Consider the following 132321-nt stretch of genomic DNA (forward strand, 5'->3'; position numbering starts at 1 on the left):
ACTGCCAGCAACGAATATATCAAACTCTAATAGTTTAGAAAGTCGGGTACCTGGCTATGTTTTAGGATTGGGAAATTCCCCCACTACAACGCATGTGCCATGTTTATTAAACTGTACCTACATTCTGCAGAGTTCAGTGACCATTTAACTGCAGCATTCCATACTGAATGGACCACACGCTCTATATGAACATTCCACGTGGCGAGTCTTAAATCCGCCAGTTATTCCAGTATAAAGAACCTTGAAAGGGATTTGCATTCACCACTTGTACATTTGAGTTGTGTATCATTTCACTTTCAGATTAAATGTACAGAATAGTAGCGCTGATGTTCACGCACCACATAGAATTAGACCAAGACTTTTGTACTCTGGATATCGGGTTTCTGCACAAGAGATCCCAGGCCTGTACGACTGAAAAAAGTGTCTTTGTATCGCACAAATTATCTTTAGGTGTTGAGTATGAGAAGGAACACTCGTGTCTAGGAACTCCTGCACTCGTAATGATTCCACAGCCATTTCCCTTCCCACTTGAGCATGAATGATAAATAGCACGTTATGTTACAAAGGTACTAAGCCTCTCCTGCTCATTAAGTCTTCAATTTCTGTACATGGTTCCTTATATTTAATGCTATCACCTTGCAGGTCTCATGAATTTGTGTCATCAATAGCTCCTCTGGAAAAACACCGCCCCTGAGACTGAACGGTTGGGGTTTTAGTAATATGAGATTAGCAAATACTGTAGGGAACTAACTGGTATTATTATGGCTGACGTTGTGTTGCTTGACCTTTAAATTAGCACCTTTTTTAATGACTGTAATTATGCACGTAAGAGTTGCAGATATAGGAAATCGAGTTTTGTATTTTTTTTTTTAATGGGCTTTGTTCTACCCCAAACTCTCGCTTGTTGACCTGCAGTTTATCTGCTTTAAAAGTATTAACAGTTAATTGGGAGTACATTTAAGTAATCCCATGGTTCTGATTGGTGCTGACGATGTAACTTATAAGGTCTGAAATCTACTTCATTTGTTTGGTGTTGACACACACAGCTGTCTGATGTCACTTTGCATCATTTCCTACATTGTAATTCGGAGACTATTTAAAGGAGTTGTTCAGTTTAAAATAAAAACTGGGTAAATAGATAGCCTGTGCAAAATAAAAAATGTTTCTAATATAGTTAGTAGCCAAAAATGTAATGTATAAAGGCTGGAGTGACTGGATGTCTAACATAACAGAACACTACTTCCTGCTTTGCAGCTCTCTTGGCTTCCACTGATTGGTTAACAGGCAGTAACCAATCAGTGACTTGAGGGGAGGGCACATGGCTTATAACTGTTGCTTTTGAATCTGAGCTGAATGATGAAGATCAATTGCAAACTCACTGAACGGTTATGTCCCATGTGGCCCTGCTTAATGAACAGTAACACCAAAAAATTAAAGTGTTTGTTTTAAAGTAATGAAAATATCATGCAGTGTTGCCCTGCACTGGTAAAACTGATGTGTTTGCTTCAGAAACACTACTATAGTTCATATAAACAAGCTGCTGTGTAGCAATGGCGGAAATTGAAAAAAGTCTATATGGCACAGGTTAAATAGTGGATAAACGATAACACCATTATGTTCTACAGAGCTTATCTGCTGTGTAACCTGAGCCTTTTTTACTTAAATGGCTGCCCCCATTGCTACACAGCAGCTTTTTATATAAACTATAGAAGAGTTTCTGAAGCAAACACAGCAGGGCAACACTGCATTATATATGTATTACTTTAAAAAAAACTATTATATTTTGAAGTTACTGTTCCTTTAAAGTCTCTGACTAACTCAGAGTTAGAGAGCTAAAAAAAACATACCTCCCAACATTTTGGAAGTAAAAAGAGGGACAAAAATGTTTTTTCCGCACGTAGCGCAGCAATTTTTTGACCACACCCCTTTATGTGGCCACACCCCCTAATTACCATGTTAGTTTTACAAAATTTGGCAGGTTATGAAATTTGAAAATATTTCTCCTTATCTAAACTGTGTTTTTGTGTCTCACAATTGTTACAAAGTATCTTAGTTGCACCTGTTAGCTGTTCTGGGCTCTCTGCTAAAAGCCAATTAAGTGAGAAACTTTGTTTCTTTTTCTGGCTGTTAAGTGCAGAGAAAAGAGGGACTTTCCAGTACAAATGAGGGACTGCGGGTTGAGCTGTCAAAAGAGGGACTGTCCCTCCGAAAAAGGGACAGTTGGGAGGTATGCTGAAAAGCAGGAAGTAGTGTTCTGTTATACGTACAGTATATGACATCCGCTCACTCCAGCCTTTATACATTACATTTTTGGCTAATTTACTATATTAGAAACATTTTTTATTTTGCAGTTTTAATCCAGTTTTAATTTTTACACTGAACTGTTCCTTTAAGAAGTAAGTTGCACTGATGAATAATCAGATTTAACAGCCGCTCACCCTTTAGAACGATCAGAAGGGCCGCAGATCCAGGTGAGAGCTGAACTAGACAGGTCAGTAGTGAATTGGTAGAATTGGGCTGTAAATCATATGTATGAGTCTAGAGCAGAAGGCTGCTAGTCTGATGGGTTGTGTATGGCCTATTGATTAGCAAGGGGCATATAATGCACTGAATCCCTCCGAGCTGTGGCAGAGGGGATGCACAATATGTAGGGTTGTTAGAACATCCTCAGGGACAGATGCACAGTGTTCAGTGACACTTTGTATTTCATTAACCTAACTTGCTATGGATTACAGCTTCAAGGCAGACTCGGTCAGTAGCCCTGTATGACCCTCATAAGGAGTCTCCTCTGATTGGAAAAGTTGTTCAGTACCTGGTCTTCCGCCTGACGTTGCTGGGGCCCAAATATACACACATGGGACTGTGAGACTCTTAAGTCCTGACGCGTTTCACTTCTGTACTGTGTGAACTCCACCAACGTCTGTGTATAAAGCAGCCCATACTGTTCACACACGTGTCCATTCCATGTTTAGCCCCAGGATCGTTGTAAATGTCATGCAGATTTGTATTCACTGATTTTGTAAGCCTTGGCTGCTGGAGAATGGCTTAATAATTCACAATAATAAAACCGAAGTATAAACTTATATTTGGCACAGTCTTCTTTTTTTTTGTTTTTAAAGGAAGGGGAATGGGGAGAAACGTACAAACAAAACATGTTCCTGGGTCTGGTGCGCTTGTTCGATACAGAATCCCCAATGTCTAAATAAAGATAGACATTCTATATAGTGTATTACAGTTTTTCCCGACAGATAAGTAGGTTAAGTCGGATCTACTCACAAATTAGCTGCTTGATTTTATGCTTGTCACAGGGATCGTTGCAGCGTGCACTCTGCAAGTTATGTCCGGTATAGCGAGGGGGAAACTGCAATAGTATGATATCGCCGGAGCTTGTGTTTCGCTGAACTTACCGAGCCTTCTGTATGTAATGCACCTGGTTCAAATAGATCGTTGTGTTGGAGGTGGACTGTCAGTTTGCGATGATTACAGGTAGAACTCCTGTCTCAGCATGTCTGGCGTCCTGTGCTGATGTCGGCACGGGTCTGTTGCCGGGCTCCCTACATGTGTTGGTTCGGCAGTCCAGTATCAGACTTTGGGGAAAATATAATCTACTTCACTCGTAATTTGTAAGATAATATAATTTATTTAGTAGCAGAGGCCCAACGCGTTTCATAGGGACATATGCAAACTGATAGTCCATGACAGTCTATAGTAAATTAGCTGCCTGTATGCCACGTTCTTAATTGCTCCAGGGCGCCCAGCCTTGAGGCCAGAAGCAAGAGACCAGGGTCATCTGGGATATACAAGTCAAAGTCCGAAGAGATGGTGATGCCCAGGTATTTTTAAACTTAGTAACCCATTTGAGGCCCTGGGTGACAGTAGGATAAGCGGGCATATGATCAATAGGGAAAATTACAGACTTGGATTTTTTTATGGTCAGCCCAAAGTAGGTGCCAAATATCTCAATAAGTAGAGCCTCTTGTAGGGAGGCCCATGGGTTCTTCAAGAAAATGAGCAGGTTGTCAGCATAGAGTGCAAGTTTGTCACCTAGTGCACCATGTTTAAGTCCCGCCACCACCGGGGCCTGCCGCAAGTAAGTGGCTCGATAGCTACCACAGACATAAGTGGAGATAGCGGACATCCTTGTTTAGTTACCCTGGCCAGGGGAAGAGGGAGACAGGGCGCCATTGACTTTTATATGCGCCATGGGTTGAACCCATTTAAGAAATGCTGGGCCTAATCCAAACCTCCTCATCATCTCCCAGAGATACTGTCATTCTACCGAGTCGAACGCACTGTTGATGGAAGATTTTTTTAAGGGTTTTTTTTTTTTTACTAATGCACAGTGCAGGGTTGGAGAGGGGACAATGCCAGGCAGTTAAGGAGGGCTTTTTTAGTACAGGGGTTTCGTTCTCCTTTAAGAGTGGCTGATTTGTATTTGTATCCAGGATGGTCCTGTCTAGTCGGTATAAATTGGCACAACAATAACAAGGCCAATTTGTGTTTCCTGGTATTTTGTTGCTTGTATCTAAGCCAGGGATGTTAGGGCAAAAAACACATTGGCTTGGAATCTGAGCTCTCAGTGGGGACAAAAGTAATTAATATCACTTGTGAGTTGCTACTTACCTTTTGTCCTCAATAAAGGCTGAGATTCCAAGCTTTGTTCTCATAATATTCAACTGCACGGATCACCGAGACACCTTCCCCCCAGGTGCAAGTGAACTGGCTATCCCAGTGTAATTGTAGTCAGTGGCCAGTTATTTGTAGGATACTCCGGTACTAAACCGTTTCTCTGCTAGTATGGAGTTAGTATAGAAATTAGCAGAACCTAGTTTTTTTTCCTGCCTTACATGGCAGCTGTTACTAGGATATATGACTTTTCCACACATAGTACATAGCAGAGTACTGGATGCAAACTCTCAGTAAAGTACTACAAAATAATATTCATTACCAGGCTCCCTAAGCATTCACTTGGTATGATGAAGCCAACAGCCAAACTTAGTACCACTATATATAATGGTTATTCATCCTGCTTAGCCATCATTTCTTACTACTGGGCCAATAAGCTGCTGACTCTGTGGATGGGCTAAATAGGCAAATTCCATTGGCCCTCAAACCTACAAGCCCCCCATCACCAACTTAGGGTTCACAGCAAAAAAAAAAAAACCATGACTATGAAAGAAAACGTTTAATTCATTTATCAAGCAAGTCAATTGGAAACCAGCACAACTCGGCTGTTACAAGCGAGATAAACCTGGCATGTTTATTGGTGCAAGTGTTTATTCATTTATGCCAGGCGTGATGTTAAGAAGTTATTGCTTGTCTGGAAGAAGGTTCGGTGGCTCATTACACCCTGAGCCTTATAAATAACAAGAGTAATTCACCCGTCCACAACCATTCTTCTTTTTGTTATACGACAGCTGGTTTCACTTTGTGCGCCTGCAAGTGCCTATAAAGATCTCAAATATTTGATCTCAAATATTTGCCACATTTGGAAAAAGTGAACGGTTTCACCCCTGTATGACGATCGACCAGATTAGAGCTGGTGGTAAAACACTTGCTGCACTCCAGACAAGCAAAAGGCCTCTCCCCGACGTGGATCTTCCGGTGCCGATGGAGCTGGGAATGCGTAGCAAAAGTTTTATAGTAGTCGGAACAAGTAAAGGGCTTCTATAATAAATCAAAGGATAGGGTCTCCAAATAGTAAGTGATTACTCATCACATAAAGAGGCCCAGGTGCACCGCCCTTAACCCCTTAGCACCGGGAGCGGACAAACCGATTCTTTGGAGCAGGCACTCAATAAAGGCTATCTTCCACCAGGCAATTGGTTCAGACTGAAAAAATTGTTTATTGTGTCCAAAGCCTTACGCGTTTCAAGTAAAGTAGTAAAGGGCTTCTCCCCTTGTGAATTCATTGGTGCGCAGTCAAATTTGATTCATGCCAAATACTCTTTCCGCATTCCACGCAAATTATATATGTCTCCGGTTTGTGGTATCGCTGGTGCCTGATGACTCTGGATCGATTAGGAAAACATTTCCCGCAGTCGGCACATATCAGCTCGTGCTGTTTGTGAATACACTGATGTTCGTTAAAAACTGTGCTGGTCCACTGGATTGGGACAGGACTGGTTCCATCTCTTCTCTCTCTTCATTCCTTTTCTCTAAGTAAATACTTGATGTTATTGCATAACTGTTATAACTGCTTATTCTTCTTAAAATGTTAAAACTCAATAAAAACTATTGAAAGAAAAAAAAACTGTGCTGGTGGCAAAACAAGCCTGGCATTCGGGAGAAGCTGAATGTGATTTCATTACCTACAGGAGTTGGCACTGTTATATCCTTGTTCAGAACATATAAAACAGGATAAAAGGGTAAGGGCTCGGAATGTGCCGGGGTGGTGAATGTATAACTGTCCGAGTGCATGAGATTCCCTCCTTGGCTTAAGGTCTCTTTGTCTGCAGTCTCTCCTGCATGCTGGCTTATGCTCTTTGCTTGTTTATTCTGTTTGGATATTTGTCATTAAAGTCATTGGCGCAAAAACCCTCACCCCTCCCGTGTGTTGCCCACCCTCCCTCCTGGCCTACCCGTCCCGCTGGGCAAATGCCCCTAACTTGTTACTTACCCTTCTGCGCAGGTCCAGTCCAGGGAGTTCACAGACGACATCTTCTTCCACGCGATCTTCTTCCTGCTTTGAACGGCGTTTTGGCGCATGCGCAGTAGGAGCATTTCGCCGGTACGAATCTACTGCGCATGCGCCAAAAGTCACGAAGTACTTTTGGCGCATGCGCAGTAGATTGTACCGTTGAAATGCTCCTCCTGCGCCAACTAGGTTTCCTTCCCCTTTAAGAACGCCACTGATTTCTGGTTTGTCCTGAGGTTCACCTTCAGATCTAATGTTACTGCTCTCTGGCTTATCCTGTGCCACGTCAGATACCACCTCGTATGTAAACACTGCTGTTTTTGGTCTATCCAGTACCATAGTTACATAGTTAGTTATATAGTTAAATCGGGTTGAAAAAAGACAAAGTCCATCAAGTTCAACCCTTCCAAATGAAAACCCAGCATCCATACACACACAGGGGGTTGTAGTCCGCGCTAGCTGGGGAGGGGGAGGGGAGGGGGGATTTGGTGCGCTGTATTCCCGAATGGCAATAGCCTAAAAATGAAATAGAAGAGGCCTGGATAGTGTATTAACCTTTATGTACACAGATATTTGTGCGCTCGGACTTACTCACATGGAGTTAGCGATAGTTAGGCAGTTCAGATCCGTGATCGCTCCCGAGTCGGGGTGTATTCTGTCCTCTCTGCTGCGTGCCTAGCGGGGAAAAGCTTACAATAGTGTAGAGCGGCTTGCGTTTAGGTGCAAGATAGAAAATTTCTGCGCTTACCGGACAAAGAATAATCAAGGCGCGTTCGGTCCTCTGGGGGTAGCGGTCCGATGCAGCAGTCCTCATGAACGGTTTGCCGTTCTTACCAAATTCAGCTGGGAGATGAAGTTCGGCAGTAGGCGATGGATTAACCGCTTGTCACTTCTGGAGGGTAGCTCTCAGCCTGTTTTCCACGCTTCCGAGTGAGGGGTTTGTCTCCGCTTATTCTTTTTTAGGCATTAACACATTCAGGCACGTTAAGGGGAATGAATGGATATTTTTATTGGAATAAATAAATAAATAAAAACTTTTACAGAGCTTTAGTATCGCCCATAGCCCAACGCGTTTCGTATCCTGGAATACTTCTTCAGGGGCAAATTACCCACACCCCACCTTTGGCCGCAATTTAACAGGTTGGTGGGTGGGTTTACAAATTTGCATAATTAGCACAATTAAAACAATTAGAAACATTTTTCGTTAAAACAAAAGTTCTATACGATCTTGAATTAATCGGTTAAAAAACATTTAAGATCTATTTCTATGTTTAATCCTTTTGGTGTCAGAGTTTTTAATTTGTGTATCCAAAAAGTTTCTTCTTTGGATATTTGGTTAATTATATTGCTACCTCTCCAGTGTGCCGTTTTTTTGGTTATTCCTGTAAAGGTTAACGATGAAGGATCAGAATTGTGGTGGGATTTAAAATGTGCTGATACACTGTGTGTTAAAACCCCTTTTCTAATGTTATTAATATGTTCCCGTATTCGTATTTTAAGGTTTCTGCCCGTTCTTCCTATGTATTGCAGTTTGCAGGGGCATTCTAGGAGATAAATAACATTGCTACTGTTGCAATTGATGAAGCATTTAATGTCAAATTTTTCATTTGTTACATTAGATTTAAACGCGGAAATTTTCTTATCTTTTGGTTTACAGGTTCTGCAGGCCTTACAGTTTTTGCAACTAAAGAATCCATTGTTATCCTGTGAAATTTTTTTTTTATAGTTTTCTGTTGTTTTACTGGTATGCAACTTGGAGCTAGAATCTGTTTTAAAGTTTGGGGTTTCTTGTATATTATTCTTGGTATTTCGGATAGGTTTTTTGATAGATCTTTATCTTTTTTCAGAATATGCCAATGTTTTTTCAGAATTTGCTGGAACAGTTTGTTGGACTGATTGTATGTAGTAATAAATGGAATAAATTTATTTGATACATTTTCATGTTTTATCTTTTTGTTTATGAGCATTTCTTTGCGGTCTTTTTGGTCACATTCATTTTTTGCTTTAATAACGACTTGGTCCTTATATCCCTTATCCTTAAATTTTTTTTGCAGAAATTTACATTCGTTCTCGTAGTCTGTCTGTTTGCTGCAGTTCCTTTTTACTCTATTAAATTGACTCAGTGGGATATTATTTAGCCATTTTTTGTGATGACAGCTACTGTTAAGAATGAATCCGTTACTGTCTGTAGGTTTGCGATATAAACTGGTGTATAATTTGTTGCTTTCTGCTGTGATCACTAAATCAAGAAAATTTACACTTCTTTTAGAGTAATAAAAGAAAATAAGTATGAACACAAAACTTATAATCAACCTTTTAAATCCTGCTGTCCCACATATCATAAAGATTCATACCACCATAACTGGGATTTTCACGAAAAACAGAACAAAGACAGAGAGAAACGACCTTATCATTATACAGGAGGGCCCCCGCCAATCGGTACACCACACAAAAAAAGGAAAATGCGAGATTTAGAAAACGAGGAAGTAGAGGTGGAAAGAAGTCCAATAAACATAGAAACAAACGACAGAAGGAAAATGTGGATCCCCTTTCTAACACCAGACCAAATCAAAGTGTTACAAAAAGGCTTAAAATTCGCACCAACAAATAATTTCGATAAATTCCAAACATACATCGATACTCATAAGTTCATCAGAAAATTAAGTCTAAAGAAATTTTTCAGCAAACAATCAGATATCCCACAGAAATCAACTCAAACCTATTTACATACCACACTTAAACCTAAATCAACTTTCAATCCTAGCCATTCTAACAGTCATTTCATCAACACCTTTAGAGATCTGGTCATAGATGATTTAGACAATTTGCAACTAAACAAACAAAAGAAACCCAATTTAACTGTAGGTGAACGTCGTGCACTAAAACAACTTCAAGATGACAACACTATTGTCATAAAACCGGCTGACAAAGGAGGAAGTATTGTATTATTGACTAAGGAATATTATATCCAAGAGATCAAAGGACAATTATCAGATGTCACTACATACAAAAAACTCAAAAACAATCCGACTAACGACTACAAGGGACAGCTAAACAAGTTACTTGAGGATGCTCACAAATTAGGGATTCTAAGTAAAAAAGAATTTGAATATATCAAGATCAATTACCCTAGAATTCCAGTTATATACACACGACCGAAAATACACAAGGATGTAGAAAAACCACCAGGGAGACCGATCATTTCAGGTTGCGGTTCCCTGACTTCAAACCTTTCGGAGTATATTGATCTATTTTTACAAAAATACGTAATTACCCTCCCTTCGTATTTAAAGAATACCATTGAAACTATTAATTTTACTGATACCATCATTTGGCAAGAAGATTACTTCATAGGAACATGTGACGTTACCTCCCTCTACACCGTCATCGAACATCAACTAGGGATAATGGCAGTGGATCATTATCTGAAGGACGACACCTCTATGACAACACCACAACGGGAATTCCTAATCAAAGGAATTGAATTCATTCTGAACAAAAATTATTTCTGGTTTGAGGGTGATCATTATTTACAAATCAAGGGGACCGCGATGGGAACACGATTCGCCCCGAGTTATGCCAATCTGTTCTGGGGACACTGGGAAAAACAATTCATCACACCATTGCTAAACCAAAAACATGGACTGTTACACTGGAAACGCTACATTGACGATTGCATGTTCATTTGGCAAGGCTCAGAAGGAGAACTAGTCAAATTCCTCGACTCACTAAATAACAATGCTTAAAATATAAAATTCACAACCACTTACTCTAAAAGAAGTGTAAATTTTCTTGATTTAGTGATCACAGCAGAAAGCAACAAATTATACACCAGTTTATATCGCAAACCTACAGACAGTAACGGATTCATTCTTAACAGTAGCTGTCATCACAAAAAATGGCTAAATAATATTCCACTGAGTCAATTTAATAGAGTAAAAAGGAACTGCAGCAAACAGACAGACTACGAGAACGAATGTAAATTTCTGCAAAAAAAATTTAAGGATAAGGGATATAAGGACCAAGTCGTTATTAAAGCAAAAAATGAATGTGACCAAAAAGACCGCAAAGAAATGCTCATAAACAAAAAGATAAAACATGAAAATGTATCAAATAAATTTATTCCATTTATTACTACATACAATCAGTCCAACAAACTGTTCCAGCAAATTCTGAAAAAACATTGACATATTCTGAAAAAAGATAAAGATCTATCAAAAAACCTATCCGAAATACCAAGAATAATATACAAGAAACCTCAAACTTTAAAACAGATTCTAGCTCCAAGTTGCATACCAGTAAAACAACAGAAAACTATAAAAAAAAAATTTCACAGGATAACAATGGATTCTTTAGTTGCAAAAACTGTAAGGCCTGCAGAACCTGTAAACCAAAAGATAAGAAAATTTCCTCGTTTAAATCTAATGTAACAAACGAAAAATTTGACATTAAATGCTTCATCAATTGCAACAGTAGCAATGTTATTTATCTCCTAGAATGCCCCTGCAAACTGCAATACATAGGAAGAACGGGCAGAAACCTTAAAATACGAATACGGGAACACATTAATAACATTAGAAAAGGGGTTTTAACACACAGTGTATCAGCACATTTTAAATCCCACCACAATTCTGATCCTTCATTGTTAACCTTTACAGGAATAACCAAAAAAACGGCACACTGGAGAGGTAGCAATATAATTAACCAAATATCCAAAGAAGAGACTTTTTGGATACACAAATTAAAAACTCTGACACCAAAAGGATTAAACATAGAAATAGATCTTAAATGTTTTTTAACCGATTAATTCAAGATCGTATAGAACTTTTGTTTTAACAAAAAATGTTTCTAATTGTTTTAATTGTGCTAATTATGCAAATTTGTAAACCCACCCACCAACCTGTTAAATTGCGGCCAAAGGTGGGGTGTGGGTAATTTGCCCCTGAAGAAGTATTCCAGGATACGAAACGCGTTGGGCTATGGGCGATACTAAAGCTCTGTAAAAGTTTTTATTTATTTATTTATTCCAATAAAAATATCCATTCATTCCCCTTAACGTGCCTGAATGTGTTAATGCCTAAAAAAGAATAAGTGGAGACAAACCCCTCACTCGGAAGCGTGGAAAACAGGCTGAGAGCTACCCTCTGGAAGTGACAAGCGGTAGATCCATCGAACTTCATCTCCCAGCTGAATTTGGTAACGGCAAACCGGACCGGCGAATCCATCCACGAGGACTGCTGCATCGGACCGCTACCCCCAGAGGACCGAACGCGCCTTGATTATTCTTCGTCCGGTAAGCGCAGAAATTTTCTATCTTGCACCTAAACGCAAGCCGCTCTACACTATTGTAAGCTTTTCCCCGCCAGGCACGCAGCAGAGAGGACAGAATACACCCCGACTCGGGAGCGATCACGGATCTGAACTGCCTAACTATCGCTAACTCCATGTGAGTAAGTCCGAGCGCACAAATATCTGTGTACATAAAGGTTAATACACTATCCAGGCCTCTTCTATTTCATTTTTAGGCTATTGCCATTCGGGAATACAGCGCACCAAATCCAGTTTCATGTTCATCCATACACACACCCCTCCCTACTTTCACATAAATGATATATACCCATATCTATAGTAACTATAGAGTTTAGTATCACAATAGCCTTTGATATTATGTCTGTCCAAAAAATCATCCAAGCCATTCTTATAGTCATTAACTGAATCAGCATCACAACATCACCCGGCAGTGCATTCCACAACCTCACTGTCCTGACTGTGAAGAACCCCCTACGTTGCTTCAAATGAAAGTTCTTTTCTTCTAGTCTAAAGGGGTGGCCTCTGGTACGGTGATCCACTTTATGGGTAAAAAGGTCCCCTGCTATTTGTCTATAATGTCCTCTAATGTACTTGTAAAGTGTAATCATGTCCCCTCTCAAGCGCCTTTTTTCCAGAGAAAACAACCCCAACCTTGACAGTCTCCCCATAATTTAAGTCTTCCCTCCCTCTAACCAGTTTAGTTGCACTTAGTCTCTGCACTCTCTCCAGCTCATTTATATCCCTCTTAAGGACTGGAGTCCAAAACTGCACTGCATACTCCAGATGAGGCCTTACCAGGGACCTATAAAGAGACATAATTATGTTTTCATCTCTTGAGTTAATGCCCTTTTTTATGCAAGACAGAACTTTATTTGCTTTAGTAGCCACAGAATGACACTGCCCAGAATTAGACAACGTGTTATCTACAAAAACCCCAAGATCCTTCTCATTTAAGGAAACTCCCAACACACTGCCATTTAGTGTATAACTTGCATTTATATTATTTTTGCCAAAGTGCATAACCTGCATTTATCAACATTGAACTTCATTTTCTAGTTTTCTGCCCAGTTTTCCAGTTTAGACAAATCACTGTGCAAAGTGGCAGCATCCTGCATGGAACCTATAGTTCTGCACAATTTAGTATCATCTGCAAAAATAGAAACAGTACTTTCAATACCCACCTCCAGGTCATTAATAAACAAGTTGAAAAGCAAAGGACTTAGTACAGAGAACTGTGGTACTCCACTAACAACACAGGTCCAATTAGAAAATGTTCCATTTACCACCACTCTTTGTAGTCTATCTTTTAGCCAGTTCTCTATCCAGGTACAAATACTGTGTTCCAGGCCAACATTCCTTAATTTAACCAGTAACCTTTTGTGTGGCACTGTATCAAATGCTTTAGCAAAGTCTAAGTAAATCACATCCACTGCCATCCCAGAATCGAGGTCTCTACTTACCTTCTCATAAAAAGAAATTAAGTTAGTCTGGCAAGATCTATTACGCATAAAACCATGCTGGCCTTTATTAACCCTTTGAAAAGCTTTCCTACCACTGACGTCAGACTAACTGGCCTATAGTTTTGAGGCTGAGAATGGTATCCCTTTTTGAATAGAGGCACCACATTAGCAATTCGCCAGTCTCTCAGCACTATGCCAGACCTCAATGAATCCTGAAGAATTCAGTAAAGAGGTTTGGCAATCACAGAGCTAAGCTCGCTAATTACCCTGGGATGAATACCATCTGGCCCCGGACCTTTGTTTATCTTAACATGTTCAAGTCTCTTTTGAATTTCTTCATGTGTGAACCATGCATCATTAGTTGTATTACTAAAATTGGGACTGTTAAGAAGGAAACCTTCACTTACTGGTTCCTCATTTGTGTAGACAGACGAAAAATATGAATTCAAAATCTGCGCTTTTATTTTGTTTTCATCAGCCAGCTGACCCCCCCTCTGATACTAAAGGTCCCATCCCTTCCTTCATTTTTTTACTATTAACATATTTAAAAAATAATTTTGAATTCTTTTTACTGCTTGCTGCAATATCCTTTTCTATAGCAATTTTAGCTTGCCTTATAGCTTCCTTGCATGATTTATTGGCCTCCTTGTACTTTATAAATGTTTCTGCTGTCCCAGCCAACTTGAAGGCCTTAAAAGCACGTCTTTTCTTACCCACCTCAACACCAACGCTTCTATTGAACCAAAAAGCTTTTGCTTTGCAACGACATTCCTTGCTTACAAGTGGAATATACTGACAAGTATATTTATTAAGCAACATTTTAAAGACTTCCCATTTTTGTTCTGTGTTTAACCCTGTGAAAAGCATTTCCCACTTAATATGTTGCAGAGATGCCCTTATACTGTCAAAGTTTGCACGTCTGAAATTTAGTGTTTTAGTTACTCCCTTATAGAATTGCTTCTGCAACAGAATCTCAAAGGAGACCATGTTATGATCACTATTCCCTAAATGCCCCTCACCCACACAAATGTTAGAGATGAGTCCAGTATTATTAGTTATTACAAGGTCCAAAAGAGAGTTATTCCTAGTAGGTTCTTGAACGAGTTGGAATAAAAAGTTGTCATTCAGCATATTTACAAACCTACTAGCTTTTTCTGTCTTAGCAACCCCATTACCCCAGTCAATGTCTGGATAATTGAAGTCACCCATAGCAACAACTTGACCCAGCTGTGAAGCCGCTTGTATCTGCAAGAGTAGCTGGGCTTCATACTCGACACTTATACGAGGTGGTTTATAGCATACACCAATGATAATTCTTTTTGCCCAGTCAAAATCTCTACCCAGAGTGATTCTACACCCTCACCAGTGCCAGCTATTGTTATTTCTTTAGCGCATGGCTTTAATTTAGGATTTACATACAAACACACTCCTCCACCCTTTTTAATCCCTCTGTCCCTCTTAAAAAGGGTGTAACCATTTAAATTGACAATCCAGTCACATGTTTCATCCCACCAGGTCTCAGTGATACCAATTATATCATAATTTTTAGAGCATGCAATTAATTCTAGGTCTCCCATTATGCCTGACAAACTCCGTGCATTTGCCAGCATACAGCGTAGGTTACTACTTTTACTTTTGAAATTTGTATTACTTAGTGGAGAATTATATGTTAAGTTAGCATTATTTTGTTTTCCTTGTAGCAGAGGGACCTCCTTAGCTGGTAAACTGTATGCCCCCCTCACTCCTCCTCCATGACCCCTTACTAACCCCACTACCCCGTCTACCCTAGCTCCCCCATAATTCTTTATCTCACCCCCCCTTGCCTAGTTTAAACACTCCTCCAACCTCTTAGCCACTCTTTCCCCTAGCACCGTGGACCTCCTTCCATTGAGGTGCAAACCGTCACGACTGTATAGGTTGTACCCCAAAGAAAAATCAGCCCAGTGCTCTAGGAACCCAAACCCTTCCTTCCTACACCAAGACTTCCTTCCTACGCCACGCATTTAGCTCCCTAAACTCCCGCTGTTTTCCTAAACTTGCACGTGGCACGGGCAAAATTTCAGAAAAGATGACATTGGAAGACCTTTCCTTGATCTTAGAGCCTAGATCCCTGAAATCACTCTTTAAAGTCTTCCATCTACCTTTTATTTTGTCATTAGTACCGATATGCACTAAGACAGCTGGGTCGTGCCCAGCCCCACCCAATAATTTGTCTACCCGATCAACCACATGCCGAACCCTGGCACCAGGTAGACAGCAAACTGTTCGGTTGTAGCGAACATCATCATCACACAGTCTGGCAAATTTGTTGCGATGTATAAGCTCCGGATCAGCCTCCATTTTCCTCTTGCCCACCTTAGATTTTCTACCTGTCACCCAGCTAGCTGCCTCAATATCCTGCTGCTGTTCTGTCCCCCCCCCCCAAACTATCTGACCCCGCTAGGTCCTGCTCAGTGAGCAAGAAACTCCTTTCAAGATTGTCAATTGACTGCAGTGTTGCAATTTGTTGCATGTCAGGTACATCGTGCTGCTCTCTGGTTCATCCTGTAGTAAGTCAGATGGTCCCACATATTTACAATCCACTGAGAAAATGGATATACGCTCATCTTGAATGCTGCTGTTCTCAGGTTTATCCGGTAAATTGGATACCTCCTTACTTGTGCTGCTCCTTTTCTTTATACAGTCCTGGGACATAGCAGAGGTCTCATACTTAATAGGTGTGGTCTGGTCCAAAACTGTAGTGATATTAGACACGCAGACTTATACTCAGAAACAATACATATTTCCCAGCCAGTTATTTTCCTAACATGGAAACTGGTCATTCAGTGAAGCATTTTCTAGCAGAGAACACCATCATCTGAGGATCAAGGAGGAAAGTGCCTTGGGAAAGAGCCCAGAGAGCTTACACTTTCTTCTTGAAGAGAGTGCTGAGCACCTAGGTACATTATTACAGGGTTATGGAAGATAGCTCGTAGTACAATTTGATCCAGGCAATGTCACCTTGGAGTCAGAAAGGAATATTTTCTTCCTCTGAGGCAAATTGGAGAGGCTTCAAATGGGTTTTTTGTCTTTCTCTTGCAGTTAGGCAGGTTAAAATAGAGTTAAAAGGGTGAACTTGATGGACGTGTCTTTTTTTCAACCTAACATACTATGTTACATGTGGCCCCCTTAAAGTAGCTGACTAACTCAGAGTTAGAGAGCTGCAAAGCAGGAAGTAGTGTTTTGGCTGTTATGTTACACATCCAGTCACTCCAGCCTTTATACATTGGCTAACTAATTATATTAGAAAAGATGACTATACAGATTTAAACTGCCAGTTTGTGTCCTTTAGACAGTTTTGGCAGCTTTTGCCTGTGTATGGGGCCCCCTGACAGCCCATTCAACCAATAGCTGACCAAAAATTGATGTGGCTCTCATTCAGATCACTTCTGTTCCTGCTTTTCTAATCTGATCTTTTGGCCCTATGGCCAATGATTGGTTTGAGACTGAGATTAACCACCTTAGGTAGGCTTATCAGCAGAAAGATCTGCTCATTTTCTGACCTTGCAAAATGAGCGGATTGTATAGTGTATTGTGTCATCCATCTCTTTAATTAATTTGTTTGTGTTTCTCTGCAGTTTTTTTGTGTTACTGTAGAGGGGTGTGGCCTGAACCTCTCCAAATTCTCAGCATATGATCTGACTAATGGTTTGTACATAGGCAGTAGTGATGGGCAGAAAAACTCAACCTGCAACCAAACCCTAACACGCAAATTGTTGCCATTGTAGGACCTGCACCTATATCTTTAGGGTCTGTAGGACCCAGATCTTCCTATAGATGAGCAACAGCCAAATTGTGAGTTATTCTGGGATGACACTAAATATTTAATTCCTGTTCTGAGAAATAAATGCCATTGTAACTACTCTCTCCTGTGTATCCTACTGTATAATCGACTGTATACCCTTATGTTACTGTATATGCTACTGTATGGACTGAGGAAAAACTTTATGTGTCTTTTTTCCATTTCTGGCACAAGGTAACTATATATAATGCCTATTTGGTAGGAGTTACTTGGGGCGAAAGGTGGAACTTTTATAAATCCATATTCCATGCGGTACCCTGCGGGTTGCATGTAGAAGTTTCTGGAGCGGATATAGACCGGGTCGGCGGTTCTCCAGGTTTGCGGGTCTTCTCAATAGCGAGTTATACTCCTTTTTTTCTGATCACGCCAACTTCTAATGATGTCACTTCCGGTTTACAATGACAGCACTTCTTGTTTCTTGATGGTCAGCGGGTCGCGGATCAGGTTGCGTATAAGGTACTTGCGGGTCGGGGAGCGAGTCCAAGTGGGTAAGTATGCGGGTTGCGGGTCCGGGTTTAACAAATCGGTTTCACGCAGGACTTTAGTGTAGGAGCCCAAAGAGGCACTGAGTGATTAGTGATTTGTCCAAAATAATTTTGAAATGGAAAACAATTTTTTCTAGTTATGCCATGAGTGGATCTTTTGATGATCTCCCCATCTAGTTAGTAAGTAAGTGAGACTGCATTTCTGGGGCCCAAATAAAACATGTTGCGCTAGTGAATGGGGCTCCTTACATGGAATTAGTGTGTTTGTATTCAGCATCAGCATCAGATGGTGATGGACTGACAAACGTCCAGTAGGTGGTGCCTCTGCTCTGTAAACTCCATGTGTTGGAAGGCATTGGCACATTCCCGGGAATCCTCTGGAGCAATGCTACGGGCTTACTGAAGGCTCAGATAACATTTAGCACTGAGATTGCTGGGAGTTGCTTTATTAAAATAACAATGTACAGAGCTTTCACATACCCTGTTTGCTTTCCACAATATTGTGAAAAAATGGTGCCAAGCCAGTCACAGCCAGCAAAGGGACCCAGTGCCATTTGCTTTACTGTTTTATTAAATAATAGGATTTGCAGCCTGAATCTGTGACTAGATGTTCTGGGGGTCACACCGCTAACACATTGATCCTACTGAGCAGAAACCATTAGATATCAGCAACTCACAATCAACTGTTCCTCTGCCTAATCTGACATTTAGTAGTCTCTTTGATTGCTAAGGTTAGTGAAACCCGGCAACCAGAAAGGAGGTTACGTATTTATTCTTATTCTCCTGTTTAAATTCCTGCTACTACTCACCACGCTGTCTGGTTGTTATGGGAATTGAGACCCTAACCAGTTATTTAACTATGGTGGTCCCCTCCTTGGCTATGGTAGAGGAGGCAGGGTGCATAGGGTAAGGTCATGTGATTCCCATGCTCCTTGGTCATGTGATTCCCGTGCTCCCCGGTCATGTGATTAGGGTTGCCATGTTTTCTGGGGGAAAATACCGGCCTTCCTATATATTTATCTTTATTCCCTATTAATAACATTGTGATCAACCATAATTTTTACGGCCAGGCAGGTAAAATACGGTCCAGGTGGCAACCCTACATGTGATTCCCGTGCTCCACCGTCATGTGATTCCCATGCTCCCCCTGCCTGCCTATAAACATGCCTGCTACCACCACAAAATGCACTCTATGGGGAGAATTAGGGTTGCAACCTCACCCCTTTTAAAACCGAACACACATATGGAATACACAGCCTGCATGGCTAATTAGCAATTCATTTAGATGCATGCCGCAGACTGAACTGATTTATGTGCAGCCATGATTCTAAATAAATTGCTAATCAGCCAGGCATTCTATTGAATCCATATGTGTTCGGTTTGAAAGGGGTGAGGTGGCAACTCTAAGGAGCATTGTGTGCCCTTTGCTGCACTTGCTTGTTCTGCCCTGCAGACCCCTCTCTGCCCTGCAGACCTGTATGTTTGGAGACACAGGAAAGAAATACATGGAGACGAGATGGATTTGCTGCTATGGTTCTCATGTTGTACATTGCAGAGAGCAGATATAAAACAGGACGCACATAATCTCTCCAGCGCTTACTCTTTTCTCTAAATATTACACACACAGTTATCTGAATCCTCCAGTAATCACTGAACACTAGCCCGAGCCCGCAGATAAATGCCCCCCCCCCCCAGATTTACACACATACAGATCTCATGGTGGTAGGCAGGGGGGTCATGCATTGGGTGGTCCTCATATTGGCCCATGTATATGAGTACAGATAATGATACTGTGCATGCTTAGTATTTAGGCAGAACACAACTGGTGTCGGGACCAGTGATCTCAGTACAATGGATTTTGCCCAAGTTTGGTCGTGATGAGCATGGTGAGTTACACCAGCAAATCTTCAGCTCAGTTGAAGTCAGACTGGCTGTGTTGGATTGGACTGCATTGGTTGTAGAACCAAGTGCTGGATGGGCCTATTATTGATATAAACCAGAACTGTGCATATAATAAGCAGTACTGCTTTATACTAATACTGCCACCATCTTTTTGTAATGTCTGTGTCCACTCCTACTTCCATCTTTTCCTACTCTTTCCATCTTGCTCTACTGTCTCCACCTACTGTCTCCATCTTGCTCTACTGCCTCCATCTTGCCCTACTGTCTCCATCTTGTCCTATTGTCTTCCATCTTTACTTACTCTTTCCATCTTGCTCTACTGTTTCCATCTCACCCTACTGTCTCCATCTTGCTCTACTGTCTCCATCTTGCCCTGTTGTTTTCATCTTGCCCTACTGTCTCCATCTTGTCCTACTCTTTCCATCTTGCCCTACTGTCTCCATCTTGCCCTACTGTTTCCATCTCACCCTACTGTCTCCATCTTGTCCTGCTGTCTCCATCTTGCCCTACTGCCTCCATCGTGTCCTATTGTCTTCCATCTGCCCCTAATGTCTCCATCTTGCCCTGCTGTTTCCATACTGTCCTACTGTCTCCATCCTTCCCCCTACTGTCTCAAACATTTCCTTCTTTTCCATCTTGCTCTACTTTCTATAGTGTTTAGGGTCGGATTGAGGCATCTGGGACCCCTGCCCCCCTCCCACCAATTTGGATCCTTGGTGTTTGGGTCACATACAATGTTTACTTACACAAGGGCACAGAATTTATGACATCAACACACACTGAAATTGTGGAACACTCAGTTCTGTACAACCCATAATTCATCACTAGCTGTGACATCCAGGGGCACATATAGAAAGGAGGCATACATTAATGGGAACAGTTTTCCTTTGAGACAGCCCCCCACTTTGGATTCTGTTTACTATTAGACTGAGTCTTTAGTGGAACATTTAGAATATGTACAAAGGTGAAAATCTTGGATTCAGTGAACCCCAACAATAACAACCCTAGCCAAAGATAGAGAGTAAGCTCTGGAGGCAATTTCTGTGCACTGTTTTTTCTTGTAAAATCCTTTCATTTGCTCTTAACTGAGGGTTCATCTGAGACCATTTTTCTTCTATCTGTTACTGGATGAGCAGCTCCGGGCCATAATATCTCATAATCACTCTCTCTTTCTCATCCCTACCCCAAGGGACAGCACTGCTTGCACAAGGGACAAGTGGGGCTGAAATGGCTCAAGTCGTGCTGGTGCTGGCGGTACTCACCCGGGGCTGATGTATCATTGTGATTGAGTCTCAGTAGAGTTGGGAAAGACAAACAATAAGCGCTGCCGGCTGCAACTTGAAGTTGATTAGTGACGACAATTATACTTTTTGTGCCTCCCTTTCGATGTGTCTGTAACTTGTGTCCTTAATTCCTTCCCCTCGGTGCAAAGTGCAATAAATACCATAATAACTACAGCACAGGGGCTGGGGCGGCATTATGGTTCCTGGGGCTGGGGGCCTTAAAGGAACTGTTCAGTGTAAAAATAAAAACTGGATAAATAGAAATGATTTGCTAAATAAATAATGTTTCTAATAGGCAAAAATTTAATATACAAAGACTGGAGTGACTGGTAGGGATGGGCGAATTTTTTCGCCTCGTTTTGCCGAAAAATTTACGCCCATAGACTTGTATGTCGGCGTGCGTAAAAAAAAACACTCGTCAAAAAAAATTCGCCACGCGACAATTTTTTTTTGACACCCATAGAAATTAATGGGCGTCTGCGACATTTCGCCGGCGGCGAAACAGGTCAAAGATGCCCATCCCTAGTGGGGAAAATGCAACATGCTGTGTCCCAACCTGCGTTCAGCGCTTACATGTATCTGTGTGAGTACAGTCGCATTGAAAAGAATTCAGAGCGTCTATTCCTGCGCTCCCCTGCGGCTGAACGCATAAAACAGGAACGCAGGGGAGCGCAGCTTCAAATGCCTGTGAGTAAGGACCCTTATTCACATTGCAGGGGAAAACCCCATGGAAATTGATGGCACTCGTTCGATAATTGGGTCCAGTGTCTCATAAATAACTCATCACACCTTTCCCTGGACTGGCTGATGATGGAAATGTTACATGAGCCCTTGGTTAGGGCTCTTACAGAGGAGCGTTTTTAGCTGCGCTCCCCTGCGTTTTGGTTTCATGCTTTCAGCCGCAGGGGATTGCAGGAGTAGACGCACTGAATTCTTTTCAATGGGGCTGTACTCACACAGACGCATATAAGCGCCGACGCTTAATTAGAGCCCTAATTAATTAGCAGGGCAAACCAGTCTGGGGTCCCGACACAGTCTTCTCCAGCAACAGCTCCCTTGTGGTACAGGGCTGGCCTGCAGAGGGTGTAGCAGTACAGTTGCTACTTGTAGGATTGAACACAGTTATGTGCCTACTGCCTAGTATATATGAAGTTGGGGTGATAGAGTGGGCAGCCAATGACAGCCCATGTAAGAGCAATTTAGCAGTTATATAACAACACTTGTGCCATTCTGCACTGCTGGGGCTCTGATGCGTTGCCATAGTATTTTATCATTGTGGGGATTTTTAAAGCTGTTTCTGACATTTGCTATTTCCTGCTGAACTGGGTGAAGCCAAACATTCCCAGGAGGATCATGTCCTCCTCCTCCTGCTACTACTACTGATTACTGTATATTCAGGGGCGTAACTATAGAGGAAGCAGACCCTGCGGCTGCAGGGGGGCCCAGGAGGTATAGGGGCCCCATGAGGCCCTAATTCATATACAATTTCAATAAATATTGGAGAAACAAGTCAACCTCTAAACATTTTGGGGGCCTGAAAAATAATTTGCTGTGGGTCCCAGTAATATCTAGTTACGCCACTGTGTATATGCACCATCAGTCGTCTGAAAAAACACCAGAAGAGAAACTACCAACATCAGGATCTATCTACTGTGCAGCCCTTTTTCTTTAAGAGGGGCCCTATGATGCTAAGACCCCTAAAACGGCCACTGTGCCAACGGCTTGTATATAACTTATTAGCAGTCATACAGCGCAGCTCTAATCTGTGATAGAATTGCACTTTCAGGTATAAGCAGAGCAGAGATTCCAAATAATATCCTGTCAGTCTGTGCAAAATTGCTTGGTGACAGGGAAGCAACAGATTGGAGATAAGAGGATTATGTTGGGTTCATCACAGCCAAATAAATATGTGCAGATAACAGTTTTGTACCCCACACCCCATAAGGGAAGAATGGAACGTCTGCATCAGAGAACAGGATCTGTGTTATAAAGCAGGACAGGACTGTTGCTTACAATGGGGATCACATAGGATCTGTGCAGCCACTGGGACAGAATGCTCTGTTATACAGATAGCTAGAATCTCAGCCATAAAGCAGGACAGGACTGTTGCTTACAATGGGGATCACATAGGATCTGTGCAGCCACTGGGACAGAATGCTCTGTTATACAGATAGCTAGAATCTCAGCCATAAAGCAGGACAGGACTGCTGCTTACAATGGGGATCACATAGGCTCTGTGCAGCCACTGGGACAGAATGCTCTGTTATACAGATAGCTAGAATCACTGGGACAGAATGTTATACAGATAGCTAGAATCTCATCCATAAAGCAGGACAGGACTGTTGCTTACAATGGGGATCACATAGGATCTGTGCAGCCACTGGGACAGAATGCTCTGTTATACAGATAGCTAGAATCTCATCCATAAAGCAGGACAGGACTGTTGCTTACAATGGGGATCACATAGGATCTGTGCAGCCACTGGGACAGAATGCTCTGTTATACAGATAGCTAGAATCTCAGCCATAAAGCAGGACAGGACTGCTGCTTACAATGGAGATCAGATAGAATCTGTGCAGCTACTGGGACAGAATGTTCTGTTAAACAGATAGCATACCTCCCAACATGTTTTAAGTAAAAAGAGGTACAAAAAAGTTTTGACCATGCCCATTTTTGTGGCCACCCCCCTCTTACCATGTTCATTTTACAAAATTTGGCAGGTTATGAAAGTTTGAACATATTTCTGTGTTTTTTTTTGTTACTACAGATTTGCTAATGAAGGTGAATTGCCTTTTAAGCTTTTCCCAAGAGACCTGTTATCTTATATTGTTACAATTACTTATTTGCTTATCTCGAAATTGTTAGAAAAGTATCTTATCTGCTGCTGTGGCTGTTCTTGGCTCTCTGCCAAAAAGCCAATTAAGTTAGAAACTTGTATCTTTTTCTGGCTGTTCAGTGCAGAGAAAAACCTGACTTTCCAGTACAAACGAAGGACTGCGGGTTGAGCTGTCAAAAGAGGGACTGACCCTCTAAAAACGGGACAATTGGGAGGCATGAGATAGCTAGAATCTCAGCCATAAAGCAGGACTGCTGCTTACAATGGGGATCAGATAGGATCTGTGCAGCCACTGGGACAGAATGCTCTGTTATACAGACAGCTAGAATCTCAGCTGCCATAAAGCAGGGCAGGACTGCTGCTTACAATGGGGATCAGATAGGATCTGTGCAGTCACTGGGACAGAATGTTATACAGATAGCTAGAATCTCAGCTGCCATAAAGCAGGACAGGACTGCTGCTTACAGTGGGTATTGAAAATAATCAGACCATATACATCACCTAATATTAATTGCACTTATTTTACTGCTCATGGTTTCTATATTCCTGGAGTTTTTTATTGGGGGGGGTAGGTGGAGGGTGAAAATGGTGGAGGGTCTGTAGGACTAGTCAAGAGCACTTTGTGCCTATTACATTGTTACCCTACAATTACATGGATGCACCTCGCCTGGGCGCGTAGGAATCCTATTTCTTTTCTGTTGCTTATGGCAACTGTGCCCCCAGACATCCGTCCTTCACACAAGCAGAGGGAAGTGTCAGCGCTGCTGTGGGAGGTGATTTTCAGACGCACAAGAATTACGCACATGCAAATAAATAACTTCAACTTTTGGGGTTGTTTTTTTTCTCACCTATACAATGATTTTATTGAGAACTTTTTAAGCAGTGCTGTAAATATGAACTGATGCTGCTCTGACCCCAGGGCTGTATTGATAAAGATGCTCCGCAGCAACATTATCTTTTCTGCTCATTTCCTCCTTATTTCCCCTCTCATCTCCACAGCCGGAAGTTATATTATCCTAGGATCTCAGTCTGGCTTTATTTCCTGGCTATGTGTGCCCGGCCCGAAGCTCAGAGACATGGGAATATGTGAAACGAGCCCTAGGGTGCATTTGGTGCCAAGTCAATTGGACCTTTCCATAAACTTGTAGGGGCAAATTTATCAAAGGTCGAGGTAAATTTTCGAATGAAAAAAAAAATAAAATTTTCGAACTTCGACTAGGGAATAGTCCAAATTCGATTCGAATTTGAAAAAAAAAGCAAAAATGTGAATATCTAAATTTATCATGTACTGTCTCTTTAAAAACTCAACTTCGACCATTTGCCATCTAAAACCTGCCGAAATGCTGTTTTAGCCTATGGGAGACCTCCTATTTGGAGTCAATTGGTGGACTTTGAAAAATTGAAGTTCTTTTTGGGGAAAAACTTCTAATCGAATTAGATTGATTGCGTTATTCCTTAGTTTTGTATGATTTGAATTCGGCCGAATATGGACCTATTCAACCAAAAAAAAAACTTCGACTTAATTTCGGTTGGTCTTTTTGAATTCTAATTGTGACGTTTTTTCAGTTATGATTTTGAATTAATTCTTCTACTTAGAGCTGATGTATGGACAGGGGGAGGTGGGATACTGCAAGACACACAGGGGCCACAAAATAGATTCATCTCTTGAAGGAGAAGCAAGTCTAAAATAGAATAAGGCTAGAAATGCTGTATTTTGTATACTAAACATAAACATGTGCTTTGTTGGCCACATGGGGGTCACCATCTTGTAACTTTGTTAAACATCTTTGCAAGACCAAGACTGTGCACATGCTCAGTGTGGTCTGGGCTGCTTAGGGAACGTCATCAATTATCAAAACAGCACAAGTCAAATAATATCTGCCAGAAGCCGATACAGAAAGACTGATTAATAAACAGAATATACAGACTGTGCTGAGTCCTGTGTTGTCATGTAATCTAATGTGGATTTTATAGTTTTTGTATTGTTTAATACAAACTTTCTCCAACTCTGCAGAACCAGTGGCTGCAGCAAAATAATCCTCCAAATAGAATCCCAGTTTATCTGTTTAAATCTGGCTCCATGATCTTTGTCCCTGCAGCTGGAGTTGGAAACAGTAAAAGGGATGTAAAGGCAAAAATAAAATCCAATACAAATCTCTACATAGTCGCCGACTGCTCCATAGGGAAACAAACAAAGCTGCTTGAGTTCTGCATGGCTGGGAAGTAAGGTGGGGGCTCCCCCTGCTGTTCATAAGTATGATTGTTTTCCTGCAGCGCAGTTAGGGACCGTCTGACAATTCCTATTCACAGCAGTAAATGAAGGGAGAATTTCACTGCATGCAGTCAGGTTTCTTATAAAAACAGTACACATTTTTTAATTGAAGTATATTGGAGATAGGTTTCTTTTTCATTAAAGAAAGTAAAAATGGGATTTCACTTTTTTTTGCCTTTACATGCCCTTTAATTCATCTTCATCAAACCCACTAGAGGCTTCAAAAGTAGTGTCAGAGCAGTTTATTCAAGGAAGTTTCAGCACAGAGTGTTTCAGATCTCTAAGGAATATAGGGATCATGTGAATGAACTCTCTTAGTCCACCTGCTCTCTACTCTGCTCCCTTCTCTCACCTTCTCTATTTCTCATATTCTCCCCATATGACTCTCTATCCCTTAACCCCCTCTCTCTTCTCTTCTCTCCTTCTGTCTCTCATTCCTTTCCTATTCTCAAACTGTTTGGCTTTGTTCTCCCCCACTCTCCCTCTTCTCCCCTTCCCATCCCGTCTCTCCTTCTGTTTCTCCCCCCCTTTTCTTTTCTTTTCTCCTCCAACTGTTTGGCCTTCATCTCCCCATCTTCAGCGCCGGATTTCGATGACGGGCGCCCCTAGGCCGTGCGGTCCGACCAGGTGGCCACGCGGTCCTAGCGCCCACCTCACCTCCCCTTCCCAGCGCGCCAGCGAAAAAACGCCGGCGCAGCTGCTGTAATTGAATGGGGACGCACACGTCCCCATAATGCGGCTGGGCGGCATGCCTCCCCTATTTTTTTGCCGCCCTAGGCCCGGGCCTATGCGGCCTTGCCACAAATCCGGGCCTGTCCATCTTCTCCCCTTCTATGTTTTTCCTCTTCTCCCAATTTGTTTCTCTACTCCGTAACCCCCTTTTTTTCTTCTTGCCGTCTCCTTTGCTATTTCACTACTTCTCTCTATTTTTCATTTTCCTTCTATTCCCACCCATTTCCATTCTTCTGTTCTCATATTCTTCCTCCCCAATGAGCAGAGCATGCATATTGAGGTCAGAGGTGAAGATGGTATAGCAGCAATGACTAATGCCACCTGTCTGGGTTTGTTTCTAATAAATGAATAAATCTACAGATACAATGTGCACGCTAGGATACTTTATTAATACTAAGGGCACATTACTATGTTAAAGGGTAAGTGCTACATTTGTCTGAAAGTTTGGCTGCAGCCTAAAAAAAGTATATGTTAGTGAGGGCCCTATGAGTATGAATGGAAGTCTCTTATTGGCTAGTTTCTTCATTATAAAGGTATGAGACCTGTTATCCAGGATGCTTGGGACATGGGGATTTCTGGATAACTCACCTTTCTGTGATTTGGATTATTTGGATAAAATGGAGTCTATGGGAGATGGCCTTTCCGTAATTTGGAGCTTTCTGCATTACTACAGACTGGGTTGGACTGGGCCGATGGGACACCGGGAAAAAACCCGGTGGGCCCCAGCCCTCATGGGCCCCTTCCGGCCCAGACCTGCTCCACCAGAAAACACTTGTTGTTAATGCTGCGGAGCATCTTCTTTACGTGTATGGGCGTTGCGTGTTCTTCGTGCTCATGCGTGTCTTCTGCATGACACGGCGCGTTCACAGAGGCAGGCAGGGGCTGGAGGTCAGGAGGCCGGCCCAGACCTGCTCCCCCAGAAAACAAAGTTAATGCTGCGGAGCATCTCCTTTACATGCACACACGTTGCGCGCGTGCATGCCAACCCCTGCGTGCACACGACTCGTTGGTGGAGGTAGGCAGGAGGCTGGAGGTCAGGAGGGGGTTCAGGGACTGCCTGGAGGGGGGCCCTGTGACAGCAGCCCCGGTTGGCCCCGGGCCCCCCAGTCCGACTCTGACTACAGATAATGGATCCCATACCTGTACTGAACTGTAATACTTTATTAACTACATATATCTGTCAGCCTGAACATTAAACTGTGACTTCAACATAGATTCAGTTTTGTTTTCCTGATATTTATTTAAATTGCAAATTTGATGTATTATGAATATTTATTAGCACTTTTGTAGAAGAAATTTCTAGGTCAAGAAGCCATTTTTTTTTATCAAATCACCTCACATTTCTGTCAGACAAAACCTGCACTGCAACTGGTTTTTATTAGTCAGGAAACATTTAATTCTCTTATTTATTTCCAGTGCAAAGGCTGATGGGTAAATGGGGGGCTAATATCTGATCTGTATTTAAATTCATGCAGCAGCCAAGGCCTCAGAGATTCAAAGATCAATAGGTTAATTACTGTCACTAATTATTTAAATGTTTTCATGCAGATTCATGAATTCTAAATTCAATCAGACAGCATGTTACAGAAGTTTGCAAGAAATGGTTCTCATGCAGCAAATTCTGTACAAATTCGGCAGAAACTCATGGACTAATCCTGCTTATTATTTCCCCCAACCACTGTCACAGTGTAACCCCCATATCATATATGCACATAATGTAACTGTATAATATATAGGCACAGATATACCCCCATCTTTCCTCCAACCACTGTCACAGTGTAACCCCCATATCATATATGCACATAATGTAACTGTATAATATATAGGCACAGATATACCCCCATCTTTCCTCCAACCACTGTCACAGTGTAACCCCCATATCATATATGCACATAATGTAACTGTATAATATATAGACACAGATATACCCCCATCTTTCCCCCAACCACTGTCACAGTGTAACTCCCATATCATATATGCACATAATGTAACTGTATAATATATAGGCACAGATATACCCCCATCTTTCCTCCAACCACTGTCACAGTGTAACCCCCATATCATATATGCACATAATGTAACTGTATAATATATAGACACAGATATACCCCCCATCTTTCCTCCAACCACTGTCACAGTGTAACCCCCATATCATATATGCACATAATGTAACTGTATAATATATAGGCACAGATATACCCCCATCTTTCCCCAACCACTGTCACAGTGTAACCCCCATATCATATATGCACATAATGTAACTGTATAATATATAGACACAGATATACCCCCCATCTTTCCTCCAACCACTGTCACAGTGTAACCCCCATATCATATATGCACATAATGTAACTGTATAATATATAGGCACAGATATACCCCCAAAAGGCCATATCAGTGGGGAGAACCAAAATGTTAGACAACCCAGTGAACCCATTTGCAAAGTTGAACAGTTTTTCCCCTGAGCTGGTTTTAATAGAGTTTTTATAGAGAAGGAGCAGTGGACTCATCCTTGTCCATTAATGCAAATGTAAGCAGTAAAAGTGCTTAAATGTCAAATCTTTGTGGCTGAGGCTGATAAATGCCTGGATGATAAAATTCCCACTGCATGATATTTGGGGTTAAATGGAAGTTTTACCATTTTGCCGTACAAGTGTGAGTGTAAGCTCATACTACCCCAACAACACATTACATTGTCACCTCACAAATCTGAGTAGCTTCATCTCTCCTAAAAGCTTTTTAATATGCCTTCACCTGGAGCCATTGCGTCAGCCTGAGTGCAGGCACATGGAGCAGATTTTGGGGTGGAAATGCTTGAGTATACAATGGCTCTGGGTACAAGCATTTTAAAAGGCTGTTAAGGAGCAAGGGGGTTTATTCGCAGGCCGAGAATCCACCTTGTGTGGCAATAGCCTTGAATTCTAAATCTTCAGAAGCTCCATTAACTCAGTCTAATTCTAATGCCACACCCTAAACTTAAGTATTTAACACCCTTGGTTTGAATGTGACTATTTCAGTGTTCCCTGCCAAGCTTGGGCTAATCAAAGGGTCTACCATTCCAAAATACAACTCCCAGCATTCCACAAAAGCATTCTGGGAGTTTCAGTTCAGTCATAACTAAACCCACAGGTTGCTAATTCCCATTTAAGTACATAGTAGGAGTATGACCCACACCAATTAAAAGAAATATTAAAACAAATCCAACAAATCTAAATCCATATAAGGAAAATTTAAAATTTGTTGCCACTTAGTTGATTATTGATGCGCTACACATATTGGCTGTCTCTGGTTCTGGGAAGATGCTGCAATGGCGCATTATTGTATAGAATATTCATAAAGTAGAAATGGAATTTATTCCTGTTAGAAAAAGTCTGGGAGATTCTTATTAGCTGTGCATCGTTCTTCTTCATTACAGAACATCTGAATTAAAATAGCACCACAATTAGAATATACAGAGGAGGAATGTTCTGGGCACACATACTCTCATACGGTAATGTCTAAGGGAAACAATATGGCATATCCTTCTAGAGTCCTGCGAGGGTCAGGTACCCAAGGAATACCTGCAAAGTTGTTGGGTTTTCGGCAGAAAGACCCGGGATCCACACTAGCCAGAAGCGACATCATTGGTGGCCCAAAGTAACTCCGAAGGCATCAATGAGGTCAGGAGAAAAAGTTAAATTTAACTTAGGGAGGTGGAGGGAATGCAAGCCTTCATTTGTTCCAGGTACTGCCTATATGGTCAAGGAACTGGGGTCTTTCTGTCCAATACCTGACCACTTTGCAGGTACTGACAGTACTATACCTCCTACCCATATGAATAAATACAAAACAAAGAAGGAATGTTCTGGGCACACAATAAGCTATACCCTCATACTGTACTGTCTAAGAGAAACAACATGGCACCTCCTTCCCATATGTATAAATACAAATATACAGAGAAGGAATGTTCTGGGCACACAATAAGCTATATACCCTCATACTGTACTGTCTAAGGGAAACAATATGGCAGCTCCTTCCGGTATGTATAAATACAGGGAAGGAATGTTCTGGGCACACAGCGAGCTACTGTAAATACCATATAAACTAGTTGAAGATAATATTTGCCATAAATTGAAATAGATATTTGAGCATTTGTGCGACAAACTTGGTTCTAGATATTTAATGCCTGTCACTTTTCCCAGTTCTTTCTTCACCTCTCTCTCTTATCCAGTACTCACTAACTCACCGCACAAGATGTATTTACTCTTCCACAGCCTTTTCTATCTCTGCTCACAATTTTGACTGTCTGGGCACTTGAGCTGCTATAATTGCCATCGGATTTGGACCTAAACATAACTGATTGCACCACTGAGAGCTGAAGGAGGCTATTTGTAGGAACATGCATTATTACTGGCTCATTGAACAGACTATGAATCATAAGGATTACAGTGAATTAATACAAGTCATATTAAGGATTTCTGTCATAGGAGAAACAAATCACTTGAAGCCAAGACTGGATGAGAAGCTAAATTCTAATTTCATGGAAATGATACAGAACTGCAAGAGAGTCAGCTGAAAGGAAGTGCTCAACAGCTCCATGATAAAGAGGACATGTGTCTATGGGCTCCCAGCATTAGAACAGGCAGGATGGAGACAGCAGGCCTGGAGATAGTAGGACAAGATGGAGAAAGCAGGGTAAGATGGGAACAGTAAGACAAGATAAAGACAGCAGGACAAGATGGAGACTGTACAGCAAGATGGAGAAAACAGGGCAAGATGGGAACAGTAGGACAAGATATAGACAGAAGGACAAGATGGAGACATTAAGGTAACAGGGAAACATGGGAACAGTAGGACAAGATGGAGACAGTAGGGCAAGATGGGAACAAGATGGAGCCAGTAGGACAAGATTGAACCAGTAGGACAAGATCGAGACAGTAGGGCAAGATGGGAACAGTAGGACAAGATAGAGGCAGTAGGACAAGATGGAGACAGCAGGACAAGATGGAGAAAGTAGGACAAGATTGAGACAATAGGACAAAACGGGAACAGTAGGACAAGATGGACCCATTAGGACAAGATGGAGACAGTACGACAAGATGGGAACTGTAGGACAAGATAGAGATAGTAGGACAAGATGGAGAAAGTAGGGCAAGATGGGAATGGGAACAGTAGGACAGCATGGAGACAATAGGACAAGATGGAGACATTGGGACAAAATGGAGACATTAGGACAAAATGGAGACAGTAGGACAAGATGGGAGCAGTAGCATAAGATGGAGACATTAGGGTAAAATGGAGACAGAAGGGCATGATGGAGACAGAAGGGCAAGATGAGACAATAGGACAAAACCAGAAGTAGGACAAGATGGAGACAGTAGGGCAAGATGGGAACAGTAGGGAAAGATATAGACAGTAGGACAAGATTGAGACATTAGGGAAAGATGGAGACAGAAGGACATGATGGAGACATAACGGCAAGATAGAGACAATAGGACAAAATGGGAACTGTAGGACAAGATGGAGACAGTAGGAAAAGACAGAGCCAGTAGGACAAGATGGAGACAGTATGACAAGATGAGAACTGTAGGACAAGATAGAGACAGTAGGACAAGATGGAGACAGTATGACAAGATGAGAACTGTAGGACAAGATAGAGACAGTAGGACAAGATGGAGACAGTAGGCCAAGATGGGAACAGTAGGACAAGATTGAGACATTAAGATAAAATGGAGACAGAAGGACATGATGGAGACAGAAGGGCAAGATGAGACAATAACTCAAAACTGGAGCAGTAGTACATGATGGAGACAGTAGGGCAAGTTGTGAACAGTGAATCAGGACAGTAGGGCAAGATGGTGACAATAACACTTTATATTGTTACTGCCTGTTGAAGCACAACTCCACCAGGGCTTAGGGTTTTTTTTCTCTGAATTTGGGGACTCTATCCCCCAGCATTCCAATTTGCTCAGGACTCTCTCAGCCGTAACTCCAGCAATGGAAAAGGTTAAGACTGTCACATGAACAGAAGTCTCTTTACTCCTTGATTTTCTGGGACAGCTTTGGGCTACGACTGCAATTTAGACAATAGATATGCCCTGGCTGAAATGTAATTTAGTAAATTGCAAGACTCATTGGCAATGATTATAGCACTGGAGTAAACTGTAGCCACTGCCAATGAGACAGAACTGCCTTCAACTGCTCTGCACAGTGCAAATAGATGCACATAGCTCATTAATAATAATAATAATTAAGCACCAACATGTTCTGCAGTGCTGTACAATAGAGGGAATTTTACATGAAACATACATATATTGACTTGATAATAACACAGCTATTATGTTTATATAGCAGCCCAGCATTGCAACACTGCCATACTGCTCCACAGTCTCATGGGAGATACCTCTGTTTAACCCCTTATACTCAGGGCGTTGCTAAATGTTTCCTGCAAATATTGGGGTAAATTATAATTTACTGGCTTCCAACAAGGGATCAGGCAGTGCCCTTTCTTAGCATAATTAGCACCAGAGAGGGAATTGTGCCCTTTAATCAGGTTCTGAAGGACTTGACAGATGGTGATATTTCTATTTTTCCAGCTTGATTCCCCTGGGATTATTAATGAGACAAACAGGTGAGATTTCCCCCCCGGGGGGCTCCGTCGTATCTCTGAAGCCAACATACCTCCATGCTGTGTCTGAAAGACAAGGAATAAAATGAGTCCACTAATCAGATGTGAAGAAGAGATTATCTACCGCCAGGTGACCAATGGACATGGGGGTACTTGGCTGTATGGCAGGTGAGGGGCATTGTTCTATTAATGGAACATTCCCACTGATTGACATCCTCAGGATTGAAAAATTCAGTTCCTATTTAGTTAGACTCTGCTTTAGTAGAACTACACTTAAGAGAGGGGTATATTTAATCGCCAGGTATCTTCTTAGGACTTGTTAATTGGACACTCACTATACCCATGTAACCCATGTTAATGAAAGGCATTACTATTAATGGTTTAGCCTTATCAGTGCTGTGAAGCCTATCTACACAAGCTTCCCAGGTTTCCTTTCTGTCACTTTGCAGCATTACTGGAGTGAAGGCAAAGGCTCTCGGATTCTGTCTATTACAGAAAAAATACAGTACATGTTAAAGGAGAAGGAAAGCTACGGAGACATAGATTAGCCAATAGATTAGCTGCAATAGTGCAAGCTAGAATGCTATATTTATTCTGTAGAATCTTTTACCATACCTGAGTAAAAAGCTTTAAAAGCTCTCTGTTTGTTTAGGATAGCAGCTGCCATATTAGCTTGGTGTGACATCACTTCCTGCCCGAGTCTCTCCCTGCTCACTTATAGCTCTGGGCTCAGATTACAGCAGAGAAGGGGGGAGAGGAAGAGAGGAGCAAACTGAGCATGCTCACGCCCGGGGCAAGGAGGTTTAAGATGAAGGCAGGAAGTCTGATACAGAAGCCCATGTGTACACAATATATAAGAATAAGAAAGAAATGCAGTGTTTTTTGACTCAGGACTCAGAGCAGCATTACTTTGATGGTTTACTGGTATATTAAGGTGGACGTTTCTGATAAAGCTTGCTTAGTTTTAACCTTTCCTTCTCCTTTAAATGTCCTGCCTCTGACTACCCACCCCCTCAGTTCAAAGAAAGGGACCGAGCAGCCACATTAAAGGTTTAATTGGCCCATCGTTTCTGTCCAAATTCAGTTTATTTTCCCTGCCATTAAAAGTAAGGAGCCTGTGTGGCTTCTCAGTGCCAATAGCAAGTGGCACCTATTTACATTTCAGTGATGGGCAAAGTGCCCTTGTGCAATGGTCTGGGAGTGTTTGTATAATCCAATGGAACCCACTAATCCAAACACAATGTGACTGTTCTATGGGAAGGGGAGGTTTAATGAGCAGCACTGGGACAGCCGAATAATAACAACACGGTTTATTGGTTTATTTCGGGGGAGAGAGAGACAAAGTGCAGCTCATTAAGTTATTTAACCTTAGAAACCCCTAATTCATGTGCCATGTATCTGACTCCTCTTCTGAAGAGGGAGCTGACGATTTGTCACTATGTTTTTACTGCCTGCTCCACATAGAGAAGCCTCCCTGTCCCTCACCTGTAGCTGCCACTGAATGAGTAGTGGGAAGGACTCAGAGCACAAGTAGAATACACAGAGACTGCTATAAAGTGCAACTAATACCTGAAATGGGAGATGATTATTGCCCAATATTATCAGCCTTCTCTCTTATTCCTGCCCCACGCATTTCTTGCTCTTCTGTATGTAGCAGCCTGGAATATTAGGGTAATTCAGAGGTAGAAATTGCCCTGGGCCCCCAGAATCCCACAATCATCTCCTTTGTAAGTGTTGTGAAATTCTGTGCAGCCAGATATAGCTGAATCTAAAAGCATTATTATTTCCTTTTATTCTGGCTATTCCTGAGCGACTTCGGCCTCCCGGGCTATCATGGTACAAACCATTTTTACCCAAGACAATTAACTGTCAGATTTAAGACATCTAACCAAATGCTGTGGTTGTTGCTAGTGTTTTGCAGTGGGAGTTGCAGTTTTTTGCCAATGCCAATGCTGTAGATCAACCATCAATATCCTGTGCCATGGGATGTCCTGTTCCAACAGATTCATGGGCATCTAAATGAGAACAAGTACTCTCTGTGATTGCCAGCTCTTTGGTCGCCCCCAGCCTCCGGCTGCCAATCACTGCCATTCTTTCCATTCACAAGGAACAGCCACCTGGCAAGCAGACTGGCACATAATAAGGTAACATATGGGCTCATTGAATAAAGTACATGGGTGTATTGATACCTCCCCCACCTGCTCCCCACAGAGACAATTAAACTATATCTCTCTATCTCTCTATTATCTATCATCAGTATCTCTATCTGTCAAGCTATCTCTCAATCGCTATAGCTATCTATTTAGCTATCTATTTAGCTATCTATTTAGCTATCTATTTAGCTATCTATCTATCTATCTATCTATCTATCTATCTATCTATCTATCTATCTATCTATCTATCTCTCTCTCTCTCTCTCTCTCTCTCTCTCTCTCTCTCTCTCTCTCTCTCTCTCTCTCTCTCTCTCTGTCTCTATCATTTATCTATCCTTCTATCTATCTGTCTTGCTATCTCTCAATCGATCTCTCTCTCTCTCTCTCTCTCTCTCTCTCTCTCTCTCTCTCTCTCTCTCTCTCTCTATCTATCTATCTATCTATCTCTCTCTCTCTCTCTCTCTCTGTCTCTATCATTTATCTATCCTTCTATCTATCTGTCTTGCTATCTCTCAATCGCTCTCTCTCTCTCTCTCTCTCTCTCTCTCTCTATTATCTATCTATCTATCTATCTATCTATCTATCTATCTATCTATCTATCTATCTATCTATCTATCTATCATCTATCTATCTATCATCTATTTATCTATCATCTATCTATCACTATATCTATCTATCTCTCTATCATTTATCTCTCATTAGAAACTGTGGACGATATCTTTGTTCATTTCATCATGTTGCCCTCATGCGTAAGAACCCTGCAGCAGGCACTTGATTGATGGGTCACCTCTGCCCATCATTCAGTCGATGTCACAATCCTGGAGGCTCAAAGTCAATACCTGGCGGCCCTGTCGCTAATAAGAGACAATTAGGATTCTTCAGCATGAGGGCCAAGTCCAATTGAATATAAAGCACAATCAGCTTAATGGCTCCTGTGAGAGATCTGTACATTCCCAATATTAGGCTTGGGCACCAGAGCTGCAGGTTGGCTAAACCTATGGAAGACTGTAGCCTAGGAGGCTGCAGTCAGGGTCACAAGCTGATCTTTGGCCAGCCAATAGGGTTACCAGGTAAATTCAAAATTAAGGGACACTTCTAATTAATTCAGGTAGAAGGATTAGCCATATTGCTATTTAATTTAACTGCAATCAATGCAGCCCTGCAACATGCATGTATTACATATGTCTCTGAATTGAAGTGATCTGCTAACTCTACAATAGGATGCAGCACATGAAGATATAGGCTGATCACCTCATGCTACAAAGAGTCCTTGTATGTAGGTAGTACTATAAGGCTGGCACAAGGCTGATTGGCAGGGATGCCAGGCACAAATTAACCTGTACAGGGCTCCATTGCACCTGTGTAAGTTTTGATCTGTGCCTTGACCTGCCCTGTGAATGGGCCTGCAACTCGATCACTGTGGGGCCTGCCCATAATACACAATATACTGCCAAGTTCTGCTGAGGGGCTGTTCTAAACTTTCCATCCCTTTTCACCTGTCTGTGACTCCATCCTAATTCAGTACAAAACAATGGGTAAGCTCAGGCCTTCAGCAGGTAACAGGGCTGAGGATGGGGATACTGGCGAGTACTGCATGATACTTGTTAACACTTTATACTCAATGTGGAACTGTTACAGCTATAAAAATGCACCCAAACTGTAGGGGATGTTTAATTACTTTGTTAATTACTGAGCTGCTGATAACTGTCCCTACATGTAAAAATCTGGACATTTTATGCAAAAGAGGCATATTCAGCATACATAGTCCTTTATTAGACTAGTTATAGGACTGACAGATGGCCTTTAATTTACAGATTACAATCCATCAACGATCGATTTTTGTACCCAGATTATAAAATAGAAAGGTTCTGTTGTACTGATTCAATTTGGGGTGATTAGATGGAATAGTAGATCGACCAACTGTGTTATAATCCCCTATATCCCCCTTTTATTAATTTTAATGGGTAGATCAGGTTTGGACTGAGATTCAAATTAGGCCCTGCCATTTCAGATACACAGAGGCCCAAATAGCCCAATAAATAGTGAGTATAGTCTATAGCAAGTTACAGCAGCCCCGCTGCCATTTGCCAGAACCCACAGATTGCCAGTCCAGGCCCGTGTTAGATGATCCGTCAAGCCGAGAGCTGCCATTCAAATTAATTGTGTATGTGACACTCAAATACATATAAAAGGGAAATACTGTTAGACAAGTGCACAATGAGAACGGAAACCTATAGGGAATCACATGGCAGCAAATATAAATGAAAAAGCGATTGTAGAATCTCCACCCCCTGCAGGTCGACACACTCTCAGCAAACTAATTAAGGGAAATTAGTGGAGAAGTTAAGCCTCAGTCAGTGGGTAGGACTGGCCTTGTTACGCACAAATTATAGCTGATCACTGGGTATAAAGAATGAACACTGTTACACGCCGGTTGATTTAACCACTGGTTTGTTCCATTTACACTGCTTCCAACTCTCGTCCAGTCCCTCAGCTCATACATTTCTCATGAGTCAGTGCCAGCAATGCAGATTCCAGCATGGTGGGTTACAGGACATTAAAATGACATTAAAGGGGCACATTACATGCATTAATAAAGCCATGATGTCAGTAAAAGGGAACGTGAGCTGTGAGGTTGCTGTACTTCTGATATTTTTATGTATCTCTGCTGTCTTGGGCTTACGCTTACAGGGGATCTTATTAAATATAGAGTACATGCAGGCTTAACCAACCAGAACCATGCGTTCATGTCCAATACAAAAATGCTGGCAGGTTAAGTCTGTAAAGGGGAGATTTAAATACATGTGGCCTATGACCGATTTCTATGTATTGTTTTGCAATAAATGCAAGGGAATAAATAGCTTCCATTCAGTGCTGAACAGTCTGCTGCTCTCCTTAGGTTGTACTCTGCCATGCTCTAGGACAAATAATGAATGTATTGGGGATTCTTGGAATTGTAGTTGAACAATATTTGGAGGGACGCAGGGGCCACTGTGGCCTCTAACCTACTCTAATCTAGAAACATAAGATGATGGTGGACATGTCTCTCTCTTATATCCTTAGAAATGTTTTTGGGGTTCAGTATTATTCTTATTGCACATTAGTGATGGCACAAGTGGTATAATTATGAAGTTAATATAGTATCGATTTTATGAATCAGGCATCATTATACCTGAATAACAATTGTGCACAGCCCATGCCAGCAGACAGTCCAACATATAGACTTGAACTGAAAGGGGAAGGCACCGCATAGGTCTCTTCTCTATACATAGAGGTATGTCCAGTAGGATGACTTACTAGAGGAGATTAGGGGGTGCTGTATTAAATGAGAGAAAAGTCTGGGCACACTGCAAGGCTCGGGCGCATTTGCTGTAGAGAGATCCATAACTGCCTGGGATATACATTTATAAGGAGTGGAAGTTTTGTCCCAGATGCATTTAAGGGGAAATACGATGGTCTGGCAGGGAATGGGTTGCGGAAATGAGCAGGTGGCCTCTAATGTGCTGGGAAATTGCACATGGAAGGGATCAGACTTTTACATGGTTCAAAGGGTAACTAATCCACAGATGTGTCTGTTAGAGTGCAGTGTGTGTAAAAACCGGTGCAGGCAGTTCTGCCTTGTGCTGCGCTGCTCTGATCCAACCATCTAGTTACACCACTGACTTCTTTCTCTTGCAGTTTATTACCCCTGCAATTTAGAACCCCTACAATGTATACCCCTTACAACGTATACCCCCTACAATATATGACCCCTACAATTTATAACCCCTACAATTTATAACCCCTACAATTTATTATCCCTACAATTTATAACCCCTACAATTTATAACCCCTACATTTTATAACCCCTACAATTTATAACCCCTACAATTTATTATCCCTACAATTTATTATCCCTACAACTTATAACCCTTACAATTTATAACGCCTACAATTTATTATCCCTACAACTTATATCCCCTACAACTGCCCCTTGCAAGAGCTATACCTGCTCACAACTGACTCTTCCACTAAAGCACAATATTAATTGCCCCTCAACCCATCCACCCCCTCACACCCTGTGCAACAGACTCCTACAACCCACCCCAGGGATACAATGTGCACAGTCATCTGTCTGGGTGGGAGATACCATATAGTTTGGCACACGGGTAACTTTTGTATGGAGAAGCCTCAGCTGCTGGAGGAAGGCACCAATGTATCTGCACTAAGGCACGCCTGGATGAACCAAATACTAATTGGTGTTGCCATGGATATATCCAAATAGTCAATGCACCATACTGTATATTTTCCTTAAATAGCTAAAAAGTGGCCTCTGACATACTGAATCACTGGTTTCTAGAATAAACTACAAACATATGAATAATAAAAGCAAATATCAGGTTGACATGGTTACTGCAAATGTGTGCCATATTCATAAGCAAAAATGTCAACAATATTCCTCTGGTGAAACCAAATAACCAAATAATGTCTTATATGTCTGTCTAAAACCCATACTGTCCCTCCCCCCATGTATGGCAGAAAGCATCAAGTTGCCCCTGGTTTTCCTTCTATAACATTCTGGTTTGTGCTGCATAAAAGAGACCTACAGACCAGAATAAAGGAACGAGCAATTAGGAGATGAAGTGAAATGAAAACACACACTGTAAATGAACAAATTTTTACCAAGGAGACGATTCCCATAGACATCATTTGAATACAGAACAACGTTTACTATAATTTCCTAATTAACTTGTTAATTAAATATAGTCAGTTGGAATAACATAATTGAAAATAAACACCATTGGTTGCTTTATTTGTGCAATGGGTGGAAAAAATATTGGGCTTAAATCGAAATATTTAATTTGAAACAGATTTAAGTTTGTGTCACGTACATCAAGATTCTCTAACCTGGGGACCAGGTTATTTACCACACCTGTCTCCTTTAACATGAGCTGTATGTATATGTGTGTATATATATATATATATATATATATATATATATATATATATATATATATATATATATATATACTGTATATATATATATATATATATATATATATATATATATATATATATATAAAATCTGCTGGGCCAGATGGGATTTATAGGGTTTAGGGCACTAAGATCAGATGACCTCTGAGCCGTCACATTAAACGCAAATATTTATATTCGGCTGAACTAAAAGAGATTAATTAGACACTGCAGATGAAACGTCTCAATGGATCTCACTCAAAGGAAAACCGCAAACTCCCCATTGCACACACGTTGTCTGGATCCAAGACACTTCCCAGAGTTTCTCCTGCCCCATCCAAACAGTCGGGTGGATGAAAATTAATATAACAAAAGAAAACAAAGAGATTTTGTGTCCTGTTCAAGGTTTATTTTAGCATGAAAGAGGCAGAAGCTGCCAAATTGCTCCTGAAATGACACAATTCTCTATCTCCAGGCATTGTGTTTTTACTTTCCACTTTTTCCCAGAACAGAAGTACTAGGATTATTTAGGGTCCTCCTGTGTCCTAACAACACTGATAGGAGATTCCCGAGTTCAGTTCCTGCTTCATCTGTTTTTTTAACTACTCCTTAAATGCCCTGCTTTGTGGCTGAGATTCTAGCTATCTGTATAACAGAGCATTCTGTCCCAGTGACTGTACAGATCCTATATGATCCCCATTGTAAGCAGCAGTCCTGTCCTGCTTTATGGCTGAGATTCTAGCTATCTGTATAACAGAGCATTCTGTCCCAGTGGCTGCACAGATCCTATATGATCCCCATTGTAAGCAGCAGTCCTGTCCTGCTTTATGGCTGAGATTCTAGCTATCTGTATAACAGAACATTCTGTCCCAGTGACTGTACAGATCCTATATGATCCCCATTGTAAGCCACAGTCCTGCCCTGCTTTATGGTTTGGTTTCTATGCACGTAACACCGTATTCAGACCAAAGGTTCAAGATTGTATGTAAATCCCATTCTTGACTCATTAATAAGGTGACAGAGGTAAGAAAATTAGAAAGGAATTTGCTCTACTGCCCAAAACTAATTGGGGAAAGTCAGTGATGACAGTTTACATATAGAGCTATGTTGTCAGCCTTAAATGGAGCCATAATTTAGGGTCTGTGCAATGACCAGTCCTTTCATTTGTGAGGAAAGTTACAGGGTGTGTGATTGATGGGGTATTAGAAGAGAAAGCCCTGATCACCTCTGTACATTTGTCACTCCCAATAAAAGCTTCTTCTCCAGCCGACTGCACTCAGGACGGATTATTACAGTTCAGCTACTAAAATCTTTTGGGGTCAAAACTCACAGCTCTGTGCTGCTTTAAATCCACTATTTCTTTAGTGCTGCCCCACTCCTGCTATATGCCCCTGACAATAGAGAGCTGCCAAGCATCTTATTCCCTTCCCCTGGTATTACTCCCCCACAAACCACTGGGAGATCCTTTCAGACTTGCAGCGACTTTCACTATTATTGCCCATGACAGAGAAACTTATATTTTTCTCCCGCGTCAACATGAATTGCAGCCTTGCCAGGCGAGGAAGCGAAAGGCGCTTGGTTATAATGTAGGGGATTGAACAGAAGTCAAGGATTTAAATGGCTCTAAATTAAGATGTGATTATTTGGGGAATTTTGCCAAACTGCCCCTACTTTTTTTTCAATGAGTAAGTAATTACATGTCAAGATTTCTGTACTTACCAATATTCAGGCCAACAGTTCTATATGTATTTATATTTCTCCATTTTATCCATATAATCCAAATTTTAAAAACTGACTTTCCTTTTTTCTCTGTAATAATAAAACAGGAGCTTGTACTTGAGCCAAACTAAGATAAAATTAATCCTTATTGGAAGCAAAAACAGTCTATTGGGTTTATTTAATGCTTACATATTTCTACTATGAAGATCCAAATTACGAAAGATCTGTTATCCGGAAACCCCCAGGTACTGAGCATTTTGGATAACAGGTTCCCAATACCTGTTATCCAGGCTGAAGGGTTCATATCACTTCCCATATTTTTCTCAAAACCCCGCTGCGTGTTATTATCTACCAGCAATAAAGCTTCTCTCTGGGCTGTAATATTGACAAATGGGGTTCCTTAAAAGGGTTGTTCACCTTTAAATTATTTTTTAGTAAGATGTAGAGAGTGATTTTCTGAGACCATTTGCAATTGGTTATAATTTTTTATTATTCGAGTTTTTTGAGTGTTAGCTTTATATTCAGCAGCTCTCCGGTTTGCAGTTTCATCAGTCAGGTTGCTAGAGTATAAATTACCCTAGCAACCTTACATCAATTTGAATAAGAAACTGGAATATGAATAGGAGAGGCCCTGAATAAAAGACGAGCAGTAAAAGGTAGCAATAGCAATACATTTGTAGCCTTACAGAGCATTTGTTTTATAGATGGGGTCACTGACCCTCAACTGAAAGCTGGACAGAGTTAGAAGAAGGCAAATAATTAAAAAAAACTATAAAAAAAAAAGAAAAAGTGAAGACCATTTGATAAGTTGCTTAGAATTAGCCATTCTTTAATGCAGGTGATTCCCCTTCTGGTAGAGAGTACACACTGGAGTATCAAGAAAGCTTTAAAGGGCTATAGACTCAATGGGAGAAAACAAAAGTAAATGTAGTATTACTAGTAATAGTATTATATCAGTAAAGACCTAAACCTCTTAAAGTAATAATATACCTGTGCCTTTTCCATAAATACTTCTGTTGTAAAACCATGTTTAGTTCACTACTTACTGTCTAGTGCCTTTTAACTCTTACTACGCCAACCTTCCAAGGAGCTGCCATACTAATTGCTAAGATTCAGGCCTTGATCACTAGAGGGAAGACCTAAATCGTCGAATCCCTTTATGATGCTTTCCTTGACTGGCACAGCCCATAAAGCAATAAGAGATCCCAGAACAGCCTTAATGATGGGACAAAACCCTACCCCTTGCATGACCACAGGGAAGAGAGCAACCCAGAAAGAGAATCAAAGCTCTATAGATGTATAAGTGCTGGAGGCAGCTGTCAGGTGATGATGGGATTTTTAGCTGAACAGCTGGAGGATCATATTTACACGGTAGCTAAGATTGAAAAAAGCCATATATTTCAAGTTCAGACTTTTGCTAAGATCCATCTCTTTCTAACTGCCCTGGTTATAGCATATATATATATATATATATATATATATATATATATATATATATATATATATATATATATATATATATATATATATATAATTTCCCAGCTTTCCATTAGATTGTAAGCTTATTGGAACTCCTTATCTTTCATGTACGGCCACTATTGCTCAGATGATGCTCGTCTATAATTGAATATAATAATGATACAATAATGATAATGAAGGAGGATCCAGGGGCATGAGACGGCAGCACTTATGTAAGATTCTCTGGTTCTGCTCAAGGACGGCGAGCGATTGTTCCCTGGTGCATCTCATTCTGTTCCCTGTTGCTGCTCTGTTCTCTGCATGAATAGAAAAAGGCAACAGGTTCCCAGCGGTATCCAAGCAATGGCACATGCTCTCCTCCGTAGCTGTGGCAGAGAAAGGGTTAATCTCACCGCAAGCTCCTTATAATGATAGCAGTGGTCTTGCTCACTATCTAATTGCAGCCCTTTACTACTGTCTCTTACTCGATCACAATTTACTCCATTGTGTGTGTGTGTGTGTGTGTGTGTGTGTGTGTGTGTGTGTGTGTATATATATATATATATATATATATATATATATATATATAAAGTCTTTGTGTGTATGCACTCTTACCAGATTTGTAGGTACTTCGGGTGCGTTGGTCAATTTTGGTTATACAAGAAGATAGAAGGACTCGCACACCATTTTCAGTGTTACGTATTTTATTCTTTGATGCATTATATATGTATGAATATATATATATATTTAGGCAGTACAGGTATGGGATCCATTCTCTGGAAACCTGTTATCCAGAAAGCTTAAAGAAAGGTTGCAGTGACGGACTGGCCCACTGGGATGCCGTGAAAACTCCAGGTGGGCCCAGGTGTCAGTGGGCCTATTGCTTCTAATTATTTGGCCTATTTCATGGTCAATCCCTATTTCTTTATAGGAACAAAAGGTAATGGAAGAATAGAGTATAGTATGTAGAGATAAGGGACTAGAAAAATAAAGAGGTTGAGTGAGGAAAGGAGGAATAATAGTTTGGAAAGTGGGTCCTCAGACTAAGGTTTTCTGGTGGGCCCCTGGCATCCCAGTCCAACACTGAAAGGTTGTCTCCCATAGACTCCATTTAATCCAAATAAACCCCATTTTTAAAACGGATTTCCTCTTTCTCTGTAATAATAAAACCTCGATCCTAACGAAGATATAATCAACGGGGTTGTTCACTTTTGAGTTAACATTTAATAAGATGTAGAAAGTGATATTCTGAGACAATTTGCAATTGGTTTTCACTTTTTATTATGTGCGGTTTTTGAGTTATTTAGCTTTTGATTCAGCAGCTCTCCAGTTTGCAATTTCATCAATTTCGTTGCTAGGGTCTAAATGACCCTAGCAACTACGCATTGATTTGAAGAAGAGGATATATGGAATATGAATAGGAGAGGCCTGAATAGAAAGATGAGCAATAAAAAGTAGCAATAACAACAAATGTGTAGCCTTACAGAGCATTTTTTTAGAGGGGGTCAGTGACCCCCCATTTGAAAGCTGGGAAGAGTCAGAAGAAGAAAGAAATGAATTCAAAAACTATAAACAATAAATAAGAAAAGAGTAATTGAAAAGTCTAGCTAGATTCTAGCCGGAATCTAAATCGCCGGCGGGATGGCACTCGGAGTGCTTCTTTTCCTAAGTTGCTCGAATTTTCCATGATGAGGAAACATCAGGCAACTTCAGAAAACAAACTACCCCTTTAATAATTATTGGAAACAAAACCAGCCTGTTGGGATTATTTCATGTTTACATGATTTTCTAGTAGACTTAGGGAAGAGACACGTGGGAAGATTTAGGGATATTTAGTCGCCAGACGACTAATCGCCTCTTCTTCGGAGACTAACCTCCCCACAAAGCATTCCCACTGGCGATGTAGATTTTAGCCGGAATCTAAATTGCTGGCGGGATGACACTTGGAGCGCTTTGTTTTCAGAAGTCACTCAAATTTGTCTGACGAGGGAACTTCGGGCGACTACGGAAAATGAAACACTCCGAGTGCCATCCGGCCGGCGATTTAGATTCTAGCCGACGGGAAGGCCTTGCAGGGAGATTAGTCGCCCGAAGAAGAGGCGATTTGTCACCAGGCGACTAAATTTCCCAGAATCTTAGCGTGTGCTCTTAAGCTGGCCATAGATGTAAAGATTTTTAAAAGATCTTTTTGTTATCGTGAGACCACAATTTTTTCGAAATGATCGTTTAAATGTACGATTTGTCCATTAACTAAAAAGACCATTTCAGGAAAACTGGGGAGCTGCCTGCTTAGCCCTGCAAACATAAACAGATTGCACTGGGACCGATAAATTTTTTTTAACCTGGCCGATCAACAGATGTCTGACGAAAAATCGTAAGATGTGTGATTGTTCGATTCCCACTAACCTTACGCTTAAGGTGAGGAAGATCTAAATTATGGGAAGATCCGTTATCCGGAAAACCCCAGGCCCCAAGCATTCCACATAACAGGTTCTGTACATGAGGCCCTGAGCATATATCTAGAATGGCATTTTTTTTATCAACCATAAAGAACAGAGACATAGGCAGGTAAGTACAAGGGAATGAATTCCATCCATGCAGCCATAGTACCAAGTGTACAGCTTGGAGCTGTGGGAGTGGAGACAGCAGTGTGTGGGGGTGACACAGATTCACAGGAAAAGGATACATTAATGTTAATATTTGGGAAATGTATCAAGTTGGGATATGCACAGCACTTGGCTGAAAAGCAAACAGAGCAGAGACAGCCAATTAGGAGGCAGCTCAGGGTAAGCAAAGGTTTTAGCCAGGAAATCGATGAAAGCAGAGCAGCATGGCCCATCCCTTGTAGAGTGACAGCTATTTAAAGGGATACTGTCATGGGAAAACATGTTTTTTTTTTAAACGCATCAGCAGAATTCTGCACTGAAATCAAAAACAGATTTTGTTATATTCAATTTTGAAATCTGACATGGGGCTAGACATATTGTCAGTTTCCCAGCTGCCCCCAGTCATGTGACTTGTGCTCCGATAAACTTCAGTCACTTTTTACTGCTGTATTGCAAGTTGGAGTGATATCACCCCCCCCAGCAGCCAAACAACAGAACAATGGGTAACCAGATAGGTAACCAGATAGCAGCTCTCTAACACAAGCTAACACAGCTCCCTGGAAGATCTGCACTTAATAGTAAAAGCCAAGTCCCACTGAGACACATTCAGTTACATTAAGTAGGAGAAATTACAGCCTGCCAGAAAGTAGTTCCATCCTAAAGTGCAGGCACAAGTCACATGATTGGGGCAGCTGGGAAACTGACAATATGTCTAGCCACATGTCAGATTTCAAAATTGAATATAAAAAAATCTGTTTGCTCTTTTGAAAAATGGATTTCAGTGCAGAATTCTGCTGGAGCAGCACTAGTAACTGGTGCGTTTTGGAAAAAACATGTTTTCCCATGACAATATTTAAGCCAGTGTGGGCATTGGGGGCTCTCTGACTGATGTTGAGATGTGGAGTAATCTGCTACTCTTCCCCCTCTGCCCTCTCTATCCTCACTGTCCAGCTGTTGTCAACCTGCATCTCTCACTTTCCCACCAAGAGACTGAAATAGAACTGATGCTCCATCATTAAGTACAGAATAGGAATAACTGACATTTCCAGGCTCATAGATGATATGACCAGTTACTTTAAAGCATTAAGAGAAACGTCAACATCATGATATAACTTCTTCTACCTGCACAGCCTGATGCACAGAGCTTACAATCTAAGTGCCATGCAAGGATACATGTGGGAGTAGATCTGTCATAGAGAAGTAGATTATAACTGTATTTAGTTTGCTTTGCACATCACTCCCCATGACAGTGATGCACGAACGCAGAATGGTATCCATGGGAATATTACTAAGAAGAATATATTCCCTGTGCTGTGAACTACTGCCCGACAGTGGGACACCTCACCCACTTGACTACCATATCTCCTGTCCATGGGAAAAATTATATATGCACATAATGTAACTGAATAATTTATAGGCACAGATATACCCCCATCTTTCCTCCAACCACTGTCACAGTGTAACCCCCATATCATATATGCACATAATGTAACTGTATAATATATAGACACAGATATACCCCCATCTTTCCCCAACCTCTGTCACAGTGTAACCCCCATATCATATATGCACATAATGTAACTGTATAATATATAGGCACAGATATACCCCCATCTTTCCTCCAACCACTGTCACAGTGTAACCCCCATATCATATATGCACATAATGTAACTGTATAATATATAGGCACAGATATACCCCCATCTTTCCCCCAGCCACTGTCAGTGTAACCCCCATATCATATATGCACATAATGAAACTGTATAATATATAGGCACAGATATACCCCCATCTTTCCCCAACCACTGTCACAGTGTAACCCCCATATCATATATGCACATAATGTAACTGTATAATATATAGGCACAGATATACCCCCATCTTTCCCCAACCACTGTCACAGTGTAACCCCCATATCATATATGCACATAATGTAACTGTATAATATATAGGCACAGATATACCCCCATCTTTCCCCAACCACTGTCACAGTGTAACCCCCATATCATATATGCACATAATGTAACTGTATAATATATAGACACAGATATACCCCCATCTTTCCCCAACCACTGTCACAGTGTAACCCCCATATCATATATGCACATAATGTAACTGTATAATATATAGGCACAGATATACCCCCATCTTTCCCCCAGCCACTGTCAGTGTAACCCCCATATCATATATGCACATAATGAAACTGTATAATATATAGGCACAGATATACCCCCATCTTTCCCCAACCACTGTCACAGTGTAACCCCCATATCATATATGCACATAATGTAACTGTATAATATATAGGCACAGATATACCCCCATCTTTCCCCAACCACTGTCACAGTGTAACCCCCATATCATATATGCACATAATGTAACTGTATAATATATAGGCACAGATATACCCCCATCTTTCCCCAACCACTGTCACAGTGTAACCCCCATATCATATATGCACATAATGTAACTGTATAATATATAGACACAGATATACCCCCATCTTTCCCCAACCACTGTCACAGTGTAACCCCCATATCATATATGCACATAATGTAACTGTATAATATATAGGCACAGATATACCCCCATCTTTCCCCCAGCCACTGTCAGTGTAACCCCCATATCATATATGCACATAATGTACTGTAAAATATATAGACACAGATATACCCCCATCTTTCCTCCAACCACTGTCACAGTGTAACCCCCATATCATATATGCACATAATGTAACTGTATAATATATAGGCACAGATATACCCCCATCTTTCCCCAACCACTGTCACAGTGTAACCCCCATATCATATATGCACATAATGTAACTGTATAATATATAGGCACAGATATACCCCCATCTTTCCTCCAACCACTGTCACAGTGTAACCCACATATCATATATGCACATAATGTAACTGTATAATATATAGACACATATATACCCCCATCTTTCCTCCAACCACTGTCACAGTGTAACACCCATATCATATATGCACATAATGTAACTGTATAATATATAGGCACAGATATACCCCCATCTTTCCTCCAACCACTGTCACAGTGTAACCCCCATATCATATATGCACATAATGTAACTGTATAATATATAGGCACAGATATACCCCCATCTTTCCTCCAACCACTGTCACAGTGTAACACCCATATCATATATGCACATAATGTAACTGTATAATATATAGGCACAGATATAACCCCTAGAGTAGTGCAATAGAGCAGCTCTACCTACTGGACAAGAAATTATGGCTAAAACAATATGGCAGGCTTCTTTCCTTAGAGACGATCAGACTATGTTTCTGTACAGATAACAAATCACAGTTAAATTCTCCAGTTATTTTTTTATTTATTGAGCTGCAATTTGTTACCATTAAAGCAAACCTCCAACTGACGAGCTGTGATTTAGAATCAGTAACCTTCCTTCCCAGGGGTCCTTGTAATAATTTAATTACACATCCCACCGATAATGGAATTTTCTGGGACAAATCAGTGACTTACCCATGGGTAAAAAAATCATTAGGAAAAGAAATCAGCAAGGCGCGGAGACTAACATATCCCTGATTGGAGGGAGTACAGCTCATATGCCTCTTATAGAAGGGACTTCTCTCCTGACTTGTCTCCTGCAAAGTCAATCTGTCATCACATGTCACAATTGTTTATAGGATTCTACAGCACAGGGGCTAACACTCTACTCACCCCACCAGGGGGATGCAGATATCCCATCATACCCCATAAACCTATATAGCTGGAAACCTTCCAATCTAAGGGACATTTCCAGACTCATATTTAATTCACATCCTGCATTTAGTTGTTTTTTAACCTGAAGTTTAGATGTGCCAAGTGTTACAGGGATTTAGTTGCAATCCCAGCTGGAGAGTATGTAGAATGGATACTCCTACTATATGCAGAATGGCAGAGCTTAAGTCTGTGGCCTTCAGTAAGGGATGGGAGTGGAAACTCCTGGAATGTTAATAACATGTAGAATAAATTGTGACAAATAGATCCCTGCCATCAGAGAGTCGCCATCATCATGTTGAATATTTACATGTGTCATTAAATTATAACAGAAATAGCTGAGAAATAGACATTTTCCTCCATCCTTTGGGTATAATGCAGCCAAGAAGGGGGTATGGATTAGCCTTATTTCTTATTTTAGATGAGAGAAGGGAAATAATTAGAAGTGCAGATGGGAGGGCTCAGGTGGGTCAGAAGTACCAAAGTTTAGACAGGTAGGGGAAAGGATTATTGGGTATACAGGGTATATAGGTGGGGAGGCTGTCAATACTGAGTAAATCAAGGGAACAAGAGAAGCAGGTTAAATGCAGTGGGTATATATAGAGGGTGCAGGAGTTAGAGAAGCAGTGCAAGTACAAGGGTGAGGGTAAGAAGTTATACAGAGGGGGCAGGAGAAGCAGGGTAATGGCAGGCAGACCTTGTATGTATGGCTGACTTTATTCCTGTACAATCTTAAACTGTAGAATAGTACCCAGAGAAAGATTCATTGCCTCGTAGTAGGAAGGATGTTCCTGGCCTGTAGAGCTTACAATCTAAGTGTATATATAGAGGGAGCAGGGTAACAGAATAAAAGAAGCAGGGTAAATGCTGGGTACATGGAGGGAACAGGTGTAGGAGAAGCAGAGGGTGTACAAGGAGTATATAGAAGGGCAGGGGTAAAAGAAGCAGAGTAAGTGCAGGGGAGTATAATAGAGTAATATGAAGGGAAGGGATATGGGTGTGTGTATGGGGTAATAAGGTCATATATAGGGGGGTAGGAAGAGCATCAGGACTGGCGGGTTGGACGGATTGAGGTAGAGAGGGCGGGTGGGCGGCATATGAGGGGTTAAACAGAGGCAGCGAGTGAATGGGAGACACAGGGAGGAACAGCTCGGGGAGGAGAGAGGAGTGAAGGCATTCCCATACACAGGGCAGAGATTCCAGCAGTTTGGGGGTGGGAGGAGACCCAGAATTTCCCTCATCCTTTCCTACCATGGTGCTGAGTCTGACTGTCACTCCCCGCACTGTCCGGGCTGCTTTCTGACTGTCAGTTTAAATCTCCCTGCCATCCTGGTTCTTCCTGCCGGTTTTCCCGGTGCTCCTCACGGAATTGCCTGGCCCTCGCGATCTCTGCAGCCATTCGCCTGGCACTTCAGTGGCACCAACGTTGCACCTGCAGATCACCTGTAGCCACCAGCCTGGCACCTACTACCCATCCCCTGCTTCATTCAGCTCCTCTACCCCAACCAGCCTGATCCTTAATCCTTTCTACACCCCCAGCCTGATCCTTAATACTTGCTACACCCCCCAGCCTGATCCACAATCCTTGCTATACCCCCAGCCTGATCCTTAATCTTTGCTACACCCCCAGTCTGGGACCACTGAGCAACTCTTACTGAACTCCCAGTCTGACACCCCCAGTCTGTCACTAAGACTCCACTTTTCCCCCAAACTATAACTATGCGGTTTAACGCGACCTCCCGGCTCCCGCATGCAGCAGGACACCTTTACCGTGATGTCCAGGACTTGTTGCTTTCCACAGCCTCAGCCAGCAACCTCAGCCTGTCCAACCTATCCGACCTCATGCCCAAGCCAATCATGTCAGAGGATGAACTGGATGTCAACACCGATATTTACTCTAAAATCCTGGTCACCGTCGTCTACCTCTTCCTCTTCATCGTGGGCTGCACGGGCAACTCCATCACTGCCTACACCCTGGTGAAGAAGAAGTCCCTGCAGAACCTCCAGAGCACAGTCCACTACCACCTGGCCAGCCTTGCCCTCTCTGACCTGCTCATCCTCATCCTCAGCATGCCCATTGAGCTCTACAACTTCATCTGGGTCCATCACCCCTGGGCATTTGGCAACACCGTGTGCAAGGGCTACTACTTCCTCAGGGACGCCTGCACCTATGCCACAGCCCTGAACATCGCCAGCCTCAGTGTAGAGAGGTACCTGGCCATGTGCCACCCATTCAAGGCCAAAAGCATCATGTCAAGAAGCAGGACTAAGAAACTCATCAGCTTCATCTGGCTGGCATCCCTGCTTCTGGCCAGCCCTATGATCTTCACCATGGGGCAGATATATGGATTGGACACAGAACACCCAAATAACATCATCTGTACCAGGATCGTGGAAATGTCCACCTTCAAGACTGTCATCCAGGTGAGTACTGGCCTTTGGTCTGGGGTGTGAGGCTGATATGCAGTGTCTCTACAAATATTAGCTTTATTTCAGTGGTGGTGAAACAAAAAGGGTTGTAGGGCTTATAAGCTGACATTCAATATGATGCCATCCTCTAAACTGTGACGCAACAAGTAAACATACTGGTTCACTACTGTAATCACTTAAGACTTGGGGTAGATATTTCATGAACAGTCAGATGAACTTACCAGCCTGTGTTCCAGCCCCTGTAAAAAGTTCATGTCAATGCCCCATAATTTGCTTAGCCGAGGATGCTGGGAGTTGTACACGAATGGACCCTATGGAGCCTTGTGTCTGTCTGGTTAATGCACAGAGCTGCATACTGTATACAAGGAGCACTAGGACACTATGGGGCAAATTTACTAAAGGGCGAAGTGACTAACGCTGGCAAAAATTTGCCAGCGGGACGTCATTTTGGTATTTCGCCAATTTACTAACGGGCGCAGGCATAACTTCGCTAGTGAAGGAGATAGACTAGCGTTACTTCGCACTCAAACGCCAGGCGAATTTTCTCTCTGGTGAATGGACATAACTCCACAAATTTACTAAGATGCGGATTTTACTGAACGTTACCTCTTGCACCAGACTTGCCTTCGCCACCTCAGACCAGGCAAAGTGCAATAGATTAAATACGAGTTCCTCAAAATTTTGATGAAAATTTTTCTAAGTCCCAAAAAATGCTGACGTCAATTTGTTTTGGGGTAACCGGCTTCCCCCCTACATTTCCTAACATATGGCACATAAACTATACACTGGGCTCATGTGTAGGGCAATATAACAACACTTTTTTCTTTTATCAAGCTTCCCTGGCCTTGTGTAGTGTAATGTATTTGCTGCAACATATACGTCTATCTAACTTTAACTTCCCACCGTATGCAAATTAGCCAACGCTAGCGTAACTTCGCTCTGCTTTCCAAATTAACGCTAGCACAACTTCTCCAGCATTCGGAGCCCTGGACGCAACTTCGCATGTTAGTGAATTAGCGTTGTCTGGCAAAGTGTTGCACTGCCTGCGAAGCTGTCGCTGGCAATTTTTCGCCGCTTAGTAAATTTGCCCCTATGTGTCAGAATTCCTGTGTGTGTGTTACTGCATATATTTGTGTGTGTTCTGCTCTGCAGAGGAGTAGAGGCAGGTTGGGAAATGGGCATTTAAACCCCATCAGCCTTGGGCTGAACCCTCTACTGTCTAAGTGCCCCCTAATGTCATTTTCCTAATCCCAAGGGCAAAACCATGAAGCTTGATTTGTTTCTCAGCAGAAGTTTTCCAAAAAGCCAAGTCCCATGTTTCACTTAGTTAACCCCTTCCTGCCCAGCATGTTGAATGCAGATGTTTGGAGAGGAATGATCTTGTCATCACGAGCTGACACCACCACCCATGTCTCCTGCTACCCCCCTCCTATGTGCCTAATTCCCCAATATATGTGTGTATATATCAACTCAGTGTGGCATTCTATTACAGCAGAACAACTGCTCTCAGATCTATGTGGGGGCTGGTATCACTGCTTTGAGCTCCCCAATAAGAGAAATGGAAAGATATCCCTGAAATATCCTAGGGACCCTTCTTGTAGCCGCCCAAGCCCACTACTCACACACCAAACAGTTACCCAAAAACAGACTCTTGTTTATGCAAGGGTTAAATAGCATGATTTCTGCCCGTCTACTGGTAAAGTAATTGTAAGCTCATCTGCCGACATGCCTTATGTGACTGTTAGCATTTAGCAGTTAGACTTGACTGCGTTTTTTCAAATTTCCTTGATATGTAACAATGTAATAATTCATATTTGAAGTGTTTCATTTCTGGTTACACTGTATCCGTCTGACTTGTCTCATAGCAGAGCAATGGATGAGCGACACATAGCGAGTATTAATTAAATACCGAGGGGCCCCAGAATGTTCCACAAAGTCTTCCCTCCTCTTCCCCTACAACAATTAGGATTTTTTTTTATGTTGATAATCCAGATGGTTTGGCACCAATATAGCAAGTTACTGTACCTTGGTGCTTTGGTGTCACTATGCAGTCTGCGAAATCTTGTGCATGGGGGTCACTTGTGCTTAAAGAATATGAGGTTTTGCATTTGGAGCGGCACGTAATGAGATTCAGGGAGCAGGAGTGAGAATATGAGAGACAGTGAATAAATTGGCAGCACCTGGGACTTGGTATTTCGTGTGACATTTCATTCTCAGATATTTGGGAGCATTAATTACACTCAATAAAAGGGGGCTCAGCTTGTGCAGCATCAGTCACTTTGTAAGAGATTTCCATTTTTTATCTTTCTTTCTTTTCTTTTCTTTTCTTGCATTTGTAATTGTAAGCAACTGTAAGCTATTGTGCCTAGTAACACTATTTGTAATTGTAAGAAACTGTAAGCTATTGTGCCTAGTAACACTATTTGTAATTGTAAGTAACTGTAAGCTATTGTGCCTAGTAACACTATTTGTAATTGTAAGTAACTGTAAGCTATTGTGCCTAGTAACACTATTTGTAATTGTAAGTAACAAAGCTCTTGTGCCTAGTGCCTCAGCTTGTGCAGAGTCAGTCAGTTTGCTAGAGATTTCTTCATTTTCTTCTTTCTTTCTTTTCTTCCATTTGTAATTGTAGGTAACTGTAAGCTCTTGTGCCTAGTAACACTATTTGTAATTGTAAGTAACTGTAAGCTCTTGTGCCTAGTGCCTCAGCTTGTGCAGAGTCAGTCAATTTGCTAGAGATTTTTCTTTTTTTCTATTTGTTATTGTAACTGAAAGCTCTTTTGCCTAGTAACACTTTGTGTAATTGTAAGTAACAAAGCTCTTGTGCCTAGTAACACTTTTTGTAATTTTAAGTAACTGTAAGCTCTTGTGCCTAGTGCCTCAGCTTGTGTAGAGTCAGTCACTTTGCTAGAGATTTCTTTCTTTTCTTCTTTCTTTTCTTTTCTTCAATTTGTAATTGTAACTGTAAGCTCTTGTGCCTAGTAACACTTTATAAATTGCAGCAGTTTCCATAAAGCAGGATCAGCTTTACAAGTCAATTTCACCTTGATGTACATGAGTCTTTTTGAAATGCAACTACTAGGGGCCCTGTAGGGTTCGATTCCACAACCCCACACTGGTTTCTCTAAATGATATTCTAAATGTAGTTTTCATAGTTACATGGGGCCCGAAGGGTCCACCTTCTGATCTGTGTTTTTGCTTAACCAGTCTGTGTGTTATTGCTCTGCAGCAGGTGTGGACTGGGATCAAAATAGGGCCCAAACAGCCCCCCAACAGCCAATAAATAGTGACTGTCTATGGCATCTTACAGCAGCCCCTCTCACATTTGCCAGAACCCACAGATTGCCAGTGCTTACTCTGCAGGGTATCCTCTGTGCATGATAAATACAAGTTTTTAGTGATTCAGTTATTTATGTGCATCATATAACCCTGCACTGCACCCCTCCTCTCGCCGGATCTGCTGATACAGTTATTTTACCCTTCCCACACATGCCGAAATTTTGCTCAGATAAGGGCCAATCAGCAATTTAGGCTGATTTTTCTTTCATGTGGCTCACTGCAGTGTTTGTGTGTGCCGGTGTGTCTTTGATGGTGTTAGTGTTTGTGTGACTGTGTCCCTGTGCTATGGCTATGGAATTATTTAGTTATACATTTATTACGTGCTCACGATCAAAGACCATACACTGTAGGCTCTAACCATCCCCACGGACTACATATCCCAGCATCCCCAGTAGCTTAGAGCTGGATACACTTTACTAATGGCTGCAACCCGGATCTGACTTGTGTGTATATGTATGTTTGTGTATTGTATATTCCACTGACAGGGAACAATACATTTGACTGTATACAATAAATACAATTACATTCCTACATAGTGTTTAGTGACAAAAGAAAGGAGGTGCCTGCCCCATGCCGATAATGTATATACACAGAGCGGAAACGTGCGTGGGGTAGCAATGTGTTTTTTTTGATAACTGAGGCAAATATATATGCATGTACACATATAAATATCTTCATATCCCCAGGGACACTTTCATGCGTTAAGTCTTATAATCCATTGCCTGCGGATATAATGTATCAGAGAAGCTTTAATATATTCGCCGTCCTGTCAAAGTCATAATCTGCAGACACTTAAGCGACTGATGAAATCCCAGCGCGAGAAGCTGCCCTTCCCCACTTCAACAGACAGAAACTTAGCTATAAACCAGCAGATATTTAGGGTTCAAGAAGCTTTTTGTATTATTGTGTTTAATCACAATCCCTTAATGACATAACACTCACCCCAAATCTCACCCTAACTGGCCTTCAGACTGGGCCCCCTTAGCTCATAACAAGGTTACAGATATATAGAAACATTGGGGTAACAGTCACCCTGCTATAGTTTCAGGGGTACCAAGGGCACAAATAAGCACTCACCCCAAATCTCACCCTAACTGGGCTGGACAAAAAATTCCTAGACCTGCTCCTTGTTAGCTGCCAATGTTGACTGTTAAACACAGCGATTTGTAACAGGACACAGGAGAGGGGCTTCATAACCAATAGACATATCTGTGTTAATTACTTCTGTTCAAAGGCTACAATTTGCATGATGATTAGTCTGTCACACATGTCATTAGTCACAGAGAGATTTCCTGAGACACAAGAAACATTAATGTCAATGAGTTAAACTTCTAGATTCCCCATGAATTCCATATATAAAATACATACAGTAGGCACAGATATACCCCCATATTTCCCCTAGTCAGTGTAACCCCCATATCATATATGCACATAATGTAACTGTATAATATATAGGCACAGATATATCCCCATCTTTCCCCCAACCACTGTCACAGTGTAACCCCCATATCATATATGCACATAATGTAACTGTATAATATATAGACACAGATATACCCCCATCTTTCCCCAACCACTGTCACAGTGTAACCCCCATATCATATATGCACATAATGTAACTGTATAATATATAGACACAGATATACCCCATCTTTCCCCCAACCACTGTCACAGTGTAACCCCCATATCATATATGCACATAATGTAACTGTATAATATATAGGTACAGATATACCCCCATCTTTCCCCCAATCACTGTCACAGTGTAACCCCCATATCATATATGCACATAATGTAACTGTATAATATATAGGCACAGATATACCCCCATCTTTCCTCCAACCACTGTCACAGTGTAACCCCCATATCATATATGCACATAATGTAACTGTATAATATATAGGCACAGATATACCCCCATCTTTCCCCCAACCACTGTCACAGTGTAACCCCCATATTATATATGCACATAATGTAACTGTATAATATATAGACACAGATATACCCCCATCTTTCCCCCAACCACTGTCACAGTGTAACCCCCATATCATATATGCACATAATGTAACTGTATAATATATAGGTACAGATATACCCCCATCTTTCCCCCAATCACTGTCACAGTGTAACCCCCATATCATATATGCACATAATGTAACTGTATAATATATAGGCACAGATATACCCCCATCTTTCCTAAAACCACTGTCACAGTGTAACCCCCATATCATATATGCACATAATGTAACTGTATAATATATAGGCACAGATATACCCCCATCTTTCCCCCAATCACTGTCACAGTGTAACCCCCATATCATTTATGCACATAATGTAACAGTATAATATATAGGCACAGATATACCCCCATCTTTCCTCCAACCACTGTCACAGTGTAACCCCCATATCATATATGCACATAATGTAACTGTATAATATATAGGCACAGATATACCCCCATCTTTCCTCCAACCACTGTCACAGTGTAACCCCCATATCATATATGCACATAATGTAACTGTATAATATATAGACACAGATATACCCCCATCTTTCCTCCAACCACTGTCACAGTGTAACCCCCATATCACAACATTCCATCTGGACTCATTTTAGCAGACCAGTAGAGTTCCTTTCCTGGCCTAGGGGTAGGCGTGAGGCCAAATATCAGTGAGTACTGCATGTAGATTGTTTGAATATAATTAAAGACACAGCAGCCATGACTGGTAACATTGTGGCCCTCGGGAAATGTATGTGCAGTTCATTCCAGGTTATTTGGTGTAATATTGCAGATTTATAGGAGAGATAGACCTATTTCCAGACTTTAGAAAAATAGATTCTGTGGCCCTGCCAGGCATCCTATTATTCAGAGAGATAAAGGCCACTGCACTCGCACTTCTTATCTTGGCAGTGTCTGATGCACCAGGCACTGTGGACTTTCAAAAAGTCTTATTGATCCCAATGAGATATAAAGAGTTCCGGTTTTAACACAACAGAATGTTCCAGAACACCTAGAAATATAGACGGGAGGGGGCATAATATTTGATCCACCGCAATCACAGTATCATGCCTCTCAGCAGCCTACCAACTTGCTAGACTTGGCTAGAAATTACCAGTGTGAGGGTTTAGTTTATAGTGTGCCCAGAGCATTCCTTCTCTGTATATTTGTATTTATACAGTACATATGGGAAAGAGATGCCATATTATTTCTCTTAGACAGTACAGTATGAGGGTATAGCTTATTGTGTGCCCAGAACATTCCATCTCTGTATATTTGTATTTATACATATGGGAAGGAGATGCCATAGTATTTCCCTTAGGCAGTACAGTATTTAGGTATAGCTTATTGTGTGCCCAGAACATTCCTTCTCTGTATATTTGTATTTATACATATGGGAAGGAGATTACATATTATTTCTCTTAGACAGTACAGTATGAGGGTATAGCTTATTGTGTGCCCAGAACATTCCTTCTCTGTATATTTGTATTTATACATATGGGAAGGAGGTGCCATATTGTTTCCCTTAGACAGTACAGTATGAGGGTATAGCTTATTGTGTGCCCAGAACATTCCTTCTCTGTATATTTTTATTTATATACATATGGGAGGGAGGTACCATATAGGTTCCCTTAGACAGTACAGTATGATGGTGCTGCCTATTATGTGCCCAGATCATTCCTTCTCTGTATATTTGAATTTGAAGGATTTTTATTTGAATTTTAATTACTATAAAACACTTTCATTTTTTGGTGTTACTGTTCCTTTAATCATATGCAAGGGAGGTGCCATATTGGTTCACTTAGACAGCCAGTATGAGGGTACAGCTTATTACAAGTATAGAGCAAGATAATGGTATAGGATCCCTTATTCGGAAACCCATTATCCAGAAAACTCAGAATTATGGAAAGACCGTCTCCCATACTCCATTATAATCAAATAATCCAAATTTTTAAAAAGTATTTCCTTTTTCTCTGTAATAATAAAACAGTAGCTTTTACTTGATCTCAACTAAGATATAATTAGTCCTTATTGGAAGCAAAACCAACCTATTGGGTTATTTAATGTTTACAAGTAGACTTAAGGTATGAAGATCCAAATTCCATTATCTGGAAAATCCCAGGTCCCAAGCATTCTGGATAACAGGTCCTATACCTGTATAGTTCTTGCTCAAAACCTTCACGGTTTCCCCAATTATTCCAAAGGCTCCTGGCAGGAGCTTGGGGGAACTTACCTCCTTGTGTGGATAGGATTAGTTAGAGAGGAGGGTGCTCTGGGGTAGTGTTGGCTTAACAGCTGCAGTGACAAGGGAAAATTCCTTGAGTTACGATGCCCAGTGAGTGCTGCTAATGATAGAATTACACGCTGTGTTACCCTGGCTCCGCTTCAGTCCTTTTCATTTCTTTCATTCTATATCAATCCACTCCCTCTGCCCCATTCCCACTACTCTGCCCGGCCACAATCATCATAAATAAAATGAATTGTAATAAAATGAATAATATCATATTTCAACCAAACACTTTTATAGAGATAACATTCCACCCATCTCCCTACCACATACATGTGATTGCTGAAGTTTCTGTGCTGTCAATCTCTGCTCTAAAGGCTGATACGGCAGCTCCTTGTAATGAGATTATTAAATGAATATAATATGGCTCTATCCACACCTGAGGCACCCAGATACACACACAGTATCCCTGTAAGGTTAACACATTCAGCTCTTCTGTCCGGATCCCTGCCCCCAAATTCCATTCTTTAGTGTTATTCCTGGAGTTGAGTAGGTTTTCTCTCAGGTGCTGGAGTTGTGGGAAAGATGGGGGTATATCTGTGTCTATATATTATACAGTTACATTATGTGCATATATGATATGGGGGTTACACTGTGACAGTGGTTGGGGGAAAGATGGGGGTATATCTGTGCCTATATATTATACAGTTACATTATGTGCATATATGATATGGGGGTTACACTGTGACAGTGGTTGGGGGAAAGATGGGGGTATATCTGTGTCTATATATTATACAGTTACATTATGTGCATATATGATATGGGGGTTACTCTGTGACAGTGGTTGGAGGAAAGATGGGGGTATATCTGTGTCTATATATTATACAGTTACATTATGTGCATATATGATATGGGGGTTACACTGTGACAGTGGTTGGAGGAAAGATGGGGGTATATCTGTGCATATATATTATACAGTTACATTATGTGCATATATAATATGAGGGGTTACACTGTGACAGTGGTTGGGGGAAAGATGGGGGTATATCTGTGCCTATATATTATACAGTTACATTATGTGCATATATAATATGAGGGGTTACACTGTGACAGTGGTTGGGGGAAAGATGGGGGTATATCTGTGCCTATATATTATACAGTTACATTATGTGCATATATAATATGAGGGGTTACACTGTGACAGTGGTTGGGGGAAAGATGGGGGTATATCTGTGCCTATATATTATACAGTTACATTATGTGCATATATGATATGGGGGTTACACTGTGACAGTGGTTGGAGGAAAGATGGGGCTATAGCTGTGCCTATATATTATACAGTTACATTATGTGCATATATGATATGGGGGTTACACTGTGACAGTGGTTGGAGGAAAGATGGGGGTATATCTGTGCCTATATATTATACAGTTACATTATGTGCATATATGATATGGGGGTTACACTGTGACAGTGGTTGGAGGAAAGATGGGGGTATATCTGTGCCTATATATTATACAGTTACATTATGTGCATATATGATATGGGGGTTACACTGTGACAGTGGTTGGGGGAAAGATGGGGGTATATCTGTGCCTATATATTATACAGTTACATTATGTGCATATATGATATGGGGGTTACACTGTGACAGTGGTTGGAGGAAAGATGGGGGTATATCTGTGCCTATATATTATACAGTTACATTATGTGCATATATGATATGGGGGTTACACTGTGACAGTGGTTGGAGGAAAGATGGGGGTATATCTGTGCCTATATATTATACAGTTCCACACAGAATTAGAGTGCTCACCTGAACGTAATTACCCTCTCGGGTGCCGGGTGCTAAACAGTCCACAGGACCTCCTGCTCAAGGTCCAAATAACTCGAACATCCAAAGAAAACTGTAGCACACCGATCAAACTTGTCTTGTGAAGAAAAGTGTTTTTATTGGCTCACGGCAGACATAAAGTTTGGCAACGTTTCGGGCCACGCAGGGCCCTTTATCAAGCCTTGATAAAGGCTTGATCAAGGCTTGATAAAGGGCCCTGCGTGGCCCGAAACGTTGCCAAACTTTATGTCTGCCGTGAGCCAATAAAAACACTTTTCTTCACAAGACAAGTTTGATCGGTGTGCTACAGTTTTCTTTGGATGTTCGATATATATTATACAGTTACATTATGTGCATATATGATATGGGGGTTACACTGTGACAGTGGTTGGGGGAAAGATGGCGGGTATATCTGTGCCTATATATTATACAGTTACATTACATGTAGATATGATATGGGGGTCACATTGTTACTGTGGAATCCCCCTTAGTGTGATATAGAGGTAGATAGCTGACCCCCGCCTGTGTCTCATGGCCTTTTGATTACATTTGCTGTTCCATTCTGATAAGTTAGAGGTAGCGCTGGAAATAAAGAGTTAACATGGATAGGAAATCATAGCTTGCTTTGTGGTTCGATGGCTGCCGTTTGTATACCGCATTTCCATCTTTCTTGGAGCTCAGTTCAATCAATAGACAGTTTTCTGGGGGAAAACATGATATTTTAAAAACTTTTTTTAGATAGAAGGGCAGCCTGATTCTGCAGGAGTTTAAGGGAAATGAGTTCTTTTATCGGTCAGGGACTTTCAGAATGAGTTCATGGGGTTTATGGGAGATCACCTGCAGAATTTTAAGTCGGTTGTTCTTGTTGGTTTGATCCATGCCCTACAGCATCACGCCACCCTCTTGCATATGTATTAGGCATTTTTCATGTTCATCCTTCATCCTCCTTTATTTCATACAGGTTGGCATAGACCCTGCCTGCAGCAATTACAGATACAGTTGTGAATGAGATGCTATTCCAGTTACATGCCAACAACATCATGAGAAAGTTTTAATGTTACACACCTGTAGACACCTTACCGAATTATCTCCGAAATGGGTACAAGTCCCCTGTGGCCACCTTTCCGCAGGCAACAACTCTGATTGGCACAGACCTCTAGCATGCCAATATGCAATAATAAATGTCACTTCTATGAAATGTGGGGGAGCAATACCCAGACTGGTTACAGTGTCAGCACCAGTCAGAGGAACCAAAGAAGTTTATGGGAGGGGCAGTCCTGCCCTATGGGACTCAGTAAGAATAGAAAAGCCTTGCACCCACCAACCCTGTGATCTTCACCTTATGCCACTTTGTGGTTTGAAAGGGGAACAGAGCCTAAAAGCCACTTACAAATCTGGTAAAATCCGCACTTTCAGAAAGAATTTTCTCTTATATGGGAGCAGGTTGTGGCTCCCTGGGTCTGTCTTATAGAGCATTCTGCATAAAGGGTCACTTCTGACTGGCAAATAAATGAATGCTGATCAGAAATCCCCCTGCAACAGAAAATAATTCTCCAAAGCAAATTTAGATAAAGGGGAAGTGCAATCAATATTCGGCATTATTTCTGCACAGACGGGAAGACAGAGATGCTGGAAGGATGGTTACCTGGATACAGACCATTGTTACTATGAAATAGACACACAAACATCACTTTCTCCTTCCTCCACACAAACACCCCCCATGGCTCTTATAGTCGACAGCAGAAATATTTTCTTCCTGACCCGAAAAACAGCAGTGGAATTTTTTCTCCCGGATCAAAATTCTTTAGGAGTTTAAATAAATCCCAGAATCCATGAGGTTTCTTTCTGCTTCAAAAATATTTACATTTCGAGTGAATCAGTCAGTTTGGATATTTTGACTGAGGTTTCTACTAAACAAATCAAGCTTTTGGAATTCTTTATTTTACTGGGCTTGGCAGCAACTCTTTAAATCCCTCAATGCTTACATTCCCATGTGACCCATTTACAGCAGGGAGAGCCAATATAGTGGGTGCTGAGGTCCCAGGAGTAAATGGATGCTGGTGGAGGTCTTGTCTTATGTACAACGCTGAGACAGTAGAGCAGAACACAATTTAGGCAGTGGGGACAGATGGAACAGTAGGATAAGGTGAAGACACTAGGGTAGGACAAGATGATGATGCTAGAGAAAACTAAAAAAAAGTTGGAAAGAACAGAATGGAGATGTTAGGGCAAGACAGAGACATTATGGTGGGGCAAGATGGAAACTGAATGACTGTAGGACAACATGGTTGCAGTTGGGCATGATCGAGATAGAAGAAAAGTACAATACGGAAACTGTAGGATAAGACGGAGAGACGAGGCCAAGATAGAGACAGTAGGACAAGATGGTAATGGTAGGACAAGATAGAGAAAGTAGGACAAGATGGCAGAGGTAGACAATAGGAATGTATAGAGATGGTAGGGTAAGATGGAGACAACAGGGAAAGGTGGAGACAATAGGAAAGGATGGAGATGGTAGGGTAAGATGGAGACAACAGGGAAAGGTGGGACATTAGGAATGGATAGAGATGGTAGCGCAAAATGGAGACAGCAGGGAAAGGTGGAGACAATAGGAATGGATAGCGAAGTTAGGGTAAGATGGAGACAACAGGGAAGAATGGAGACAATGGGAATGGATAGAGACAGTAGGGTAAGATGGAGACAATAGGAAAGGATAGAGGTAATAGCACAAGATGGAGACGGTAGGAAAATGCAAGCTGGAGACCATTGGACAAGGTGAAGATTGAAGGGCAAAATTGACATAGTAGGGCAAGACAGAGACAATATCACAAGATGGAGATGGACAGGACATATGGAGCAAGTATGACAATATGAACTCCCATCATCCACCAACATGTGAATGGTCATAGGTTTACCAGTCCTTCTTTATATAAAGGATGGGAAAATAAAGTTTCAAGGCCAGATGTAATATTCTCCTAACATGTCTAATTCAAATTAAAAAAATAGTATATCAAGCTAAACAGGAATTGTCAATATTTTATAGATGACAACTGTCATCACCTTTTTGAGATTTTATTTTAAAATATTCAAGACAAAATAAAGGATAGGTGAGTTAACCCTTTGGCTCTCAGGTGGATCTGTTTTCATGCAGGATGAAGAACAGTTTCCATAGACACCTCCATTCAGCCTTGTGTATAAAAATAGTCTCAATGATACATACACAGGACAGAGAACCCATCTATGGTACTCGCCATGGGAACAAGGCACACGATGCAGGAGATTGTTTCATCTCTCAAACCCCCTTATAGCTGGAAGGGGGTTGGTAATTAATGAAATCTAGGGCCCTTTGCTTAAGGGGGCAGACTTTTCAGTGGAGTAATTATAGGGCTATGGGTTCCAAGGCACAATTGGACCATGCTAGAATGTATCCCAATAATGCTGCAGGCTCTGGATTCCCAATGCAGGACTCTGGGGTTGGTCATCTGCTGCTGTATGGGATTCTAGATATACACCCAACATCACAGCAATAGCTTTACAAGACAGGGGTAGGTTTAATTGCCCTTTAGTCTAAAGACTTATTTACAGTACTGTGGCCAGAGAGGCCTGTGAATTATTCAACATGGAGAGTTGGAGAAGAAAAAGCAAGAACGCAAATAAATAAGAGGGTGCTATACAAGGAGCCTATCAGTGTGAATCGGGTGGTGGGGGGGGGACTGCAACTCCCACAATTACTCTTATTGCTGCTGTAATAAATCTGCAGAGAAACCTGGTTAAACTGAGATCAGATTCCCTGCGGCTGGAACAATATGAGCTCAATTTGGAACAATGCCCCTAAATGTGATTATACGTCATAAAACGTGTAATGGGACGCATCCGAAGAGGACACTAATGGAATAACGCCGATCTGTCTCATAACTCACTGCTCCCACCTACTAATAGGGGGGTACCCCCCAAATCTAATTAATGGCAACCCATAACTGTTTGAGAGAAGAAAATCCCAGCATTCCCTGCCAACACAGCAAGGTCACCTCTTTGTATCTGTGTGTGTGTGTGTGTGTGTGTGCTCCATCTGTACAATCTCTGAGCAACAACACAGCAGTTATACAGAATGATTGTGTATATGTAGGGGCTGATCAGTTCCTTGCTGGCAGCAAAAGTCTGTGTAGTTTTGATGCATATACCCAGAATGCCCTGGCTGTATTTCCCCCCAGTCTGGATAATTCCTTTATCCTTCTCCACATTGAATTTACGGCAATTTGGCAAATGGATGTAACTTGTTCCTTTCCTTTGTACAATATAAATGGCCCCCCGGCTCATTATCCATCTCATTGATTAATTGTCCACCTCCAATCAACAAGAACAGAGCCCAGAACTCGTCCCGTTAGGAGCAGAGAAAGTGCATCATGGAGATAAAGGACTGGGGATCATTTATCAAGGGAAAGCTCTGCACAAACAACAACCTGAGAAGTATGCAAGTATCAGCCAGACACGGGCCCTTAAATCTTCTCTTCTGTAACATGAAGGTTTAGCCTTATATTAATCAGGACTGGCTTCACCCCAACTCTTGGAGCACCTACAGTTGGCCATGAAATGCATAACCTGTTCTGACTGCCTACCGCCCACAGCATTCTAATGAGAGTCAGTAATGACAGTGATTATGTCCAGACAGGAGGAGGGATCCTGGTGCAAAAATGCATAGTCCAGGGCCCATGCCAGTGTTCATTTACCCCTGCATACTTGTACATCTACCAGGGTTGTTTAAAGACCTTGGAAGGCCCTGGGCAAAGATTCCACAGGGAGCCACCATTATCCTACCACTTGCAACATGGAAACATTTTCTGCCATGCCCACTTCTGGCCACACCCATGAATACCAAAATGTAACCCAGGAATGCCAGTAGAATTAATAAATAAAATGGATTATGAGCATAATCCCCAGATTTACAAATATAATTCCAAAGTAAAATGGATAACAGGCATACCTGTATATACCCCAGCTGTGCAGAGCTATCAACTTCAAAGTAAGAGAGACCAGAATTGCTAGTAATATAATTGAAAAAAACAATATTAACTCCAGCCATGCCAGTAAGATCACTGAAAAACGGCCAATGAGCACTCCACTAAAGCCTGGTATGCCAGTAAGATAAGTGTATAGACTGAAAGCACTACCTACACTTGCACAAGCAGAATAACAGTAGCTACGTTTTGTTCTTTATTTGTGTGCCCACAGCTGCTTGGCATGCTCTTTCTCTCTGCCTACCTGCTTAATACAGATCAGTAGACCCTAGGCAGATGCTCCTTTTGCCCATTTACTAAAGTGGCCCTGGTCATTACATGGGTGCTTGGCATGAATGTAGTACACAATAAGCTATACCCTCATACTGTACTGTCTAAGGGAAACAATATGGCACCTCCTTCCCATGTGTATAAATACAAATATACAGAGAAGGAATGTTCTGGGCACACAATAAGCTATACCCTCATACTGTACTGTCTAAGGGAAACAATATGGCACCGCCTTCCCATATGTATAAATACAAATATACAGAGAAGGAATGTTCTGGGCACACAATAAGCTATACCCTCATACTGTACTGTCTAAGGGAAACAATATGGCACCTCCTTCCCATATGTATAAATACAAATATACAGAGAAGGAATGTTCTGGGCACACAATAAGTTATACCCTCATACTGTACTGTCTAAGGGAAACAATATGGCACCTCCTTCCCATATGTATAAATACAAATATACAGAGAAGGAATGTTCTGGGTACACAATAAACTATACCTGAATACTGTCCTGTCCCTTGGCCACTGCTCCAGATTTCAGAGTGTCCAGCCCCAGAGTTTGGAAACACTGATCAATATCCTGTCTGATATTGATAGGAGAATTGGGTTGGGGCCCGGGGGAGAGTTACAGAACCCCAGAGACAAGAGAATGAGGATATTCAGTTCTGGCTCGTGTTCTTGTTCCCCATCATTAGCCACATTTATTAAAAGAGAAAGCTTGAGTCACAAGTGGATAAATATTTGCTTTGCTTCTCCCCTAATTGTGCCAATTTTACACCCACGTGGATCCACAGTAAATCACAGCGAGAAGCAATGTCTGGGCCTCCTGCACCTTCCCATTATCTCAAGCGCCTCAGAGATGTAATTTCGGGGACCAGGGATAAAGAATAGGACACTGGAGCCACTGCCTTGCTTGGTGTCGCCGATAGGATTTATAGTTCAGTGCTGTCCAACTGTTTTACATATAGTGAGTGATTTATTCACTGTACTTCATGTCTGGGGATTGTTATCTACTGGTGACCATAACTTTGAGGGCCACAGAGGGGACAGGACTGTAAGGGGTGGGTACAAGTTTCAGGCTTGTGCCATTACCCTTAATCTTTATCACTGTATCTGCTTGTGTGCTTCTGTGTTGTGCAGCGAGGTGCTAAATACAGTAAATCCGTCCCTGTCATGTGACAGCCACTCTAAGTAACAATTACCTTAATTAATGTCATCAAAAATCAGCGGAAAACAATGATCCCATGGAAAAAAAACAAACTTGCACTGATAATGGCGACTATTAGACATGTGACCTTTGCAAGAGGCGGTAATTACACAGAAAGGATAATTGCAAAACTAACAGCACAATTAAAAAGTTACATGGAAATCAGGGAATGTACAGAAAATAATTATCAGCCTGTGAGTCAACAACCGGGACCCGGGGTTATAGGGGGGCAAATACAGGAGATGCACAAGTCAGTAAGGGGAAAGATAAACTATATCAACAGGGTAATTAATTACAGTACTGGGAGTCAACGATAATTAGTGTTCTCTTATCTCTATGATATACAGTTACATTATGTGCATATATGATATAGGGTTACACTGTGACAGTGGTTGGAGGAAAGATGGGAGTATATCTGTGCCTATATATTATACAGTTACATTATGTGCATATATGATATGGGGGTTACACTGGGACAGTGGTTGGGGGAAAGATGGGGGTATATCTGTGCCTATATATTATACAGTTACATTATGTGCATATATGATATGGGGGTTACACTGTGACAGTGGTTGGAGGAAAGATGGGGGTATATCTGTGCCTATATATTATACAGTTACATTATGTGCATATATGATATGGGGGTTACACTGTGACAGTGGTTGGGGAAAGATGGGGGTATATCTGTGCCTATATATATTATACAGTTACATTATGTGCATATATGATATGGGGGTTACACTGTGACAGTGGTTGGAGGAAAGATGGGGGGTATAATCTGTGCCTATATATTATACAGTTACATTATGTGCATATATGATATGGGGGTTACACTGTGACAGTGGTTGGAGGAAAGATGGGGGTATATCTGTGCCTATATATTATACAGTTACATTATGTGCATATATGATATGGGGGTTACACTGTGACAGTGTGGGAGGAAAGGTGGGGGGTAGATATCCTGTTTGCGCGGGGTGATACTCTTTATATGTATTGTGGGTGGGGTTACATTTACGTATATGATAGTGGGGGGGTGTACACGACAGTGGTTGGGATGAGGATTGGGTATAGTCTGTGTGCGGTTATATATTTGATATGGGGTGGTATGTGGATGTGTTTGGTGGGTGGTTTGGTCTGTTCATGTGTTACATTATTTTGGTGCATATATTTTGGGGGTTACACTGTGACAGTGGTGGAGGAAAATGGTGGTGGGGTTATATCTGTGCTTAAGTTTGTTATGGTTATATGATTTCGTTACAATGGTTGCATGTTTGGGTTTTGTTGTTTATATTATTTATTTGTTGTTTATATTACATGGGGTTGGACGTGAGTGTGGGGGTGGGGGTATGTCTGTGCCATTATTATGTAGTGTTTATAGCACAGTTTATGTTGACAGTTGGGTGTACTGCATATATATGGGGGTTCCTGTGACAGTGGTTTGGGAAAGATGGGGGTATATCTGTGCCTTATATTATGTTATATATGAGGATGGGTTTATCGTGATCTGGGTGTATATTTGGTGGTTTCACTGTGGTACAGTGGATGGGGGAAAGATGGGGGTATATTCTGTGCCTATATATTATGTAGTTATGTTTGTGCATATATTGATATGGGGGGGTTAACACTGTGCATGTGGGGTATATCTGTGGCGATATGGTGGTTACACTGGTGACAGTGGTTGGGGGAAAGATGGGGGTATATCTGTGCCTATATATTATACAGTTATATTATGTGGCATATATGATATGGGGGTTACACTGTGACAGTGGTTGGGGGAAAGATGGGGGTATATCTGTGCCTATATATTATACAGTTATATTATGTGCATATATGATATGGGGTTACACTGGGACAGTGGTTGGGGGAAAGATGGGGGTATATCTGTGCCTATATATTATACAGTTACATTATGTGCATATATGATATGGGGTTACACTGTGACAGTGGTTGGAGGAAAGATGGGGGTATATCTGTGCCTATATATTATACAGTTACATTATGTGCATATATGATATGGGGGTTACACTGTGACAGTTGTTGGAGGAAAGATGGGGGTATATCTGTGCCTATATATTATACAGTTACATTATGTGCATATATGATATGGGGGTTACACTGTGACAGTGGTTGGAGGAAAGATGGGGGTATATCTGTGCCTATATATTATACAGTTACATTATGTGCATATATGGATATGGGGGTTACACTGTGACAGTTGTTGGAGGAAAGATGGGGGTATAGTCTGTGCCTATATATTATACAGTTACATTATGTGCATATATGATATGGGGGTTACACTGTGACAGTGGTTGGAGGAAAGATGGGGGTATATCTGTGCCTATATATTATACAGTTACATTATGTGCCTATATGATATTGGGGTTACACTGTGACAGTAGTTGGGGGAAAGATGGGGGTATATCTGTGCCTATATATTATACAGTTACATTATGTGCATATATGATATGAGGGTTACACTGTGACAGTATTTGGGACCAGGGCTGTGGAAAAGAGGGAGGGTATATATTGTATTTTACATGTTTAAGGAGTCTCTTGACCCCATTGATAACACCTTTTACCAAGCCAGATTTACCGGTTAACAAACTAGACATTACGCTATTGGGGGACAGTGATAAATCAAATGAAGGAAAAATTCTAATATTTACATATTATTATACATGTTTCCTAAACGTGGAGCCAGTAAAGTAAATATAAAGTAAATATAAGTAAATAAGTAAATATAAAGACCAGTTTAATTGAACAAACATATGTAAAATACTCAGTTAATTAATGGTCTATGCTCTAGAGTCAATGTCCTTGGACAGGATCCATGTTCCTTATTGAAAGCCAAATCAGCCAAAACGTTTGTTCTCCTCCCATTCATTTGATTTTACTCTTTTCCAGGCGTGGATATAACAAATAAATCTATATCTATTTCTGTAAGAGTCTGATCATTTAAAGAAGATTAGGTAGGAAATTGGATTTTGACCTTCATGGTTCAAGTGTTCATTTGAGGTCTCCTTAACCTTCCAATGTACAAGAACATTGGAGTATAAGTCATAGATCCAATATTGATCCAGGGTAGCTGTAAGTGTTGGACCCAAATCCAATTTTAAATGACCTTCAAGCTCAGCATTCAGGAACATTTTGGAGAAAAAAACTATACCCTAATTGTCCTTGAAGTTGGGCCCACTAGTTATAGCTCCAAGCCCTCCTACAGACACTAGACCTACAGTTGGCAAATGATTCACTGTAGTAACCTTTGTACGAATATGGTGGTGATCTGTAGGGCATGATGGAGATAGTAAGACACGATGGAAACAGTGAAGAAAGATGGAGGCAGTAGTATAAGTTGGTGACAGAAGAGCAAGATGTTGACAGTAGGATAATGTGAAAAGTTGAGGAAGATGGAGTCAGCAGGACAAGGAGACAGTAGCAAAAGATGGAGGCAGTAGGACAAGAAGGAGACAGTAGGAGAAGATGGAGACAGTGGGGCAAGATGGAAGCATTAGCTGGAGATAGGGCAAGATGGAGTCCATAGGGCACAATAAAAATATATGAAGAGTATGGAGACAAGATGAGGACTGTAAAGCAAGATGGATACAGTAAGACACAATGGGCATAGTAAGACAAGATTGAAACAGTAGGACAAAGTGGGAAAAGTAGGAAAAAATGAAAACAGTAGGGCAAGATAAACACAGCATGACAAGATGAACACAGTAGGACAAGATGGACAGAGTAGAACAATAAGGGAACTGTAGGAGAAAAAGGAGACAGTAGGGCAAGATGGAGGCAGTAGGAAAATATGGTGATAGTAGGGCAAGGAGCTGCAACAAATAGATAAAGATGAAGACCCTAGGGCAAGATGGTGACAAAGATAAGACATTAGAAGGCAAGATAGACACAAGAGGACAAGGTGGAGACAGTAGGACAAGATGGAGAACACTAGGCAAAAGGTGGCACCAGGGAAAGCTGGCAGCCATTGGACAAGGTGGAAATGGTAGCACTTTCGGTTTGTGTTGCAAATCTATAGCCTTTTACAGTCATTAATGTACAACTCCTAGAACACTCTCTGACATCCAAAGCTTAATGTCAGATGAGGAGCCACAGTTTAAATGACTCCACAAAATCTATTTGTCCTGGGTCCCACCACAACAAAATGTCTCACAGTAAAGTCTGGGACAAACACTGGTGAAAGTTGACATGTGGCAGGTTCATCCATTGTTGAATTCGGCATTCCCAAGGGGAGTCATCGGCAGGGAATGTTTCGTTTAGGACAGTGATCGCCAACCAGTGGCTCGTAAGCAACATGTTGCTCATCAACCCCTTGAATGTTGCTCCCAGTGGCCTCAAAGCAGGTGTTTATTTTTAAATTCCAGGCTTGGAGGCAAGTTTTGGTTGCATGAAAAACCAGGTGAACTTCCAAACAGAGTTTCCTGTAGGCTGCCAGTACACACAGGTGCCTTCAAATAGCCAATCATGGCCCTTACTTGGCACCCCAGGAACTTTTTTCATGCTTGTGTTGCTCCCCAACACTTTTTATTTTTGTATGTGGCTCACGGGTAAAAAAGGTTTGGGACCCTTGGTTTAGGAATTTGCCTGTTTGCTCACGGCTGCAGGGGTCATTTAGTCTGTGCCAATGGCACTTGGGAGGCATTCTGCTCAGGGAAAGGATCCTGTTTTGTGTACCCTGTATGGCAAGGTCCAGACCTATTTAGCATTGCATCATGTATACTCAAATATTATTGCATCATGTGTACTCAAATACTATAATATATAAAATATTACACTGTATCTCGCTTTTAGTTGTCCTTTAAACACAAATACATGAGAAGGTTTAGATGAATGTTATCGGTACTGTTTCCCATTGGAACTGCCTCTATACCCAGTGCATGGGGGGTGGATTCTATTTCCTAGAGTAACAGCATATATGTATATATATATATATATATATATATATATATATATATATATATATATATATATATATATATATATAATTTTTTTTTTTTTTTTTTATACCTGACACTGATGGATTTCCCAGCATGACCCCCACCAGGGGTAGAAGATTGAATCGGGTAGAAAAATGAACAATTAGACTCATTCCTAGCCAGCAGCTAATTCTATGTAAGAATCTATCATTCAGGCAAAAAAAAAAATCTGTCTGTGCGCAACTTTAACCCCTGCAGCCCCTGCCGTCAATCCGGTCGATTTTATCTGACAGGCTGGACTTCCAGTGAATGAATAGTCCCCCCCTGGGGGTCACCAAGCCAACAAGGAAGCCCCTTAAAGAAATGCTGTTGCTTTGAATTACGGTTACGCTGAGATGTGACAAGCAATTCATGTAGATTAAAGGCAAAGTTTTCTTCCTTCCAGCCTCTTCCTTATTTTGACTCCTGTGTGATTCGCACAGTCATATCAGAATCTCATTCTTAAATGTTCGTTTTATGTGCCGTTCTGTCATCTTATTGTACATCTATTTTAAAGTGTATATTGAGAATGCCCTTTTGAGAGGTGGTAATGTTTGTAAAATTAAACTTTAATCCAAGATGTACAAATAGCTAATTCCCAAAGCTTCAGCTGGAAGTTCCCCCATCCGAACGAAGCTCTGACAGTCAAGTGCAGAATGTCTTGTTCCAGCCCAGATCTCCTGAGCATTAAAGACAACAATGGAAATTAAATAATTCCTAAAACTATTGTGGAGGGGGGTGCTGCACACAGAGTAGAATGTTCTTTTAGAAAGGTACAAAGTGAAATCTGCTTCACTCACACAAACACTGATCCAAACAATCTCCCTATATATATATATATAGGTTTCCAATTCTCTATTGCTGCCTAGAATATTCATAGGGGCATGGGGTTTAGCAGGTGCAAAATACTTCAATTTAATGCCCTTCTAACTCCAGCTCCCTGGGTGCACAAGGAAGCATCTGGCTAAAGTGCCGCAGGGTATTCTGTGCCAACATTGTGCTACATCTTGTCTGTTTGGTGTCGGGGATGGGAATGTAACGCTTTTCTGGCCTATCCCGCCAATTAGGGGTTAAGGGTGTCCAGCTAGTGTATGAGCATGGGTTACACTGTGAAACTACACTCAGGGCGGAGCCTTCGCTAAATGGAAGCTTCCCCTTTAAGATGGTGTAAAACTACAACCCACAGGCTAATTAGTGTGAAAGATAGAATAATGGACGCCAGGAGGTTCTTAGATAGTGAAACAAGTGAGATGGTTTATTTAGCCCAAAAGGATATGCAAAAGCAATTGACCACAGGTTTACTCACGCAGGAGTTGCAGTAGGAGTTAGCACATCACAGAGGAGAAAGGATAGCATTGATGATGATGCAGCATGTACAGATGTCACTCCTCAAGTCAAACAGTAGGAAGAATATCTCACTCCCAAAACCCAGCGACCAAAGTGAAACAGGATCGATCAAGTAGGGGTCAGGCAGTGCTCTGCTAAACTGAATTCCCTATCACTGAGTTCCTTACACTAAAGGCACCTTAAAAGCCTTTGGGAGGCTACTCCCTGCTATTCTCCTTGTTGGAGCACAGAACTGCTCATGCTACCTTAATCTAGCTATCTCTCTCTCCTAGAGAGACTATTACAGATCTGCCCTAATGATAGCTAATCCTCATTCACGGGATTTCCTGGTTCCCGACTTCAGCACCAAAGGTACAGGTCCCTTTGGGGTAAATGGCTTTACTGGGGCCTTGGTGATCCCAGGCTCAATGGGAAACACCTAGCAGCACAGACACCAGGAGCCAAAGAGGAAGAGGCCACTCCCTACACAACACTATATAGCAGTGTGGCAGGGGAGTGTCATTACACTCTTTGTCCAATAGGTGTGGATGTTACACTTTACCAGTTACAAGGGCAAGGCCCAATAACAAGGGAAAAGAGAACTACATACAAAAGGTAGGGGATTAACTCTATAGGGATAGGATATCCTATAGGTCCCTACATACACCCGGGGGAAAAATCCATTTCGTCCCGACAATGGTGAAATGATATAGACACAATAGTAACAAAGTGAATATATAAGTGCAAACCAACAATACCATTGAACATCACTCTTCTGGTATCCTCTCCTGAGGAATACCTGGTAACAATGGGTACTGTGGAGAAAAGAACAGTAAAGAGCAAAAATGCAAATACTGTATGGAGTAAGTTTCAGTGCAAATAACATCAGTTACATAACTTTATTACATTTCATGAGAACCCCTAAGGACACTCAGGCACTTAACTTACGATACGTGAACCATCCATAGTGTATCAGGAGGTCCAGGCACAAGCTTGGCTGAAAAGAAAAATTAGCATATAGTTCTTTTCACATATGAACACACATTTTCAGTGCAGTTGAGTTACATGACCCCACCATAACCAAAAGCTCTATTCCATATCACACCCCCCCCCTACCCAAGTGTACAAAGTTACTGAGAGCCACTTGGGGAGTAGTAAGGCAAAGAATAAAGGTGCTACTCAGCGAGTAGTTAGAGGTAGAAGAGTTTTGGTGGGGCTCAGCAGTCTTTGTCTCATGAACCCAACTATTTACAAGTTCCAGACAATGTTCAGAAGTCCAGAAATGGAACAATGAGTGAACAAAACAAAATGAAGAAGGCCCAAACTTGGGGCATCGATCTAGACGAAACTTCTTTGAAGAAGGCCCCAATAAACGGGCATCAATCTAGATGAAAGAAACAAAGACAACCCTCAGGGAAATCTCAACAAACTGGAGTCCAGAGAGAGCTGTGCAAACATAGAGGGGGTCATACACCCGGAGGAATTACAGTCACACCTCCTCTAAGGAAGGCTTTTCGATCCCTCTCCCAAGGCATGATCTGGCCCGTGTGTCCTCATAGGAAAGGTAGTAGTTGGGGTGCGGCTTGTCAACGCGGCCCCCATTGGATATAAGCTCACTAAGCCCAAAATGCTTCTCTTCCTGGAACTTCCCGCAGCTTTTGACATAGTGCTTCAGGATGGTACGGCCGTACCACCACTCGTGAACCACGTTGCTGAGGAAATTCAGGTCACGCTCCCTCTTGGTAGCGTCGCTGTGGAAGAGGCCTCCAGAACCAATTCCCTCCTTCCTGAGGAGCTCCCCGTAGATCCATTCATCAAGGTGCTTTTCCATCTCGTCATACACCCATTCGGGGGCATACGGCATGTAATAGCCCCACTGGTCATACACCTTTATATTGATGATCCTCTGGATCCTTGAAACGGTGCGCTGCTTCTTAGGGTCAGCACGCCCAGGGGAGACCCAAAAGGAATTGTCTACTTCAGGGCTCTTAGGAGGCAGTGGCTCAAAACAGAAAAACCTTGTATCATTCGATGAAGATGGAGTTGGCAGAGGTCCAAAATCCATTTCAGCCCAGTCTGGCTCTGGAGATGCTATAGAGAGAAAGCTACTCTCCGCAGAGGAACTGGGTTGGGAGACATTAGCATTCCCTTTAGTGGAAGCTGTGCTCCTTGGAAGCGTGGAGGAAGCGCGGCCCCTACCACGTGTGGCTGGTGTTGCATCTTTAACGGGAGGATCTAGGGAAATGCCCCCCATAGCAACAGAGGCTTGTTCTTCACCCACAGCCGTGGGACTTGAACAGCGTGGCAATGGTGATGGACAGGCAGGGGGTGCAGGCTCATTGCCAGTCACAGCTGCGACATCAGGCACCCTGGGGACAAGCTCTTCTGGTGCGGGAGGTGCTGGGGACATGATCATTGGCCCTGGGGACTCCTCTACAACAGCTAGGGGCCCCATCCAGCAACCAAACCCACACACATGGCACGAAGAGCTAATTCTTCGGAAAGCTCCATCCCCTTCAGCGCCGCAGCGCCCACAATACGCCACAATCACCTTACATTCGGCAGTTATGTATTTCTCCCCAAAAGTGCCGTTCCACACATACCTCTTATTTGATGTTTCAGGTAGTGGGTCTTTCAGGGTAAAGTTGTTGGAAGCAGAACCGGCTTCCGGATCAGGCCAGCCGTCCCATCCATGATCCGCCATCTTCAAATCAGCCGCTGCCACGTGGCTAAAGATGGTTGGCAAATGGTGTACCCGCAGCCGCAGGGTATTGGACAAAGCTGGTGTGAACTCCGCACAGGATCCGGCCACAGCCGTGGACCGGTAAAGGTGCGGCACTGAGGACCTTGACAAGTTGGTATAACCGTCTGGGTATCCGCAGTGAGGAGCGGGAGTAGCTAAGTAACTATCCGCTGGTAGAGTGGAGTATAAGTACCTTACAATACTCTCCGTAGCAGTCGCTAGGTTTGTAGAGCAGGCCAAGGCGGAAGCTGTGCTAATACACGTCCTTCCTCGTGAAAACACTCTACAAAATGGCGGCGGTGACGTATTGTCATAGACCGCCTCCTTTCCCAAGCGCGCCAAACAGGATCTGCACGGGACAAGATGGCGCCTGAAAATCTCGCGAGGGCTAAAATGGCGCCAGCGAAAACTCACAGTGCACAACAAAAACGCCAGCGAATATGCGCCTGGCGGGACTTTAGTGGCGCAGGCGAATAGGGGAACAGGGAGAACCACCAAGCCCGAACCCACGGCCTTACTATGCGCACACCAAAAATAGCAAGTGCGTGCAGGACTGCCCTTTGCCTAACGGGTCCGGCAGCCTGTCAGCAAAATTTAAAGATACAGTGCACAATTTCACAAAAATTGTAAAAACACAAATATAGCCTGGATTGGGGGCGGAGCCCCACGTTGGGCGCCAAAATGTAACGCTTTTCTGGCCTATCCCGCCAATTAGGGGTTAAGGGTGTCCAGCTAGTGTATGAGCATGGGTTACACTGTGAAACTACACTCAGGGCGGAGCCTTCGCTAAATGGAAGCTTCCCCTTTAAGATGGTGTAAAACTACAACCCACAGGCTAATTAGTGTGAAAGATAGAATAATGGACGCCAGGAGGTTCTTAGATAGTGAAACAAGTGAGATGGTTTATTTAGCCCAAAAGGATATGCAAAAGCAATTGACCACAGGTTTACTCACGCAGGAGTTGCAGTAGGAGTTAGCACATCACAGAGGAGAAAGGATAGCATTGATGATGATGCAGCATGTACAGATGTCACTCCTCAAGTCAAACAGTAGGAAGAATATCTCACTCCCAAAGACCAGCGACCAAAGTGAAACAGGATCGATCAAGTAGGGGTCAGGCAGTGCTCTGCTAAACTGAATTCCCTATCACTGAGTTCCTTACACTAAAGGCACCTTAAAAGCCTTTGGGAGGCTACTCCCTGCTATTCTCCTTGTTGGAGCACAGAACTGCTCATGCTACCTTAATCTAGCTATCTCTCTCTCCTAGAGAGACTATTACAGATCTGCCCTAATGATAGCTAATCCTCATTCACGGGATTTCCTGGTTCCCGACTTCAGCACCAAAGGTACAGGTCCCTTTGGGGTAAATGGCTTTACTGGGGCCTTGGTGATCCCAGGCTCAATGGGAAACACCTAGCAGCACAGACACCAGGAGCCAAAGAGGAAGAGGCCACTCCCTACACAACACTATATAGCAGTGTGGCAGGGGAGTGTCATTACACTCTTTGTCCAATAGGTGTGGATGTTACACTTTACCAGTTACAAGGGCAAGGCCCAATAACAAGGGAAAAGAGAACTACATACAAAAGGTAGGGGATTAACTCTATAGGGATAGGATATCCTATAGGTCCCTACAGGAAGTTTGGGGGTTTATGTTCTACTGGCAGCATTAGCCAAAGAGCTGAGCATCCACTGTGTAATGTGTCCCGACAGTCACATCCTGATCCCACTTAGTGTGTTTGTAATAAAGCAGGAACATGATCTGTCTGAGTCTGGGGCAGATTCCTTCTGTTTCCATTTGTCTCTCGAGCATTAACATGGTATATATCTGTGCCTATATATTATACAGTTACATTATGTGCATAGTATATGATATGCAGGGCCGCTCCGGCCATGAGGCAATCTTGCCTCAGGCGGCACGGAGCGGCCAGTTACCAGGGGCGGCAAAAAGCCGCCCCTGGTAACTTTAAGAGCCGAATTTCCGTTTTTTAAAACGGAAATTCGGCTCTTCTAGCGCAGCGATGCGGCCCCTCCTCCACCCGCTCCGACGCTGGTAGTTAGAAGAGAGGAGCAGGAGAAGGGGCGGCATTGGGGCTGCTGCCTCAGGCCTGATGATATAGGGGTTACACTGTGACAGTGGTTGGGGGAAAGATGGGGGTATATCTGTGCGTATATATTATACAGTTACATTATGTGCATATATGATATGGGGGTTACACTGTGACAGTGGTTGGGGAAAGATGGGGGTATATCTGTGCCTATATATTATACAGTTACATTATGTGCATATATGATATGGGAGTTACACTGTGACAGTGGTTGGAGGAAAGATGGGGGTATATCTGTGTCTATATATTATACAGTTACATTATGTGCATATATGATATGGGGTTACACTGTGACAGTGGTTGGAGGAAAGATGGGGGTATATCTGTGTCTATATATTATACAGTTACATTATGTGCATATATTATATGGGGTTACACTGGGACAGTGGATAGTGGGTGGGCCCAGTTGCCCACACGTTTGCTTACTTTACTGTATTAGATGGAGACAGAGCTCTGCATGTGATTATTGGTAAATGAAAAAAAGTACTACCCATTGTGGAATTGCCCCTCCTCCTGTAGCTCACCCTTTACTCCCCAATCAAACAAGGGCCAAACTCAACCTATCCAGCCCCGGTAGCAGCACTACTAGTCCTCAGGCAGTGGTGTAACTTCAAGAAAAGTGGGAGCTGGAAAATGCAAAGATCCTTTCCGGGCCCCATCTCCCCCTGGGCCCCATCAGGAACTGCAGGGTTTGCTTCCTCTATAGCTTTACCACTGGAGGTATATCTGAGACCACAAAAGGCAGGAAATAAAGGGGAAGTTCTCCTTGTTGGAGAAATTGCTATCACTTTCCCTTTGCGCTTAAGAACTGCAGGCTTTATGTAATATGAGCAGTTTATATTAAATAATGCCTTATATCCCTGGCTATTGTGTATGTGTGGGCATGGTGCTGGTGGTTTGTGGATTACGGGTACCACAGGGAAATCTGCATAGCCCATAGTCATGTCACAATGTCTCACTTCCTAATCTAGGAAACAGGCTCCCTGGGATATACAGATAAACGAAATTATTAGAGTCTGTAAATTCTTCTTATAAATCACTTCTTCAGCAGTAAAAGTCCAGTTTGCCCCCTCCCCAGCAGAGCCATATAGAATGGCAACTTCATGATCTGCCGATATATGTGATTGTGGGCATTAAAGTGCCAGCGGCAGAAGAGATATGAGAACCTTCCCAGCAGCAGACAGCACCCTGCCTGACTCCTAATGATCAGCTGCAAAGCCTTTATCTGTCTGCCAGCTCCATGCAAGAGGTTCCTGGATACACCAATACCCAATGAATGTAAGTACTGTCCTCACCATTCTGCCACTTTACCTTATGTTTCACCTTCCAGACTGAAGACATAAAACCAAATATTCAAGGGCTCAATGTAAATGAAATTATACAAATAACCTGGAATTTGATCTGCCAGCCCTGTTAAATATTAACCCATTACCTGGATGGTTGAACTTTTAGGATTGCTTTCGCACTGCCATGTTGGGGATGAGGCAGAAAATTTCAGATTTTGTCCCCGGTCTGTCTTCAACATTTGCAGCAGGGTCTTTAGGGCATAATTTGTCATTTAAGAGAAATAGAAGGTATAGTGGTTAAGATACAAAAAAAATATAGAGCAAGATGGAGATAGTAGGTCAACATAGAAATAGTAGGACAAGATGGAGACAGTAGGACAAGATGGAGAATGTATGGTAAGATGGAGAAAGTAGGACAAAATGGGGTAAAAATAATAAGATGGTGAGGGTAGGACAAGATTGAAATTGTTTGACAAGATGGAGACAGTAGGATAAGATGGAGGAAGGACAAAAAGGTGACAGCAGGACAAGGTGGAGAAAGTAGGGCCAGGTGAAGCCAGTAGGACAAGATGGAGAAAATAGGGCAAGAAGCAGTCAGTAGGACAAGATGAAAATAGTAGGAAAAGATGGAGATAGTAGGACAAGTTGTAGAACTTAGGGTATGCTGTAAAAATTAGGACATGATGGAGACAGTAAAACAAGATAGTGACAGCAGGGCAAGATGGAGGCAGAAGGACATGATAAAAACAGTAGGGCAAGATGGAGATTGTAGATACAGATGGCAGCACATGTTGTAAGTAGGGAAAATTGGTAATTGGTATAAGTATTTTCAGTGTTGCCCAACTTGCCCAACCAGCTGTTGTTGATATATCCATTTGACAGCAAAGGATGTAATTGAACAATAAGTTAAGGGATATAGGGTGACCATTCTTACTTTATATACCTGTAAAACATGGGCTCCACAAATGTCTTTCACCTTGAGCTCCCACCACCATCTAATTTTTTTTGGGTGCTACTTCATTTTTCACTGCAGCAGAGTAAGTAGTATGGGAGCTCCCACTTGTGCCATTATACTCTCTGCACAGAGTAATGTGCCTATATGATTTGATAAACAGGAAGAGAAATTTGGCCCTGAACAGGATGCATTTGTCATGAATATGTTCCTTATTATTATGCAGCACAAAGAATACACTGCAGGTTTGGGCTGAATAATGGAATGTGCAGCCCAAGGACAGGCAGCAAGCTGAGCTTCTATCTCACCTAATTATCTTTCATTTTGCCAATTAACCCTGCAGCAATTAGCAGTAAATGGCCCTCGCTGCGCTACCTACAAGTCTGTGTCTCTAAATGACCCCATGAAAAGCGTCCAGTATAATTAATGAATTCCAGGAGCACCGGCTCAGGTTCCCACATCACTAATCATAACTCAGATTGTTGTTGGAGCAGAACATAAAATTCCCATTATGGCCCTGCTTTGTTCTGAGAAATGGAGCCTGCGCAAAGGAAAGAGTCTAATAAATACCATTAGATTTACTGTTGTTCAAGTTAAATACATTTTGCCAAAATTGCCATTGAATCAAACCCCCAAAATACAGAGACGGTACAGAGTGTGGCTACGATGACTGCAGGAAATGTTGAGAGGTGTAGTTTATAAATAAATATAGGGGGGGATGAGTTGGATTCCTCAGCTCTTTACATGAATATCGTTATTATGGAATTTTAAAAACTTACAGTGAACTTGCCTACTGTGTGTACACAGGAACAATTGCTTGTTAGTATAAATACTCAACTTTAGGGTTTCTCTTCCTTTTCATGCTCAAAACTGCTTTGTGTCTGATATAATAAAATAGTCTCCCCTCCCCATACTATTTCCACATACATTGGCTTACCTAAATCTCCCTATTCTCAGCCATGTACATTTATTGCCATACATACTTATTTAGTTGACTTTTTTTCTACCGCCATGTTTTTTTTTTCTCGTTCCTCATATATTCTCAGTTGGCCTCCCTCTCCCACACCACTATATTCTTTTGGCTTTCCCCTCCCAGAACACTATATTCAGTTGACTTCCTTCCCAATACCTCTATATTAATTTGGCTTTCCTTTATACCCTCATATACGTTCGACACCCCATTCCCATATCTCCATATTCATTTAGTGTTGAATGACAGAAACACAAGTGGGGTACAGTGTATTTTGTTGGTTCCATGTCTGTCTTACACCAAATAGATTACTGTCTGGCAGAGACTCGGAAGCATTAGGGATCATATGGGACTTACAGTAAATGCACTTGACAAGACTGTAGACACTGGGTGGTTCCACAATATAACATGCCATTAACCTTGCACTATATGAACCCTAAACACCCACAGTGACAGAGACACAATATGGACAAACTATTGGGCCCTTGTACATTTGTACTCTTTTTGGGCCCCTTGATGATGGAGTCACTGTCACACAGTGAAGCTAAAGACCCCTCTTTTCTCTCTTTTTCTCTTAGGTCAATGCCTTCCTTTCTTTTGTTTTTCCAATGGTGGTCATTTCTGTGCTGAACACCATCATTGCCAACCAACTGATCATCATGGTGAAGCAAGCCCACCAGGAAAACCAAGTGTGCACCATTGGGGGCCAGCAAACAGTTCTGAGTATGTCAATAGAGCCCAGCCGCATTCAGTCGCTGAAACATGGTGTCCGAGTCCTGAGTATGTAAATATACTTCTTTCTTTAGTCTCTGCTTCTGTGTGTCCCTCTCCCAAGCAAAATATAATATTCCTTTATTCTTTCCCTCTCCCAAAAAAAATATAATATTCCTTTATTCTTTCCCTCTCCCAAGCAAAATATAATATTCAGTTGTTCCCAACTTCTCCCAAACAAAGTATAATATTCCTTTACTCTTTCCTTCTCCCAAACAAAATATAATATTCAATTGTTCCCAACTTCTCCCAAGTATAATATTCCTTTAGTCTTTTCTTCTGCCAAGCAAAATATAATATTCAGTTGTTCCCAACTTTTCCCAAGCAAAGTATATTTTTCCTTTACTCTTTCCTTCTCCCAAGCAAAATATAATATTCAGTTGTTCCCAACCTCTCCCAAGCAAAGTATAATATTACTTTATTCCCTCCTTCACCCAAGCAACGTATAATAGTCCTTTATGCCCTCCTTATCTCAAGCAAAGTATAATATTCCATTACACCCTGCAGTTAATAATTCAGTTTAACATAGAGAAACGTGGAGGATTAATAAACAGGTAGATTTGTTTCATCGGGAGGAAACATGGCGAGCCTGCAGGCAAACACAAAATCATATCTCTCCAGACAATAAGAAAAAAATGTATCACCACCCCTTGCTTCATTCCATCTCATTTCTCTGTTTCATTGCAGAAGGAGCTAATCCTCCCCAGTGCCCTTATTACATATCTGGCAATCCCACACCTGAAAGCTCAGCACATTTGGCTCAGACAGATCTCCCCTTTTAACAATATGCTATTTCTGTCTGCCTTCACCCCTGGATATTTTGTGCCCATGATTGTGCCAATCACTTGTGAACAGACTGAATACATAATATAGTATAAAAACTGTTCAACAGGTAATAATGACGATAGGATGTTGTTTGGAGAATACAAACATAGTAATTATAGTACCCAAATGGGCTTGCAATTATAATGTTAGAAATGTTGTTTCCTGACACTTTCCAGCAGAAAGAAATCTAGATATTAAGTCAGCATCACATAGCTAGCCAAGTTGTACTGCGACAGAGCTAGATATCAGTAACAACTGAATTGTACTGTGGCAGAGCTCGACATCAGCAAGCGCTGCAGCTGAATTGTACTGTGGCAGAGCTAGATATCAGCAAGTGCTGCAGCTGAATCTGCAACAGAGGTAGATATTTTATATACACTTAAAAGACAAGGGACACTCCTTTGAAGATAGCAAGATCCAAATATTGGACAAAGAAGACCGCTGGTTTGAATGAGGCGTGAAAGAGGCGATTCCTTTCAAGGTGGAGAAACCATTCTGAACAGAGGCAGGGGCCTTCGACACCACCTGTCTGCTACATACAATGCTGTTCTAACATCTGTACCCCGGCGGTTACAGAACACTTCACACGTCCATTCATGCAACTCTCACAAGTAACACCTCTTTCTAGGAGTTGCATGACACATTGGATAATCCTATCACAGTAACTACACAGAATCTACACCTCTGTGAATTTCTTCAGATGTCACCTCTTTGAAGAGTTACAATGTGCCATTGTGATTGGATTAGTGGAAGAGTTTATATGCCGAGAACTTTCCACACTAGTCAGTTGAACTGAAGAAGCTGCTCGGATGAGTAGTGAAACGTCTTCATTGATTACTCAGCAAGTCCAGTTGTTTTTAGATTTACCTATACTAGATATACCATGACCTGGATGAATGAAAATCTTCATAGTCAGTAAGTGATGTAGTTGAATTATACTGCAACAGAGCTAAGTATCAGTAACAGCTGAATTGTACTGCAACATAGTTAGATATTAGTAAGTGCTGCAGCTGAATTGTATTGCAACAGAGCTAAGTATCAGTAACAGTTGAATTGTACTGCAACAGAGCTAGATATCAGTAAGTGCTGCAGCTGAATTATATCGCAACTGAGGTAGATATCAGGAACAACTGAATTGTGCTGTGGCAGAGCTAGATATCAGTAAGTAATGCAGCTGAATTGTACTGTGGCAGAGCTTGATATGAGCAAGTGTTACTGCTGAATTGTACAGAGACAGAGCTAGATATCTGCAGGGGCGATCCTGGCCCCTCTGCCGCCTGAGGCAGCAGCAGTTGCTGCTGCCCCCCCTCCCCCGGAAATTCACTCTTAAAGTACCAGGAGCAGCATTTTTGCTGCCCCTGGTACCTAGTGGGGTGCTGCCGCCTGAGGCGACAGCCTCAACTCGCCTCATTGGTGAAGCACCCCTGGATATCTGCATGTACTGCAGCTGAATTGTGCTGCTGCAAAGCTAGATATCATTAAGAACTGCAACTGAATTGTATTGCAGCAGAACTAGATATCAGCAAGAACTACAGCCAAGCTGTACTGCAACCAAGCTAGATAACAGTAGACACTGCAAATAAACTGAACTGTCAGATATCAGTATCAGATAGAAATCAGCATTTCAGCAGAATTGTACTGCTGTATTGTGACTCCTCATTAAAACCATGGACACGTTCCCACTATGACCATATAACGTTTTAACATAGTCTACTTGCCCCCTACATACCTCCATATGAGGTGTGCAGTGAGCCTTGATTCACATCAGTATGGATTTGGTCTCATCAGTAGAAATTGCATTATAAATTCATTAAGGTGTTTGTAGCTAAGAGCCCGGCATGTGTAATCCTTTGGGGCAGCTGGGAACATAATTCCTATCCGGTACAATGAATTAATCCACTTTAAACATAACAATGTCTTACAGGCATCAACAAACCAAATAGTTTTATGCCTCAGGGTCCGTGGACCTGACTGCTAAGCAAACACATTGTAATTACTTTTCTAAACCACAATAAATTTTAAGTCAAATAATGAAAACAACACATCCCAGAGACTAACTGTCTGGCTTGGCTGTGGCTACTGTAGAAATGCAACTGTAGAAAGAGAATTGGGGGACCCTAGCATTGCTGGAAGTCATCCTTGCTCTATGTAGCATCCTGGGAGTTGCAATGCAACGACAAATGCGCATTCGAGATTTTCAAAGGTTTCCCAGTTTTTAACATTCACAGTGTTCCCTAATTGTATTCTTTATTATTTTATTATGGAAATTATTATCAAAAACCGTTTCCAAGTATTTTCTGCTTTGAATTCTTCGGCGAATTTGTACTTAAATGAGCCATGGGACTTCCCTGCTGCTTCCTCGGCTACTTTAATACCAAGTGGAAATTGAAAGGGTGTTTGCCGCACCTTCTAACCTAATGCCTATCCCTAGGGAGGTCCCTTGGCCGAGAGTCTGGGCACCTCGGTATAGATGTGCTGACTACTCCTATATATATAGAAAACTGATTCAATGCTCAAGGGAGAGACAAAATTCGAAGTACATGGCGTTGCACAATCTAATGGTAGCCTTGTATTAATATTGTGTCTTACAATCTTGAAGTGATCAACTGTAAGTTATGATTGTACAAAATAAATAATGTGATTTTTGTGAACGTGTCCTTTGTATTCATTGAGTGGAAAATAAAGTGAAACTCTTATAAATTCATGGTGAGTTAAAATTGTTAAAGTGCATAGTGCTTAATGTGAGCAAGGAGACGTACTAGAACCCACGACTTGGACTCCAATTTCAGAACCAGATAAAAAATAACTTTTATTTACTCCTTTTAAAATTCATGGACTGTGAAAGGGAATTAATTGATGAAACCATTAAAAACAATTAAAAGAAAGGGTGGGAATTCGATCCAGTATATAAGTGAAATGGGAGTAACAGTGTAAATTGATTAGACTGTTCCCATGTGGATCTTACATCACCCGTTTCCCTATAATAGCTGAGCAGTGATTGGGGGTACTCTGAGGACTTGATGGGCGATAGTCAGTGATATTCAGAGAGGGCGGGTGCGAAAACTCGCTCAGAAAACGGGTATAATAGTGGAACGGTTCAGTATGGTATCCTAAAGCGCAGCGGAAGCCAATAGTATTACAGGTAAGTTAGAACAAAGGCCCCTCGGTTAGAGGGATGAGCTGGTCAGCCACTGTACAGTATGGTGTGCACGTCGTTTTTAACTAACACTGTGTCCTCTCAGAGGCACCTATGATGTGTGGCCTATTCCCTAGACACTGAAAAGGCAACACCTACTGACAAGTCGGCTAGACAATGCGCATACGGATTCTGAACCACCACGTGATAGTCGTACCCTCCGTTCTCCCACCTATAGATTCTCTGTCCCACTGCGAGCTGCCTTTAGATTCCTCTTCTACCCCTATCTTTAAGCCGCTAAACGAGCGGCGGAGCTTATAGTGCCTGACGCACGTTTCGCCGATTATAGGCTTTTTCAAAATCCGTATGCGCATTGTCTAGCCGACTTGTCAGTAGGTGTTGATTTTCAGTGTCTAGGGAATAGGCCACACATCATAGGTGCCTCTGAGAGGACACAGTGTTAGCTAAAAACGACGTGCACACCATACTGTACAGTGGCTGACCAGCTCATCCCTCTAACCGAGGGGCCTTTGTTCTAACTTACCTGTAATACTATTGGCTTCCGCTGCACTTTAGGATACCATACTGAACCGTTCCACTATTATACCCGTTTTCTGAGCGAGTTTTCGCACCCACCCTCTCTGAATATCACTGACTATCGCCCATCAAGTCCTCAGAGTACCCCCAATTAGGGATGTAGCGAACGGCGGAAAAAATGTTCGCGAACATATTCGCGAACTTGCGACAAAACATGCGAATAGTTCGCGAACGTCGCGAACCCCATAGACTTCAATGGGAAGGCGAATTTTAAAAGCTAGAAAAGACATTTCTGGCCAGAAAAATGATTTTAAAGTTGTTTAAAGGGTGCAACGACCTGGACAGTGGCATGCCAGAGGGGGATCAAGGGCAAAAATGTATCTGAAAAATCCATTGTTGACACAGCGCTGCGTTTTGTGCTGTAAAGGGCAGAAATCACACTACGTCACTCAGGTGATGTTTCTGGACACGGAATGTGAAAAAGCTCACACAGCTAGGTGGCACTTGGTTAAAGACTGGGCAAACAATGCCTGCAAGGGCAACGTATATACTACAGCAGTGGATACGGAATATATTATTGCTGCTTGGAAAACGTCACTCAGGTGGTGTTTCTGGAGACGGTATTATTATTGATATTTAGACAGAATGTGAAAAAGCTCACACAGCTAGGTGGCAGTTGTTTGAAGAACACACTGGGCAAACAAATTGAAACAATGCCTGCAAGGTCAACGTATACACTACACCAGTGGATACGGAATATATTATTGCTGCTTGGAAAACGTCACTCAGGTGGTGTTTCTGGAGACGGTATTATTATTGATATTTAGACAGAATGTGAACAAGCTCACACAGCTAGGTGGCACTTGGTTAAAGACTGGGCAAATAATGCCTGCAAGGTCAACGTATACACTACAGCAGTGGATACGGAATATATTATTGCTGCTTGAAAAACGTCAATCGGGTGGTGTTTCTGGAGACGGTATTATTATTGATATTTAGACAGAATGTGAAAAAGATCACACAGCTAGGTGGCAGTTTGAAGAACAGATGCAGATGAGAGATCAGCAGCAGGACAGCTGCCCACAGCAGCTACATACAGAGCACTGCAGTAGAAGGTAGATTACTAGCCAGCAAAGCTACCTAACCTAAAATGTCCCTCAAATCCCTGCTGAGTTCTGTCCCTACAATACAGAGCAGTATCAAGTAGATTACTAGCCAGCAAAGTTACTATCAACTGTCCCTCAAATCACTAAACAGCTCTCTCCCTACACTAGCTCTTCCAAGCACACACAGGCAGAATGAAAAAACGCTGCAGGGCTTCAGTTTATATATGGAAGGGGAGTGGTCCAGGGGGTGTGGTCCAGGAGGGAGAGCTTCCTGATTGGCTGCCATGTATCTGCTGGTCTGGGGTGAGAGGGCAAAAATAAGCGCCAGCAAAGGCGAACCCAAATTGGCGAACGTCGCGCGACGTCGCGCGACGTTCGCGAACATTCGCCAAACGCGAATAGTCGATGTTCGCGCGAATTAGTTCGCGGGCGAACAGTCCGCGACATCCCTACCCCCAATCACTGTTCAGCTATTATAGGGAAACGGGTGATGTAAGATCCACATTGGAACAGTCTAATCAATTTACACTGTTACCCCCATTTCACTTATATACTGGATCGAATTCCCACCCTTTCTTTTAATTGTTTTTAATGGTTTCATCAATTAATTCCCTTTCACAGTCCATGAATTTTAAAAGGAGTAAATAAAAGTTATTTTTTATCTGGTTCTGAAATTAGAGTCCAAGTCGTGGGTTCTAGTACGTCTCCTTGCTCACATTAAGCACTATGCACTTTAACAATTTTAACTCACCATGAATTTATAAGAGTTTCACTTTATTTTCCACTCAATGAATACAAAGGACACGTTCACAAAAATCACATTATTTATTTTGTACAATCATAACTTACAGTTGATCACTTCAAGATTGTAAGACACAATATTAATACAAGGCTACCATTAGATTGTGCGACGCCATGTACTTCGAATTTTGTCTCTCCCTTGAGCATTGAATCAGTTTAATACCAAGTGGCAACAACAACAGCTACTCCAGCCTCCCTATTATCATGAAAGATGGTAGAATGTTTGTTTGTTTATTTAGCAATAACATTTAAAGGGAGAGTCTTTCAAGCATGGAAATACTATTGATTTTCTCAGCAAAAACAGACATACAAAACGTGTATTGTTTCCAGAACCAGAAAATAATTCAATATCTTGTGTCTGTAACACCCAGCAGAACTATAGTTTATTTGAAATGAGTGGATACATGGGTATTAATATGTCAAGATGGAGACAGCAGAGCAAGATGAAGACAGTAGGATAAGATGCTAACAGTAGAAAACAATGTAGACCAAGCAAGATGGAGATGATAAGACAAAAGGGGGACAGTAGAATGAAACAAAGACGGTAGGGCAAGATGGAGACATTAGGGCAATATGAAGACAGTAGGACAAATGGAAATAGTCAAGCAAGATTAAAATAGTAGGACTAGATGAAAACAGGAGGACAAGATGGAGACAGTAAAACAAGATGGAGACAGTAAAGCAAGATGGAGATGCCAGGACAAGATGGCTACAGTAGAATGATACAAATACAGTAGGGCAAGATGGAGTCAGTAGGGCAAGATGGAGAATCTAGGGCAAGCTGAAGAAAGTAGGACAAGATGGAGATAGTCAAGCAAGATGAAAACAGTAGGACAAGATGAAGACAGTAGGACAAGAGCAAAACAAGAGAGCAAGATGGAAATGATAGGACAAGATGACATCAGTATGATGATACACAGACAGTAAGGGCAAGATGGAGACTATAGTGTAAGAAGGGTTTGGTGTTGACAGTAGGGCAAGATGGAGACATTAGGACAAGATGAAGACAGTAGGACCAGAAGGAGATAGTCAAGCAAGCAAGATGAACACAGTAGGACAAGATAAAAGGTGGAAACAGAAGGGCTTGATGTTGGCAGTATAAGACAGTGACAGCAGGACATGATGGAGACAGAAGAAAAGGATTGTGACAGTGAGAAAAACTGGAGACAATAGGATAAGATGTACAAAGTAGAGCAAAATGAAGACAGGGAACAAGATGGTGATAGTAGGACAACATGGGCACTGTAAAATGTTACATCTGTGTTTCCCAATCTGTGATCCTTTTGCCTACTTTATATAAGTAAAGGGGCCTGTGACATCTGTTTTGCCCACAGCCCAACCAACTTAATAGACAGCCGTGCAGCTTAAGGGTTAAGTTTCAGTCTAACTATATCGCTGTAAGTGACGTCAGTAACATCAGCCTGAGTGACACTAACGTTATTTTCAGACCATTCCGTTTGCATAAAAATTGTCCCTGTGATATTTTTACTTCATTTAATGATGTTTATTCATTTTATTCTCCCTCTCAGCTTAATGCACGTCCCCACAGAAATCCCATGTGCAATTTGTTTGATCAGGTGGAACCACATGTAAGTGAATGAATAACTTAAATGCACTCCGGCAAGCAGAAAAATCACTTACACGGTGATCGAGAGGGGGAATAAATGGCAGGTCTGTCAGGCTTTAACCTTTGTTCGTATCATCGCTGTTTCTTAAAGGTCAGGTGATCCAGAGCGCGGAAAAACACTGAAATTAAAAATTGCAATAGTTTCCCTTTAAATTATTTCTGGCTTCCAAATGGTTTCTTGCCCCATATAAATGGTCAAACCCTGCTTGCACACCAGGCCTAGTGTTGGCAATGAGTGAGAAGAAGAGTGCAGAGAGCAAAGCAGACAGACTGGGGGGCTCAGATGGTGAATAAACTTACCGAGAGAATAATAAATATCCCTCCATAAACCTCCAGGATTTTCTGTCATCTGTCAGGATTCTGCTTAGCTTGTTGCAATGAGATAAATTGTCTTTACATTACTTAGAATGCCTCAATATATTTTTACTCAAACATTTATTGCTTTAAACTCAAGGAATCCTGGACATTTTTTCAGATCAGGAGTGTCCTGCAGTGATTCTATCTCCTTTTATAAAAAAGCTAGTTAATTATTGATACAGTTTGTAAACTCCCTGAAATATTAATTTAGAGCTCCAGCACCCATGAGTTCAATGCTCATACTTTGCCCACTTTGTGCCCTACCATCTCCATCTTGTCTTATTCTGCACTTCTTGCCCTACTATCTCCATCTTGCCCTACTGTCTATATATTGCCCCTACTATCCTGACCTTTTGTCTCCATCGTGTCCCACTTTGCACATTTTGCTGTACTGTCTCCATCTTTTCCTACTCCACACATTTTGCCCTATTGTCTCCATCTTTCCTTACTGTCTCTATATTGCCCTACTCTCTTCATGTTGCGCTTCTGTCTCCTTCTTGTCCAAGTTGGCACATTTTGCCTTATTGTCTCTATCTTTCCTTAGTGTCTATATAGTGCCCTACTGTCTCCATCCTGCCCTGCTGTCTCCATCTTGCCCAACTGTCTCCATCTTTTACTACTCTAAACATCTTGCCCCACCGTCTCCATCTTTTCCTACTCTACACATGTTGGCTTACTGTCTCCATGTTGCCCTACTGTCCTACCTTGTCCCACTTTGCACATCATGCTTTACTGTCTCCATCTAGTCCTACTCCATTTTGCTCTACTGCTTCCATCTTAAGGTGAGGTTTAAGCAGTACAATTTTCTTGCCCAAAAGGATGTTCAAACCCCAATAAATATCTGGCCAATTTCCAGGCAGATGTTGCTCAGATGGCCCCCAAATAGTTTTACTGTTTTAGTACAATGTTCAATAACCAGACTATGGCAGGGAAAAGTGATGGGAGACAAGTACAATTTTAGTCCATATCGCGTGCTGGTATTAAGGCTCCACTATCTTCTTCAGAGCAGAATGTTCATTAAGATTAGTCTTTTGAGATCTTCTGGTGCTTTTATCCAGCTATAAGCTTCACACCAGCTTCCCTGTTCCACTATCTCCATTGCAAACCAGGGGCTAATCCTGCTCAGGGATTGAGCAGAGAGGATTTACTTTCTATGGAGACAAGCCTCTGAGTCACCTCGGTGGAAGTGCATTGTATGCGACTTTGAATCTATGATGTCTCAATGCACCAGTGCAGTTTCACTTTCTGTAGGAACAACACAAAGATTCGGCCCCAATTGATGACTGGAAGGTGACACAGAACCAATTTGTCTTCTTAATGGGACAAGTCAGTGTATAATTACCAAGAAAGCACTTTTCTACTGCATTCTGGCCAGTGAGATAACACAGATAAATTATGGCTTCCTTGCGTGACATTTTGTATATTGAATATAATGAATATCAAATTCACTATTACAGACTCTAAAAAACAAATGGTGCAGGGAGACCACTGCTATGGAAGCAGTAGGATAACTTATGCTATATAACTGTTAGTTATAAATTTGAGATTAGGTAGCGTTTTTTGGGTAGGGGAAGTTCTTAGAAAGAGGTTATATAAGATATAGATCAGGGTATGAGTTCCTCTTCTTCTTTGGCAGATCAAGGGTATTATGCTGGAAAGGCTGAGGCCTGAGGCCTGTTATTAGAGAAAAAGGATATGCGTTTTAAAAATTTGGATTATTTGGATAAAATTGAGTCTATGAGAGACAGCCTTTCTGTAATTTGGATCTTTCTGGATTTGGTTTCCAGATAATGTATCCCATAGCCGTATACAGTATTTATATACACACACGCAGATCTCCTCCAGGTCTTTTAATCATGGTGTGCTACATTTTAAAAGACAGTGTTAAACATTGTCTCACAGTCAGGCCCAGGAATGCTGGTCCCTCTCAGGCCTGTGGATAAAACAGTAGATTTATTTCAAATGCCTTGTACCCTCCAAGGGATTAGAAATGGCAATAAATATTTATGAATATGGTGCAACATTCCCTCATATAGGAGCGAGATGCACGCCACCTGTAGTATTAGCTTCAGATTAATTGGAAAGTAAAAATAGCCGAATCCCCAGAGTGAATTGGAAGCAGACGGCTGCCTATCAAGGGCCCTGGTATGATTAATGATTTAGAAAGTAAATTGAAAGGAAATAAAGACACAATCTCGCCTGATGTTGCATCTCCTTGTGCTCCTTAGTACCAGTCTCTGCACAATTTGCTGAATATGCTGAATATGGTTAATAGAATTCGTTTCAACAAGATAACACACAAGACAAAGTATTTTCCACCCAGGAATGTCTATAGTCTATACGTTCCTACAACAGGCCATGTGGTCAAATACATTACAGTACTTACACAGGTAGTCAACTTTATGAGCGCACTAAATACTTTTAATACTTTGTGAGCAGCATTGGGAACACATGTTCTCAAGGGTTTAGGGGACAGGAAGAGGACTGGAGGATGGAGATCAGAGTGCGCTTGGCCGCTCTGAAGATTTTTTTGCAGGGGAGCTTGGCGCAATCTAGTTATGTCACTGTTTGGCACCCCAGGAACTTTTTGCAGGCTTATGTTGCTCTCCAAATTTTTTTACATTTGACATGTTGCTCATGGGTAGCCAGTGATCGAATGAACTGCAATTGATTCCTTGGGCATGCTGGCTAAATATAGAATCAAATAAGTATAATCATACATGTACATCACAAAATCTATGGGGCCAAATTTCAACCCAAAACTGCCTAATCGGTGGTCAACCCACAGGTCACCATGGGTGTTGGGTCAACATCACTAGTGATAGGGTATTTCTTCAATTGTCTATGATTCAATGGCAAAATGGAGACAGTAGGGCAATCAGCCACAGTGAAAATTAGGCCTTCCCCATTCTCCAATTTGAATAGACATAATTGCAAAGTGAAATTCGCAATAGACACTGTATTTCTGCTGAACATGGGTAGGAGAACAATTCAAGAGCACAAGATACAAAGAATCAGAACCTTCTACTTCTCTCTTCAAACCTAGAGGATTGACAACAGGAAAGAGAGCAGTCTGTGTGAAATAATGGAGGTACATTGGATAAATTTACCCTTTGAGAGTTGGTTGGTTCTGCTGCAGTCAATTAAAAAGTGCAATGTAAAAAGTTGCATATCTCTGGGCTGGAACTAGGGGTAGGCCGTCAGGAACAGCAGTTGGGGTGCCTCTATTGGTTGAAGAGCCAGTTGCACGGAGAGAGTGATGGGGGTTGCAGGAGCTGGAAAGAAAGTTACGGGATTAGTGGGTGCCTTGGGCACTTTTTGCACACACTAAATTTTTACCTGTCTTTGTTCTGTTGTCCACAACCTGGTCCAATTTGACCTTTGTAAACTTTGTACTAATATTACTTTGCACAAACATGCACAATGCCACTTAGATGGTTATATTAAACTATGTATAATTTTTGTTTATTTCTTATGCATAAAGGGTCTGGGTGAGACGTGAATGGACTGACAATAAAGACCCAGGTATAATTAATCTGTAGGCCAATTTTGCATTTTCCTTGGCATCTCAGTTAGTTCAGTCCACCCGCAGCCCCCTCTCCTTGCCCGCTGCCAGCCCTGGCACATGAAATGCCTATGATTAATGGCTAAGTGCTCAAATTGAATAAGCACCAGCGTCCGAGCGAAGCAGAGATAATAATGAAGTTTCATTGCTCGGGCCTGGGACAAGGAATCGCTCTTTGATCTGTTGGGCAGACGCTGAGGGCAATGAGGGCGATTTATCAGACGCAGGCAGAGTTAGCGGACCAGCCTGGCCCACTCAACGATCCTCATTAGCTTGCGTCGCCATGTCTCGTTAACATGATAATAAGATCCATGCCTAATGATGTCTGACATCAGCCTCTCAATGCACAACACAGAGACGTGGGATTTAAACAAACTGAGTTATTGTTTGCTCAAACAATCTTTATTGTCCACCACCTACGGTCTGCACTGTTGCCCTCGGCACTGTCCAACCTTGTGTCCATCATTCTCCCTAATATGCTGGTTTGTGAGGTCCACAAATGACCCAAATATTGGATTAGAATCAATTACATGCCTTGTCTAGGGGCTAGTGAGGGAAGCAGTTAAACTGTATTAATGGGGAACATGGTCACCCACCCTAAACCCAACACATCCACGTCTGCAAAGTATTTGTGGAGTGAAAATTGAGTGTTTGGCATAATACTTTGTTCTTTCTACTACTGGGCTGCTGTAGGAGCTTTGTATTCCATTGCCACCCCTTTTCTCTGCATTAGGGGTCCTGTCATCATTGGGACTTCTGCACACCTGGAGTCAACACACTTCTCTCACTTGCTACCATACTTACTATATATATATATATATATATATATATACTGTGTGTGTGTGGTTTGGGGTCCCAATCTGTTCAATATGAACGCGATACAAATGTGTCCAACAATTAAAATTAACAATATAGTCAGTGCTGATTGACTATACAAGCCTCCAGATACTCAGCCAGTCCCTAAGGTCGGATGGTCGCTGATTAGATGTAACATTTCTCTCCCAGACACACTAACCTGCTACTAATAGCCGCTCACAGGGGACAGATGAATCTTAGCGCCTGTTTTAATGTCACTTGAAGGTGGTCCGACCCCTCATTGATTGCCATTAATCAGGTCTAGGAGTCAATGGCTCTGAATGGTTTAACTCATTAAACTAAACAGCTCCGACCCCAAAATGCTTTAAAGGTTATATTAGACACCTGCCTACAGACGGGTCGTTCAGTCAACTGGAGTAAAATATAATCTGCATGCGGAAGAGCTCACTTATTTACATGCACAGTGGAATGGAAATCAGTGCAGTCTGCAGCAGGCAAGTGAATGATGTGCCATTTAACAGTACGTGGCAAATCTCTCTCAATAAAATCTCAATCGTTGCAAGGATCCTAGGGGAGAGAGAGGCCTGACTTGTATCTGCTCAGCTGTAATCTGATAACAGTCTTGCAATTTGCTCATTTAAAGCTGCGATAAAAAGAGTTGATTTCCAGTCCCTCGCTGGGAATTATTATACAGGGGTATGTGGGGGGAACCTGTGAATAAATAAGAATTTCCTAGCTGGCCTTTGGCTAATAGAGTCAGGTGAAACCTAGGATAGGCTGATATCTACACTACAGTCTCAGATTCCAGATCATTAGATTCCAGACCCGCATAAACCCATGCCAGATATAATTTTTCTGTAGGCCCCCTCCCTGTTTGTTCTGATGCAGATTTTTACTTTCTCCAGGGCCTGACACCAGAAAGTCACACCATGGGAGGGGGTATATGTTTATATTGTAAATAATAATGTTTGTGTTGCTGCTGGCAGGGCCATTGGGTTACTGAATTCAGCTGTCGATGAATAATGATCCTGTTCGCTCCTTTCCATCTCATTACACATGTCAGATATTGGGGGGTGTTATGCTCACTCGTTAATTGTTGTTTATTGATGGGAGGGGGTACATGCAACAGATTTCTGTACTGGAGAAGCAAGATATATATATATATATATATATATATATATATATATATATATATATATATATATATATATCATCCTTCTGTTAGTGAAGCCTGAATCCCTTTATATTGTATTAATTTCTTTTCCCACATTTATCTCATCTTTTTCCCTATTGTTTTCCCCATTTCCCAGGAGTGGTGGTGATCGCCTTCGTTGTGTGCTGGTTGCCGTATCACGTGCGCCGCCTGATGTTCTGTTATATTCCAGAAGAGATGTGGACGGAGTAGGTACCGAGCAACAAACAACATTGCCCTTCTATACTGATATAAGTCGTTACGTGGGGGGACAGTTTTCTGTTGCACATAAATCAAGAAGGGATAAAGGCAACTTCATTTTCAATCTCCCCTAAAATATTAATGAAATCATTGAAACATTGTTTCAGTAGTCTGGTCTCTTTGCACATTCTGTCAGACTCAATAAGAAGGGGAATTACAGTGGAATCCAAAATCTTTGCACCTGACCTGTCTGATACCTCTGACAGCGAGAGTAGAGACACGGCACTTATGTCCCTATACTGCACAGCTGCCCCGTGAATTATTGAGCAGAACATTTCCTATGAACAGATGTACTGCCTTTAAATATAAGCAGACGGCGAAAATCTTCCCCCCCAGGCATCCAGACATAATTTTGCACTGACTGCCCACCTTGGATTTCTTCCTCCCCATAATACCTTGCAAAAATTGGCTTTATTGGGAATGCAAGGTTAACTGGGACCATGTATTCTATCTTACACAGCATTTTAACAGATTTGTCAGTATAATTTCCTTATTATATAGTCTTTGTTGACAAGCAGTCCAAACAGCTAGAGTGATGAGTGTAGCAAGTGGAACACATCTTGTGGTTGAAAATGATATTGCATCAGTTGTGCTCTGTACCCTAATAAGACCATGGTTTGGTTGGGGTGAGTGCAGTTTGTAGCCACCATTGGCTGCTGTGAAATGAATCACCCTCACACAATACATGATTGTAGAAATGTCATGTTCCTAATGAAGTTGGTTTCCCAATCAAGATGATTACCCTCAAACAATGTAGGTCTCTACAAAAATATATTGCATTAAACAGCTCATATGTAAAACCCTGCTTCATGTAAATAAACCATTTTCATAATAATGTACTTTTTTATTAGCATGTGTCATTGGGCCATCATAAATAGAAAACTGCATTTTAAAAAATAAGGGCAGCCCCCTGGGATTGTATGATTCACAGTGCACACAAACATACCAAACAAACCATTCTTGTTAGGTCACATGAGCCAATTAACAGACAGAGTTTTGTCTTTTGCTTCCACACTTCTTCCTGTTACCGTTAGAGTTGTAGTATTTCTGGTCAGGTGAACTCTGAGGCAGCACACAGACCATCATAAAATGGTGGTTCAATTCAAGAGATGTAAAAGGGCAATATTTACTTAAATATATATTCCAGTTTGATAAGATTCTTTAATATGCCAATTAATTTGATATAAACTGTTGCTCAGGTATTCATTTTGGGGGTATAGTTTTCCTTTAAGATCTCACCCTTCTATGTGACTTTTTTTATCTCATCAACAGTGAACTCAACGATTTCTACCATTACTTCTACATGATGACCAATGTGCTGTTCTACGTCAGCTCCACCGTTAATCCCATCCTCTACAACCTGGTGTCCGCCAATTTTCGTCAGATCTTTGTCTCTACGCTCAGTTTTTTATGCCCACCCTGGAGAAGGAAGAAGAAGCGACCCACCTTCACCCGCAAATCCAACAGTATCTCCAGCACCAACCACACCTTCTCCACTCAAATCACCAGGGAGACCCTGTATTGAGGTTCCATAAGGATGGTAGTCAACAGGCAAAGCTACACATTGTCTTAAATCCACTTTATCCAGGTCATCAGGGAGACCTCCATACTACAATTCCACAAGAATTGTGATCAACAGACAAAGTCCTGTTGTCTTCAAACCATACTAATCATTCACCATCAAGGATTCTTCTCAAAGTGAACATCCATACTGTATCTAATGCTGTATATATCCAGGATATTATCGTTGCTTGAGAACCTCTGTCCTTTTAATCCCAGCAGGCTGTCATTGATGACTTCAGGTCAATCCATATGTATGGTTATTGTTTTTTTGACATTTCATGGCAGGAAATTATTTATTTTACAGCAGATATTGCACCAGTTGATTCCATGCAGCCCCATGTTGATAAGGAACTCTAGCTGATATTATTTATTATTATGGATTTGATTTGCTAGCGACAGAACCAGAAAGGACAAAAAAAAGGAAAAATGTACTTAAAATTCCACTTAAAGGAACAATGGCTTCATTAAGGAATTCTGATTTTTTGATCTCTCTGAAGCTGAATTCAGCATTGATGAAATCTAAAAGTCTATAAAAATATCCTGTGATACAGACAAAGGAGATTAGTGAAAACACTGTCTTCTTCCAAATGGGACAATTGTGATATTGATTAATGACGGTTCCGCAGCCGAGAAATAATTCATTTGTATACTTCCGCCAATGAAATCTGCCATAAAGAAGCCATGAGGTTAACAGCGCAAACCATAGTAATTACCTGTGACTTGAAGTTCAGTCTTTGGAAGATGAACGGAATGTGGAGGATTGTTCATCTGAGATAAGGTGGACAAATTACAGTATAATATTTCTGTTGCGGTACTTTTCCAAAAGATGTAAAGAAGCACAGTGCCAAATCCTAAAGCAGATAAATAGCACTGTATTTAGTATTAATACTACAGTGGGTGTAAGGTTAGAAATAGACGGAGTGGAAATCATGTAGATTTATACATGGAAATGCAAATAAACTGCCCCTGTGGCATATATAATGTAGTACATATGTTGTCGTGGGGGTAAAGGTGTGTGTTTGCCCCATGTATATTCCATTTATTTGCCCTCCTGTATGTGTGCCATACTCTGTGCTCATTGTAGTGAACGTCAAACTTGTGTATATGTGTTTGTCAGGCACCCACTCTCTTAATACAGGTATGGGACCTGTTATCCAGAATGCTTGGGACCTGGGGTTTTCCGGATAATGGAACATTCCATAATTTGGATCTCCATACCTTAAGTCTACTAAAAAATCATGTAAACATTAAATAAACCCAATGGGCTGGTTTTGCTTCCAATAAAGATTAATTATATTTACAGATTTACAAAATAATAATTATTATTACAGAGAAAAAGGAAATCATTTTTAAACATTTGGATTATTTGGATAAAATGTATAAATTTAAAACTGGATAGTGTATGGGAGATGGCCTTTCCGTAATTCAGAGTTTTCTGGATAACGGGTTTCCGGATAGCTGTATTGCCAGGGTTTCCATATCTGTATTGCCAGGTGCTCTGGACACAGGGGTCTGATTCATGAATCCCCTGCCACCCCCTGAAGCCTAACAGAAAATTATTTTGTGTAGGGATACTGAGAAGCTATTGGGTAATAATACAATAACCCTACCAGTTTCTTTGATCCTACCTCTGAACCATAACTCCATATCTACTGCATCAAACTCAAAATGGCTGCCATCACAATCTCCTCCGTTTCTATAGTTATATTTCCCAGAAGAACTTTTTTCTTAAACTAACAAATGTTTCCTGGTACAATTATGTTCAGGCACTCATAAAATGGCCACCATTTCAACTTGCTTTATCTCAAACCACATTCTGTAGATAAAATGGCTGCTGTCTCAGTCTCATCTTGTTCCACATTACGCACAAAATGGCTGCCATTCCCATCTCAATCCTTTTGTTCCACATTACACACAAAATAGCTTCCAACCTCACCTCTTTCGTTCTGTTTCAGATTACACACAAAATGGCTGCCATTCCAATCTCAATTATTTAGTTCCACATTACTCACAAAATGGCTGCCATTCCAATCTCAATCATTTAGTTCCACATTACTCACAAAATGGCTGCTATTTCCATCTCAATCATTTAGTTCCACACTACTCACAAAATGGCTGCCATTCCCATCTCAATCATTTTGTTCCACATTACACACAAAATGGCTACCATCCCACACACTATTCATCTTGTGCCACAGTTTTCAGATACAATTACTTCCAAACCCAACCTCCTTCATCTGGTGCCAAATGCTACACAGAAATTGGCTGCCATTTTATGTTATTTAAACCGTGAGCCTTAAAACATGGCTGCAGGGTCTCATTAGAACATCCGATGCAGGTAATACTTCCGTTGCAAATAAAATATGGCTTCCCCAGGGCACAGCTAGGGAATTTGTGGGGGGTAGAAAAATGTCCCTGTCTCATGCTGACAATATTTGCACTTTATCTATCTGTTTTGTTCTGTTGTTCTGTATATAAAGCAGAATGTTCAGATGTTACATATCCTATTGTATAAATTATATATATATTTATACATGTGTGTGAGTAATATGTGTACCTATTTATGTTGCCCAATGAATAAATCTCCTCCTTCACTGTGGCAAATCTGTTTCTGATCCCTGGTACTAGACATTACTGCCAGAGAGACAGCTTCCAGCTTTCTCCTTATCTAACATGCATAAAGAATCCTTCAATTAGAGCTCTCTGTGCCTTTACTTGAATTACAGACTTCTAGGATCCCTTTACCTATGTCCAGCACCAGAGCTCCACTCCTCAGTACTTTGTTCCTTTGAATGTATTGTATGATCCCTAAAATTGCAAGTGAACATAGCTAGCAACCCAAGAGATATCATACAGTAGCCTGATAAAAGGATCCTGTATGCATTCTAACCAGTCCTATACATGAACAAAGGCAGAAGGGAGGCTGCTGATTAAATTAAAGTTAAATATCAAGAAATATAGCCCTACAAGAGGAAAACATACCCAACAGATTACCCATTTGGTTATTCTACCCGCAGGCCCGTGGAGAAACCTCCCCAATCAGCTGCTCGGTGGAAGTTAATACTTGTATCAATTATGATTAAGGCACCGCTGTGTCCTACTTTGTGACTTAATTACATTTCGCATCATGTCTTAAGATGGGAGAGGAACAGATTCTCATATTATAAGATGCCAGATGGTTGGCAGAATCCAAGCGCGCAATGTTTTTCACCCAGAATATTGGCAGTGAGCGCACGCTCTTGATTCAGCCCGACGGGGGGAGGGGAGAGGATTTTAAAGGAACATTAAAACTGAATATTGTATGGGCTACAGAGTTTGGTGCATTGCCGACCCTGTTACACAGGTTTTTGTGTCTCCCAGAGAAAAGCAACATGCATTTTGTTGGTTTGTTGATGCTGCAGTACTTATTTAGTTCCAGATGGTGTCACATATTCTTTCCCACAGCCATCACTGCCTGGGGGAGGTTCCCTACCAAACTTCCTTGCCCATTAATAACTGTCTATATGAGAAAATGGTGTGTGGGGTTCAGCACACAAAGAGGAACATAGCATAAGGACTGAGCTATATACCATCTTGTTTTGCAGGGAAACTATACAGATGGTAATGTAAATTCTGCATGGCACAGGGATAATATATATTCTTCTATAAGCCAGCTCTATGATATAACATAACAGCTTTCTATGTTATATTTCTTCAACATATGTATCTAAATATATACCTGCCCATTTGCAGACACTATAGTTGTTGCCTCAGTTAAATACTGGGGGACATCTTTATTCTTTATATCTGCATACTTTTCTTATGTTCCCTGCAACAACTTAAATTCAGAGCTAAATTCAGAGCAAAGTGCTTCTGTCCCATCTTGCCCAATTGCCACCATCTTGTCCTACTGTCTCCATATTCTCCTTCTGTCTCCATCTTGTCCTTCTGTCTCCATCTTGTCCTGCTGTCTCCATCTTGTCTTTCTGTCTCTATCTTGTCTTACTGTCTCATCTTGCTCAGCTGTCCCCATCTTGTCCTACTGTCTCCATCTTCTCCTTCTGTCTCCAAATTCTCCTTCTGTATCCATCTTGTCCTACTGTCTCCATCTTGTCCTACTGTCTACAGCTTGCCCTACTGTCTCCACCTTGTCCTACGGTCTCCATCTTGTCCTACTGCCTGCATCTTGTCCTACTATCTCATCTTGCTCAGCTGCCTCCATCTTGCCCTTCTGTCTCCATCTTGTCCTACTGTCTCATCTTGCTCAGCTGCCTTCATCTTGCCCTTCTGTTTTTCTTTTTGCCCGCTTGTTTCCATCTTTTCCTTCTGTCTCCATCTTGTCTTGCCTCCATCGTGTCCTTCTGTCTTGATCTTGTCCTTCTGTCTCCATCTTGTCCTATCTTCTCCATCTTGCCATACTGTTTCCATCTTGTCCTATTGTATCCATATTGTCCTTCTGTCTCCATCTTGTCCTACTGTCTCCATCTTGTCCTACTATCTCCATCTTGTCCTACTGCCTGCATTGTGTCCTACTATCTCCATATTGTCCTACTGTCTACATCTTGTTCTTCTGTCTCCATTTGTCCTACTGTCTTCATCTTGTCGTACTCTTTACATCTTGCCCTACCTCTACATCTTGTCCTTCTGTCTCCATCTTGTCCTACTGTCTCCATCTTGCTCTACTGTCTCCATCGTGTGCTACGCTTCTTTATTGCTTTGTTGTCTCCATCTTGCCCTACTGTTCTTCTCTTGTCCTACAGTCTCTATTGTTTCCGTCTGTCTCCATCTTGCCCTAATGTCTCTTCTTTTCTTGTCTACCTGCCAGGGGCAATGACTGGTTGTCACTGGTTATTGCCACTTATAAAATAACAACCCAGTGGTGCAAAATCTAAGGGTTTTGGTGAAATGTTCTCATTATAAAAGCAGAGAGTTTGGCTACGGATAACAAACCTATGGCTCCCACGCAGTAAAATCGGTTTGGCATACCACCCACCGTGGAAGAAGATATAGTGATTTGTTGATATTAATGTATTGTACAAGCATGCACATAGCAGAATGCATTCATCTGAACAACAGACACTGCCTGAGCCATGGGCACTGTCTGTGCACGCATGAAAATACAAAGGTCCAATAATGATGTGTCCCAACTCTCCCTGGAACAATCTGTACAGCACAGTGTAGGCTCAGTGTAGCACTCACCTGCTATAAATAATCAGTAAATTGTAGGGCAGCAACACTCAAAATAGTACTGAGTCACATGGACAAAAGTCAGAATTACTGCCACATCCCACCTTTATTCAGCAGGAGGTGCAGAGGGGGCATAACGGGAAGGTTTCCCACTAACAGAAATTTAGTAATAAACTGAATTACACACACTTGTTACTTTTTGTACCTTGCTGCTCCCTGGGAAACAGTAACATAGTAACTGGCTGCAGTTGCTGAGGTTGAAAAACAAACATCCATCGCCGTAGCTCGTCACTGGACCAGACTGAGCAAAAAAGCAAATAAATCTGAAGCAGTTTCCTATTTAAAAATGGCAGTCGGTTAAGTGCCAGCTAACAGCCATTAAATACCAACAGCAGCATCCGGATGCTTATCTCCCTTGTTAAAAAAGGAATCTAACCCTTTCTTGAAACTATCTAATGTATCTGCCAGTGTAGCTGGCCGGATCGCGTCAAAATCACCCGTGGAGTTCCTCCCTTAATGTGGAACCTCCCTTCCTCAATGAGTTCCTCTTTAAAGATTTCACCTATATTCTTAGTGCTGTAATATCTGTCATTGTGACAATCCATACACACACACACATATATATTTCCAGCATCCCTCCATTAAGGGACACAATTTGATGGGCTAGTGCCCAATGTCAGAGCCCAGCATGTAAGAGGTACTAGAGTTACGGACCCCAGAACTCCTTATAGAATTCCTCTGGCACCTCGCCCAGTGGCATAACTAGATGGTTACTGGGCCCCACCACAAATTCATTTTAGGGCCCCCAAAATATCCAGAGTTTGCCCTGTTTTACCAATATATATTGAAATTGCTCATTAACTAGGGCCTCATGGGGCCCCCAATACCTCCTGGGCCCCCCTGCAGCTGCAGGGTCTGCTTGTTCTTTAGTTACACCCCTGACCATGCCCCTGTCCCTAGACAATCCCTTTTCCTCTCTCATCTCTCCCTCTGTCCCTTTCCTTCTCCTTCCCAATCTCTCCCCATTCTCTCTCTCCCCCCCCTCTCCTCTGTGGGTCTGTTGAGCCATGACAAGTACAATCATGCAGAGATGGTTCAATTAATATGAAAGATTGTATATTAATATTTCATTATGTGTAGGAATACAGAATCCTCTTCCTCGCAATCCTTTTCTGTACAGAGAGAGCGTGCCCCCTGGGAAATGCCCTGTCTATCACCTGCTGCACCTTCCCATTTCTACAAAGTGTCCTCTCTCTGCCTAGTGTTTATAATGTTGATGTTCCTGATTGGCCTCTGCATTAATTGCTACATTCATTTAATTGTTGTGACTCTGCTTATTGTTTCTGTGCTGTTTTGTCACACAAGGCTGCTCATACTTAATTGCCTGGTGGCTGTGGTTACTACTGAAAACTTTACTTTGTTTCTGCGCTGCTCGCACTTACCAACATGTATCTGATTCCACAAATTAAATGTCCAACTTTATACGCTGTGCTTCATTGGGCACCTGAGCTGCTGTACCCACAGACTGGCACTTATTGCAGTGAAACCGCTAATTTGTTTTTTGTGTATTGTAACTCTTTGACTGCGGGTGTACACAGTGGGTGTGCTCCACTGTGCTTAGGCTCCCCATGTAACTTTTTCACTGTAGGGGTGCTCTACCTGTAACCCTTTCATTGCAGTTGTGCTCTACCTGTAACCCTTTCACTGCTGGTGTGCTCTACCTGTAACCCTTTCACTGCAGGGGTGCTCTACTTGTTACTCTTTCACCTGTTACATCTATTAGTAAAACAGGACAACCTCTGGATATGTTGGGGGCCCCTAAAAATTTGCTGTGGGGCCCAGTAACATCTAGTTACGCCACTTTTTCAATGCTGGTGTGCTCTATCTGTAACTTTTTCACTGCAAGTGTACTCCACCTGTTATCCTTTCACTGTTAATGTGCTTTACCTGTAACTCTTTCATTGCTGGTGAGCACCACCTGTAACTCTTTTACTGCTAGTGTGCTCTACCTGTAACCTTTCCCACTGCTGGTGTGCTCCACCTGTAACTATTTCACTGCTGGTGTGCTCTACCTGTAACTTTTTCACTGCTGGTGTGCTCCACCTGTAACTCTTTCACTGCTGGTGTGCTCCACCTGTAACTCTTTCACTGCTAGTATGTTTAACCTGTAATGTTTCCCACTGCTGGTGTGCTTCACCTGTAACTCTTTCAATGCTGGTGTGCACCACCTGTAACTCTTTTCCTGCTAGCAGTGGCGGAACTACCGGGGAGCAGGGGGTGCGAGCGGGCCAGGGCCCGCACCCCCCCAGGGCCCCCGGCAGCCCACGCGTCACTGAAATGTGGACCGTATGGAGGGGGCGTGTCACGCACCAGGGCCCGCCCCCCTCTAGTTACGTTACTGACTGCTAGTGTGCTCTACCTGTAACCTTTTCCACTGCTAGTGTGCTCCACCTGTAACTCTTTCACGGCTGGTATACTCCAGCTGTAAGACTCACTGTTAATGTGCTTCACTTGTAACTCTTTCATTGCTGGTGAGCACCACCTGTAACTCTTTTACTGCTAGTGACCTCTACCTCTAACTCTTTAATTGCTAGTGTGTTCAACCTGTAATGTTTTCCTCTGCTGGTGTGCTTCACTTGTAACTCTTTCAATGCTGGTGCGCACCACCTGTAACTCTTTTACTGCTAGTGTGCTCTACCTGTAACCTTTTCCACTGCTAGTGTGCTCCACCTGTAACTCTTTCATGGCTGGTATACTCGAGCTGTAACACTCACTGTTAATGCACCTCACCTGGAACTCTTTCAATGCTGGTGTACTCCAGCTGTAACTCTCACTCTTAATGGGTTTCACCAGTAACTCTTTCAATGCTGTTGTGCTCCACCTGTAACTCTTTTACTACTAGTGTGCTCTGCCTGCAACTTTTCCCACTGCTGGTGTGTTCCACCTGTTACTCTTTCATGGCTGGTATACTCCAGCTGTAACACTCACTGTTAATGTGATTCACCTGTAACTCTTTCAATGCTGTTGTGCACCACCTTTAGCTCTTTACTACTAGTGTGCTCTGCCTGTAACCTTTTCCACAGCTGGTGTTGTCCACCTGACTGTCAGCTTCTCTGTGCCCATGAAAGGCTTTAGCAGGGCAGCCATTAGGTGGGGACCGGGGGGAGAGTTGTAGGGGGCCCCGAGGGTAAAGGGGGCCTGGCAACGTCACACTTCTGGCTGACTTCGGGAAGGCATGGACGAGGCCTGGACTGGGAGTCAAAATAGACCCTGCCATTCCAAGTACAAAGAGGCCCAAACTGCCTTTTACCAGCCCACAATATGGTAACTTTCTATGGAACCGTACAGCAGCCCCACAGATTGCCAGTCCGGGCCTGGCAAGGATGTTTAATGGGGGGGGCCCTGGCCACCAATTTTTTTTCTCAAGTGGGGTCCTACCCACCAATATTTTTTAATGGGGGGGCCCTGGCCACAAATGTTTTTTTATGGGGGGCCCTGACCACCAATATCTTTTATTTTTTATTAACATGTGGGAACCCTAGCCACCAATATTTTTTAGTTTTTTTCCTGTGTGGTGGGGGCGGACCTGTTGGGTGGGGAGGGCAGACCTGTAGGTGGGGCTTGCGGTGGGTGCAGCCCAGGGGGGCCAGGATATTTTGTTGTATGGGGCCCTGCGATTTCTGATGGCGGTCCTGGGCTTTAGTTATCCACTGCAATTAAACTGCACTGTGCAAGGGAAACAATATGGTAGGAGCCACCAACTAATAAATACTAATAGAAAGTATGGTTTGATAAGCAGGGAAATGCAGCAGGTCACATAATATGAGCTAGGAATTATTCTATGAATTTTAATGAATTTGCTAATACACAGCATGGGTTGGGGGCAGGGGTATCTGGTATCAGAGATGGTATAGTTGGTAAATACAGTGCTGCTCCATGTTCTGCTTGGCTAAACTGACACCACTCACACACTCACACACTCACATGAGACATATTTATTATATATGAGGGCTTTATGGAGTTATTTCCAGGCCGGTTGATGCAATCTCATCAGAGAATAAATATTGCTTAATGGCCTGTACCAATGTCACCTTGCAGCTGTCATGTCCATTGAGCTTGGGCAGATTTTGTCACCACCCTGTGAACATGTGTTTACCAATTATTATATGAACGTCCCATCTCCTGACCAATTCTTTTGTTTCTCAAGAATATTTTTAAACCTGTCTGATCGACTGTTGAGACGATGCTGCTAAAATAGCTTTTATTGTTCTAGTTGAAGTTGATGCAGGAGCCCCCTCTAATGGTCATTATTTCTCAGACAGGTCAAGACTAAAACCAGCACCCACCCCTGTGTGCGGAAGGTAAGTATCACTATTCCATACCACCTGCTGGTTTAATTCCCTTGCATATGGTACCAATGCTTTATGTACCTCCTTCTATAAGTAATGTTCCCTGTGGATCCTACTGATTATGTAGGCAGGTTAATCCAATTAGCAGGGAAACCTAATATAAAGACAGAGGTGAAATGAAAGCTATCTCCTACACTCCCTTGGGCTCCCATGTCTCCTTTAAAGGTGATTAAATGTTCCTCTATAAACATAGGGAGAGTGATTGCTCCTATTGACTGTGTAGCAGACCCATTTAGCTCCATGCAAATAGATATACATTTCACATTTACACAAAGCGTTACAAATCGTTATTTCATTAGATAATTTCTGAAAAAAAGAGTATTTTAGCCTTCATCATCGCAATTTCATATTTGTATAATCTGTGTTACTTGACCATCAGTTATATCAGCCGAGAAGATGCTGAGGTTGATGGGAGCCGGAGGATCTGATTCATTGGTCTGATCCAGCGTGCAGGCTTGGAGGCAAGTTTTGGTTGCATAAAAACCAGGTGTACTGTCAAACAGAGCCTTAGGGTAGGACTATGCGTTTTCGTTGCGATCCGACTCGCTGCGCAAAAACGCAGGTGTCAAGTCAGATGTGACGGAAATAAGATAAGATATACAAAAGTCGCAGCGTTGATACGACGCGACACGACTGTTGAATGCAGACGCGGCGCGCAGCGCCTGCATCCGACAGTCGTGTTGCGTCGGATGCGTTTTTGCACAGCGAGTCGGATCACGCCGAAAACGCCTGTGTAGTCCTACCCTGAATATAGGCTAAATGGATGGTCTACAAAGTCAATAGGAGCAAATCAGGACTCTCCCTGTCATAGAGGAACGTTTAATCACCTTTAGAGGGGACATTTGGAGCTAAAGGGAGTGTGTGAGATAATCCCTCTTGTACATGTGTGTGATCTGATACCCAGCAGGGAAGGTCACATTATGTAAATTCAGACAGAGGCCAATACAGGAGTCACTTCTATAAAGAAAAATGAGCATTTTGGATCACAAGGTTGACCACATGATGTATTGGGTATGAGCTTTTCCTTTGCCCCCACAGCCCATTGATCTTGCCCTATTCAGATCTGCTGATTAGGAGCATAATTCCCCAGTCTTAAGGTCAGGTGTATCAATGAAAGTCTCTGATCCACGGAGCACCAAGCCAGGTCGAAGATTAATAAATTTTCATTTTATTGAAGATTAAACATTTTACATGATAGTAAATCACCAACAGTGCATCAAACGCAGTCCATGCTTAACGCGTTTCGTAGCTTCAACGCTACTTCATCATAAGGTCAGGGGTATCAGCATCTGTTATACAGAAGCCCATTTATAATGAGGAGAGCACAAACAGTGGCTGAGGCGCCACTTACTAAGTTCTTATGCAAATCAGCATGAACTCTGGGAATTCTGAAACATCAGAATAAAATAAACGTTACTTAAATAATCTGTCTATTATATTATATGCTTATTTAGCCATAAAACATGTATCCACACTTTGTGAATCAGTGTCCTTGTGGCTAAAGAGGCCTGTAAAAGAGTCAAGTAGGGGAGAAAAAGGAAGCTGTGCTGAGGCAGAGGAAACAGAAATACTAAAATGGGAAAGAACTGCAAGGGGAAAATGTGTTAGCTCTGTGCTGCATAATTGCTCATATAGCAAAACACAGTATAGACCAAAGAGTCAAGCAACATTGAAGGTTCTTCGTATTTGCATGTTCCTTTAAACCATAGTTCACACGCTGCCCTTGGGAATCTATAACTCCCTGCTACTGCCTATCCCTTAGACCTTGGGTGAAGAGAACAGTGTGAAGGTGACTGATCATTCAGTGGGGGAATCTGCCTTCCATATGCAGCAATTAATCCTCTCCCACTCTAAATTCTAAATGCACTAGAAATCTGCCAGCAAAGCCATTAGAAGCACAAGATGTGTTATTATTGTTATTATTGCTATCTGATCAAATTGCGCTCCCCAAACAGCTGAGCTCTATATGCTATGTAATATTCTTTGCTCCGCACATGGGATTCACCATTGCTTCTTTGTCTTATTTAATTATCTGCACCTCTATGTGCAATTAACTACCATTTCTCTTGCCTTGTACCTTGCCTGTGCCATCCCCAGAGTCACTAAGAACAGTTAATGGGCTGAACTGCTTGATCCCTGTGCCCCAAGCAAAACAGGGTTCCCGGCTGTATAGGTAACAATATATTTTTAGTACATATCTAAGATATGTATAGTTTAGGTTTGACATATTTGTCAGTTTATAAAATCAGAAAGTCATGCCATTTGGAGTGGGAACTGTAACACAGGGGTCAGAGCATTAAAGCCCAGGGGTTGGGTCATGATGTCAGGGGGCAAAACTATGAGGTAGTGGATGGATTTAGCAGGGTTAGTAGGGCAGGAATTGTGGGCGGTGGGCAGGCAGGGCCACCATCAGGGGGGGACAAGTGTCCCGGGCCCGGGCATGAAGGGGGGCCCAGCAGTGCTGCACTTTTGAGTGCCGGGCCCCCCTTGAGAGCGCCTGAGCCGTGGGGGCATTTTTCAAGTCCCGAACAGCCGAAATGCGGAAGTGCCGAAAAGCCGAACAGCCAAAGGACCCAAAGTCACGAAAACAGCCGAAGCTGAACTCCCGAAGCGGCGAAAAGACCCGAACCTACGAAAATAGCCGAAGTCTCGAAGCGCCGAAAAGACCCGAAGTCACGAAAACAGTCGAAATTTAAGTCCTAAAGCGGCGAAAAGACCCAAAGTCACGAAAGGAGGCAAAGTTGAAGTCCTGAAGCCATGAGTTTAATTCTACTGAACACCAATTTGAATTTTTTTTTTTTAATCCCCTTGCCACCAATGAATTATTTTAATATTCTATAGGCCCCTGCCACCAATGTTCTTTTTAAAAAATATTCTTTGGGGCCCCAATTTTTTTCACTTGTAAGGGAGGCCCTGGCACCAATGCTTTTTTTAAAAAAAAACTTTTATGAGGGCCCTGGTGCCAATGTTTTTTTTTTTTTAACTTGGTCAGGGACACTGACCATCAATAGCTTTTTATAACTTGTGTGTGGGGGGTTACTTTTTTAGCGCTGATGTCTGTGTGGTCTTTTAACTGTGATGGAGTGAGTCGTGAGTGGAATCTGGTGTGGGGCTCGGGCGCAAGTGTGGGCGGGGCCCAGGGGGCCCCAAAAAGTTTGTTATATCGGGCCCTGTGATTTCTAATGGTGGCCCTGTGGGCAGTTGCTAATACGGTACATTATCTGCTAGGCCACTTAGTGGCACCAGGGGGCAGAGCAGAATAAGGTACCCCCTGGGCAGTGGCAGTAAATCAGATAGTGACTCAGAATGGGATAGAAAGAGAATCTACCATAATTATAATTATTGATCCCGAGATTCTGGAGGATGAGCAATGCAAGGGCTGCATTACGCTACTATCCCCACCAACAGGCACCACAAAAGCCAAGCACATTGGTGCAACACCATCAGTCCTGAGACTATCTGGTTGCCAAGCCAACACATTGGGAGAAGGTTATCTGAATTATCACATTGGGAGAAAGTATCTGAATATACAAGAAGATATTTCTATCTATTATAACAGGTATTAAACAATGTCCAATCATTGGCTCATTAGCTCAGTTACTAAATGGCAACACTTCCTGCTGTCTTCAAGTGCTGAAGGACTGTAGGTGGGGGCTGCTCTGCTGTAGTCATCTTTTTGTCCTCCTGCCTCCATCTTGCCATATTGTCTCCAATCCATCTTGCTCTACTGTCTCCATCTTGTTCTACTGTCTCCATTCTGCCCTACTGTCTCTACCTTGCCTGAGATTGCCACCTTTTCTGGAAAAAAATACTGGGCTTCCTATATATTTATCTTTTTTTCATAATAATAACATTGGGATTAACCATCATTTTTCAACTGACGTTAGTGGGCATATCGGGTTAACAGTAATCACCAAAAATCAATTAGGACTGCTCCAAACTCACCACCCTTTGGCTGCTCCCTTGTATTCCCGGGTGCTCAGTCCGCAGCGTCCCCACTGCCAACATATGATACACGAACAGGAGGATGGCACTCCGGTAAAAAAACACTCCCTTAGTCATAGGCTTCCTGAAACACGTAAGGCCATGTATTTCTGCAGCACCTTGCAATAAAAACCTGCTTTTTTACCGGAGTGCCGTCCTCCTGTTCGTGTATCATATCGGGTTAAGATCCGCTCGTTTGGCGACCTTGCCGAACGAGTGGATCTTATAGCGTATGGCCACCTTTACTGTCTTTATCTTGTCCTACTGTCTCCTTCTTTACCAGCCCATCAGATCACAGGACTATGTCTGACTTTAGGCAGGTGTTTTGGACCCCTATGAGGTTGTTAGGGCCACCTTAACCTATAACAAGATGAGGAATATATATTCTAATACATTTCTGTCTGAATAAAGGCAGGATTAAGTTCACCAGAAGGAAGCACCGCAGGGAAATGTACTGGATATTAGTAAATACTGCAGGAAGCTTGTTCCTACCAACCAAATAGTATTTGCTGCAGGCACTGTAGGTAAAGTTCCCCTTGGTTAACGGGGGGGGGGGCACATGCATTAGTTTTAGCAGAAATCACCACTTTGCTACATGAATACATGAAGCAGCTGTCTGGCAGCACTGATTCTTATAAAGTTTTTATTCTGCCTGCTAACTGCTCATGGAATGTTCTCCCTCTGATAGGACTGCAAGGGAGTCTCAGTCTCATGTTACAATGTTCTCTGTAGCTTATTTCAGCCAGGGACAGCCCTGTGGATATATTTGTGAAGCAGGTGCTCTCTCTAGTGTCAAAGCTGCAAACTGCAACTTAAAATCAACATGCAATAAAAACCCCATAGATACTAAGGTAAGCACACAGCAGAATGTGTCACAAGGTAAGTAATACGGAACACATTTTAGGACATCCTCCGGTAAATTCCTGTCCTCCATGCGATGTCCTACAGCTTAGGAATGCCGCATCGGGTGCTTTTACTGTCACTCATCCTCCAAATCTACAGTCATACCTCTGTCCTCTACCCTCCCTTCTCAGCCGTCAGCCATACGAACTCCGCCCTCAACCCTCCATTTTCCTCGGATGCGGAAATGTGTTTAAAACATCTCTATAATAATACTGGTGAACAGGTAAAGCGGAAGGCTGAGTGCTGAGGGTAGAGGGCTGAGCAGGGAGGGCAGAGGACTGAGGGCGGAAGGCGGAGGACTGAGGGCAGAAGGCGGAGGACTGAGGGCGGAGGGGGCAGAAGGCGGAGGACTGAGGGCGGAGTTCGTATGGCTGACTGCTGAGAAGGGAGGGTAGAGGACAGAGGTATGACTGCAGATTTGAAGGATGAGTGACGTTAAAAGCACCTGATGCGGCATTCCTAAGCCGTAGGACATCGCATGGAGGACAGTGTATTTTGCCGGAGGATGTCCTAAAATGCGTTCCATAAAGTAAAGTCTTTGCCGCAGTCCTATATACTGATGTAGAATGTCAGTTCTTTCCTTAACTTCTTTTAAGTACATGTGACCCACAGAATATTATACACACATATCACCCAGCAAATACAGTATATAGAACATTCGCTGACAGGTAGGCAACAATCACAGCAGCTTTTCCCTATGGCACTGCCAGCTGAATGGAGGGCATCTGGCGCTTACACACAGCACTGTACCAAAGGAAATAGTAGTAAGGGCTGTGATGCACTCATGTTTATATGATACCATATCCCCTGACAGGTACAAACAGATAGTTTTATGCAGGAACTAGGGGTAGGCAGAAGAGGCACGTGCCTAGGTTGCAAAGCTGGGGGGCGCCAGGGCCAGAACTAGGGGTAGGCAGAGTAGGCACGTGCCTAGGGCGCAAACCTCGGGGGCGCCAGGCACGTACCTGCTCTGTCACTTACCCCATGTCCGGTCCCCTCACTATCCGTCTTCTACCCGTCTTCTTGCGCTAATTGGCGCTTCTGTGCATGCATGCCGGCGTCAACTTCTTCATTATGCACTGACGTCAATTCAGTTTGGCCCAGCTCTAATTCCTGCACATGCGCAGTTCCGGATGCTTGTGCATGCGCAGTCGAGGCCCAGCAAGGGGGCAAAGCAGCCGGGTGGCTGGCTTGGCCCGGGCCTGCCAGGCACATACCTTCTATGCCACCTTTCCTTAGTCCCATGCAGGGTCGGACTGGGGAACCCAAGGCCCACCGGGTCTGCAGTCTCAGGGCCCCCACCGCTGTGCCCTGCTGCGATGCAATTGTGTGCTCGCACGTGTGTGTACAAGTGTGCGCGCACTGCATTCTTCGTGCCTCAGGCCCTTTTTGGGGCTGGCAGGCAGGAAGTGGAACCACAGGGTGTGGATCTGTAGGGGGCCCATCGTGTTTTTGCCCGGTGTCCTGATGGCCCTCTCTGACCCTGGTCCCCTGTCTCCACTCTGGTGCTGTGCTGTTCTCCATAGTAAGAAAGAATGTGCGTGAAAACATCTGTTTTGCACAAGTGCGCCTATTCGCATGTGTGCTACAGATTGATCAAAAAACGAATAAGAAAACGAGTTAGATATAAAATGCCATACAAGGCAATGTACAGTTTATAAAAATGTTTGTTTACTCAATGTATTCCATTCATATTAATTGAATCGCCTTTTCTGAAGCACAGATATGCTCTTTTATGTGATATATAAAATGTGATTCATTCAAAATGTGTCCTTCTGCATTGATTTGGGGGGGGGATTGGATGACAAAGATGATTATGGATATTATAAATGATTTTTTTCATGAGCCACCATTTTGTGATATTTTATGTTGCTCATGGATCACCTGACAGGAAATATAGCTGTTCTAAGTGTAAAAAGATTCTAACTGTAACAGAAAGTAGAAAAAGGTTCTAACTGTAACAGAAAGACGTGTTGGGTGGAAAAGACCCACCTCTGTCTATTCTTTGGCTGAATATTGCTTTTTTTATATCTTTAAACATGCGCTGCCATTTTGTGATGTTAAGTGTGTCACTCTCTGGTCACCTGACAGGAAATAATACAGGGGTGGAAGAGCTGTCTGTTCTCTTGACCTAGCCTGTATGAATGCCTTTATGTGAGCACAGTGCCTCATAAAAGGCTTTATTTATATGAAACAGGGTTTTACATATGAGTTGCTTCACACACATATTCGATTATCCACAATTGAACTCACTGAACATAATAAAATATAAGATTCCATAAATAATAACTAATGGCTTGCAATATGTCCTGTCAGCATAATATGAATAAAGGCATTAGACTATGTACACAATAACATTTCATGCATCAGTTATATGCACTGCTTCCCATCTCTGCTGGCAGACAGCTCATTGCAATGACTCTAAAATAATAATAAATGACTGTAAATATAGTGAACTTTCTCTCACTGGCAAGAGACAACTAAAATAAGAAAGTGCGTGTGTACAAAATGAGATATTACAAAGAACAAACTGATATCAAGTTACGTACAGTAAATAACTTAAAGGAATAGAAACCCCTATTTACGACCCATTGCTAATAAGTGGTATTTCCAAGATAGTGGAATTAGCACCTCCCAGTACCAAATATTACAAGCAGTGTATGGGCCCAGGGGTGATCAGAATGAGACAAAATATAAGGGGTGTTTGATAATTCCCCCAGAAACCATCCCTCCTAGCTGGTGGGTATAGGATTGCCCTTTCTGATATAATTAGGAATCAAGATGATCTTCTTAAAACCAATATGTGACTTATGAGGGTATATATATATATTATATATATATATATATATATATATATATATATATATATATATATATATATATATATATTCTCCCAGGTGACGGCACTCCAAGGAAAGTTCCACTAAGACATCAGTTCAAATAAAATGCAGGTTTCTTTATGGACCAACGTTTCGATTCCTTACTGGAATCTTCGTCTTCCCTGTCTGCAAGACAGTTCCGATTATGACAGCTCAGCCCGTAGCTCCGGGTTTCTTACTGAAATGTCTCGACTTTGACTCGAGAAAAAGGCACAATTCATATTGAACAAGGGGTTCTACTGCCCCTTTAATTGAAATACTATATAGAGTTAAAAACAACTCATACTAAACTTCGGATATCAAATAATGTCTGGGCCTTGATAGTTCTGGGCCTTGATAGCGGTGTTGTGAGGGTCAGCCTGAATCCCATTGGACCCATGCAACATTCTTGTACATGCTAAATTACTCACAAAGCCTCTCCTCTCTCTTTCTCTACTTCCTCAGCCCTGCCCAGGGATATAGACATGGGAAGCACTAAATGAAGGCATCTCAGGTGTTATCAGAGTTCTAAAGCACCTCCTCATCCTTAGACAGAGTTGGGTCAGGAAAATCCTGGCTGGCCCACCACTGCTTGACAGGTATTATATTTACAGCTGGTTTGGCCTATGTGTATATACAATACAGGTTTAGGATCTGTTATCCAGAAACCCAATACCCAGATCTGATCAAATTGTTTGTAAAAACAATTCTTTGAAAGTAGCATTTGCTTAACGCCGCTTGTTACTTTTTAAACAATGTTGCAAAAGTCTAAGTTCCTCAGCAAAGACAGGTCTGTTAATCATCTGCCTTGTGTTACATTGTATTTTTTTCCAGAAAAGTTGGCAACCCTACTCACCATAGAAACAGACATGGGGCAATTCATGGCACTTTATCTGCCATGTTCTTTCTGGTACTGAAATGCCTGAAATCTCTCTCTCTTCCAACCCCCTCATTTTGCCCTGTGTGCTTTAAAAATGAGAATCCTACTAAGGAACAAGAAAAGGGCTTACATTCAACCTGAGCGAGGGATGATATGACAGTGCTTTCATGAAACGTGTGTGAGAGAGAATACAATTCTGTGTATGCAGATTCCCCTGGGAGCCCACTAACTTGGATGGTTTCAGTTCTCAAGCTAGCCTTGGTCACTAGTACCCTGGCCTTGAGGGCAGAGCCACCTGCTTGGCTGTAAGAGCAGTTCTTTGTTTTTCTGTGATCTGTTTGATCAGGGTTCTGACTCTTTGTGAGTTCAGAATCCATGGAGCTAGGGTCAAATAAACTATTGCCTCATGTGATCTCCGGTAACCCGAATTTCCACGACAGATCACTTCCACTTATTGTTCCATGGTGGTCTATACACTGTTTATTTATTCTAGAGTTGCTGCTCCCATCCTACCCTGCACAATACAGTTTACTAAACCACAATCACAAACAAAATTCAGCAGCCCTCCGAAGTATGTGAACGGGGCCAGATTTATACATAGGGCGCCCCTAGGCCGGAACGACTTGTCCCTTCCCCTGCATCCTTTCCCCCTTTCACACTTGCTCCCTTCATATGCACGCAAAGGCATTCACAAGCCTTATATCATTGAGTCTGGAGCATGGGGATAAGCATGCAGGAGTATAACTATGAGATATTTAAAGAACTAGCAAATCCCTGCATGTCCCCTGTACTTCTGAACCAATTGTGATGTGGCTGGGTCGCATGCCACCCCTAAAATTCTGCTTTTGTGGCCTTTCCACAGATCTGAGCCCGTTGTAATGGCTGCCATCATACTACATTCATTGTAGCTACAAGCTATTGCTGAAAGTTTCAAACATATCAGAAAGACCCAACATTTAGGGGCAGAATATATTCATTTGTTCTTTCTCCTCGAATCAAGAAAAAAAACACCAATTTATTTATTTTTTTAAAAATCAGCCCATTAATTTTCAAGGAATAGAGTCATAGTTATACTCCATGTGCCAAAAGAAGCCTTTGTAAGCTTACTGACTATTCCCAGATCTAGAGTCTATATCACCGCTGACTCACAGGCCCCGGCATTGCCTTTCCTCATTCAGCGAATTAGCGATTATACCATGGGCACAGCATGTTCACCGGTTGGTGGTAGAGTTGCCTTCCTATAGTTTTATCTTTCTTCCATATTAATGTGGTTGTTCGCCTTTAAGTTAACTTTTAGTATAAGGTAGAGAGTGATATTCTAAGAAAGTTTGCAATTGGTTTTAATTTTTTATTATTTGTGCTTTTTGAGTTATTTAGCTTTTTATTCTCTCCAGCGAATATTTTGAGAAACTGAAGAAAGCCACAGACGACTACTAAAAGTTAGTGCAGAAGCTGCTATACAGATGGAAACCATCTATAATTCAATGTAAAATTCATAATAATGTCATTCGTTTTCTAAAAAAAAATACTAAACTATTTTGTATGATGTTTCTATGTGTGTCCATTTGAGGGATGTTTCATTATCAGATCCCAACCCCCTACCACATGTCCATCTGAATATATAGATCTATACCCTGTGTTTGGATTTGCTGTTTGATTCTTTTTCCTGCTTAGATCTGATACCCGAAATATGCTCCCTGGCTCATTCTTTGAGAGGTGGACAAGTCTGGCCAATGGACTGTACAAGAGCAGGGAGCTGATCAGTGGCTACTTCAGCCAAGGGTCCATTTCAATCCTGCCCGTATGGCTGAGTTTCAATCAGATATGAATGGGGTTGGCATATCACCAGCCTAACCAGTAATATGGCAGCCGAGACTGGGACCAGTGTTACACATTTAACCAGCAATGTATTTCTTCATACATTTATAATTCCCTGACGTACCTCCCCTGTCCTCTCCCTCCCCAATCCCTGCCTCCAGCTCCACTTCTTTCCTTTCTTCCTATAATCCCCCACTCCCATATCGACCATATTTTCTCCCGAACCACCCCCTCATTATCCCTCCAATTTCTGTACAGCCAGATTTTTTTTTCCAAAATGGTGACAACCCTAGATATTGGTCAGGCAGGACCTTCTGAGGGTCCATGTATGATAATGTCCCTGGCACAGCACAAGCCCAGTATAATGCTTCTTCCGAGCTGACTGGACTGTGCTGGCACCCAGCCTAAACCAGTGCAATGGACTGTGAAAACCTGTTGGTGACGCCTAATCGCATGAGCAGTATCTCCTATTTCCCCATCTCATGTATGTCAGTGGGCATTCTAAAGCATGGGGGCAACACCATGCAGCAAGGAGGCAGCAAGATCAACATACGATTCCGTAAAGGCCTGGGCCCAACAGAACTGAGAAGCTTGATACTGCTGTACCCTGAAATTACATAAACATAACCCTTGCTCTGTCTACTCCCCCACCTTTTCTCTTAAAGGGCAAGTAAATCCAGGACTAAACATAAACTGCATGGATTAATATCAGGACATGGGGGCTGCTGTACTGCCTCTCTGCCGTGTCATTGATAAAGTTACATCCCCCCACTTCAGCAGAACAAACCTTTCTGGTGAATCTGGACGGACCCTCCTCTTCCCATTTTCCCAAAGGGAGTGATATGCGCAGTGAACCTCTGGGGAGCAGGGTACTATGGTAAAATATTCACTACATATCAAAATGCAGACTAAATTATGTACATCTTACTTTGGCCCAGGGCTCCTTGAATTTCCAGTGGCCATTAATATCCCACCTGTTATCAGTAGACCAATCACGGGATGGACTGATGCCCAATGAAACATCCCACAGACCTGCCCTTCCTCTGCCCAAATAATACCAAAGGCAACTGTATCATGGGACAAACGTCTTCAAATGACAGTGGCATGTTTATGGGCCAGCTCTTTCTAGACCCAATGAGCCAGTTTCTCCTTGGCCCAAAGGATACTAATGGCAGTGACATGTTTATCCAAGTCCCTGCTAGGCCCAAAATAACATACTAATAAGTCAGCACCTTCTGAACCCAGTCTCATAATGTACTAATCCCAGTGATATGTTTATATACACTATATATCATTTGTATGTGATTGATTGACCAAACCTCTGACATCAGTGCAGATCAGTAGGACTTCTTATATTTCTTCATCCTTAGCATCTCCTTTCACCAATTTCTCCCACCCTTGCCTCTTGATTCCACCTTCACTTTTCAGTGACCCTTTTCCCTTGCACTAGAGGTCTCCCTCCTCTGTAATGTTCCCTGGCAATACTATAGAACTATAAAAAATGCAAGAACACCAATAAAATATGTATTAACATATTTATTTATAAATTGGATGTTATATTTATGCATTTTAGATTAATTCCTACTAATTTAAGTTGGGAAGGACTCACATCCATTAGGTTCAAGTTTTAGTGTAAATGGGATCTTCCTATTTAGTAGTTGATCCAGAGGAAGGCAAAAACCCCATCTGAAGCCAGAGCCAATTTGCCTCAGAGGAGGAAAAATTCCTTCCTGACTCCCAAAGGGCAATCGGACAAGTCCCTGGATCAACTTTTACTATGAGTTTATTTCAGTATCAGTACTAAGAGTTTATGTCAGGGTTTAGACTAGGAGATGTGACTGGTTGTTGAGTGGAAGGCTTGAAAGGAAAGAATTTAGAAAGGAAAGAATTTGAACAGGAGAAACCACAGAGGAATTGGTGTTAGGAGATTGCAGGGGGGGAGGCAAAAGAAAAAATGGACAAGAGAAGCCTCTGTGTAGGGGGGCATAATTTTAGTTTGTGCTATGTGGTGGTGACTAAATATCTTGGTATTGGTGGAATGGAATAACCAATTGAGGTGCAAGAAGAAGGGCAGGGATTAAAAGATATTTTAAAGAGGAGAAACTCTTGATGATATGTAAATAAAAGAAGATATTGGTGGAGGTGTGTTAGCACAAGGACAGAGCTTGCGGGTAGAGGTAAAATATGGGGTAAGGGCTGGAGGTGGAGCTAAAGTTAAATGAAAAGTCCTTGGGTGGAGATGTGGTAATTCAATACTAATGAAAACTAAGGTCCTAATAGTGGAGCTATGGTGTTTGAAAATGTGAATACTGCTAGTGGAGCTGTAGATATGGATGTGAATGTCGGAGCTATGGTGAAATGTAGATGCTTAAGGCAAGATTTTGGAGTTGTGGTAGTCTGCAAAAAAAAGGAAGATGGATGGAACTATGGCAGTTGGAAAATGAGGTGTAGATGTGTGTGGGTGGAGCAAATTAAACTAAAGAACTGGTGGAGATGTGGTATTCTTAAAAGAATGTTCATGGAGCTAAAGAAGGAGATAAAGTTCCTGCTGGTGTAGTTGCAGGAATCTTGAAGATACCACTTGCTGAACTGCATCAGCTTGAAAGGAGATGTTGTTGGTGGAGCTGCAGACGCCACTGGATCTGTATGAGAAAAACATATCAGTCAGTAATAGATTATCATTAATTCTCATTCAGAGGCATGGCATTTATGCATAAGCCTTATTCATTAGGGGTTCCAACATGTTAGGGAGTTTTTCTCCCAGGCTGATGCTCCTTTTAGAAATAAATGCACTCGCTATGGGAATAGGAAATAATGCCTGAGCCTTCTCAATCGCATTCGATCCTGTTGTGTTATTGTGCGGCTGCTGCAGTGAGGCTAATGTCCATCAGCACAGAAAACCTTGATTCAGCCCCTACTGCCCGGTGTGTTTATTTGCTTCACATATGGGGAGGATTGTGACCAAGAAATGTAAACTTGAGCATCTTCTAGCTGAAACCCACCTCTTGTGCACAGTGAGGATTCGGGTCCTACTGTAGACATGTAGACACCCACCTAATGTAGACACCCATCAGGCAGCAGGGGATCAAATTGCTATTTGTCTACAAGCTGAGAAGCATTGTACAGGGATACTGAATGGAGACGGGACCTTACCTTGTAGATGTTTCTTTTTCCTCTGCTCTGATTAAGGAAACCCATTCTGGGCTGTTGATGTTATTGGCCACAAGATTAATAACAGGAGAAGCCCTCCAGGGCCATTTGCAGAGCTGCTTCTTGTTCTGCCGATGTCTGTGTGCAAGCACACCGCAGCTGTTTCAGGGTCCAGAGAGCTACTCCCTTCAGTCCTGTATAGGGAAAAATCATATTTGTGATTCATGAATACTAAATAGAGCTTGTATATGATTCATAAACAAAAAAATATAAAATAAAGACTGAGGACCAAATGCAAATTGTCTTAGAACGCCATTGTCTCCATTATACTAAAATATAATATTAAGATAAAGTACCCCTTAAAACATGTTTATTATTCCCAGTGCCATTATAATAAAACCAACTGGTGCAGTCGTATCAGATATAATGGATTCCCTGACCTTTCTTGGCCGGCCGGTTCTGCAGAGTCAGGAGATGTTCTTCCAACTCAGCCCTGACGATTTTCTTAGGTGGCAGTTGGCTGATGAATGGGTGCTGCAGGAGTTCTTCAGCACTCCCTCTCTCTGAAGGATCCTTCTTCAGACACCACTCCAAGAACGACACAAAATGTTGTGACCTGGAAAAAAAGAGATTTTAGCTTTAGCTAGCAAAAAAATTCCCATCTATCATCTATCTATCTATCTATCTATCTATCATCTATCCCTCTATCTGTCCCTCTATTTATCTATCTGTCTGTCCCATCTATCTATCTATCTATCTATCTATCTATCTATCTATCTATCTATTCATCTATCTATCTATCTATCTATCTATCCATCGACCCCTGTATCTATCATCTATCTATTTGTCCCTCTATTTATCTATCGGTATATCCTCTCTATTATTATTAATATTAACATGTATTTATATAGCGCCAACATATTGCGTATATATATATATATCTATTGTTTATCTATCTATCTATCTATCGTCTATCTATTGATCTATCTATTTATCTATTGGTCCCTCTATTGGTCCCTCTATTTTTCTGTTGGTCCTTCTATTTATCTATCTATCCCTCTAGCTATCATCTATCTATCTATCTATTGTCTATCTATTGATCTATCTATTTATCTATTGGTCCCTCTATCTATCATCTATGTATCTGTCCCTCTATTTATCTATCTGTCTATCTATCTATCTATCTATCTGTCTGTCTGTCTGTCTGTCTGTCTATCTATCTATCCCTGTATCTATCAATATATCTAACTATCTATCTATTACTTAATCTATCATCTATCTATCATCTATTTATCCATCTATCTATTTTGATTTGATCTCTTTAGGGAGAAGTGAGACCCATAGTATTACAGCATTACACATTACAGAAATCTTCTCCCAAAGTCTTGTCCCTACTGTGCACTTTTTCATCTCCAATTTGTACCTGTATGTTAGCCTCCCATCCATTTAGACTGTAAGCTGTACGGGGCAGGGGCAGAGACCTCCTTCCCACTATGCCTCTTACCACATAGCACTTAAGCTCTTTGTCCTATGATTCTGTATATATTTATTATGTGATTTGTCTCCCCCATGGTTACTTTTATATATATTGTACTTTTAGGCACTGTACAGCACTGCGACTCCTTAACAGCACTTTACAAATAAAGTTATACATACATACATACAAGTGTTCCCCAACCCAAGATTCCCCACCACTATCCCAAACTGGTCAACAATGGTATAATAAAGGATATCAGTGGCAAATCTAGTTGTCTATAAGGCTATGAGGGACAAGGTAAGGTCCTGTGATTTTCCCACACCCTCTTCTGACTGCACCATAGTGCACATGGCCTGTAATCTCACAGTAGTGGGGCCCATAGTTATATGTTATACATAAAATATATCATATCTGCTCTGCATCCACCTATATTTCCCTGAAAACACAAATATCCCTGTCTGCATCTCATGGGCCACATGTAAAGTCTGCAGTAGAAAAACCTCTATTTATATTTAGGAGGTATTTAAACAAAATACACATCCCCCTGAGCTGAGACTGAAATCTCCCCATTATCCCAAATTTGTACAGACAAGGGGCATGGTGAGGGCAGACTGTGGAAGCAACTAGGTGGATATAGGAGTTGCCAAATGTCCCAAGTGTTAGTAAGAAAATATGGGGAGTTCCATGTCTGCAAGCACAGGTACAATGTACAGTGACTCGAGCTGAGACAGACTCACCATCTGTTTGATTGAAGCTTCGGTGGTTGAGCTTCTCTTATCAGGTGCTCCACTGGGTATTGATCTGCGTAAGCTAAAAGCGAAAAACATATATATCAGGCCCATCGAACATGTCTAGATATTATTTATTTAATCTATACAAAAAGTTATTTTTTGCTGGAAATAGCAAATCACCCCAAATTCCTCCCATTCTGATATAGAACCTCTGCTGCTCAATGTATAAAATAAAGTAGCCACAATTGTTGTGATTCACTTACGTGGTTTTCCCTCGGCCATTTCGATGGCGGTTATCCCCAGCGACCAGATGTCACACTGCAAAAGACACACCAAAGAGCATTAGATGGAGAGAATTGGGTTAATGGGCATTTAATAAAATTTAAGTAAAAAGGGTACACTTCTCTTTTAGAAACATATACAAATATTATCATGGGTGCAAAAGTACACGCCATTCTCCTTAGCTCAATTATGGCCAAAACAGAAGAAAATACTAAATTATAAAATAGCCCAATGCACACCCAAGTAAATGAACACATCATGGTATATGTAAAAGTGAAAAAATATTTTATTATATATAAACATGTATACAGCAATACATCACCATTACAAACAATAGCAGTTACAGTACATAACACCAGTGTCACAATGCAAATGAGCAAATATATTAAAGCAGACACATTGTGCAAAAAGTTAAGAAACCCAACTTTTTGGAAAAACTCCTTTCTCTCCATGAGAAAATGACTGCTTCCATGTCCCATTAACACTAATAAGTAACTGCTCCGTGTTGTTACAAGTATTATAAGTACAACATACTTTGGTGTCGTATGCCAGGCGCTGGCCCTTCTGCCTTATGGCCTCAGGTGCCATCCAGTGTGCAGTCCCGTCTGCTTCATGGCACAATCCAGTCTGTGGGTCCAGGTCCCAGCTGTTTCCAAAGTCGACTGAAATGACAGATAGAATCTATTAATGGAAAATAACTTGTTTAACCATAATAAGATAGAAACCCTGACTCCATATTCACAGAAGTTCCCCACCATCCATTACTCTTATAAGTATAAGTTATACTCACTGATCTTGACTTTGGCCGTCTCTGTGAGCATGATGTTCAGGCTCTTAATGTCTCTATGAACGGCCCGGTTCTTGTGGATGTGGTGCAGCCCCTGGGGAGAATGAGATGTAGGTTATTAGACTATAACAGACATAAGACTAAACATTCCCAACAAAGAGATTGTATATATAATTTATGCAATTAAAGAGTCCTTAAGGGGTAAATCTGGCCTTACCTTTAAAACCTCCTTGCAGACATAGCCAATCCAGGTCTCCTTCAGGGATTGGCCATTGGTCTTGCTGATGAGGTTGTGGAGAGAACCGCCACCACAGTATTCAAGAACAATCTGCAATAGAAAGAAATTATTTAAGTTTATGGACTGTATCACTTCCAGTGGAGATTGCTTTGGCACAAGAGGAATGAATACGATACAGTAAATCATTTCTTACTTCCAAGAGCTCCGATGAGCACTCCGTGAGTGGAGTCCTGTAGTAGGCTCCATAGTAAGAGGCGATGTTCTTGTGGCCGCCGAACTGCTGGAGAAACTTCAGCTCCCTGCAGACTGACTCTTCATCCTGGAGTGGAATAATAGAAATCCCTTTAGCTCACATAGTCCACTACACAAATAGGATTGATATATAATGATTGGAATTATAAAGATACAGTACTCGGCTGATGTTGGCGATCTTCACCGCTACCACTCCTCTACGACGGTGACGACCCTGTAATACAGACAGAAAGGTTGACTTATATACAAGTAGGAAAGAGAGGGTCTAATGCAGCCCCCAAACCAGAAGCTTGATATGTCTGCCTAAATCATTGTGTGATTGTGTGTAGTGATCACAATCTTGTTCAGTTCCCCTACTCTCCAGGAATTGGTTGGTCCCTTACCTTGTAGACGTCTCCGGTGCCGCCCCCTCCAAGAAGCACATCCTTGGTCAGCCGACCATTAGGAGGCTGGAAAATAAAATAGAAAAAAGAAGGATTTTATTGATAACATAATATTCACCAGGTTACAAAACATGTCTCACTTCCGGCAGTAGCGGCAAGTGTTTTACCCTCCTTTCTACTCACCTTATAAATCTCAGAGAGGGATCTGGACTCCGCCTGTGGCTGAAGGAGAAGAGAAAGAGTCTATTACATTCTATACTTTATCTGCACCTGTTCTCTATACAGCAAAACCCTAAATTCAGATAAAATAGTAGCAGTTGCTTTACCTTCCTCCAGGGGGCGCAGAATAGCATTGCGTCCACGTTTTTAGCTCTTAAAAGAGCTGTTGGGTTATAAAGAGAGATCAGCTGACGTCAAAGGAAGATGTTTTCTCCAAACGCCAAAAATCAGATGGAATATCGCTGAATATCTCTATAAAACAATCGCTGTGAAAATCACTGAAAATCGCTTGGAAGACGCTATGAAACGCTTCGTCGCTTGGAAATTTCACTGTTTGGGGACACAGAAAGAAAGAAGAGATTGTAAGCTCACGTGCACCAGCACTCTCTGCTGTACATATCAGGATTCACTGCCTTATATAAGTATTCACACCCTCAACCAATTCTCCCATTGTACCAAAAACAAACCCTAAACTTATATATATTGTTTATCTATTTTATCTGTTATTTTTATTCTGACCATAAATTCTGAAATCTGATTTCCATTGGCAAAAAACAAAATTTTGCATCAGTTTTATATTTTGTATCAACAGCATTAAAGCAAAGATCCCCTTTAAATGAAATGAAATTAAACAGGTTGCAGCATTTCCCTGTATTGGCACAATCCGTTCTTCCCTCTATTATAATATGAGGCTCAGTCCCTGATGAAATGCTGCCTCTGAAAATCCTGATAACAAAGTAATAGGACTAGTACAGGCTGCAGGTCTGACAAGGGATGCTGGGATTTGTACTATAGACTACAGATCTGATAAGGGATGCTGGGATTTGTACTATAGGCTGCAGGTCTGACAAGGGATGCTGGGATTTGTAGATCAGTAACAGTTAGAAGACCACAAGCTGCTGGTCTGACAAGGGATGCTGGGATTTGTAGTTCAGTAAGACCTGGAAGACTACAGGCTACAGGTCTGATAAGGTATGCTGGGATCTGTAGTTCAGTAACAGAAGACCACAAGCTGCTGGTCTGACAAGGGATGCTGGGATTTGTAGGTCAGTAACAGTTAGAAGACCACAAGCTGCTGGTCTGACAAGGGATGCTGGGATTTGTAGTTCAGTAAGAGCTGGAAGACTACAGGCTGCAGGTCTGACAAGGGATGTTGGGATCTGTAGTTCAGTAACAGTTAGACGACCAAAAGCTGCTGGTCTAACAAGGGATGCTGGGATTTGTAGGTCAGTAACAGTTAGAAGACTACAGGCTGCAGGTCTGACAAGGGATGCTGGAATTTGTACTATAGGCTACAGGGCTGACAAGGGATGCTGGGATTTGTACTATAGGCTACAGGTCTGACAAGGGATGCTGGGATTTGTACTATAGGCTACAGGTCTGACAAGGGATGCTGGGATTTGTTCTATAGGCTGCAGGTCTGACAAGGGATGCTGGGATTTGTACTACAGGCTGCAGGTCTGACAAGGAATACTGGGATCTGTAGTTCAGTAACAGTTAGAAGACCATCAGCTGCTGGTCGGATAAGGGATGCTGGGATTTGTAAGTCAGTAACAGTTAGAAGACCACAAGCTGCTGGTCTGACAAGGGTTGCTGGGATTTGTAGTTCATTGAGAGCTGGAAGACTACAGGCTGCAGGTCTGACAAGGGATTCTGGGATTTGTAGTTCAATAACAGTTAGAAGACCACAAGCTGCTGGTCTGACAAGGGCTGCAGGGATTTGTAGTTCATTTGGGAGCTGGAAGAATACAGGCTGCAGGTCTGACAAGGGATGCTGGGATTTGTAGTTCAGTAACAGTTAGAAAACCACAAGCTGCTGGTCTGACAAGGGATGCTGGGATTTGTAGTTCAGTAAGAGCTGGAAGACTACAGGCTGCAGGTCTGACAAGGGATGCTGGGATCTGTAGTTCAGTAACAGTTAGAAGACTACAGGCTGCAGGTCTGACAAGGGATGCTGGGATTTGTACTACAGTCTACAGGTCTGACAAGGGATGCTGGGATTTGTACTATAGGCTACAGGTCTGACAAGGGATGCTGAGATTTGTACTATAGACTACAGGTCTGACAAGGGATGCTGGGATTTTTACTATAGGCTACAGGTCTGACAAGGGATGCTGGGATTTGTACTAAAGGCTACAGGTCTCACAAGGGATGCTGGGATTTGCAGTTCATTAAGAGCTAAAAGACTACAGGCTGTAGGTTTGATAAGGGGGGCTGGGATTTGTAGTTCAGAAACAGTTGGAAGACTATAAGCTGCTGGTCTGACAAGGGATGCTGGGATTTGTAGGTCAGTAACAATTAGAAGACCACCGGCTGCAGCTCTGACAAGGGATGGTGGGATTTGTAGTTCATTAAGAACTAGAAGACTACAGGCTGCACTCTGACAAGGGATGCTGGTATTTTTTAGGTCAGTAACAGTTAGAAGACCACAAGCTGCTGGTTTGACAAGGGATGCTGGGATTTGTAGGTCAGTAAAAGTAAGCAAACCTCAAGCTGCTGGTCTGACAAGGGTTCCTGGGATTTGTAGTTCATTAAGAGCTAGAAGACTACAGGCTGATGGTCTGACAAGGGATGCTGGGATTTGTACTATAGGCTACAGGTCTGACAAGGGATGCTGGGATTTGTACTATAGGCTGCAGGTCTGACAAGGGATGCTGGGATTTGTACTATAGGCTGCAGGTCTGACAAGGGATGCTGGGATTTGTATTACAGGCTGCAGGTATGACAAGGGATGCTGGGATTTGTACTATAGGCTGCTGGTCTGACAAGGGATGCTGGGATTTGTAGGTCAGTAACAGTTAGAAGACTACAGGCTGCAGGTCTGACAAGGGATGCTGGGATCTGTAGTTCAGTAACAGTTAGAAGACCACAAGCTGCTGGTCTGACAAGGGATGCTGGGATTTGTAGGTCAGTAACAGTTAGAAGACCACAAGCTGCCGGTCTGACAAGGGATGCTGGGATTTGTAGTTCATTGAGAGCTGGAAGATTAAAGGCTGCAGGTCTGACAAGGGATTCAGGGATTTGTAGTTCAATAACAGTTAGAAGACCACAAGCTTCTGGTCTGACAAGGGATGCTGGGATTTGTATTTCAGTAACAGTTAGAAGATCATAAGCTGCTGGTCTGACAAGGGATGCTGGGATTTCTAGGTCGGTAACAATTAGAAGACCACCGGCTGCAGCGCTGACAAAGGATGCTGGGATTTGTAGTTCATTAAGAACTAGAAGACTACAGGCTGCAGTCTGACAAGGGATGCTGGTATTTGTAGGTCAGTAACAGTTAGAAGACCACAAACTGCTGGTCTGACAACGGATGCTGGGATTTGTAGTTCAGTAAAAGTTAGAAGACCTCAAGCTGCTGGTCTGACAAGGGATGCTGGGATTTGTAGGTCAGTAATAGTTAGAGGACGACACGCTGCTGGTCTGACAAGGGATGGTGGGATTTGTACTATAGGCTACAGGTCTGACAAGGGATGATGGGATTTGTAGTTCATTAAGAACTAGAAGACTACAGGCTGCAGTCTGACAAGGGATGCTGGTATTTGTAGGTCAGTAACAGTTAGAAGACCACAAGCTGCTGGTTTGACAAGGGATGCTGGGATTTTTAGTTCAGTAAGAGCTGGAAGACTACAGGCTGCAGGTCTGACAAGGGATGCTGGGATTTGTAGTTCAGTAAAAGTTAGAAGATCACAAGCTGCAGGACTGACAAGGGATGCTGGGATTTGTAGGTCAGTAAAAGTAAGAAGACCTCAAGCAGCTGGTCTGACAAGGGATGCTGGGATTTGTAGGTCAGTAACAGTTAGAAGACGAAACGCTGCTGGTCTGACAAGGGATGCTGGGATTTGTAGTTCATTAAGAGCTAGAAGACTACAGGCTGATGGTCTGACAAGGGATGCTGGGATTTGTACTATAGGCTACCAGTCTGACAAGGGATGCTGGGTTTGTACTATAGGCTACAGGTCTGACAAGGGATGCTGGGATTTGTTCTTTAAGCTACAGGTCTGACACGGGATGCTGGGATTTGTACTATAGGCTACAGGTCTAACAAGGGATGCTGGGATTTGTACTATAGGCTGCAGGTCTGATAAGGGATGCTGGGATTTGTATTACAGGCTGTAGGTATGACAATGGATGCTGAGATTTGTACTATAGGCTGCAGGTCTGACAAGGGACTCTGGGATTTGTAGTTCAATAACAGTTAGAAGACCACAAGCTGCTGGTCTGACAAGGGATGCTGGGATTTGTAGTTCAGTAACAGTTAGACGACCATAAGCTGCTGGTCTGACAAGGGATGCTGGAATTTATAGTTCAGTAAAAGTTAGAAGACCTCAAGCTGCTGATCTGACAAGGGATGCTGGGATTTGTAGGTCAGTAACAGTTAGAGGACGACACGCTGCTGGTCTGACAAGGGATGCTGGGATTTGTACTATAGGCTACAGGTCTGACAAGGGATGCTGGGATTTGTAGGTCAGTAACAGTTAGAAGACCACAAACTGCTGGTCTGACAACGGATGCTGGGATTTGTAGTTCAGTAAAAGTTAGAAGACCTCAAGCTGCTGGTCTGACAAGGGATGCTGGGATTTGTAGGTCAGTAATAGTTAGAGGACGACACGCTGCTGGTCTGACAAGGGATGGTGGGATTTGTACTATAGGCTACAGGTCTGACAAGGGATGATGGGATTTGTAGTTCATTAAGAACTAGAAGACTACAGGCTGCAGTCTGACAAGGGATGCTGGTATTTGTAGGTCAGTAACAGTTAGAAGACCACAAGCTGCTGGTTTGACAAGGGATGCTGGGATTTTTAGTTCAGTAAGAGCTGGAAGACTACAGGCTGCAGGTCTGACAAGGGATGCTGGGATTTGTAGTTCAGTAAAAGTTAGAAGATCACAAGCTGCAGGACTGACAAGGGATGCTGGGATTTGTAGGTCAGTAAAAGTAAGAAGACCTCAAGCAGCTGGTCTGACAAGGGATGCTGGGATTTGTAGGTCAGTAACAGTTAGAAGACGAAACGCTGCTGGTCTGACAAGGGATGCTGGGATTTGTAGTTCATTAAGAGCTAGAAGACTACAGGCTGATGGTCTGACAAGGGATGCTGGGATTTGTACTATAGGCTACCAGTCTGACAAGGGATGCTGGGATTTGTACTATAGGCTACAGGTCTGACAAGGGATGCTGGGATTTGTACTATAGGCTGCAGGTCTGACAAGGGATGCTGGGATTTGTACTATATGCTACAGGTCTGACAAGGGATGCTGGGATTTGTTCTTTAAGCTACAGGTCTGACACGGGATGCTGGGATTTGTACTATAGGCTACAGGTCTGACAAGGGATGCTGGGATTTGTTCTTTAAGCTACAGGTCTGACACGGGATGCTGGGATTTGTACTATAGGCTACAGGTCTAACAAGGGATGCTGGGATTTGTACTATAGGCTGCAGGTCTGATAAGGGATGCTGGGATTTGTATTACAGGCTGTAGGTATGACAAGGGATGCTGAGATTTGTACTATAGGCTGCAGGTCTGACAAGGGACTCTGGGATTTGTA

General features: G+C 42.1%; 1 protein-coding gene and 2 long non-coding RNA genes across 3 annotated transcripts; 2 read left to right on the forward strand and 1 right to left on the reverse strand.

Moving 5' to 3' along the window:
• Window positions 1-51614: 51614 nt before the first annotated feature.
• Window positions 51615-100444, forward strand: LOC108701779 (neurotensin receptor type 1). Its single transcript, XM_041576555.1, has 4 exons — window positions 51615-52428; window positions 83264-83465; window positions 97537-97627; window positions 98952-100444. Exons 1-4 carry the CDS (start codon window positions 51724-51726, stop codon window positions 99202-99204), a joined length of 1251 nt encoding a protein of 416 aa, XP_041432489.1. The 5' UTR covers window positions 51615-51723; the 3' UTR covers window positions 99205-100444.
• On the forward strand, window positions 73372-79127 carry LOC121398044. Its single transcript, XR_005964091.1, has 2 exons — window positions 73372-74335; window positions 79011-79127. It is a non-coding gene; the product is annotated as an uncharacterized LOC121398044 (long non-coding RNA).
• A 21368-nt stretch (window positions 100445-121812) lies between the features above and the next one.
• Window positions 121813-124738, reverse strand: LOC121398236. Its single transcript, XR_005964198.1, has 4 exons — window positions 124625-124738; window positions 122851-123026; window positions 122414-122604; window positions 121813-121902 (listed from the first exon to the last, which is right to left on the reverse strand). It is a non-coding gene; the product is annotated as an uncharacterized LOC121398236 (long non-coding RNA).
• Window positions 124739-132321: the final 7583 nt, after the last annotated feature.

Source organism: Xenopus laevis, chromosome 9_10L (genome assembly GCF_017654675.1).
Source record: "Xenopus laevis strain J_2021 chromosome 9_10L, Xenopus_laevis_v10.1, whole genome shotgun sequence".
NCBI classification, from domain to species: domain Eukaryota; kingdom Metazoa; phylum Chordata; class Amphibia; order Anura; family Pipidae; genus Xenopus; species Xenopus laevis.

Coding starts and splice junctions, on each gene's coding strand:
- LOC108701779 (XM_041576555.1), top strand. CDS start 51,724: ATGCGGTTTAACGCGACCTCCCGGCTCCCGCATGCAGCAGGACACCTT. Junction 52,429..83,263: donor CCTTCAAGACTGTCATCCAG/GTGAGTACTGGC, acceptor TTTTTCTCTTAG/GTCAATGCCTTCCTTTCTTT. Junction 97,628..98,951: donor CCAGAAGAGATGTGGACGGA/GTAGGTACCGAG, acceptor TCTCATCAACAG/TGAACTCAACGATTTCTACC.